General features: G+C 40.0%; 14 protein-coding genes and 1 pseudogene across 19 annotated transcripts; 7 read left to right on the top strand and 8 right to left on the bottom strand.

Annotated features, from left to right (window-relative positions):
- Positions 1-23,268: 23,268 nt before the first annotated feature.
- LOC103444849 (NADH dehydrogenase [ubiquinone] 1 alpha subcomplex subunit 8-B-like) lies at positions 23,269-25,786 on the top strand. Of its 2 annotated transcripts, none has more exons than XM_008383793.4 (3): positions 23,269-23,606; positions 23,687-23,896; positions 25,476-25,786. In XM_008383793.4, the coding sequence occupies exons 2-3, from the start codon at positions 23,709-23,711 to the stop codon at positions 25,606-25,608; spliced, it is 321 nt and encodes a 106-aa protein (XP_008382015.1). In that variant the 5' UTR covers positions 23,269-23,606; positions 23,687-23,708; the 3' UTR covers positions 25,609-25,786. The 2 variants fall into 2 exon arrangements, with proteins under 2 accessions (XP_008382015.1, XP_008382016.1); XM_008383794.4 differs by having other exon boundaries at positions 23,447-23,598.
- Positions 25,787-26,144: 358 nt separating this feature from the next.
- Positions 26,145-33,647, bottom strand: LOC103444850 (uncharacterized). The gene is made up of 10 exons (XM_029101937.2): positions 33,508-33,647; positions 32,544-32,891; positions 32,337-32,452; positions 31,917-32,124; positions 31,297-31,819; positions 30,913-31,164; positions 30,611-30,802; positions 30,453-30,527; positions 27,795-30,326; positions 26,145-26,741 (listed from the first exon to the last, which is right to left on the bottom strand). The coding sequence occupies exons 2-10, from the start codon at positions 32,723-32,725 to the stop codon at positions 26,439-26,441; spliced, it is 4,383 nt and encodes a 1,460-aa protein (XP_028957770.1). The 5' UTR covers positions 32,726-32,891; positions 33,508-33,647; the 3' UTR covers positions 26,145-26,438.
- LOC103444851 (pentatricopeptide repeat-containing protein At1g71210, mitochondrial) lies at positions 33,399-38,581 on the bottom strand. Of its 3 annotated transcripts, none has more exons than XM_008383797.4 (3): positions 35,192-38,581; positions 34,854-35,042; positions 33,399-34,138 (listed from the first exon to the last, which is right to left on the bottom strand). In XM_008383797.4, the coding sequence occupies exon 1, from the start codon at positions 37,954-37,956 to the stop codon at positions 35,284-35,286; it is 2,673 nt and encodes an 890-aa protein (XP_008382019.1). In that variant the 5' UTR covers positions 37,957-38,581; the 3' UTR covers positions 33,399-34,138; positions 34,854-35,042; positions 35,192-35,283. The 3 variants fall into 3 exon arrangements, with proteins under 3 accessions (XP_008382019.1, XP_028957771.1, XP_070678281.1); XM_029101938.2 differs by having other exon boundaries at positions 34,854-34,969; positions 35,192-38,476; XM_070822180.1 differs by having other exon boundaries at positions 33,399-33,811; positions 35,192-38,088.
- Positions 38,582-39,036: 455 nt separating this feature from the next.
- LOC103444852 (uncharacterized) lies at positions 39,037-42,540 on the bottom strand. Its single transcript, XM_029101939.2, has 4 exons — positions 42,391-42,540; positions 41,965-42,018; positions 41,202-41,277; positions 39,037-39,729 (listed from the first exon to the last, which is right to left on the bottom strand). Exons 3-4 carry the CDS (start codon positions 41,268-41,270, stop codon positions 39,166-39,168), a joined length of 633 nt encoding a protein of 210 aa, XP_028957772.1. The 5' UTR covers positions 41,271-41,277; positions 41,965-42,018; positions 42,391-42,540; the 3' UTR covers positions 39,037-39,165.
- An 8,365-nt stretch (positions 42,541-50,905) lies between these two features.
- Positions 50,906-51,909, top strand: LOC103444950 (homeobox-leucine zipper protein HAT3-like; annotated as a pseudogene).
- A 9,770-nt stretch (positions 51,910-61,679) lies between these two features.
- On the top strand, positions 61,680-66,017 carry LOC103443879 (putative cyclic nucleotide-gated ion channel 8). The gene is made up of 8 exons (XM_008382774.4): positions 61,680-61,816; positions 62,301-62,428; positions 62,919-63,507; positions 63,647-63,856; positions 63,980-64,287; positions 64,427-64,538; positions 64,708-64,944; positions 65,108-66,017. The coding sequence occupies exons 2-8, from the start codon at positions 62,370-62,372 to the stop codon at positions 65,819-65,821; spliced, it is 2,229 nt and encodes a 742-aa protein (XP_008380996.1). The 5' UTR covers positions 61,680-61,816; positions 62,301-62,369; the 3' UTR covers positions 65,822-66,017.
- Positions 66,018-66,813: 796 nt separating this feature from the next.
- On the top strand, positions 66,814-73,348 carry LOC103443880 (probable hexosyltransferase MUCI70). The gene is made up of 7 exons (XM_008382775.4): positions 66,814-67,279; positions 67,827-68,582; positions 69,622-69,977; positions 71,255-71,466; positions 71,897-72,153; positions 72,260-72,438; positions 72,785-73,348. The coding sequence occupies exons 1-7, from the start codon at positions 67,021-67,023 to the stop codon at positions 72,866-72,868; spliced, it is 2,103 nt and encodes a 700-aa protein (XP_008380997.1). The 5' UTR covers positions 66,814-67,020; the 3' UTR covers positions 72,869-73,348.
- Positions 73,349-75,449: 2,101 nt separating this feature from the next.
- On the bottom strand, positions 75,450-75,920 carry LOC114824752 (uncharacterized). Its single transcript, XM_029101936.2, has one exon. It carries the CDS (start codon positions 75,918-75,920, stop codon positions 75,450-75,452), a length of 471 nt encoding a protein of 156 aa, XP_028957769.1.
- A 7,368-nt stretch (positions 75,921-83,288) lies between these two features.
- On the top strand, positions 83,289-86,840 carry LOC103443886 (leucine-rich repeat receptor-like tyrosine-protein kinase PXC3). The gene is made up of 2 exons (XM_008382784.4): positions 83,289-86,199; positions 86,280-86,840. The coding sequence occupies exons 1-2, from the start codon at positions 83,625-83,627 to the stop codon at positions 86,585-86,587; spliced, it is 2,883 nt and encodes a 960-aa protein (XP_008381006.1). The 5' UTR covers positions 83,289-83,624; the 3' UTR covers positions 86,588-86,840.
- A 46-nt stretch (positions 86,841-86,886) lies between these two features.
- Positions 86,887-91,264, bottom strand: LOC103443887 (dihydrolipoyllysine-residue acetyltransferase component 5 of pyruvate dehydrogenase complex, chloroplastic). The gene is made up of 6 exons (XM_008382785.4): positions 90,012-91,264; positions 89,410-89,601; positions 89,225-89,312; positions 87,696-87,766; positions 87,497-87,580; positions 86,887-87,408 (listed from the first exon to the last, which is right to left on the bottom strand). Exons 1-6 carry the CDS (start codon positions 90,888-90,890, stop codon positions 87,304-87,306), a joined length of 1,419 nt encoding a protein of 472 aa, XP_008381007.2. The 5' UTR covers positions 90,891-91,264; the 3' UTR covers positions 86,887-87,303.
- A 777-nt stretch (positions 91,265-92,041) lies between these two features.
- Positions 92,042-97,606, top strand: LOC103443934 (uncharacterized). The gene is given in 7 exon segments (XM_029103394.2): positions 92,042-92,552; positions 92,554-92,644; positions 93,101-93,257; positions 94,705-94,947; positions 95,563-95,785; positions 95,923-96,072; positions 97,188-97,606. Coding segments are annotated over 6 exon segments (1,113 nt in total). The 5' UTR covers positions 92,042-92,295; the 3' UTR covers positions 96,065-96,072; positions 97,188-97,606.
- A 1,611-nt stretch (positions 97,607-99,217) lies between these two features.
- Positions 99,218-103,836, bottom strand: LOC103443885 (tRNA (mnm(5)s(2)U34)-methyltransferase, chloroplastic). 3 transcript variants are annotated; one of them, XM_008382783.4, is made up of 6 exons: positions 103,497-103,836; positions 103,111-103,174; positions 102,570-102,762; positions 101,675-101,748; positions 100,995-101,150; positions 99,218-99,526 (listed from the first exon to the last, which is right to left on the bottom strand). In XM_008382783.4, exons 1-6 carry the CDS (start codon positions 103,753-103,755, stop codon positions 99,457-99,459), a joined length of 816 nt encoding a protein of 271 aa, XP_008381005.1. In that variant the 5' UTR covers positions 103,756-103,836; the 3' UTR covers positions 99,218-99,456. The 3 variants fall into 3 exon arrangements, with proteins under 3 accessions (XP_008381005.1, XP_070678279.1, XP_008381004.1); XM_070822178.1 differs by having other exon boundaries at positions 99,218-99,467; positions 101,056-101,150; XM_008382782.4 differs by having other exon boundaries at positions 99,218-99,467; positions 103,497-103,834.
- A 2,754-nt stretch (positions 103,837-106,590) lies between these two features.
- Positions 106,591-109,105, top strand: LOC103443884 (protein SENSITIVE TO PROTON RHIZOTOXICITY 1). The gene is given in 2 exon segments (NM_001328986.1): positions 106,591-106,723; positions 107,398-109,105. A coding segment is annotated over 1 exon segment (1,584 nt). The 5' UTR covers positions 106,591-106,723; positions 107,398-107,417; the 3' UTR covers positions 109,002-109,105.
- A 701-nt stretch (positions 109,106-109,806) lies between these two features.
- LOC103443883 (FHA domain-containing protein PS1) lies at positions 109,807-114,205 on the bottom strand. The gene is made up of 6 exons (XM_008382780.4): positions 113,736-114,205; positions 113,433-113,638; positions 111,249-113,123; positions 110,980-111,115; positions 110,484-110,875; positions 109,807-110,399 (listed from the first exon to the last, which is right to left on the bottom strand). Exons 1-6 carry the CDS (start codon positions 114,049-114,051, stop codon positions 110,163-110,165), a joined length of 3,162 nt encoding a protein of 1,053 aa, XP_008381002.1. The 5' UTR covers positions 114,052-114,205; the 3' UTR covers positions 109,807-110,162.
- Positions 114,206-115,050: 845 nt separating this feature from the next.
- On the bottom strand, positions 115,051-117,786 carry LOC103443882 (uncharacterized). Its single transcript, XM_008382779.4, has 4 exons — positions 117,372-117,786; positions 117,163-117,268; positions 115,528-115,676; positions 115,051-115,431 (listed from the first exon to the last, which is right to left on the bottom strand). Exons 1-4 carry the CDS (start codon positions 117,510-117,512, stop codon positions 115,336-115,338), a joined length of 492 nt encoding a protein of 163 aa, XP_008381001.1. The 5' UTR covers positions 117,513-117,786; the 3' UTR covers positions 115,051-115,335.
- Between the last annotated feature and the right edge of the window lie 14,034 nt (positions 117,787-131,820).

Genomic DNA, 131,820 nt, shown 5'->3' with positions numbered 1-131,820 from the left:
GTATATGATTCAATGTTTTAGATTGGATTTTTGTGGTTTTGAGTTTGTGGGTTTTTTTGGGTGCATGAGAAAATGTTATCCAATGGTTTGATTCAACAATTTTCCTCAATCTGTTGCAACTTTGTTGTCGTTGTGCCCCTTTGTCAAACTTTGTTTTCTGTTTTTTTTTTCTGTGCTGCTTTTGTAAAATTGAAGTAGGAGTTTGACGGATGTTGATGAATCCCGCAATTTATCGGTGAAGAGAACAACACCTTTTCTAATGTTTGTAGTCATTTACCCACAAATTCATAAAGTGGTATTATTTTTATGGAGGATGGTTGTTAATCTTTTGTATTGTTAATTTCGCAACGTGTGGGTTGCTCGGAGACCACCGGGTTATGCTTTTGTTCACTTGGATCACAGTAGAGATGCAGAGGCAATTGGTGAATTAGATGGTATGTTTAGTATTTGACTGTTGATTTTTAATATGGGGTTTTCTTAGTTTATATCTGTGAACACGGAAAATTCCTGAAACGAAAGAGACAAGAACAAACGTGCACAAACAAATATTTGTATTTGATGATTTTGGGTTACAATCTCTCTCTATTTTGATCCTCTGATTCGATCTCCGTAAGGTGTGTATTTGAGGATGTGTGATTGATCCAAAGGGCCGTTGGGCTTGATCTAAGGATGAACGTTCTTCAAGGGCCGTGGACTTGATCTTGAAGGTGGATTTGAGCGGATCTTCAAAGGGGCTTTTGGGCTTGATCTTTGAAGAACAGTGATGAACGGATCTCCAAGGGCTTTTGGGCTTGATCTTGAAGAACAGTGATGAACGGATCTTCAAGGGGTTTTGGGCTTGATCTTGAAGAACGGTTGGATGTGTGGATTTGTCGACGTTGTTAATCCAAAGGGCCGTTGGGGCTTGATCTTGGATGAACGGATGATGAACGATGGTGCTTTCTTCAAGGGCCGTCGGGGCTTGATCTTGGAAGAACGATGAACGAAGAACGAAGAAGGCTTTCTTGATTCTTCGGGAACCTGGATGCTTGAGAGCTTCGGAGTTTCAGAGCTTCAGAGCTTCAAGGTGTCATATGAATTGGTCCCCTAAATGAATGAAATGGGCTTGTATTTATAGAATTTTCCAAGGCCTAATTTTGAATATAATATTCCAGATGAAATAAGTCGTTTCTGCCAGGTGTTGACACGTGTCCTATTTGATGACTTTTCCAACTCATTTCAATTTTCGTTGAGTCACACGCTACGTGTAAAATTTATGTAATACATGAGCGTTGACACTTTGATTTATCGGTCAACATTTATTTACCGAAATTTCGATGTCTACAAATGCCCCCACTTCAAGGCGCGTCGTATACATGTGTTTGTCACGTGTAGGAGATGCGTTTTGAAGTCCCCTACTGTAGATGTCGATCCAAGGGCCGTCGAGGCTTGATCTTGAATTGGGCTGGAGATTTCTTCAAGGGCCGTTGAGGCTGGTTCTTGAATTGGGCTTGAGATTTCTTCAAGGGCCGTTGAGGCTTGTTCTTGAACTTTGTTTGAAATTTCTTCAAGGGCCGTCGAGGCTTGATCTTGAAGGTTGAAATTGGACCACAAGGAGCTTCATGTGGTAGATGATCTTTGGCTTTGGTAGTGGGTGAATCGGCACGTATTTTGTTGCGCTTGTTGACTTTCCCCAGCTTTGATCTTGAACTGGGTTGGAGGATTTTCTGGATTCCTCCAATTGTTGATTTTCCACAGCTTATTCTTGAACTAGGTTTTGATTCAAGGGTGGTAGACACTTGATCTTGAATCGGACTTGTGATTTCCTCAAGGGCCGTCGAGGCTTGATCTTGAATTTGGTTGGAAACTTCTTCAAGGGCCGTTGAGGCTTGATTCTTGAAGGTTGACTCGAACATATGGCAAGCAGGCATGAGGTGAAAGTGACGACTTGTTGCTTTGCTCAATCTTTCCAATTCACACCTGAGCAGTTTGGTCAACGGTATGATCTTCAAGATTGATGGATTATTCTTCCAGTTGGTGACTTGATCTTTAAGGATTCGATTCAAGGTTGGTGAATCGGCACGTGCAGCCCACAACGCCTAGTAAGCCGACCCAAGAATTTGAGGGTCAAAACGAATTCACCGTCAGAGTGATTGCAACTTTGATGATATGAGATACTCTTGCTTTTGAAGAAGTAGCGGATGAATCAGCACGTGCTTGGTTGCCCTTGTCTCCACATGCTTCAAGGTATCTTTTTTACTTGCCTTATCTGTTCTCTGGGCAGATGTGGCAACTTCTTTGAAAGTACAGCAGCAATGGGAGGGGGGTACTTGAGAGCAGTGCCAGGTAGGCAACCAGGGAAGGGTTTCAAGCAGTCGGTTCCTTACCCGAGTTTGAGTGGAGGTTCCGGCATATTGTTTTCTTTATCCTTGTCTTTGTAAGTAAGAACAAGGACAAAGGAAAGGACAGGGAGAACGCATGATATGAGATACTCTTGCTTTCTACCCTAGTGATATGAGATACTTTTGCTTTGGTGTCATTTGTTTGCCGAGGTACCCCAAGGAATAAGGAACACTGAATGACTCGAAAGACTTCGTTGAGAAAGCATATTTGGAAATGAAGAAAGACTCTGTATGTTTGCCTTGCTATGGAAGGTGAAGGTGGACAGTTATAGGAGGTCCCTTAATACCTGTAGAGGTACTATTCTTTCACTTGTGTCGGCAACTAACGCGTGATTGAACAGTAAACTTTCACGTGCTTTCTCCTTCACTGAAAATCTTCGACAAATTGCCCGCGATTTGCGCAAAGTTGAGTGCGCATATGACAGGTGATGACGCGGCTGAAAATGACTGGCGCCTCTTCGATATCTGGGATTGGCGCTTCGACAAATTACCCGTGATTTCCGCAAAGCTGAGTTTGCGTGTGATGGGTGCGACGCGTCTGGAAAAGCAAGATGCTTCTCCGATTTCTGAGCTTGCCTCTTCGATTTTTGAATGGCCTCTTTGAATTCTGAGCGCGCCTCTTCGAGTTCTGAAATCCCGTCGAGCGCTGATTTTTATAGAGGCATGCGGTTCGTTTCAAAGCACACTTGAATTTTCACTTGTGAAAACTCCCTTCTTGCACTTCTAAGATCTTGATTTGTCCGATCTCTTATTTCTTCAACACTTTAAAAATGTCTGGACCCTCCGACCGTCGTTTTGACTTGAACCTTGGTGAAGAGGCAGTCCCGCCTTCTCCAGACAACATATGGCGCCCATCCTTCATATCCCCTACTGGTCCTCTTACCGTTGGGGATTCGGTGGTGAAGAATGATATGACTGCTGCGGTGGTGGCCCGGAACCTTGTCACTCCCAGAGATAACAGACTACTTTCCAAACGGTCTGATGAGTTGGCTGTTAAGGATTCTCTGGCTCTCAGTGTGCAGTGTGCGGGTTCTGTGTCCAACATGGCCCAACGCCTATTTGCTCGAACCCGTCAAGTTGAATCGTTGGCGGCTGAAGTAATGAGTCTCAAACAGGAGATCAGAGGGCTCAAGCATGAGAATAAACAGCTGCACAAGCTCGCACACAACTATGCCACCAACATGAAGAGGAAAATCGACCAGATGCAGGAATCTGATGGTCAGATTTTACTTGATCATCGGAGGTTTGTGGGTTTGTTCCAGCAACATTTGCCTTCGTCTTCTGGGGCTGCACCGCGTAATGAAGCTCTGAATGATCAACTTCCGATACCTCTTCCTTCTGTGGCTCCGCCGACCGCTGAAGCTCCGCCTGAGCAACCTTTGTGAAGGCTCTCATTCTCTCGTTTGTTTATTTTGACTTATGTATATTTGCAATTTATCAAAACGTTTAATAAATGAACTTTATTTCTCTAAATGTCTATATACTTTTTTTTTTTTTTTTTTTTTTTTTTTTTTTTTTTTTTCACAAAGTATCGACGAAAATTTTGTTGTACTTTGATTGCGACGGGGCAAACTGAGCAGCCAAGCTCAAATGCACCCTTCTTAAACGTAACAGTGTAGTGATTGTTTACATCCGTTCCTTCGGGAAATATAAGGAGAGGGTTATTGTCTACCCCCAGCACACGGTCCCTTGATTTCTTTGTTACAATTTCCCACTCCTTTGCCTCTGAACGATTGAACCAAATGCACCCTATGCTCTCCAGAATAGTGCTTTGCAACAATCCAACCCGTCCAGGATGCTTTTGCTTAATTACAGCAAATGCTGTCATTTGTTCCAAGGTGATGAAATCAATCATGGAAGTATGATTGGCCATAAAGACCTGCTTAGGCGGCCTGCTGGGCCGTGGTCCGTGGTACTTCACAACCCCAGTCCAAGATGCAACAAAGAAGCTACAAATTAACTCTACCAAGGGCCTTTCTAAATTCTTTCTTAATTTATCACGGCCCTTCAGCAGGAAGTGCCCTACGTGGTGATTTATTCGATCTGAAACATACAGCTAAAGCTGTATGTCCTTTGCTTTCTCCCCAAATATGCTGTCTCCTGGCAGGTAGGTATGGGCGTTTAAAGTCTCTCCATCTTTAACAAAAGGTTGCTGCATGTGAATATCATCATTCGGCGGCATGTGCACTGTAGTGTTGGTCTGTTTTGGGTGTGTATAAATGAGCCTTCCTGTAAGGCTTCCAGGCAGGCATTCAATCCTTTCCCCCTTTGCGGATTTGAACCGGAGCTCGGCGCGGCGAGCCTCAAATAAAAATATCGTCCTTCATTTCCATCCTCTTTTTTTTTCTGGCTCGAATTCTCGAACCCAACTTCCGAATCCACCTTGCCCGGAGCAACTCCTTTCTCTAACTCGGCCAAAACAGGCTTTACCGCTTCTACGACACGAATATCATCCGGGTCGACTTCGTACCCCGCCTTTCGTGCTTGCCTGGCCATCCATTCCACGTGCTCCTTGACCCCAACGGAGGCGCCGACTGACGCGAGAGGCAGGTCATCGAGAGCCGTGCTCGCGGCCCGACTCGAGACCCTGAACTGATTCGCCATGCAGCGGAGATATGGCTTCGCACGGATGAACTGCCGGGTATGTCAGAACCCGGCGACCTGACCCGTTTGATCTCTGAATCATTTCGAAAAGAATGGATAAAAGGTCTGATCCTTAGATTGGTGTCTTGTTTGTTTGTTCGTCAGCTGCACGTATATGTATATATATATATACCTTTGTCCGTCCCGGGAGCTGTATGCATATATATATATATATATATATATATATATATATATGTATATTTGTTTGCATGCCATCTGTCCCGAGAGCTGCATGCATATATATGTATATTTGTTTGCATGCGTATACGTATATATATATATTTGTTTGCATGCATATATGTACATATATTTGTTTGCCCCCTCATCTGTCCCGAGAGCTGCATGCATATATATGTATATTTGTTTGCATGTCATCTGTCCCGAGAGCTGCATGCATATATATGTATATTTGTTTGCATGTCATCTGTCCCGAGAGCTGCATGCATATATATATATATATATATATATATATATATATATATATATATTCGTTTGTCTTATCATCCTTACTAATGGATTTCCTTGTCATACTGCTAGGGATCTTTAATTACGAAGCTTTCAGAGACGAGGCATTTGGAGTGAGCGGGGCGTGAGCATATTTATGCTTTCTACTACCCAGGGTTTGTGCCAGAGACTGCAACGGGGTTTCGCAGTGTAGTGCCTTTTGATCATAACTTTCCTTGGTGGCGACGTCGAAGTGCCTCTTGTCGCCGCTTGGAAGGACTGTCTCGCAGCTACCCCCTTTGCCGTGCTGCTGCTGATTCATTTTTTTTTTTTTCGAGGTCATGGTATTTTTTAAGTGCTTTAAGGGTGGCACCCTTACCATTCTTGCGCAGGCAGGTGACTCGCAAGACAGAGGAACGACGTTGAAGCTTTACGAGCCCCTGACTGGTCCTAAAGCGCTTGCTCTTCCCGCGAAAGATAACTCCATGCATATTAAGTCGTGGTCTTCCGAAGTATCTTGGGATGTGGTGGATTCTGTCCAAGCAGATACGAAGAAGAAGGCGCGCCTCTTGAAGATTCTTATCTTGAATCCGTCGCACCACACCGGTGACAATCATTCGGCCTCATTTAAGCTTCTTGGTGATCACATCCGCATCGGAGCTATGGCTTGGACTGGTACCCTGTCTACCGCTGGAGAGGCCGTTTTTGATGAGTTTTATTGGGAGTGGCTCGAAGATGTCTTAAGCCGATCCAAGGATATGCTTACCAAGGTGGGCCTTTACCACGCTGTGTATGCATCCTTGTTTAGTTACGATCGTCATCCTTCTGTTATTCGTGCGTTCTTAGAGTGTTGGTGTTCGGCCACCAACACACTTCACACAGCGCAAGGGGAGATGTCAATTTCACTTTGGGATCTTCACAGGATAGGAGGTTTGCCGATCCAAGGCAAGTTTTACGACGAGGTCGTTCCCAGTGCAGAGGACCTTTCGCTCAATAACCGAGGATTGCCTGCAAGTTGCCGCTATTTGTTCTGGGCGTATCACAGGCTTTTCCAGGATGCTCGAGGTAAATCAGGCGTGAGGATTTCCTCATGGATCCGATTCTGGTACTGGGAGGCCATGAGGTATAAGAAGCCTTTGAAGAAAATTGGTCGTAACAAGACCACTAGGCCAAAGGGCGACTCAGACCCGTCCGGTGTTATTGGCGCAACCAGGCGTCGCTCTTCTGACGAGTTGAGAGCATTCGAGGATCTTGGCATAACACCAGAGCATGTGGAGGAGTCTTACCTGGCTGCTTTCTTAGCTTGTTGGCTTTGTAAATTTGTTTTCCCCGCAGGCGACGTCAACTTAGTTCGTCCTGAAGTTTTCAAAGTTGCTAGCAAGATGGCTGCAGGTGAGTCTTTTAGCCTCGCTATTCCGGTCTTAGCCAACATTTACAATGGCTTGAGCGTGGTTTCTGACTCGGCAAACACTGAAGATCGTGCTGCGGTGCTCCCTTACCACTATGTGTATGGTTGGTTGGGTGAATATTTTGGCACTCATTTTTCTCTGTCGACTCTGGATAAGTCAAGGCCTTCTTCATCGTCCGGAGCCAAGCTAGTGCCTTTGATGACGAAGTATTCTGGTGTGCTTTCCGCGAAGAGCCTTGACGATTTGCAAGCGCGAGCGCTATTTAAAAGTTGTGAAGATTTGAGGATGGACCCCTTAGCGAGAGTTGGCTCGGTGCGGCGAGGCGTTGTAGACAACTCGCATCTCCGCTTCTCGGACTTGTCTTATCTTATAAGCCTTCGCTCAGGGTTTGTTTCTTTGCGGCAAGAAGACCGATGTATCATCCAGTCATATAGCCCCCACCGTTTCAGCAGGCAATTTGGTTTTGTCCAAAGCGAGCCAGGCAAGTTGAAGGAAAGGAACCCATCGGTATCCCTGCAAGCCGTGTACATGCATTGGGAGTCTTGTACCCGTTCATGCACAAATGCTGTTATTACGCTGCCGGCCAAGGATGAGTTCATGAGTAATCCAGTGACCCGTGTTTACGCACGTTGGTGGTCAAAGACACATTATAAGAACTCGGGGACGGCAAGTGGCACCCGTTCTTCTCACTTAAGAGATGATACGTCGAAAGAGGGTTGTCCTGTGATTTCTATGCAACTGGTACCCCTTGATTGTGCAAGTGCGGCTCCCTTACAAGATAGACCTGTAGCTTTAACTCTTCAACGTCCCTGCTTGTCCCCTCGACATCCGGATGCTTCCGAAGAGGCAGGGGATGAAGGTGACTCGCCCGAAGATGGACTCATTTTGCAGCAGCGTCCACAAGTTTCAACCAAGAGATCACTTGAGGATGCTCAGGCTGACAGTGATGTCAATTTTCGTCACAAGAAGAAAGAAGCGCTTAGAACTCCTCAATTCGATGATCGCCCACCACGGAGAAAGAAGTTAGAAATAAAAGCCAAAACGATAAAAGCAGAAGAAATCGTGAGAGAAAATAAAGGACATACATCTCTATTTGTGAACACGGAAAATTCCTGAAACGAAAGAGACAAGAACAAACGTGCACAAACAAATATTTGTATTTGATGATTTTGGGTTACAATCTCTCTCTATTTTGATCCTCTGATTCGATCTCCGTCTTCTTTAGGTTGGGCCTTCCCGTCATTTTGATTTGGCAACTGCAGATGTTTATTCCTATACGAGGATGCTATTTGCAGGTAACCTACCTACAGACGGGGATATCGGGGATCCTCCTGGTGCAGAGCTTGTTCCAAATCCGTCGAACTTCCCGAGTTTGCCACGTGTGGGTGGGAGTATGCAAGAACCCGTCATGTGTCCAACGCCTTTGCCAGCTAGCTCTGAGATCTCTTTGAGAGGGCCGAATCTTAGCGGTACTGAGCGACTCATCCATCGCATAAGCCTTGGTGCGGCAATGGAGATCAAGAGCCATATTGAGGCGAGGATTTCTAAGTGTCCACTGGAAGACCTCCCGTTGCTTAATGAGGATTTGTCGAAGTTTGTTTCGGTGATTGACAACCTTAACGTTGATTCCTCCCCCTTGAAGATCAAGATTGCCGAACTCATGGCCGCCTCAACTGAATATTCTTCCTTGCGTGCTATTTCCTTAGAGAAGTTGAGTCCAGATGTCAGAGCTCACCAGCTAACCATGATAGACTCCTCACTGGCTCAAGTCTGGTCATTTCAGCAAGCTGTTTCAGGAGATTATCAAGCCACGGAGGCTTCGTTAATTTCTGTCCAAGGGCGTCTAGATGCATTGGCGCGAGAGCGAGAGCAGTTGGTAGTCGAGGCATTACAACTTGAAAGTGTCCTCGCAGAGCAGGGAACTGCACTTTCTCAGTACCAAGAAGAGATTTCACGCCTAGAACGAGAGAAAAACACGACTATAGAGTTACCCATCTTGTCTCCCACCGAGGTAGAGACTTTGAAGACCTGGGAAGGCTCGCTTGGAGATTGCCTTCGTAGCTTTAGAGACATAGTTTTCAAGTAATATTTCTTGTAATAAGGCCTTGGAGCCAACTCCTTCTTTCAAAGAAATAAAGCATTTTATGTTCTTGAATTTGCTCCTCGATCCTCAAAGTGTTTACTTATTATTACTATTATTTCTTTTAGATGGTGTGACTGTACTTGAAGTTTTGACACTTCGAGTTGCCTACGTACCCTTTGTTGAGGAGGGATCAAGTCATAACGTAGTTCAAAATACATTTTATATATATATATATATATATATTTTTTTTTTTTTATTTTTTTTTTTTTTTTTTTTTTTTTTTTTTTTTTTTTTTTTTTTTTTTGCCGTTTGCAGTTTCAGCTCGTGCAGACCAGGAGCGTTGTGCCATGCAGTTTAGGCTCGTGCAGGCGAGGAGCTTTGGTTCGTGCAGTTTAGGCTCGTGCGAACAAGGAGCATGAATTTGTTGCTTTTCAGGGGTAGTAGCGCTTCAGGAATCTGCCGTTGATAGGGCCGATCTTTAAGCCGTCTTCCGCCATGATTAAATAGGCACCATTGGTGTAGACTTCTTGTACTACGTATGGTCCATCCCATTTTGACGTGAACTTGCTCTTTGTCTTGTGAGTTGTGATGATAGGCCTACGCAATGAAAGGACGAGATCTCCCATTTGAAAAGACCGAGGGAGAACTTTCTTGTTGAAGGCTTTAGAAAGTCGAGCTTGATAACACTCCAGGTGTTGCTGGGCTTCGAGTCTTTTCTCATCCAGTGCCTCCAGTTCTTGAAGACGCAACTTTGCATTCTCTTCGTCAGTCAAGCCTTCTTGTATAGCCATCCTTAGCGAGGGGATTTGACTTTCAAGTGGTAGAACAGCTTCTACGCCATATACAAGAGAATAAGGTGTGGCTTGGGTAGGCGTTCTATATGTTGTCCTGTATGCCCATAAGGCTTCGCCTATCCTTTCATGCCAGTCTTTCTTTGTTCTACCGATTACCTTCTTCAGGAGGTTGCACAATGTCTTGTTGAATGCTTCTGCAAGACCGTTGGCCGGAGCATGATACATGGAGGATTTGCGCTGCTTGAACTTGTATTTCTCGCAGAGCTCGTCCATGAGTCGGTTTGAGAACTGCTTTCCGTTGTCGGTGACAATGTAGCGAGGCACCCCATATCGATGGATGATATGTCCCTTGATGAAACAGACGACAGTTTCTTTCTTGACTTCCTTCAGGGGTATGGCCTCAGCCCACTTAGAGAAGTAATCTGTTGCAGCCAGGATGTAAGCCTCTCCCGTAGATGACTTTGGCGCAATTGGTCCTACGACATCCAATCCCCATGCATCGAACGGCCATGAAGTAGTTGTGGGGTGTAATGGTTCAGGCGGTTGATGTATGAAGTTGGCGTGAAACTGGCAGGCTTGGCACTTTTTGGCGTATTCTAGGCAGTCCTTTACCATGCTTGGCCAGTAATAACCCATTCTTTTGAGCTGGTAATGAAGCTTTGGTCCGGACTGGTGCGCTCCACATATTCCTGAGTGTGCTTCTTCCATGGCTTGATTGGCTTCTTCCTCGCCTAGGCATCTCAGAAGTACCCCTTCAAAAGATCGCCGGTATAGTGTCCCTTTGTAATAGAGGAAGCGATGTGCTCGTCGACGTACTTCAGAGCGGTGTTTCGGATCATCTGGAAGCATTCCGTGCTCCAGGTAGTTGATCAGAGGCTGTCTCCATTCTTCAACGTTGACCAGAAGTATTGAAATAACGTTTGCATCACTTAGTACTATTTCAGTGACAAGCGGGATTACCCATCTTTGGCATACTGGCACGTTTGTAGCTTCGTCTTCTCCTAATGTCATGCTCGAGGCTAGGTTGGCGAGAGCGTCTGCCATTTGATTCTCTTTTCTTGGCACGTGTTCTAGTGTTACGACCTCAAACCTCTGTAGCAACTGCGTTGCCAGCCGGAAGTATGGGACGAGGTCATCTTTCCTCACCTCGTATTCAGTCAGGAGTTGATTGATTATGAGCTTGGAGTCGCCGTATATCTCAAGGGCTGTGATTTCCATGTTGATTGCCATTTGGAGCCCGAGGATCAGTGCTTGGTACTCAGCGACGTTGTTAGAGCATAACTCGCTTAACTGGAATGAATAAGGTAGTACTTGCCTTTGTGGCGACATGAATACTACTCCTGCCCCCGCTCCGTCTGCTCGTGCAGATCCGTCGAAGAACATCGTCCATGTCGGGAATACGTCGATGCAGAACACTTCTTCGTCGGGCAAGTCGTCTGAGATTTTCCAATCGGCTGGGATTGGATGGTCGGCAAGGAAGTCTGCTAGCGCTTGTCCCTTGACGGCTTTAGCTGGGACGTAAATGATCTCGTATTGATTGAGAAGTAATGCCCATTTAGCTAGTCGCCCTGTCAAAACTGGCTTGGACATGACGTATTTGACCGGGTCAGCTTTAGCAACCAAGTGGATGGTGTAAGCATGCATGTAATGTCTGAGCTTCTGGATGGCAAACATCAAGGCCAGGCACATTTTCTCTATTGGGGAGTAGTTCAATTCAGCGCCGGTAAGCGTTCGACTGAGGTAGTAGAGCGCTCCTTCTTTCTGGGCCTCATTTTCCTGTGCCAAGAGTGCTCCGACCGAACTTTCCTGAGCAGCAATGTACAATATGAGCGGTTTCCCTGGTACAGGTGCCCCCAGGACAGGTGGACTTGATAAATATTTCTTTATGCTTTCAAAAGCATTGTTGCATGCTTTGTCCCATACGAACGGAACATCTTTCTTCATGAGTCGACTGAACGGTTGACAACGCCCTGCGAGGTTGGAGATGAAGCGTCTGATGAAGGCTAGCCGTCCTTGTAGACTTTTCAACTCGTGCAGGTTTCTTGGCTCGGGCATGCTTTGAATGGCCTTGATCTTTGATTGGTCCACTTCAATGCCACGATGCTTGACAATGAAGCCAAGGAACTTTCCAGATGTGACGCCAAATGCACACTTTAGTGGGTTCATCTTGAGGTTGTATTTTCGTAACCTTTCGAACACTACTCGCAAATCCTTCAAGTGATTTGATCTTTTCTTTGTCTTGACCACCACATCGTCTACATAACATTCTACGCTCTTGTGTAGCATGTCATTGAAGATCTTCTGCATTGCGCGTTGATATGTAGCTCCAGCATTCTTCAGACCAAAGGGCATCACCTTATAGCAGTAGATACCTTTTGGAGTGCGGAAGGCTGTTAGTTCCTCATCTTCAAGAGCCATACGAATTTGATTGTATCCGGAAGAGCCGTCCATGAATGATAGTGCCTCATGGCCAGTGGTCGCGTCCACCATGATTTCAATGATTGGCAAGGGGAAGTCATCCTTTGGGCAAGCATTATTGAGATCTCGGAAGTCCACGCAAACACGTATTTGTCCGGATTTCTTAAGGACTATGACGATGTTGGAGATCCACTTGGGGTATTGCACCTCTCGAATGAAGCCTGCTTCGATCAACTTGTCAATCTCGGCCTCAATTTGTGGGATGAGCTCAGATCGATAGCGTCTTTGAGTTTGCTTTATTGGTCGCGTTCCAAGCTTGACTGCAAGATGATGCACCGCAATGATAGGGTCGAGGCCGGGCATTTCCTTATAGGTCCATGCAAAGACATCCTTGAACTCTAATAGCAGCTGGTAATACTTCCCTATCTCGTCTGTACTTAGTAATGCACTCACGAAGATAGGCTTCGGTTCCTCACTTGTGCCTAAGTTGAGTTCTTTGAGATCGTCAACTGTGGCTTGCCCCCCATCTTCGAGTTGTGACGGTGCTGCAATGACATCTTCCTCGAGGCTTTCATCTTCTTCATCTTCTTGGATTGTGATGTGGAAGATGTCTTGGGCTTCTTCTTCGGTGTTAACCTCTTGAGCTAGTTGGCATGAAGATTGTCCAGTGTGAATGATGGTGCGCCTTTTCACTTTCAGTGATCCAACTGTGTTAACCTCCAAAATTGCTTGGCGCTTCATTCTTGAAGGAATGGAACTTCGAACGTCATCCTTTTCTGCCAGGCAATCGATCTCTTCTACTTCTGGTGTAGTCTTTCTCCTTTTGGAATGCTCTTTGGCTTCTCCAAGTCTTTCCATAACTGACTGTCGTGGAGGAAAGCTAGTCGTATTGCTTTGCTTTTTAGGTTTTGATAACCTTTTGAAAACCGAGCCTCGAGATACTGACGTGTTAAGCCTTTTGAAGATGGAAGTTTTGTTTTGACCGCCAATGAGTTTAGGTGCCGAAACTCTGGGCTTTGAACAATTCATTCTACCGAATACTGATGTCCGGGGGGGCAGGTTGAGTCTCCTCTTTATCTTGTATAATGCTTACGCTGATGTGTTGAGCGCTAGCATTTTTTGCCTTGCTGGAGATCTTCACCGGTGCATTTGGTGTGAAGCCAAGTCCAGCTTTGTTGTTGCTAACCCTGTAACCATGCTTCTCCAACTTCTTCTGAGTTTTAGTGAGATCACGTTCGTTGTCTTTGACGGTGTTCAAATCATTCTTTCCCAAGTTTGCAGAGGAGGTGAAGTTATACCCAGCTTTCGACATAAGTTTGTAGGCGTTTGGATCAAAACCTTCTTCGGTCCTTTTGGTTGGGAGAAAGCTTGGTTCTACCCCCTTTGGCAGGCCTTTTACGAAGCCCTGTGACGGTTTTGCATCCTTAGTGTCGCCTAGCTGGGTCAGAGGCAAAACTGCATTTGTTTTGAGCAACTTTACATTATCTATGTGCCGCTGTGCATCGGCTTTGCTCGCTGCAGTTTCGAACGGGGATTGACCATTCTTTCTTCTCGACGTCGGGATGTATCGGAAGACGGGTACGCTTGGTCCATTTGAGGTCGTCCTACTTCCTCTGGTTGTTGCAGGTTTAGAAAACTCATCGTCGTTTTTGCTTGAAGATGGCATAGCTTCTTCTTCTTGCTTCTTGAGCATCGCTTGCCATTCCTGTTTTTTAGGTGCTGCTTTGCTCATGGATTTAATCTCTTTTGGAAGAGTTTCGGGCACCGTGTCTTCATTCATGTAGAACTTGGCGTCTGCGAAATGTGATTCGGCTTCGGTGAATGGCTTGGTGTCGCCATAGATCACCTTCACTCGTTCTTGGTAAAATTTTAAACATTGGTGAAGGGTGGACGGTACTACTCCGTTCGCATGGATCCAAGGCCTTCCTAAGAGCAGACCGTAGGAAGTTCTTGCATCAATCACGTGGAACATCACGCTTGACTTGAGTTCACCAATGGTCATCTCCACTCGGATCATGCCCATCGCTCTTTGTCCTCCTTGGTTGAAACCTTGGATTAGTAGACGGCTTAGGGATAGTTCATCTACCTTGATGCCGATTGCGGTCATTGTTGATTTTGGCATGATATTTATGGCTGACCCACCGTCCACAAGCATGCGGCTGACTTTGTGCTCCCTTACGTACCCAGAGACGAAGAGAGGTCGGTTGTGAGGCTTGGATCCTAGCAGCAAGTCTTCGTCGGCGAAGTGGATTGTGTCATCGGCGGCACAGCATGTGGCACACTCGTATGGCCAAAGGCTCAAGCCTTCGTTCTTGCTTTCTTGCACTTCGTGGTCGTTTGAACTCGCTAGAACCGTTGCCAACGCCCTTCGTATCTTCTTTGGCAATTGTAGCGCTTCCTCGATGCTAAAGTGTATTGGCAGACCTTCTTCAGGTGTCGGAGTATTTTCTCCCTCAGTGGCGACAATTTTTTCCTTTGAGGGTTCTTCCATTTCTACTTCGACCATGTGACATGCGGTGATAGTGCAATGTTGGAATAAGTCCTCCGGGAAGTACTCGTGCAATGAGACGGGAATGCGTGGCTTTTGCTCTGCAAGTTCCCCGACATATATTGGCTTAGTAGCTCTTATGTTTCTCTTAGGCTTCCTATTGCCGCGACGGCGGTGTTTTTTCCCTTGTTCCCCCTTTTGCTTTATAGCTTGCGGTTTTGGTTTCCTTGTCCTCTTATAGGTTACCAATGTCCATCCTTTGTCATCGTCAATAGGTGCGTCCTGGTTGCTTGCCCCCAGTGATGGTGGTGCAGAATGTGTAGAGTGATTTGAGTATTGCCGGGCATGGTCAGGCATTTCTTGAAGAAGCACGGGATCAAAGGATCCGAACACGACTGTAGTGGTGTGCGTCGCAGCTGTGTCTTCTAGGTCGAGCTCAATCTGTCCTTGTTGTGCCAGCTTCATGATGAGTTCTTTTAGGATGAAACACTTGCCCACATGATGACCCACGATACGATGGTACTTGCAGTACTTGGGATCATTGATGCGATTCATTTCTTCAGGGCGTTTGCATTCGGGTAACTCAATCACCTTCTTCTCCAGCAGGTCGTCCAGCATTGCGTCCATGTCGGAGTCCGGAAAAGGGTATACCTTTTGCTCCAATTCCCTCAAGGTGTTTTTGTACCTATCTTGGGTGTGGGAAGGCTCACCTTTTTTTGTCTCCCTTGCTTTATTGAAAGAGATTTTGACGGGCGCGGACGAGGTCTTGATAGGGGTGGTATTGGTGGTAAAAGCTTCCTTGGCGGGCTTTTTTCCATGATTGTCTGCTCTTGAAGTGAACACCTTATCCCTTTTGAAATCGGTGATTGGCTCTTTCTTTCCGTGGTGGGCGATGCTCAACTCCATGTCGTGGGCACGGGTGGCTAATTCTTCAAAAGTGCGTGGTTTGATACCTTGAAGGATGTATTGTAAACCCCATTGCATGCCCTGGATGCACATCTCGATTGAAGAAATCTCGGAGAGTCTGTCCTTACAGTCGAGGCTTAGGTTACGCCATCGGTTGATGTAATCCATGACTGGCTCGTCCTTCCACTGCTTTGTGCTTGTTAGCTCTAGCATGCTCACAGTGCGGCGGGTGCTGTAGAAGCGGTTGAGGAATTCCCGCTCCAATTGTTCCCAACTGTTGATGGACTCAGGCTCCAGATCCGTGTACCACTCAAAGGCGTTTCCTTTCAGCGAGCGCACAAACTGCTTGGCGAGGTAATCCCCTTCGGTTCCTGCGTTGTTGCAAGTTTCAACGAAGTGGGCGACGTGCTGTTTCGGGTTTCCCTTTCCATCAAATTGCATGAACTTTGGTGGTTGATAACCCCTCGGCATCCTCAAGGCGTCGATCTTCTTTGAATACGGCTTTGAGTACAACCCGGAGGTATATGAGCTCCTTTCGTACTGTGCCTTGATGGTATTGGTGATCATCTCCTGTAGCTGCTGGATAGAAAGAGACCCCATGAGCGCCGCTGCTGGGTCTGGCTTCGGCTTTCCATCGATTTTCTTCACCGGGGGTTCTTCGTCCCCGCCAACTCCCTTTAGTGGATCATCCTCTGGGTCGGGTTTCTCGCTGTCCTGCGCCTCCAGTCGGTTGACTAATGCTGCGATTTGCAAGTCTTTTTCCTCCACAGTTCGAGTTAGTCTTGCGATTGCTTCATTCATTTGAGCAATTTGTTCCTCGATTGAAGTTGCTCCAGCGGTCATGACTTGCATGGCTGAACTGCCGCTTGAATCGTCATCGGAGAGCACGGATTCGGAGTATTCCCTTGGTTTTTCCCCCCTTGGTGCCCTTAGTGAGGCTAAGGTGATCACAGGCTCGTGCCTGGGGTACTCTCGTTCCCATGGCAGAGTTGATGCAGACGTGAAAGAGGTGGCAGAAGTAGCTTTTGCTTTGCTTCGAGTCGTGATACCCAACGTGACACCACTTGCGACGAGGGCGCCTTTGTTCTTTGCGCCGGTTATGGGAACAGCTTGAGCCTTCCTTGACGTCATTGATTTTGGAAGTGTGCTTATATTCCTTGAACGGAGAAAGAGATGAGAGGTAGAGATATCCCACCGGGCGTGCCAATTTGTGAACACGGAAAATTCCTGAAACGAAAGAGACAAGAACAAACGTGCACAAACAAATATTTGTATTTGATGATTTTGGGTTACAATCTCTCTCTATTTTGATCCTCTGATTCGATCTCCGTAAGGTGTGTATTTGAGGATGTGTGATTGATCCAAAGGGCCGTTGGGCTTGATCTAAGGATGAACGTTCTTCAAGGGCCGTGGACTTGATCTTGAAGGTGGATTTGAGCGGATCTTCAAAGGGGCTTTTGGGCTTGATCTTTGAAGAACAGTGATGAACGGATCTCCAAGGGCTTTTGGGCTTGATCTTGAAGAACAGTGATGAACGGATCTTCAAGGGGTTTTGGGCTTGATCTTGAAGAACGGTTGGATGTGTGGATTTGTCGACGTTGTTAATCCAAAGGGCCGTTGGGGCTTGATCTTGGATGAACGGATGATGAACGATGGTGCTTTCTTCAAGGGCCGTCGGGGCTTGATCTTGGAAGAACGATGAACGAAGAACGAAGAAGGCTTTCTTGATTCTTCGGGAACCTGGATGCTTGAGAGCTTCGGAGTTTCAGAGCTTCAGAGCTTCAAGGTGTCATATGAATTGGTCCCCTAAATGAATGAAATGGGCTTGTATTTATAGAATTTTCCAAGGCCTAATTTTGAATATAATATTCCAGATGAAATAAGTCGTTTCTGCCAGGTGTTGACACGTGTCCTATTTGATGACTTTTCCAACTCATTTCAATTTTCGTTGAGTCACACGCTACGTGTAAAATTTATGTAATACATGAGCGTTGACACTTTGATTTATCGGTCAACATTTATTTACCGAAATTTCGATGTCTACAATATCATTCAAATCTAGCATAAGTTCATCAGCAACATTGTTTGTGAAGCAACATAATTAAATGGTATCTGTTTTGAGATGCATATTTCAAAATCTTCCTTATGCAACCTTTGGTTTTTCACGAATTATACGTGTTCAACTAGGTCTAGGTTTCTTCTTTATATAATGTGGTTGTCACCTTCGTTGGAATTTCTTCACTTTTTGACATGTGAGATATCTCAATCAAAATAATGCTCATCATATAACTTATAATTTAGTAGAACAATATTGATACCGTTGCTTGAGTTGTGAGCATTCTATTTTCCTCTTCTAGAATTGTGACTTACGGTTTTGCTTTTTATGATTCACTGTTTTATTTTTTATGTTAATCATTTACTTATGCATTGATGGGTAAGTCTTTGGTTCTGTTTTTTGTTAAGCTTTTTAATTCGCCCAAACTAGTTGTCCATTCCTAATGGATGGGTTTGGTTTCTGGATTAAAAGGGCAGTTTCTAACAATGACATCTAAGAAAAGTATACTCTTTTTTCTCCTTTTTAGCTTATTAAACATGATTTCCTAAGTGTTTATGTTTTTAATTTGTCTGTTTGCAGTGTGGGAAAATTCTTATTATCTCCTTGACTCTACAGTTTACTGCCTGCACACGTGGTTGACGTTTTGTTCCGCTTTTGGTAAGTAATGTTTGTGTCTTTGTAATATGTGGTTTCTTTTTTAGTCTTCCCTTTTGAATCATTGCTTTGCTGCTTTTATCAAACGTTCCCTATTTGATAATAATCTGGGAGAGCAATTTAGGTTTCTCTTTCAACGGCAAATATACCCTTGGGACAGATACTTGGATTCCAGTTTTGAATCCTTTTTTCCATATTAAATCCTGCTTTCCAATTTTGTATACTTAATTAAAATTACTTTTTATTTTTTTATATAGGTTGTATAGTTTGTTAATTCAAGTTTAACATCTTATATTATTTTTGAACTTAAATAAGTTCGCAGTATTAGATTGTCAGTGGGGGTTCACTTCAAGATCACAATGCGATGTGCTTTGTTCTACAATAGTGTTCAAACGTTTTGGATTTTTTTTCTTTATCTATAGATTTGCATTAATATTGTTTGTTGTCAAGTTAGTTCTTTTCCGTGCACATCGATATATAAAGCTTGAGATTTAGGTTTTCAGTCATGTGATGCTCAAATGCTTTATTAATTAGTTGGTTAAATATTTGGTGATCATTTGGGCTATAGAATATTAAATTTGTTGTCAATGCTTTGAAATTTAGCTGAGTACCATGGATACCTGATTGTTTCATATTTGTGTTTATTTTCGCTTCACATTAATGTAAAGTTATATTTATTGAAGGAAAAAAAAACAACAATTTACACCCGTGCCACCTGACAGACATAGTTGTCTTCTATTTCTTTCTTCACTTACTAAAACTAACTTAGTAAGTGTTTTTCTTTTTGGTTTATGCATTTGCAGTGTGGGAAAGTAATTGATTATATTTCCTTAACCCTGCTTTTCCCTTTTGGGACAAGTGCTTCACATTTTCTACTTTTGGTAATTGATATTTGGTTTCCTCTTTAGTTTGCTTTTTCCAACTGTTGTTTTACTGCTTTCATAATGTGTTAAGTGTTTCATAATAGTTATTCTTTGTCATCTGTTAATGTGTGATCATTTGTCTTACTATCCTAATATGAATTGTATTTTTTTTTTGTCAAATTTAGTTCTTTAATTACTTTTGGTTGGCTTATTTCTTTTCTGAGTCCTTTTTATTTTTGGAATTTCGAGTTTATGTAGTGGTTATCGGTTTTGTAATAGTTATGTTAAAATTATTTTAACCATTTATTTAATTAGGAATGAAAGAAATCAATCATTTCTTTCATATTTGTTTACAGATTTGTGTCATGCTGATTCTTATCTTTATAAAATTTATTTCTCTTTTAACATATTCAATGGAAACAGTTAAGGTCACCCCTATTGCAGAATTACGTCCTTACACTAAATCGGACAAAATAAAGATTCGTGTCTGTAGGATATGGAAATCTAGCACTACTGCAACTGTTTGCAAATACGTAACACTACGCTGTATCTTGGTTGATGAAACGGTAAGTCATCATTGTCCCATAATTTAAATTAAGTATTTTAATAGTTATAGTTATGTCATAAGTTTTTTTTTTTCATTTGTTAGTTTGTTAATTTATATTTCTCTTTTTTTCTTTCAACAGTTTGATTTTTTTAACATGTCTAAAGTGTTTTGTAAATCTTGGTTGTGGTAGTTGACATATTTTCAGTTAGTTTATTTACCCACTGTGCTCATTCAATATCTCTGTACTAAAATATAATGTTTTTTGCTATTTACTTGCTCATAAGTTTTTTAATTCTGTTATTATTCTTATTTTTTTTTCTTAATATGGCAAGTGATCAATTACGAAGAACAATGCGGTTGAAGCATCTGCATCAGACATCGATTGTGAACTGGTAGCCTCAAATATTGACGTTGATAGTTGTTACGAAATCATGAATTTTCACATGATCAAAATTAGAGGACAATATAAAGTGGTGCCGCATGAAACCCAGGTTATATTCATTGGTACAACAGTGATTAAAAAACTGTCTATCGTCTTTCCACCCATCCCTCGACATCGGTTTTTCCTACTAGATTTCAACATGCTCTATCCCCGTCTGAACAGAGATGATATTCTTATGGGTAACATCAATACGTGTATATTTGTCTATATATATGTGTGTGTGTGTGTGTGTGTGTATCTACATGTCCATCAATTAAAAACATTTTTGTTGTTTTTTCACTGAAATGAGTTTTGACATTATTTTTGTATTAACTTTTTAAATTATAGGATGTGATTGACCATATAACTACAGTCCAACAATTAGAATCAAAATAGATTAATCAAAGAATAACGCAAAAGTGTGATATACACATTGAGAATATCAAGTTGTTCTTTTCTTTAACTGTTGCAATTCCAATTTGTTAATATCATTTTCTCTATTAGGCTGGGAAGAAAATTTAGTGTTTGTTTCTCATTTGTTTTGTGCACAAAAAAGAAGAATTGTCTGTTACATTGTGGGCAGATATTGCAGAAGCTTTTCGTTCTTTATCGATCCAGAAGTTGTCTTTGCCAATTATTGTTGTGTTTACAAGTTTAAAAGTCAAGATTTACCTAGATAGCTCATTTAACTAAAACCCACTTTTTCTATTTTTATTTGGATATGTTCTTACATTTCTCGCTATAAATTGTTCCACTCTTTTATCATTATGGAATTTTACTGTATTTGATTGCTACTCTTTATGACATAATTTTGATATCTTATTTTGTTTTTCTTTTTTATTTCTTATTTATACACTGTTAGAACCTGTTTGCTAAAGTTTGTATTTCGTTTCTAGCATTGCATGTTCAAATTATTTTACCACATTTTTATATGTATCCATTACAATTTTTTCCTCACATTTAAACATCTACCATCCAATTAAAAATATTTACACATCTATGATATTTGCTAATATTTGTTTGACAATTCTGGTATTATTTTTTGCCATCAACATAGAACATCGTCTTGAATAGTACTGGCTCCTCCATTTTTTTCATCGACACAGACATCCCGTAGGTTAACTCATATAAATCAATGTCAGTGCACTTCTAAAATCGTCATTCTTGTCAAAACCTCTAAACATGTTGACTTTTCAAAATTTCTTATTTTCTTTTTAAACTTGCAGGTTCTCAACCTGTAAACTCCCTATAAAAATACTGCCTCCTTCTTTAAGGCAGGCAAATGAGGCTGAAATTCTACGTACAGCAAGAAGAGTAACAATAGATGAGTTGGCCTTTTTGAATCCTGATTTGTATAAGGTATTTAAACGATTTATGCTTTTCTATCTTTTAAAAAAAAAACATTTACCTACATTTTTACATATTGAACAAAAACTAATTTTGTTGTTGCTCTTTTATGATGCACGTGTCATAAAACATTTGACAGAATGATACATTCCTATGTAAAGCATTTATCAAACGTTTTGACACACGTTATGATTGGTGGTACAATGCTTGCCCTAGCTGTGTCAAACAAATGCATAAGGACCCATCGACTGGACAACTCATCTGTCAGAAACACCCCAACCAAATTCCAACACCATGGTAACATTCAATATGCAAGTTTGTTATTCTGTCTTTTTTTACTTTTTCTACGATTTTCAATTCCATGCCGTTTCTTTCCATCTAAAAAATGACTTCAAATCTGTAACCTCTATTCTTTAAACTTCTTTGCTCTGATTGTTAACAATGAGTTATAAGCCATAAAAAAAACTCATGGAATTTAGTTTTTAAATATAGGTACAAAGTTAATTTGATTCTTGAAGACAACACTAATGAAATTAGTGCTTTGATAATTGGCAAAGCTAGAGAAAAACTCTTTGGTATGCCCTGCAAAGATTTGGTCATGAATCAGAGATTGATTGACCAACAACAACTGCCAAATGAGTTTTTGCGACTGATTGGACAAAAGAAGATTTTCCACTTGCGATTCGGAAATAGAAAAAATAGTTTCAACTCAAGTGATGTGCTGATTTACAATGTGTCTGATGATACAGCTATAGAACCAATAACTCCACAGATCTTACCAAGAGCACTCACAATATCTTCCACTATTGTATCATCTTCGACCTCACCACTTGAAACAAGCGAAGAATCACATAAACGAAAGAGGGAGTATGTGAGGAAAGCTTTTTTTACTAGCAGTGAACAAAGGTATAGATTCAAACTCCATAGTATCATAAAATCTGATACTTTTATTTTACTTCCCTGTGTTCAAATATTCATATTTTCTGGCTATCTTGCTTTGCTTAATATATACCTGTCAAGAATCTTTTTTTTTTTAAGACAAAATTTAAGTAAAGGGATACGAATTATAGTTGGACAACATTTTTTATGTTTTATCCAATAAAATGTGCTCATCAGTCATGGTCATTTAAAACAGTGAAGCAAAAGAAATTTCAGAAGTTGATTCGAAAGAATTTGATGAAATGCCTATCAAATTGCTGAAAAAAAAAAATCACCTCCAGCTTTTGCAAAAACAGATAGTCCCTCCAAAAATTAACTAGGTCAGTATGGTTTCATTTTTGCTAAATTCTTTGCTTCAAAATTGCATAGCTGTGAACTTAATCACTATCTAAATGCCTTGCATTATTTTTCTCTGTACAGGTTGGTTTCTCAATGTCAACATTGATAATGCTCCTGCTACAAGATGTTTCCTCCTCTGCTACAGTATATTTTGCATCTTTTCCTACTCTGTATTAAACTTTGTCTAATATTTTTGGTGGTTTGTAAATACCACTTTCTGCACAAAACTAGACAATATTTTTTGCACCTTTGTATACCAGCATTTGTTAAAGTTTTGTGTACATAAGCTAGTTTAGTTTTTAGAGCACAAAGAACAGCTAAAGTAGAATATATAGCTCTAATATTTTTTGTATCCTTGTAAGAAAGTATCTGCTAATTTTTTGTTTGTAAATATGATCATCCTAATCAAAAAACAGTTATAAGTGCTGTGATCCAATCATAAACCTTCATCTTTATCCCTATCTTCTCACAATTCAAGCTTTTCTCCAACTTTTTCATTTTCTTTGTTATTAATGTTGTTATTGCTTTGCAAATTCATTTTTCAAGTCTTTAATATAGTATTTCATTCTGCTTTAAAAACCGCAGCAACGTGAGGGTATAAATAACTAGTTTACTGCTGTATCCCTAATTGACGGTCGGTTAAAATAACCTTATTCACTCATCAATTACAATTTCGGATTTATCTTTAAATGCAACAATTATTAGAAACTAATTGACACAATTGAAACTATAGAAAACTACATGGGCCAAAATTGAAATTTGCCCTTTAGAGGTCTTTGATCCTTTCCTTTTGCTCCTCCAACGCCAAGTCAGTTCAGGTGGTGTGTATGTTCGGCTGTGAGAACTCATTCAACCGAAGAAACGAGGTGTGAAGGTGCGGACTTTACCAATTCTGCGCTTTCTTTTCCAATTAATATCTGAAAATTTACAATTTAAAAATTTTTGTTTTATCAGAAACGATCGGAGGAAGTGGGAAATGGCGAGCGCAGTGGACCCAGCAGGAGATCCGATCCCAACATCGGCAGTTCTGACGGCGGCGGCGAAGCACATTCAGTTCAACTGCCAAGCGGAGAACGTGGCTTTTCTCAAGTGCAAGAAGAAGGACCCAAACCCTGAGAAGTGTCTCGACAAAGGTCGCCAAGTCACTCGATGCGTTCTTACCCTGTAAGCCCTTTCAAGTTTTTTCCCTGAGATTCGTATGCTTTGGACCCTTTTCCTTTGGAATTGGAAAAGTTTGATTAACTGGGCTCATGGTTTATGGAGAATTTAAAGCTTGGATTGCTCAAATGAGCTCTGTGTGGTTCATTGGTTATATACAATTTGTGGGTTGGATTACTGAAATGAGCTCAATGTGGCTCATGGGTTGTATGGAATTTGAGACTTTAATTACTTAAATGAGCTTAATGTAGCTCATGGATTATAGAATTTGAGACTGGGTTGCTCAAATGAGCTCAATGTGGCTCATTGATTATAGAGAATTAGAATTTGTGACCTCGATATTTCATATGAGCTCAATGCGGCTCATGGGTTTTATCGATTGCTCAAGTGAGCTCAATGTGGCTCATTGGTTATAGAGAATTAGAATTTGCAACTTGGATATTTCAAATGAGCTCAATGTGGCTCATCGATTATAGAGAATTAAAATTTGTGACCTCGATATTTCATATGAGCTCAATGCGGCTCATGGGTTTTATCGATTGCTCAAGTGAGCTCAATGTGGCTCATTGGTTATAGAGAATTAGAATTTGCAACTTGGATATTTCAAATGAGCTCAATGTGGCTCATCGATTATAGAGAATTAGAATTTGTGACCTCGATATTTCATATGAGCTCAATGCGGCTCATGGGTTTTATTGATTGCTCAAGTGAGCTCAATGTGGCTCACTGGTTATAGAGAATTAGAATTTGCGACTTGGATATTTCAAATGAGCTCAATGTGGCTCATCGATTATAGAGAATTAGACTTTGTGACCTCGATATTTCATATGAGCTCAATGCGGCTCATGGGTTTTATCGATTGCTCAAGTGAGCTCAATGTGGCTCATTGGTTATAGGGAATTAGAATTTGCGACTTGGATATTTCAAATGAGCTCAATGTGGCTCATCGGTTATAGAGAATTAGAATTTGCGACTTGGATATTTCAAATGAGCTCAATGTGGCTCATGGGTTATATTGCTTGCTCAAATGAGCTCAATGCGGCTCATGGGTTGTGGAGAATTCCCATTCTTTGGTTGAGCTAGAGACCAACCTTTTATGCCATCTTTGTTGAAATGGAAAAATCTAAATAATGTGATTCAATACATTGCGATGTATCCATCTATCCAAACAAATGTTTAGAGCAATGCCATTTGGTCTAGCTGACTAGCCTTCGTTTTTGAACACTTTTTGTGCTTATGCTTTTCATCCTCGTTACACTCGGTGAGTACCAACTATTTTTTAAGTTCAGGAGAGTGTTTCCCAAATGAAAAATGAATAATGAGTTTCTCCCAAATGAATTCTGCATCACATTCTTATGTTTGCACTATTTAAGATTTGGAGTTTTTTTTTCCAGTGATTTGATCATCCAGTTAATTTGATGATGTCTATGAAAACTTGAGGAATAATGGTATTGGAAACAATCTATCAAAGTTCCCAAAGAATTCATCAAGAAATTTGCTTAAAATGTTTCAGTTCTCACATCAAACAGACTGATATACGTGTTAGCACGTGCTTCTTTTTAACCTCGATATTTTGTCCTTGCAGGCTGAAAGATCTTCATCAGAGGTGCACGAAAGAGATGGATGCTTATGTTGGATGCATGTATTACAATACAAATGAATTGGATTTATGTCGCAAAGAGCAAGACGAATTCGAGAAAAAATGCCCGTTAGCTTAAAAAGCATGTCCCTAGTCCCGCCATTTCCACAATAATAGGGGCAGCGTGCAATGAGCAAATGGCGTTACGTACAATTTCAATGGATCTTGCTTTTAGATCTGAGCTATTTTCATCGTATTTGTATGTCGGATTTTTGCTTGGGGAATGCTCCTTTGAAACATGAAGCATGATTGACTTACTTGTGTTGCACTTTGATATTTATTTTTTGACATCTTCATTGGAGGTGCTCTTAAATGCCCCCCAATATACTATACTAGAAAGAGAAATGTTAAGCCGACTTTCTCAAAAGTGAGATTTCATGAACTCTCTGCCACTTCACAATTTAATGTCAATTCTCATACTAACATTATGAAACATTATGTCAAAAACATGAGATGACAAACCACGAAAAGTCTCACTTATAAACCATCAGACTTCCAGTTCTGTTCTTTTGAGGTGAAAAACCTAAACTCATATAGAGTACCAAACGGGCTCTAGATGAGCCAACTTTTGGCAAGTTTCTATTTTTCTTCAGGATTCTGATACAGGAGCGCAAGTTAACTCAAAACATATTACTTACATAAATCCATACATACATACATGAATACAATACATGCATACATTACATACAAACATACATACATACATACATTGCATGTAACAGAATATCAAAATATTGTACTCTCTCTCTCTCTGGCCTTCAATTCCTAAAGCAATGCTTTGGTATTATGATATGCCGTGCAGAATACAAAATATTATGAACCCAAGCTTTCGCTCTCCTCTCTCTCTAATCTGTTATCGCCATATAATTACGATAGGGTTGTTGCGCAGAAACGACTTCCAGATTAAGATTATGATGTCCACAAGAAGTGCATAGCATCCAATTGATTCAACTTTGTGGAATTGAGAGAGAATTTGTAAAGCTGCCTAAGTTTTTCAGTATCCCCACACCTGTTGGATACTGAAGCTGGCTGAGAAACCGAAGATTTGCTTGCGCGTGAGGAAAGCGCCATCCCCAGCAACTTCTTCAAAAGCATCTGCAACTGATTCCAAAACTTGGCATGTACCTCGGGGTGGTTGGTTTTCAAACAGTCCGAGTCTGTTTCTGACACATACCGCCCTTCAAGCAAGCAAGACAAAGCTGATTCCAACATCTGGAACACAAGAAATATTTCAGCTCTTTTGAGTATTTTATTAACAGAAACAGTAACCGGAAGACGAGATTATATAAACCAAGTCTAGAACTATCTCACAAAATCATATAAAGTCGTAATATGACTAAGTCTCCCAAACAAAAATAGCATTAACATTCAATATGTAGTCAGTTTACTTATCAAGACTAACTATGCAACGCAACTATGACATGTATTCAACGGTCAACCTCAAGAAAAACTGCAAACCAAAATATGTTAATTAATGGGAACTGTTATTAGCACTCCACAAATCTCATTCGACACTCCTCACAAGTGTATTTTTCTTTCTAATTATATAATGTTTGGTACGCAAAATGAGATTTTAGGAGCCCCAATAACAATTCCCTAATTAATTGCAGTATAACTAACAAAACGTCTAGTGGACGTGACAGCTTGATGTGAAGACTGAGGAAGACTGATGCAGCAGTACAGATAGACAAGAAAAAAATAAAGAGGATTTCAATCAACTTCCGATAGTAAGAGTACATCATGTCTAGGGGCCAGTCCGCAAATCAAGATTAAATCCCTTGATCAGATCCTAATCAAATTACAATCCTAACCAACTTAATGTCATGATCCATGATGATAAACGGGACAAGTCAGAAAGTCATCAAGATGAATTAAAAATGCATCAGCCAGGAATTCAAAGGGTTAAGATCAATCAAGAGTTAGAAGAGAAATAATCCGTTCATGGCTAGTTGTATAGCATTCCCTCTCTTTGCAAAGATCATAAGAATTCACTAAAAAGGAACAAATTCAAGAATAAAATTGCTCTTTAGGATTCAATTCCCTAATAAAATTCCTAAATTAGCACAAAATCTCAAATTGCAAAGAAAAATAACAAAGGAGCATTATGTCTTCATCAAATAAATAACAAAACTAATTTTCTCATCTAAAATACAGCTTATATATTGATTATGCACACAGCTAAATGTGGTGCAATTCATGCACGCGTGTGTATAAACATTACTTGAAATTCGAAGCATTATGTATAAAGCAAGTTCAAAAACTTACTGCATTTGAGTGTAAAGGGCTTGAAAGGCTCAATGAAAGAGCTGATCTCTCTATAAGAATAGTTAAGTACATGGTAGGATGTGTTTTTGGGCCATAAAAATCCATGGCCTTTTGCATGTTCCTCTCTGCCAAGGATGCATATTGCTTGACCCGTTGGATAATTGTGTTTTCACCTTTGGATAAGTTGTTTTTCTTATGATCTGGCTCTAAGAATTTCAAACAATGATCCCTGTGGTAGCAAGCCAACTGAAAATATGAATATGCAGCCTCCTGTTTCCGCAATTCACCTAATGACTCATAAACAGACAGTGCCTCCCGGATGGCATCATTGGCTGAAATCTCATGCTTTCGTGATTGTTTTCTTGATTTTCTGCCACTAGGGCTGGTGGAACGTCGCACATCTACCATCACTCCAGTTTCATAGACATCAACAGTTGTATCTTCTCTTGCCAAGAGCATTCCTAGCCTCAGATACGTATGAGCAAACTGTGTATATACCTCAGTCCTCAAACTGTTTAAATCAGAGCCAGCCTCTTCAACAAAAGCATCGAGTTCCGCTTTTGCTGCCCCATAATACTTAAGGGATTCACTATATTCTAACTTGGCAGTCTCCAATGCTTGGTTGTATGCGTTATGAAAGATCGGATGCCCCTTGAGATTATCAATCTTTGATACCATCTCTTCTGCCAATGCCCGTCTTCCATGCCCCAAGTTGCAGTTTATCAATATGATGTTGGTATGATCAGAGACTTCTCTGAATGCTTTTATAGCATCTACAAAAGCAAGTTCAGCTTTTTTTAATTCTTTCTTTTCAAGCCTGTTTCGACCCAGTTCATTGCATACCCACCCTTTCTTTTTCCTTATAGATTGTAGTTCTGCAGAACTGGATGGAAGACCACCTAATGCTTTTGTAGCTTCTCCATAACAGCATAGGGCTTCTGAAAGATTGTTTTCAGCATCTCTAACTGCAGGACCACCAAGGTACTTGAATATCCCTCCATTTTTCAATTTCATTGTTTCTCTCAGAGAAGAATTAGTTTGGGAGGCCAGTATTGGCCCCATGTCATCCACTCCTAAAGTGCCTTCTAAATTGCCAGAACTACCAGATTCCACATGTTTCCCTACAAACTTATCTGTACTCGAAGACTGTACAATGGTTTCGCCGTTTCTCTTTTGGTTTAGATATCCGCAATCAGAAACCTTTCCATTCTCCATTTTTAAACAAAGACTATCATCTTCTGGGTCTCTTAAAAGGGGGAAGGCATTGCTCTTAGCATGTGGTCTTTTACTGTATTTCCTGCCAGAATTTACTGAGCTCATATCACCACTACTACTTGCACTGCTACCACTGCTTGCCCTATCACTCTGGCAGCTGCAATTTACTAGAGAACATGAACTGCAGTTTTGCGTGTGCTGCCCCAACTTCTTCTTGAGCCTTTTAACTTCTTTGACAACCTCAGATGAAACTTTCAACTCTCTAATAGAATATTTTCTCTCTACTGGTGGACAGATCACACTATCCTTAGCCAAATGGAATTCAACATAAACATCTCCAACCAGTGTCCATGCCTTGGCCCAGAAGAGGTAAATGGACGAGAACTGCTCGAAAGAAAGACAACCATGAGTGGAGCTGGAGCTCAGATCTTCCTGATCACTAATAGATGATGTAGTCTTTTTATTAGTATAATTGAATTTTGTTGGTGATGAGAAGAAACTATTCATGGAAGAAATGAATTTTGTGTCTTCAAGATGCTGAGGCATTGATCCATATACAGAACATGCCAATTCTACAACCTTCAAAGCTTGATGCAACTGACAATCCTCCTTATAGGCTTGTCCAAGCGCCAAATATGACTCTCCAAGCAAAAGAACAAGTTTCCACAACTTGTGGTCCAATGTTGATGTTGGAAGCCATTCTCTAATGTCACACACTTCGATACAGTCAGCATCACCACATGCACAAACAGAAAGATTAACAGATGAAGGTGGCCTATCATGGGTTTCACTCTCCTGGTCCATTAACTTGGATTCAGTAGTTTGCAGTTGGCGCATCCATCTGAGAGATTTAATGGCTTGAGAAACATGATGTATTGCAGCTAGCTTAGAAGAGATTGGTTCAGCAACAATTTGAACTACATGTCCGGTTGTTGCAGGCAATTTGCAAACTGCAGAGCTTTCAATACCAGAGGAATTTGGTACAGCTTCTGTCAAATCTCCGTAGTCCATGCTACCTTCTGCTATCAATTTTCTTGGAGAATATGCATTTGCTTCTAAAGTCATCTTTACCGAAGCTTCAGTTACTAAATCTTCAACATTTTGACCATAGTCATATGCTTTCTCCTCTCCCACTAGGCTGGGTTCTTCATGGACTGTTGATTCAGAAATGCTACTTAAAAAGTCCAAAGAATCTTCTTCAGCATCAGTAACAGTAAGTTCACATCCTACAGGCAGATCATCAGACGCTAATTCCAGCTCTTCATCGTGGTTCAAAATAAGCCTCGCAAATTGTTCATGTGCAGATGCACGCACAACCTATTCAGCAGTATATCAATTACAGTTATCATTTCATTTCTGAGACTTATTTGATTTTGGCAAAAATCCTGAACTAGTAATCAAACAAATAAAAAAAAGTAAAAACATCAGTTCATAACACAGTACCAGATGATCTGGCGCATCTAGAAATTCCAAACATTTTTGGAAGAACCTGGCACACTTTGCCATATTATTTGGAGCCTGCAGGAATTCCAAATAAATTAGTAATAACTATAAAGGAACAAAGGAAGGTAGAGAATTAAGTAGTCAAATTTCTTCCATACCACTGAAAGTGAAAGCCTGTGAGCACTTCTATACAAGAGAGTCCCCAATGAATACAGAGAATCACTTCTTCCTCGATGCAATATAGAAGGAAGGGAGCTTGAGCTATCATCACATTCATTAGAAGAACAGTTCTTGGGAATAACAGAAAGATCAAAGAGTTGAATGACATCTTCCCCAGCATTTTTATACAGCTGAAATTTTGAAGATATAATGAATATTAAATGGAAACTGCAAAAAATCAAACTGCATAAAAAGAAGGCAAATGAAAAATCAATTTAACACAACTAAATAAGACCAGTACCCAATAAGCTCCAGGATCTTGCTTGCAGTTTTCTTGAAGGAACCTCAAAACGGAAAGGCCATTTTGCTGCACCACATAAGGATGAAAAGCAGGAGCGCCTTCCTCAGAGATCCCTTTTAGTAGAAATATATCATCTGTTTTCAAAAGCTCGTATCCCTGCACAACACCGTTTTCATGATAACAAATGGCCATCTCAGGCACACTTGCCATGACATTGTCAAGCCAGGCTTCAAGCCAAGTTAATGGTGTAACCTGCCAGTAAGATTAAGAAAAAGGAAAAACACACAAACAAACAAAAAGAGGAAAACAGTTAGTATGCTGCAAGCAAACATATAAAAATGGAGGGAAAAGAATAGGACTAAATTTTTAGTAAGCCACTTCAACCTGTCGTGACACATCCCAGAGATGCAAGCTAACAGCAACATATTTTTCATTACTGAACAGAAGCAAGTCACTCCCTATGAGCATGCGGAAATTGTGAAATTGCCAAAACAAAACCCTTAGAAACCCATCGTTACCAGCTCTTCTATGTTTTTCAGACTCTTGCATTGAGTTCCTGGACTTCTCGCCAACTTGTGAAGCCTTTTTGACAGGATTGCACCCCTTATTTTTCTTATCCTTCTTTTTTGCCATAAAGAAATCATCCCCTTTAACCTGTTCGTATTCTGGACAATTTGATTTTCCACCTGGAGCAACATCATTGTGCTGTCCCACAAACTGAGTATTTGCCCCAGGAAGAACAGAGGAGTTTGATTGCTCTCGTGATGGGACATGATGAGTTGGCGGGCAATCACAAGCTTCCATCCGAACAGAATGCATAGCAAAATTCAAAAACAAAGACTGATCTGCACCTTTTGATTGATTTTTACGTCTTCTTATTAACTTTTCCCCCTCTTCAATGTCAGGCCTACACTTGAGAAAAGGATCAGATAAGATTTTCTTTTCTTACTAAATTTTATAAAATACATGACAAATAGAATATCACATTAGCAGGCTATACACACCCAGTATTAAGAACAAGCGTCTGATCAACACGCTGAACTGCAATTGATAATCGAGCCTTGGAATAAGGCATTTTGAAGATCTGCTTCAGAATGTCAGCTGGAGCAATGACGTCGATCTCATCCCCATACTCAACCAATCCAGACACCGCAAGGGCCTCGCATTTTCTAGTGAGATTTGATGTAACAGTGCCACCATCCCAAGCTATATCTGTAAACTCAAATGATACCATATCCATACCATGTTTGTTACAGTTTCAAAATCAGAAGCCAAAAATAATTCTAAATGTATCAAGCAAAAAAAACAACCCCTCGAATTATTTCAAAATTACTACCATCCACGTACCCGATATAAAATTCTAACATCAAAAACTAAAAAGGGGAAATATTATTAAACTAAAACTAAAAGAGAAGTGAGCACACCTCCGGCGGCCTTGGAGTGCACGGCAGCAATGGGAAGAACTTTGTCGGGCGAAAGGAGCGGCGGGCTCTTGAGGTCGGTCTCTGTCGGAAGCATTCGATACCGTGGAGCACTCACTCTGAAAATTCACAAACAAAATCAATGAAAACTGAAACAACTGGAGAGAGAGAGAGAGAGAGAGAGAGAGAGAGAGAGAGAGGCGTACTGACGTTTGGCGGGAGGGAATGAGAGCGGAATCGAAAGAGTGGAAGGCTTTATCGGTGGGAACAGGGATGGAGCCGCAGAGGAAGCCGACGGGGTTCGGCCTTTCGATTTCTAACTTGCCGATGCACTGAAGCTCTCGAGAGCCATCGGAGCTCAACGGTACCGATGACACCCCTGATTTCTCCATTGCTGTTCGGTTTGCTAAGCTAGGGTTTCAATTTCAATCTCAATTTTGAATTTTTGCCTTCCTTCTCAAAATTTGGCAGACTCTCTGTTAATAAGGTTGCTTCTCTTTCTTCTGGAAACTTCACTCAGATCAACTGCAACTCCTGATGGACGCGAGAGCTATTCCACTACATATTTTAATTTTAGTTTGAACAACGTTTGGATACAATTATGAAGAATTCTTGCTTGAAACTCTTGCTTTGAAAATAAACACGAAGTTCTGTGAATCGGCAACGAACAATTTTAAATAGGAACTCCTACGTATCCTTTGAGTAGCCATGAATTATTCTTTTAGTTTTTCAAATCTCCCTTTTTATTTTTGACTATTAAATTAAACGAAAATAATGTACAAAAATGCATTTGTAAGAGGCTTTGTGTTTATTTATTTATTTTCTGATAGTAACATTGATTTTCTATTAAATGTTACTCACTGAGACTCCAAAAAAATTATTATTTCTCCAATTTGTTTATAATTAAAAAGAAAAATACATTTATGTGATCCAATATGCGAGTGGATATGATGTTGAGTTTTTGAACCACTTAATACTACGATCTACTGGTATTCCTCTTCAAGTGAGATGTCTTAGGTTTGATTCTCGTCAAAGACGAATTTGAACCAAATTATTACTAGCTCATTATTGTGAGGCTAAACCCAACCGTCTTCCAATTCAATGTAGATAATATTGTTTGTTCGAAAAAAAAAAAAAAACATTTACATACAAAGAGATACTAAAGATCATTTACCTATCATGGTGGGTGTTATTTGTTGGGAGATATGGAAGAAAAGGTGTAATGCTTTTTTCAAGGACCCCGCTAAGGAGAATGTCCCTCTCTATCGCAGAGATGCTTGAACATCGGTACATGGCGACGAGGGCTCCTGCCGCCACTACAAGAAATGCGATTTGTACCCCTCCCACACCTCCCTTTTGTTAAAATAAATGTAGATGACGCATGGAAATCATCGTCCAGTCGAATCTTCTCACATCATCTGTCGAGGAAACTGAGGCAGAGGCTGCACTTGCAAGGCTAGTATTAGCGAAACACGGGCCTGCAAAACGTCATGATTGAAAGTGATTCCAAAGTTTTTGTGGATAATGCTACTACGGTGTTGCAGGACTCATGAGGGAGCTTGATGTGTAACGTTGCTTTTGCTCTATTGTTCATTTCTTTTGACATATCGGCGGTTTTAATGAGAATCTCACTAGACCAAGATAAAGCTTGTGCAGCTAACTTCAACGTTTACACCTATCTACGCATCAGAAATGCATACATTAATGAATGAACCCATGTCAACAATCAGTGCATTGAGTGAGGATATTCTTCGAGATGTCCATAAACTGCAAACTTTGGCAGCATCCGACACTTGGGACGAAGCCTAGAGAAGGGGGGTGAAGGAGAGAAATGTTGAAGGTAAACATTATACAGGCAAGGCAAACAAAATGATGATTTAATCTCAGACAATAAGACACAAGACCACAACTTAATCAACGACTAAGATTACTTCAACTCATCAGACTCCAGCGTTTTGTGGATTCAATAATTTAATCTCTAGTTTATAATCTGAGAAACTCTATTATCCAGCTATAAGTATTACCTAATAACAAACACAGATATATCCTGTTTTCTTATTTTCGCTCGGCCTAGACTTCAAGTTGCATTGCTGATGAGAACTAGCTAGTTTGTGGATGACATGAAATTTTTTACAGGCATTTATGCAGCTAGCACATTATGTTTTGAGGACTTCAAGTGCAACAAACACGCATACGGACACATTCACTTTAAAATCAAAATGCTCATCTTTTTACTTTTGGTTTGAGAACCCAGATGGTTTATGGATTTTTTAGGAAACGTATTTTCATATTCTTCTCCTACATTAATATATCTCCATCTCATGTCGAACATCTCAAACCACAATGTTAATCTGCAGAGCAGGTAATGTAAAAATAAAAGAACACAAAGCAGCAAGTGAAAACAAACCAGAGAAGCAGACACAAGAGAACCCCATTGCATGTTGTTGCTTCCATTGGAAGAGGACAGATATATATCTCAGGTGTTCAAAGTAAAGGTACACTGGTATAAAAAAAACTAACCGGCAATCATCAGAAAAGCACCAATGTCGACGTCTTCATTTTCCTTCTTTTTCTTGCTCTCTAGTTATTTATATCAATATATACCACATTCTTTCCACCCATAACTTCCGAATTTCCTTGTTGATACAAAGCAAGAAATTAAAATCTTGCATGCTTGGAATCACGACTTTTCTTAACCAAATTAAATTTCTGCATCCAAACCCAATGTAAGTATTGAATATAGATTAATTTATTTCAAATTAAATTACACATAAATCATACATCATTATATCTTTCCTCAGCAGTAAATTAGAAGTTACACATAAATCTAAATACTCCATCTGAACAAAAAATCTTACCACGGTATGAAATATATTATCATGCAGCAAAACTTGTGTAATGTCCATTAGATGCCAGACATTGCAGCATTAGTGACTTCAATGAAATCCAATTAAAGGAGTAGATTTGTGCGCCTTGTTGGATAAAATCCTTTCCGGTACATCACTTCTACCCATCTCTTTGCCTCAGATGTCCTCCCATGTTTAAGAAAACCTTGTACTATGGCGTCATAAGTCCAACGATTAGGCTCATAACCTTTCTGGCACATCTTATCGAACAAAGCACAAGCATGCTCCATGTTGCTCTGGCTTAGTCTTCTAATCAACAAATTATGTGTGAACACATCTAGCGGAAAGCACTTTTCAATTACTTCTTCCAAATTCCCAATATCTTGGCTCACCTGGATACGACCAGAAAATGCACCAATGAGCAGACCAAGCATTGAACAACCAGACATCTCATTCTGCTCCTCTCTCAGCTGTACCCAAGACTTGTAGAGCTCTGCAGTTTTCAGAGAATGCAACAGAAGTATGTTACCAGTAAAGGACGTAATATGGCGGCCAACTTTCTCCAAGTCATTTATGAGATTTACTGCCATATCAAATTCTTTATTCCAGCACAGCAACTGTATCAGAAACTCGTAACAGTCATCACTTGGAACCACTCCCTTCTCTTTCATTTCCATCAAGAAGTTAACTGCAATTTCCGCCTTTTGGGCTTTGCATAGACCAACGATCAGGGTGCTGTATAGCCTTCTCCCCAACACCTTTCTTCTCTCGTGCAGATCATTGAAGAAGTTCAAAGCATCCGAAATCCGTTCACCCTTCAAATAACTCTGCAACATAATAACATCAGATCTCACATTGGGCTGAATTCCACTCCGCTGCATCATCTCATATACTTGTCTAGCCAGATCGGGCCTTTTGGCATACCCAGCTCCGTAGATGAAAAAGTTGTATACATCACAGCTGGGTTCCCTACAAGACAACTGCATCTCCAACAAATTAAAAAATTGCTCATCTGGATTTTCCATATCACATAGACAACAAATTACATCTTTGAACAGCTTGCGAGTCGGTAAGTGACCCTTTTCTTGCATTTCAATCAGAAGTCTGGCAGCAATATCCCCCTTGCTCAACCCGTTAAAACCATTTATCAAGCTAATGTATCTACTCTTTGTAGAAACCTTGTTAATTCTATTGAGTTCCCCATGTATCAAATAAGCATCTTCTACCCTCTTAGTTCTGCAAAGAGTTGTAATGAACTTATCATATGTGGAGTTACTTGGCATAAAGTTCCGCTCTAGGGCAAAAGTAACTAACTCTTTCATCTTCTCGAGCTTTCCCTCTCGGCACAATGAGTCTGCCAGAATAGAAAACGTTTTCCTTCCTGTAAAATAACCTTGTTCCACAGAATGCTTCATCACTCGATACGCGTCGTCAATGCTACCTTCCCCACAGAAAACATTGATCAAATAGTTGTAAACCATACTATTAGGCGTGAGCTGAAACTCGGATCTCGAATTATACAACTCAAGTGCGACATCCACCATCCCCGCTTTGCAAAAGAAGCATAAGGCAGCATTCATGGTGACCTTATCAGGGGAAATCTTATCCTCCTTCATCTCCATCAGCAAATCACAAACCTCCTCGAGGCGATCCTCTTTCAGAAGCCTACATATCAAAGTATTGTACCTAAAAGCATCGGGCACATATCCTTCCAACGACTTCTTGTTCTGAAAAAACTCCAATGCTCCATCCAACCTCCCAGCCTGAACAAGATCGCGTATCCACACACCATAAGCACTCTCCATGAGAGCCACCCCCAAGTCCCGAAACTCCTCGACTAATTCACCAGCCTGCTGGAACTTCTTATGCTTACAAAGGGCGTCCACAAGGACACTGACTGCATGCCCGGTGACGGGCTTGCCGTCAGACACCAGTTGGCGCAAATAGGCTTCAGCTTGATCGAGCAACTTCTGCTTACACAACCACTTGAGCATGATGGAATGGGTGATTTCGTTCTCAAAACCCCTCAAAGAAATCTGCTTGGCAATGACCTGAACGGCATCAAGGCAACTCTCCTCCACCAAAGCATTCAAAAGGACATGGTAGGCAAAGGAATCGAGGTCCAAACCCTGGAAGCGCATTTTACCAAACAGTTGGAGGGCAATGTCGGGCTTGCCGGCGACAGCGTAGCCCATGACCAGCGTGTCGTGAAATCGGACGGTGTGGGCGTACCTCTGCTTGCTGTAGGTGGAGAGGACGTCGAGCATGAGGGACATGAGCTTGGCCTTGGAGAGGATCTTGAAGATGGCGTTGAAGGTGGCGCGGGTGTGGTGGAAGCCGGGCTGGCGGCCGGCCCAGTCGAAGAACTTGAGGCAGGAGAGGACGTCATGGTCGTTGCTGCCGTAGCGTAGGACCTCGAGGACGAAGGACTCCGAGAGGCGGAGGCTGAGATGGGAGAGGGCCAAGACGTCGTCGTCGGTGGAGGATTTGAGGATGAGGAAGATGCGGTCGAATAAGGCGTCGTTGCGGGTGTTGAACCATTCTTTGAAAGAGAGGACCACGTCCCTTGCCGGAGTCAAGCGAGCTGAGGTTGAAAAAGGAGCGGGGGGAGGGGAAGCGTTGGGGCTGAAACTGAAGGAACTGCTGGTTCTGGTGGCAGCAGCGGCGGCGGTAGTGGTGAGAAGAAAATTGGCATCGAGGATGGCGGCGGAGGAGCAGCAGAGGGAGCAGTTGGTATTCGCCTTGGATTTGGCTAGATTTCTGAGTGAAATAAGCATAATTACTACCGTATTATTAATTTAATTAGAGGAGGAGGAGGAGGAGGATTCAGGGTAGTGAGTGAGGGTTCAGCCACATTTGGGAAACCTCGTCGATATTGTCGATAGCGTTGCTGCTGCTGCCGCCGCCGCCGTCGAACCCCAGCGCAGCCACAATTGGTTTCCGTTTGCCCGTTTGCCGGTCCTGGTTAAAAACAGGACGGGGTTTATAAGCATTGGAAATTACCAAGATGCCACTTGCGGATTTGATGAGCGGAGGAAGCTAGCGTAGCAAAAAGTTTACGGTTACGGTTAATGTTTCAAAAGAAAGGGAATTTCAGCAGCGACGGCGTCGTATTGAGCCTGAAGCAACCACAAAAGTAGACAGGCGCAATGCAGAATGCAGATCCAGGGAGGCCCGGCTCTGTGTACTCCTAGTTAGTTTTGCTAGACATACACCAGTTTCAATCCTAACCGTTAACCGTTGCAAGATATACATCCGATGGTTCAGATTAGATTATGCCAATTATTATTTTATGAGACGCTTTCTTGCTTTGGAGAATAGCTTTATAAGTAGGCAAGTCCCGATCGCTAAAATATAACGTTTCACTATTTCACCCAAGAGAATGCTCCAACCGAGTAATGCACGACAACTTCCGTACTCCGACGCTACCTTGTACATGGGTCAATCCCACGAGCTATCCATTCGCTTCATCTATCCTTAGGAACATGGATTTGAATTACTACTACATGTTCGCTGCTCGATTCATTTGCTTTCCACTTTCAGGGAAGAGTAGAACACTCGTGTCAAAGAATTTCTGGAAATACATATAACAATACAATCCTTTGTCAGCACAAATGCACTTGTTCTTCACCCACACACCTATAAAACTAACTTACTGAAAGGGAATAGTTACCGCCAATCCAAAATAGTAATCCGCACTCCTCCAAATACAATTTCTCCTTATTTTCGCACCATCAGTGCAAGATAACTTTTTTGAGTTCCTGCAACAACTCTCCGTTAAAATTATAAAATTCAAAAAGCATTTGCACACGTGTCAAATTGTGATTTGTGCTTTGAAAAATGAATCACCACAGGAGTCGGATAACTTTTTTCCCCCCAACTGAATTATACAGAAACATTTCCTCCATACAGATTGTGATGCTTCTTTGCAATAGATTTACAAATTCAATTGACTACGCGAAAATTAAACTCCTTGAAAAGCAATTCTAAAACCGAACCCAGCATCGCGTGCACTGTGCCATACAATCTCCCTTGCAATCAACATTGAAACCCAATACTCTTGGATTTCGAAGAAGGAGGTTTCGGAGAGATTTCCCTTTTATTCCCCACTCCTTTTCCAAGATCTGCACATTGATTTTCACCTCCTGTTCAAGATCACATCCAAGAACCTCTGGAAACTTTTTTAGCAACTTACACAGGTCATCGTCAGAAAGGCTTAAACTCCGAAGATAGTCCAGTGTTTCGATTACAATCTCAAGTTTTGGTACTTCAGTTTTCCGTTTTTCACCCCAGTACGGTGAATGAACCAGGCCAAATGCTTTTCCAAGTATCTTCTCTCCCTCTTCATTGCTGATACTAAATGCAGATAGAGCTTCCCGGCATGTTTCCCATGCCTTCCTGTCTTCATCTTTCAAAGTCGTATTTTCAATCTCTGCAGTTGAGTGTAATACCCATTTCTTGGTAGACAAACCTGGTGAGCAAGCTACTCTGTTTGGATTTTGTGAAAAATTACGCAATCTGACATTCGGTGCCGTATTTACAACATCAGGCTGCAGCAAGAATTATCATAATATTATGTCATACTGCAAACTTGAAAGCAACGCACCTTTGCAGACCATAAGTATAAAAATTGAACATCATACAGAATAAATAATAATGGAAAAGGCAAAGCATAGAAAAAGTTACAATACGAAGATATATCTATCAGCAAACAGGTAAGAACAAATCTACATTCGAGACTTGGGAGCAGCCTCTCCATAAATGGGGGTAAGGCTAGCCGACTTTCACCTCTCCCAGACCCTGCGTAAAACGGGAGCCTTGTGCACTGGGTATGACCTTTATGTCACTCGATACATATCATGCTTTTTGAGGTTGTGTCGTCGTTATAATTGATTTTGTTTGCACTTATGCTTTAGAGTTCTTTTTATTATTTCGTTTCTACACAGAATGCGTTTACTGGCCAGTTTAACATCAAGTTAACTTACATTCTACTGAAAATTTAGGAAAAGCAAACATCATGGAATTTACATTATACCACTCAGCCGAAAAAGCAGACACATACTTTTGAATGGACCAAAAGCACTAGGATGGCAATTAAGAAAGGAAGTGTTTAAATTCGCAACAAACTGAAGCCGACAACTGCCAAAAATCTAACTTCCTCCCCCAAGAAATCTACTTCCTACAAACCTTTTCCCTAAAAAATTCAGTCTTTTCCGCCCTAAGAAAACTACAAAACACACTGAAATTCCACAAAAAGAAAAAAAGGCCTTTATCATTCTAAAGAAAGTATAATGTCTCTTAGTAAATAAAAATTCATGGGAAGATGAAATCACCAAATTCAACCTTGCTTCAGAAAACAAATTCCACAATCTGAAAGCAATAAGACAGTGAAGGAAAGGATGATCAGCTGCCTCTGCAGACATGGTATACCAAGGAGATGATAAGCTAAGATTACAATTTTCCCTTGAATAGCGTCAAGGGTAGTTACTCTTCCAAGGGCAAGAGTCTAACTCAATACACCGAGTTTGACAATAAAATGAGAAAAGCTGCTAGAGGATTAAAATTTTCAGTACCTATCTTCTAACCTCAACGAATATAACATGAAATTTTTTTAACCGAAGAGCATAGAGTAGATAACTAACCAACTTCAAAAGATTAAAGTTTCTACAGAAATTGAGATTACAAGCAACTCGAAAGGGAGAAGGGACCCAAAAACTATCTATGCCATTGCCAATCTAACATTCAAACCAAAGAGGGAACGAAAACTAGCTGTGATGACAAGTGTTTGAAACTCACAACTCAAAACCTTTCAAGTTTCTAGGGAAACTGCGATTCCAACCCACTTGGAAGTGAGGAAGAAGGGACCCAAAAACTAGCTATGACAAGTGTATCAAACTCACCACTTTAAAAGCATTCAAGTTTTTATACTGAGGTCAACATATAGCGTCAATAATCAATGGAGTTATAACAAATAGAGTCATACGATCTAGCATTTTAAAAGTTTCCAGAAAATGGTACTCACAGTAGAAAAGCAAAAGCGTGTTGCACAATCATGGGTTATCAATGGGGAAGCTAATGATTTTCCTAGCATCCCGGCACTGTAAAAAAATTGGAACAATAATCAAATAAAAAGTCAATAGGGTCAGAAAAATAAAACAGCTTACTCATGGTTAATGAAAAACGTGGAACCAAAAAGGGAAGAGACATGAGAGTATTTTGTTGTTGTAATCATGAAATTTAGTTTAGTGAACCAACATCATAAACTGTACCATTCAGGCCCATTTGACAACCATTTTGTTTTTAGTTTTTGCTTTCCATTTCTAATTACTAGATATAGAGAGAAAGTAGATGGTGGATCAAGAATGTGGAGGGAGTGTGGTAGGAGGGAGAAGGGCGAAATGCACATGGAATGACATACAACAAAAAACAACAACAAAGCCTTATCCCACTAAGTGGGATCAGCTGTATGAATCCTAGAACATCACTGCGCTCAGTTTTGCTCTAAGTCTTCCGTTGGCTCCAAGTACTCTATCTTTTCTTAAAGTCTTGACATACAAAATGACCACAAGTGGAGTCGGCTGTATGGAATGACATACAAAATGAAAACAAAAAACTAGAAAGAAAGAAAAAAACGATTTGAAAATTGTTTTCAGTTTTTCGGTTTTTGGTTTATGTGTTGTGTATCATTTCTATGTGCATTATTATTCCACATTCTTTGAAAACTAAAATCAAAAAACGAAATGGTTATCAAATGAGCAGAGAGCATGCATCTAACAATTTCTCACCCGTCAAAAGACGAAATTAATCTAACCTTTCCCAATCCGTGCAATAATATTAAGCTGCCAAAGTTACAATCAAAATGATAAAAGCGGTCAACAATTTCCCCGAATAGTTACATTGACAGTAGTACTAGATTAATATTCTTTTCAATAACTCGAGTCGAGCATGCTATATTTATTCAGAAGAAGATGAACAAACCAAAAAGAACAAAGGAGGTGCTTCTTCAATCAACTAAGCATCTATTTTCTTAACTGTTTTCCCTTCCAAACTCCTCCAGCACCACATCAGTAGATATATATATATAAAACATGTATATATGTATAACAAAAAACATCTCTCCCTAGCTGCCTGAAATCGTCATCTGATTGTTCTACAATGACTGACAAGCAAGAAGAGACAGAAATTAAGGTGAAAATGGAAATGAAAAATACCGGCGATTTATTAGTCGGTGTCGACTTGGCCACCACACCAGTTCCTTCCAAGGGAGATTGCCGCGGGGGGGGGGGGGGGGGGGAGAGAGAGAGATTAGAAAGGGCGTTCTGCCGGGAGAGACGGTGGGTTCCACTCCAACTACGCGCGCCACAAATTTTGGTGGAGCGATCAGGTTCAGGTGGTCAACTCGGCTGCCAGTCCTTGGCCTTGGCTTTGGTTTCCTTTTGTTTTCCAGTACAATTACATAAATGCCACTAGCAATTTAATTTTAATTAGAGTGATTAAGGGCTAATCTGTGTCAGTCATGTTTTTTTTTTCCATAACTACTTCTGTTGTGTTGTGAGAATAAATAGTTGTGAAAAAAAAAAAAACAAATGTTTGGTAAACTATAGTGCTAAAAGTGATTTTAGCAACAAAAAAAAAGAGTAGGGATGGAGGTAGGATTGTCAATATGAAAGTTTCATTAAGAGAAATTTTATTTGAACTCATCTAACCTCTTTCTATACTCAACTTACCCTATAAACTCATATTATTTTTTATTAAAAAATTAATCTCTTTAAATCCAAATTTATTACCTAAAATATCTTTCCAAACCCAATTAAAATGTATATTTATCTTTACACCCGTTATAAAATAAAATCTCAAAGAAACTTAAAAGTCAAAATAGTCCTTTGTCTCCCCTCCCACCTTTGGCTCTTTAGAAATAGAGCTTTTTGTTTTTGCAAATTTTTCTTTGCATTTTTTGGTTCACTACATCTTATTTGATTTTTTGGTAAAGTTTCAAATTTCTACTGGAGCTGCTGTTTTTAGTTTATTTGTGTTTTGGTGTTTGTATTTGTGTTTTTGCGCAATTATTTAATTTTATTTGATGAAAGAAATTCATCTAACGTGCACTCATTAACATGTACTATCCCCAAGCAATTAATTAAAATGAGTTTTAACGAAACACTTCTGGTACTGTTCACTTTTGACGAAAAATCACATTTTTACCTTTTCCTGGTACTATTCAATACACCTTCATTTGTTATTTTTCATTAAAACTAAAAAAAAAATCGATTTTTCATTAGTTTTCCTTTAATTAAAATGAGAACAAATGTCAATCAAAACGGCAACAAATGTAAAATGAAGTTGAAGTGAAAGGGTTTTGTATAGGAGGACAAACTAGCCGGGATTGACGAAAAAGAAAAAGTTTGAAACCCAAATACTCATCTTTTATATTCTAAAAAAAAATTGAAATCAAACGAACAAAATTTTTTCATAAATCAAGTCATACATTGGTTGGAGAATTCAAAACTTCAAAATCACCATCCATCGATAAAAAAATATAAATAATAAATAATAATAAAATAAAAAATAAAAAATAAAAAAAAAAATTTCTCTGTAAAAGCTATTGGGGTTTTAGCCAAAATAAACACAGGATAACCAATAAGTGATGGTAAGATTTAATTATAGTGTGTGGGTTTATTGATAAATTTTGGTTTTATTATTAATTTCATTTTGTACTTGATGATAATTATGCAATAGGATAAAAATGACAATTTACATTTGCAATTTAAATTGGATGTAGAAAGAGGTTACATGGGTTTAAATAAAATTTTCCTTTCATTAATTGGTACTGTTCACCGGCCTCCAACAAAAAGAGTACCTTTTTTTAAAAGTATGTGTAGAGTTGCTTCTGCTTTCAGTTGTTTTAGAACTATGATTAAAAAAAAATTCATTTACCAAACATAATTAAGGACTCAACTTTTTTAAGAAGCTACTTTTAAAAAAATTTAAACAACCCAACCAATGCTAAGGCCTTGTTTGTTATTGACTTTTTTCCACCAAAAGTTGCTCATTTTAAAGTTAAGCAGTAAAAAAGTGTTCGGTAAAAATAAAATATCTGCTTATTTTAAAAGTAATAACCTCCAGACAACAGCTTTTAAAAGTAACATGTTGTTGACCTTAAAAACTACCAAGCCTACATGGCGCGCAAGCCGAATAATCTATGAGCTAACTACGTCATTCGGTTGTGTGCGGGCGTACCAACTTGTTGGCCGAGGAGTAAAATATGTTGATGTTGCGTTGGGTGCGCGGCAGACTTCTGCATCTTGCAATTGCGGCCGAAAAAGGAACACGTCTCAGCCTCCTGGATTCTCAAACCTGAAGACAAGGCTGCTATTCTTACGAAGTTCACAAATCGTCGTCGTCGGATTCGATCACTGTGATGGTATTCATCAGAGTAAACTCACACCGAATTGACACCAAAATGTAAAGGCACAAATACTCAAAACAGATATAAGTCTTAATAATAAACGTGGTTCGACCGTCGAAATGCCGAACTCTAAATCCCACTTGAGAATATCCAATCATAAAATAACTCGGCGTGCAATGTGCCGAGCCCAATAAACTGTAACACTTCACTTCGCCGAGAAGGTTGATGAGATGACCTCGACCAATAAGAATTCGGAAATCATTCTCGACCGAGACTTGGATAAATAACCAGTCGCCCTCGACGCAGTGTTGTCTATGCCGACTGAAGATGCTGTGAGATTGGCTGGTTCTACAGCGACAGTGTTGTTTATGCCAACTGAAAATATCACTGGTTGCCTTCACAATGCTGTTTATGCCAACTGAAGATGTGTCGGTGAAAAAGAAAAGAAAAAATCTCAAGGTTGTAGAGAGAATTTACGCAGGGCAGTTGTGTATTGAATTGGATGCCCTTTTCATGTTGCTAATACCCCGATACTTATAATGCCAGTAGGCTTCAGTGCTTGTTGCTTGCCGTGAGTATCCCGCGTGCAGAAGTAATATTCCTAAGAATATTAGATAATCCCTCATGTGGGCGCTCCCACTTGTTTGGGATGTGATAATGCATGAAATCCCATCGACTTGGATTTTTAAACATATGATAATGCAGCTCCAGTGGATATAATGCATGCAATTGCATCAAAACCAATCAACGCTTACCATTATTTGGAGGCAATCCAAACTAATGGTCCAATCCAAGTGCCATGCATAATAATAGTTGTTTATACCATATTTAGGGCCTCGTATTTAGATCTCGTACAAATACTCGAGTGACTTAAATGTAATTATGTGATAAAGGAAGGGGCAAATATGTAATAAGTGAGGAGTCTTTATTCTATAAAAGGACCCCTCACCCTCACAATTAGGAGAGGCCAATCCTTAGGCCATATCCTCATCCTCTCAGAGCTCTCATCCTCACAGAGAAGCTCTCCCTCTCTCCCTCTTCAACTCTTACAGAGAAATATATAACCAGTGTGGACGTAGCCCAAATCTTGGGGTGAACCACGATATATCTTATGTTTTTTACATTTCATGCAGATTCACGGTCAGATTTACGTTGTTCGAAGACCTCCGATTTTGTGCATCAACATTTGGCGCCGTCTGTGGGAAACGACACGAAAAGCTGTGTCGGTTCTCTTTCATTTTTTTCACCTCCGCCATGAATCTGCAAAAACCCACACAGAGACACAAACACAAAGTTCTTTCTCTCTATAATTTCATCATCGTCGTCTTCTCTGCTACGCTGCATCCACTCCCCCCATTAGCTTTACTTTAGTGATCTGTCAATCTCACTCTCTTCGACAGCCACTGTTTTCTTTAATCCCCCAAAACACACAAGTACGCCGTCGTTTCACTGGCAATCTGTTTCCTTATATATCATTAACATCTCACTCTTCTTGTTACTGTAAAGCATTAAACTTTAATCTCAGAGGGAGATATGTATGCGGTGAAACAATCCACCACTGCTTCTCTCAAGTCAGCTGCCGCCGTTGGCCGGTAGGTCACCAGCCCAGGAACTACATCAGGGTCTGGAAGGCCCACGTCCTTGGATCACGGGTCAATGAGCAGGGATCAGTCAGGGCCGCGATCAGCAGCGGAGATAAGGTGACTGTGACGGCTGCAACACCATTGCAGAGTAAAGGCATTGATAAGTTGTCTTCTTCCGGAGGTGGAGAGATCCAGGTGAAGGCGGTGGTGACGATCAGGAAGAAAATAAAGGAGAAGATTGAGGATCAGTGGGAGTTCTTCATTAATGGGATTGGACAGGGAATTCTCATTCAGCTGGTCAGCGAGCAAGTTGATCCTAACTGTGATTTGTAGATTCAAGCAAGACGAAGCACTGTTCCAACTTAAGACCATAATCATAGAGTTATAAATGAGGAATCTAGCCAAACCGTCCAAGTCGGTACGAACGAGATTCTAGTGCATGGTCCTCATGAAAGAGAAAGCACCCTTGCAACCCTTTTTCCAGACATATCCCAATTTGATTATCGTCGACTTCACTGTCTTCAAATGACAATTTTCCTGTTCATGTTGAGGACATTGATGCGGGTGGCAATGCATTTCCTTCAACAGCCACATGTCTGAAGTTGCTCAACGTCTTAAGATCACCATTGTTGAAGGATCTATAGTGGAGCGTTATGGGGATTGGTTGTACAATACTTCCTGTGCCCTGGGCACCAATGGAAAGTTGTTAGCTAAACACAGGAAGATGCAGCTATTTGATATCGACATCCCGGGGAAGATTACCTTTACTGAATCAAAGACTCTCACAGCAGGGCAGACTCCTACCGTTGTGGATATAGCTAAGCAGTCAACAGGACCGGTGTGGATACAACTATGCAGTGAAATCATTTTCTAAGAAAGCAAAAGGAGAAAGCCATGTGCTCACGGTTTCATGCATGTGAAATCATTTTCTAATTTCTGAGAAAGCAAAAGGAGAAAGCCATGTGAAATCATTTCTGAGAAAGTGAAAAAAGAAAGTAAAAGCAAAAGCAGAAATAAAAGAAAATACAAAGAAGCAGACATAATTACGGTGGTAATGGTATGCAAAAAAGTGAATTATGGGTGTGACCTATTGAGCAGAGGGTCAGATTTGTTTTTGAATGATGTAATTTATTTTTCTTATCTTTCGAAGACATCTGTATAAACCCCATCAGAGGGTAATAATACAAAAAAAAAAAGGCAAAGCCCAAATTAAATGGGCTAGAACGTTGTGTCGAAAGCGAAGGTTCATAAGCCCAAAATAGCACCAACCAGGTGATCAAAAGTACGCTCAATACTCCAAAATTATTCGGCAACCCGCCGCTATTACCACCAACCAGGTGATAAAATGTACAACCCGTACTCTAATATCATTTGGCAACTAGCCATTCATGCCACCAACCAGGTGATGAAATGTACAACCCGTACTCTAATATCATTTGGCAACTAGCCATTCATGCCACCAACCAGGTGATGAAATGTACAACCCGTACTCTCCTTCATGCCACCAACCAGGTGATCAAAAGTACGCCCAGTACTACAGATTATACATGAGCATTACTCATGTCATTCATACATAAACATTCATGAACATCACTCATGACAATCATACATAAACATTCATGACCATCATTCATGTCAACATTCATGAGCATCACTCATGTTAACATTCATGAGCATCACTCATGTCAACATCCATGAGCATCACTCATGTCAATCAACATAAACATTCATGAGCATTACTCATGTCAATCAGCTTTAAAAACTTCATTTACAGAGCTCTAGCTTCAAAGTTTCACTTGCAAAGCTTCACCTACCAAGCTTCAGTGCAGGGTATACAAATACCGCCTCCGAACAACCGCCACTTCGGCCCATACATGGATTCAATTTGAAGTCTCCAGCCAACAAACTCTGTTGACTAAAGACTTAAGGGACTACATTATGTACCGTATATTGGGCCTCAATTGGGCCTTATGAAAACTACTTGGGGGACTTAGCCCATTATTTATGTAATAAGTGAAGAGCCCTTATTCTATAAAAGGGACTCTCTCACCTTCATTAGAGAGCAACGCCGCCAACTGAGCAACCGCCTCGCCGCGAGCATCACTCCTAACCCATCATTTTTGTATTGAGGAATAAGCCCTTATTCTATAAAAGGGACTCCCTCACCACCATTAGAGATCATCACCGCCTACTGAGCAACCGCCTACTGAGCAACCGCCTCACCGCGAGCACCAACTCTAACCCATCATTTTTGTATTGAGGAACGAGCCCTTATTCTATAAAATGGACTCCCTCACCTTCAAACGCCACAAGCTGAGCCAACCAAGGCAACATAAGCCACGAGCCGAGCAGCCTCGCAGTGTGTGCTACTTCTAGTGAAGCATCGTTTCAGACTGAGCACTGCCTCATATCAAACGTCAGTTCAAGACAACATCTAGTTACTTCGGCCCACACATGGACTGAATTTCAAGTCTCCAGCCAAAAGACTCTCTTAACTGAAGACTTGGGGGACTACTGTTTATACCATATTTAGGGCCTCATATTTAGATCTCGTACAAATACTCGAGGGACGTAAATGTAATTATATGATAAAGGAATGGGCAAATATGTAATAAATGAGAAGTCCTTATTCTATAAAATGATCCTTCACCCTCACAATTAGTAGAGGCCAATCCTTAGGTCATATCCTCACCCTTTCAAAGCTCTCATCCTCACAGAGAAGCTCTCCCTCTCTCCCTCTTCAACTCTTACAGAGAAATACATAACCAGTGTAGACGTAGCCCAAATCTTGGGGTGAACCACGATATATCTTGTGTTCTTTACATTTCATGCAGATTCGCGGTCGGATTTACGTTGTTTGAAAACCTCCGGTTTTTTGCATCAACAATAGTGAATTATCATGTCGTGACCTAATCCAAACAGATTTGATGCTATCCTGATGCCAGTCATTACCATGCACGACTCTTCACTTGTGGCTTCTCCTGATGTGGTATATCCCAAGCAGACCCGCATAAAGAGATAGAGAAGTCCTCGTTCAACTCTTTCTCCACGCATGCATTAATCTTTCTGCCAATTAATATCCATTTGCCAACCCAAAAACCATGCATTAGGATAAAATCCAAACTGAGCCTTATCTTCGATCTTTTCATCCGATAACATTTCAATCTTTTGGACTCCTTAATTATCTTTGCACTTTAGAAATAATTTTCAATAATTCCTCAGATAACATCATGATTATTAAAATCATAATAATATCTAGACAAATTATTAATCAATCATCTCAGTCTTCTTTCTATCCAACAGCTCATAATTTTACTCATTTTACAGCCTCGATTACTCGTGCCGATAGTGTAAAATCGAAGCTCAATAACTTAAACATCATATCATAAAATCATAGAAGCGTTCTAGCTTAAATCATCATCATAAACCATAAATCTTTCAAAGAATGTAAATATGATAAAGCATGATATTTCATAAAGCGTAAATCCAATTTACTCATAAACGTTTCATAAAACGTATTCATAAAATCATGTTTTTCATGTATGCATTTCTAGTAATTAAATCATGCATTTTGTAAGGGGTCCACTCACCTTACTTCGTCGTCAAGGAGGCAAACTAGAGAAGGAAGAAATGTCACTAACAAACGCGCCTAAGCACATAAAATGATCAATTAATTCTATACTATAACGATTGAATTTGGGAAAACGGACATCGTAAACGGATTCAAGACGTCGAAAAACCTAAAGGGGAACCTTGGGTACCCCCATGCGCCGCCACGGGGCTACGGCTCGGAATGCCACACGCTACCACACACGCCGAGTTAGGTCATCGGAAAGTTGGCCGGAAAAGTAGTCGACGTCGCAATGGACGGTAGCGGAGCATAATACATTCGACGGAGGCACGTGTGCTCCACTCACTGGCCAAGACAGGTGGCCACGTGCGCCTCCGCACAGACCCACACGCTAGCTGGAAACTGGGATTCAATTCGGTCAAGTCAGATTTGGGTTTTGGGTCTAGGCTTGTTTCTGGGTTTAGGCCTGAGGTTTTTGGGCTGGGTGCCGAAGCTTTCCAAGCTCCGTTCAACCCCAAATCTCAACTAAAACTAGTCATACAACATACCAAATTAAAGCCCAAGGAACAAGGAAGAATATTATACCTCTTATTTGTGCCATACTTAGGGCCTCCGTATTTAGATCTCGTATAAATACTTTGCGGACTCAAATGTAATTATGTAATAAATAAAGAGGCAAATATGTAATAAGTGAGGAGCCCTTATTCTATAAAAAGACTCATCACCCTCCTCATTTTGGGAGGCCAATTCTTAGGCCATGAGAAGAGCTCTCACACCCTCAGAAGCTCTCACCCTCTCATCCTCAATCATTTCAGAGAAATACAATAATCAGTGTGGACGTAGCCCAAACATTGGGGTGAACCACGATACATCTTGTGTTATTTACTTTCTTGCAGATTCATGGTCGGATTTACGTTGTTCCAAGACCCTTCCGGTTTTGTGCATCAACATTTGGCGCCATTTGTGGGAATCGATATGAAAAGTTATGTTGGTTCTCTTTCATTTTTTCACCTCCGTGGTAGATCTGCAAAACCCAAAACCGAACCAACCTCCCCCAGCACTTTCTCTCTAACCATTCCTTTTAACCAGACACTCACACTCTCCCCAAATCAGTTCACCAGAAACAAACAGAAGATTATCAAAACAAATCAACCCAAATACCTGAACATGGAAATAATGTTTCTTTCTTGCTTTTCTCTGTAATCTGGGAGCTGGGTTTTTCTTCTAACTCTGTTTGGCTGCTGAGAAAATGAGTGAGAAAATGAAAGATATGAAAGGGTTGGGGTTGGGATTGAGTCTGAGCTTGGGATTGAAACCCAATGAGAGTGAGCCTTGTTTGCAGTGGAATCTCATGGAGAAGCCTTCACAACTCATGCAGAATCACCCTCACAGAACTTCATAGAATGAAGTCTTCCAATTTCTTGATCGAAACCCAGATACGAGGTTGTTTCTCGGAGGAATAGACGTGAACGAGGGGCCGTCGATGGCGAATTTCGAGGAAGAAAATGGGGTTTCATCGTCGAACAGCACGGTGTCGAGCCTAAGCAGAAAGATAAGCGAGAGGGAGCCCATCGTCGACAAGAACGAAGGTGAGAGGACCTCGTGCTCCCACGACGGCAGCAGTGACGACGAAGACGGTAACGGCGGTGACATGTCAAGGAAAAAGCTGATGCTGTCGAAAGAGCAATCTCCGCTGCTCGATGAGACGTTTAAGGAGCACAATACTCTAAATCTGAAGCAGAAACAGGAGTTGGCAAAGCAGCTGAACCTAAGACTAAGACAAGTGGAGGTTTGGTTTCAGAACAGGAGGGCAAGCTTCTTCGCTGTGTTGCCACTGTTGTATGCGCCTCCATCATCCTCTTCGTCGCCTAGAGTTTTTAGGGTTTTCAGAGGAATTTTTTGGGGCTTTCCGAGCTGGATTATTCCCTCTCATTCCTCAGACAAATCTCCATGCGCCGCTGGTTCAGCGGCTTCGTTGATTAGGCCCCCTCCCGATCACCACCGCACTTTCCTCCAATCGCTCCCCTCCTTCTCCGCCGCCGCCACTGCCATCATCTTCGAGAAGCTCCTGATCCCAACCTCGCTCGCTCCGGCTGAGTCTGCCAAGTCTGTACAAATCTTTCGAGATCAGCAAACACAACCGACGAAGGACGAGTTACTGAGTGAGTGACTCAATTAGTGGAACGATTCTTTATACACCCAGCCGGGTTGAAGCCGATCTCTACACTACCAGCTTTTACTTCATTAGAAGAAGAGTAACGTCGCTATCGTTGGCGTCTTCGTCCAGGAGCAGGAGGTCTTTCATTTGCACAGCTATCTACAGTCACGAGGTTCAAATCGAGGAGGAAGGCCAGCCCGAAACCCTAGACTACAACCTTTTTCTTCGTCGACCGTTCCGGTCAAAAGGTTTCGCCTTGGCATGATATACCATTGCAAGTGGGTGATGGTGTATTCAACTTTGTGGTTGAAATATCCAAAGAATTGAGTGCAAAGATGGAGGTTGGTAATGATGAGCCACACACCCCGATAAAGCAGGATACAAATAAAGGAGCATCTTTGTGCTTTTCAGCCGTTGGATCCATAACCAAGCCGACCAGCTTCACCATTCTTGCTTTCCTGCTTCAAGGAACATCTTCTTTACAGGGTGGTAGCCATGTGAAATCACTTTATGAAGGCCCAGGGGATATGTCTACTTGAGTTATGAAATGGGGTGGGAAACAAAAGCGGAAAGCAGAGAGAAAAACAGAAAACAAAAGCGAAAGTAAAGTGAAAAAAAAAACCGAGAAAAAGCAGAAAGCAAAAGGGAGGCTTTCATCTGCGAGAGCACATGGGGACATTGCAAAAGCAAGGAATAAACACCCACACTGCAAAAGCAAGGAATAAACACCTTACCAGAATGATGTGATTTACTTTTCTAATTTTTTGAATGATGTAATTTTTTTTTCTAATCTTTCGGAGACATCTGTATAACCCCATCAGAGGGTAATAAAAAAAATAAAAAAAGGCAAGCCCAAAATAATAGGCTGAAATGTTGTGTGGAAGGTGAAGGCCCATGTGCCCAAAAAAGCCAGGCCCTCTATAATCACCAACCAGGTGATCAAAAGTACGTCAAGTACTACCAAATTTATTCAGCACCCTGCCGCTATTATCACCAACCAGGTGATCAAAAGTATGCCTAGTACTCCAAAATTATCCGGCAAACTGCTGCCATTATCACCCACTAGGTGATCAAAAGTACGTCCAGTACTCCAAAATTATTCAACAGCCTGCCGCAATTATCACCAACTAGGTGATCAAAAGTACGTCCAGTACTCCAAAATTATACATGAGCATCACTCATGTCAATCATACATAAACATTCATGAGCATCACTCATAACAATCATACATAAACATTCATGTCAACATTCATAAGCATCACTCATGTCAACATCCATGAGCATTACTCATGTCAATCAACATAAACATTCATGAGCATCACTTATGTCAATCAGCTTCGAAAGCTTCATTTATAGAGCTCTAGCTTCGAGAGCTCCAGCTTCAAAAGCTTCATTTACAAAAGCTCCAGCTTCAAAGCTTCACCTACAAAGCTTCAGTGCAGGGTATATAAATATCGTCTCCGAACAACCGCCACTTCGGTCCATACATGGGTTCAATTTGAAGTCTACAGCCAACAGACTCTATTGATCGAAGACTTGGGAGACGACACTATGTACCATATATTGGACCTCATAAAAAATACTTGAGGGACTTAACCCATTATTTATGTATTGAGGAGTGAACCCTTATTCTATAAAATGGACTCCCTCACTTTCATTAGAGAGCACCCATTATTCATGTACTGATGAGCGATCCCTTATTTTATAAAAGGGACTCCCTCACTTTCATTAGAGAGCACCTATCACTTATGTATTGAGGAGCGAGTCCTTATTCTATAAAAGGGACTCCTCACCATCATTAGAGAGCATCGCCGCCTGCTGAGCAACTGCCTCGCTGTGAACATCACTCATAACCCATTATTCATGTACTGAGGAGCGAGCCCTTATTCTATAAAAATGACTCCCTCACCATCATTAGAAAGCATCGCCGCCAGCTGAACAACCGCTTCGCCGCGAGCATCAACTCTAGCCCATCACTTATGTATTGAGGAGTGAGCCCTTATTCTATAAAAGAGACTCCCTCACCATCATTAGAGAGCATCGCCGCCTACTGAGTAACCGCCTCGCTGCGAGCATCAACTCTAGCCTGTCATTTTATGTATTGAGGAGCGAGCCCTTATTCTATAAAAGGGACTCCATCACCTTTAACACCACAAGCCGAGCCAACCAAAGCAACATAAGTTATAAGCCGAGCAGCCTCGCAACATGTGCTACTTCTAGTTGAGCATCATTTCAGATTGAGCACCGCCTCATATCGAGTATCAGTCCTAAACGACATCTAGTTACTTCGGCCCATACATGGACTGAATTTCAAGTCTTCAACCAAAAGACTCTCTTGACTGAAGACTTGGGGGACTACTGTTTGTACCATACTTAGGGCCTCCGTATTTAGATTTCGTATAAATACTCGGATGACTCAAATGTAATTATGTAATAAATGAAGGGGTAAATATGTAATAAGTGATGAGCCCTTATTCTATAAAAAGACTCATCACCCTCCTCATTTGGGGAGGCCAATTCTTAGGCCATGGGAAAAGCTCTCTCACCCTCAGAAGCTCTCACCCTCTTATCCTCAATCCTCTCAGAGAAATACAATAATCAGTGTGGACGTAGCCCAAACATTGGGGTGAACCACGATACATCTTGTGTTATTTACTTTCTTGCAGATTCACGATCGGATTTACGTTGTTCCAAGACCCTTCCGGTTTTGTGCATCAACACCTCTCACATGGCCAGTTGTGGTCGGAAAACGGCTTGCAAGGTGCGGGTTCTTGCCAAAATTTCAGGAAGTATCCTTGAATTGTTTCTTTGTGTCAAACGTTATAATAAGGCCAGAAACAACATGAAGAGGTGATCTAAGATGACCTACATCGTTTTCGGGGCTTACCTTGCTTGAAATTTGAAGGTGCGCCATGAACTCAACTGAAAAGACAATGAACAGTGGCGTTGCCACTGTCGAGGTGTCGGGACTCCATGGTCTTAGCCTGAGTTCGTGACGCGGAGAGTTAGACGGTGGTGCAGCTCACTGGAATGGTGAATTGATGGTGGTCTCAGTGTGTGGGTGGGTGTGTGCTACTCGGAGAGAGGGAGAGAAAGACAAAGAGATAGAGCTGAGAGAGTGTGAGGGTGAAAGTCTCACGGAAGAGAGAGATAAGAGAGGGAAAGCGGACCGGGGAACCAAAATGTATGGGTGGCCCCACATGGGACACCAAATAAGACCAAAAAGCAAACATTTAAAACCAAGTACCCCAACCAAAGTGAAATTACAAAATTACGCTCAACGTTTCATAAAGTTCGGGACGGGTCGTTACAGCCACAACAACCACAATCACCACCATTGTCGTTACTATCGCCCATAGAACCATTGTTTCATCTGCACCCCAACCACCACTCCCCATTGTTGGCACCACCACCATACCCCCTCCCCTATGATTGATGCTACTATCGCCACCACCACTGTCCCCGCCATTGCTCTCATAGCCACCACCGCTACTACTATGTCCATTTTTTTATTATATACAATTATATCACTTACATTAATGTTTACGAATTCATACTCACACCACTTTCAAAAATACTGTAGAAACTGTATATTCAAAATTATATCATTTGAGGTATTACACTCTATATTTATACACAGACTATGAGATACCTTCCTAGTGTTACAATGAAACGGAAAAACAATTATAACCTGATAAATGCTAATAACAACATAACAGCTAAAACAATAATGAATTGTCCTTAAGGACCCTTAACTATGCTAACTCCCGTAACCCCCTAACACCGTAACCCCCTAACATTCCCCCGCAAACTTGACTCCGGAGAGGTGACAAGTTTGGAAATAAGACGTGTAAACCGGTCAACTGGTAATCCTTTGGTGAAGACATCGGCAAGCTGAAACGTGGACGGGATAAATTGAACCTTGTGACTGCCAGAAGCGACTCGTTCACGGACAAAATGATAATCAATCCCAATGTGTTTGGTGCGAGCATGAAACACGGGATTAGCAGCTAAGTACGTGGTAGACAAGTTGTCACAATTAAGTAACACGGGACGAGTGAGCGGACAACAAAGTTCAGTTAAAATATTTTGAATCCATATAATATCAGCGCATGCATAGGCAAGGGCTCGATATTCGGCTTCGGCACTGGAACGAGAAACCGTTGGCTGTTTCTTGGCACTCCATGAGATGAGATTGGGTCCCAAAAATATACAGTAACCGGATGTGGACCGCCGTGTATCAGGGCATCCTGCCCAATCCGCATCGGAATAGGCAATTAGGAAAGAACAGTCAGGAGAACTACGAATAGGAAGACCAAAACCAAGAGTGCCTTTAAGGTAACGTAATATCCTCTTAACAGATTCAAAATGAACATCACTGGGAGATCCCATAAACTGAGCAACATGTTGAACCGCATATGAGATGTCAGGGCGGGTCATGGTAAGGTATTGGAGGGCACCAACAATGTGGTGATAAAGTGCAGGATCGGCAAGTTTAGTACCATCAGTACGAGAAAGTGTACCTTTCGAAGCCATGGGTGTGGAAACAGGTTTACAGTCCAAGAGATTGATGCGTTTGAGAAGATCAACTGTATATTTGTTTTGAGTAAGATGAACTGAATCCGTGTGATAATGAACCTCCACCCCAAGAAAATAATGCAAACGCCTCAAATCTTTGATGTCAAATTCCGCTCCCAAGGTGCTAATAAATGTCTGAATATGAGAAGAATCACTACCGGTGAGAATAATATCATCCACATACAATAATAAAATCAAAACACGAGAATTGTCTTGATAAACAAACATGGAGGTGTCAGCCCGACTTTGACAAAAGCCAAACTGTACAAGGAAAGAACTAAAACGTTGAAACCATGCCCGTGGAGCCTGCTTGAGACCGTAGATAGCCTTATGAAGTTTGCACACATGATGAGGACGATCTGGATCAACAAATCCCGGGGGTTGTCGCATGTAAACTTCTTCAGAAAGAGAGCCGTGCAAGAAGGCATTTTTGACATCAAGCTGTCGAATGGACCATTGAAAAGAAACAGCCAGACAAAGAACGGTGCGAATCGTTGTAGGCTTGACGACAGGGCTGAAAGTATCAAAATAATCAACGCCAGACTGTTGATGGAACCCTTTGGCAACGAGACGTGCCTTGTACCGTTCAAGTGTGCCATCAGATCGCCGCTTAATTTTGAAAACCCATTTGCAACCAACCGTATTGATTGATTGATGGGGAGGGACCAAGGACCAGGTACCCTGATGAATAAGTGCATTATATTCTTCAAGCATGGCCTGTTTCCATTCCGGAGAGCGAAATACTTGTGTGTAGCAAGTAGGTTCAACATTCATGTTCACTAAGGCAGCAAAAGCATGAGGAACAGGATACCGAGTAGTGAAGTTGGCCTGATATTTAGGATTGGGCTTAAAAATGCCAGTTTTCGAACGAGTGACAACGGGACTGCGAGGTGGTGAAGCAACAGCGGAAGAACCATGGTCTGTAGAGTAGTCTGCGGTATTGGATGGCAGTACAGAAATTTGAGAGGTAGAGAGAGGCTGTGCGGGCGACAGAATGGGATCAGGGAGAGGTGGGACAGACGGGATAGCTGTAGATGCGGGCAGGTTGACTGCAGGCGGGTCTGCTGCAAATGGTTCAGTAGGAGGACAGCTGGAGGCATCGAGTGGCACGTGTGCTGTCGGGGCTTGCTGCAGTGGCATGGTGCTGTCGGTGCTTGTTTCAGGTGCTGGCGGTGCTTGCTGTTGTGGCACGGGCCGAGAGACATGTGGTGGGACAAATGGCGGAGAGGCTTGATTAGGCAACAAGCCTACGGAAACGACGGCAAGCGGTGGAGAGGAAACAGATAAAGGGGCAGCAGCATAATAAAACTGATCTTCATGAAATTTGACATGCCGTGAAATATAAAGGCGTCCAGTAGGGGGATGGAAGCACCGATACCCACGATGTTTATCACTGTAACCAACAAAAACACACTGGAGAGAACGAGGTTGTAATTTGTTAGACACATAATCTCCAAGATAGGGATAACACAAGCACCCAAAAATGCGAAACATTTTATAATCTGGGGAATGACCAAATAAGGATTGATAAGGTGAGATTCCATGAAGAACAGGTGTAGGAAGTCGATTAATTAAATAAACTGCCGTACAAAAAGATTCAGCCCATAAGGTGTGAGGCATGTGAGCAGTATGTAAAAGAGTACGACCCATATCAGCAATATGGCGATGTTTACGCTCAGCCAATCCATTTTGCTGAGGTGTATGAGGACAAGAAAAACGATGCAGAATTCCATTAGTAGCACAAAAATGTTTAAACTGCAAGTTGTCATATTCCTTACCACCATCACTCTGGAACTGTTTAATAGACAAAGAGAATTGATTTTGGACATAAATAACAAAAGCAGAAAAATGATCGAAGACTTCGGACTTCAAACGCATGGGAAAAATCCACGAATAGCGAGTGGAATCATCAGTAAACAAGACATAATATCGATAACCAGAGACGGAAAGAACAGGAGACATCCACACATCAGAATGTATTAAATCAAATGGTGCAAGGGAACGATGTTCATGAGGTGAAAAGGAAAGTTTTATTGATTTAGATAAGGCACAATGGCTACAATTTGAATGCAATAAACAAGAAGGAGAACCTAACAATGACTTAGAAACTAGTGAATCAAGCACTCTGTTGGAAGGATGACCAAGACGACGATGCCAAAGAGACGAAGACACGGCAACAGAAGAGAAAGCGGTCGTGGGCCCAGTCAAGAGTGTAGGAAAGATGGGATAAAGACCATCTTTACATAGGCCCTGAAATAGAAGAACACCAGTTTGTAAGTCACGAATGTGATAACCCCAAGGAAAGAAAGTAATACTTACATGCATATCATTTGTGAACTGAGCCACTGATAAAAGATTTTTATGAAGAGAGGGAACACGAAGAACATCAGAGAGACGAAAAACATAAGTGCCAGAAGAAAACAAAACATTACCAGACTGAGTGATGGGGAGGGTGTCACCATTACCAATAACAACATTGTCAGTTGGTGTATAGGAGGCACCGGGGGGAAACAACTTAGCATCATGTGTCATGTGATTGGTAGCACCGGAGTCCCAATACCAGTTAGGATCGGAAGAGGAAGTAACATGCATGCCAGCAAAGGGACGAGAGTGAGGGCACTTGGCTTGAACATGTCCAAATTGATGGCAATGCCAACATTGGACCGACGGACGAGGTGGTGGAGGACCCAGAAGTCCTGGAGCATTGAAGGCAGGTCGCTGTGGACGGTAGAAGTTTTGTGCAGGCCCATTAAAGGGACGGATGGGTGGCCTTTGGGCAGAGGGATCACGAGCACGGAAATGGCGCGGGCCACGTGGTGGACGTGTTGCTAGCATGACAGCATGGGAATTTGTAGGAGTGAGTTGGGCGGCAAAAGCTTGTTGCCCCTCAAAAGCAAGCAGTTTGGTGCGGAGGTCCAAAAAGGTGGAAGTGATGGAAAATTCAGAAGAGCCGTCACAAGCATCTGGTAATCAGGGCCCAGACCACGGAGTACATAAGTAACCAAGTCAGAATTGGACACAGGCTCTTGGATAGCAGTGAGTTCATCAGCCAAACTTTTGGCCTGAGCAAGGTAGTCAGAAATAGTTTTGGAGCCTTTGGTGAGAGAGAAGAGATGAAATTTTAGTTGGGCAGCATTGGCTAGTGATTGCTGCGAGAAATTTTGCTGGAGACAATCCCATATATCTTTCGAGGTGGAGAACCCAATGACTTGAGGAAGAACCGTTTCAGATAGTGTGGCACGAAGAATACTAATAAGGCTTTGATCGGTTTGGAACCAAGATGTGTATTCAGGATTGGGTGATGGAGAAGGAGTAGTTTTGTCATCACTTGAAGAAGGGGACAAAGTAGAGGGAGGACAGGGATAAGATCCATCAACAAAGCGCCAAAGATTCTGGCCTAGCAAGAAAGGTTTGACTTGGCTTTCCCACACAAGATAATTGGTATCAGAAAGTTTGACAGAGACAAGATGAGAGATATTAGGAATAGAGATAGGGGAGAAGGCTGAAGAAGACGCACTACCTGAAGCCATTTAAAAAAAAAACTTCAGGCTCTTGATACCATGTAGAAACTGTATATTCAAAATTATATCATTTGAGGTATTACACTCTATATTTATACACAGACTATGAGATACCTTCCTAGTGTTACAATGAAACGGAAAAACAATTATATCCTGATAAATGCTAATAACAACATAACAGCTAAAACAATAATGAATTGTCCTTAAGGACCCTTAACTATGCTAACTCCCGTAACCCCCTAACAAATACAATTTATTAAATGCTTATCTATTTTACTTTGCAATTGATTATTCTTAAAACACAGCAAAAGCAATTTAAAACAAAAAAAACAAAGTAGTTTCAAACTTGAGGGCATAAGTATAGCCCGCTTGAGCGCATAATGCCATCTCATCATTAAGATGGCTCGTGCTCCTTTTGATGGAGTTAACCAACGAGCTAATGAGATTTGCGAGTTAATACATAGTGACGTGTGTAGTTCGATGGCTATAGCTACTTCATCACCTGTACTGACAACATGTCAAGGTATGAATTTGTGTATCTTATGAAACACAATTCAGAAGCCCTTGAAAAGTTTAAAGAACTTAAAACCTACGTGAAACTGCATATTGAAAAAAGTAGAGAGACCCTCAAATCAGATTGTGGAGGTGAATACTTAAGTGCTCATAGCTTACTTGAAAGACTAGGATATTGTTACAATGGAAACCTCCTGCAAGCCACAATTGAATGATGTTTCTGAAAGGAGAAATCAAACATTATTGATTATAGATTGGTCCATGATGAGTTATACTGATACACCTTTGGGTTATGCGTTTGATAGTTGAGTATCTACTTGACCGAGTCTCTTCAAGTGAGTTTTGAGGCCGGTCCTAGGGTCCCCAAGCTTGGACCAGATCACCAATAGTTGGTAGTTGTGTCCAACTTTGGGAGAGACTTTTCCAAGTATTGGGTACTCAAGCAATACTCCACATGTCATAATACAAGTGCAGAAATTGACCTATTTTTTCGTGTCCCTCCACTTATGTTTCGCACATGGAGTACTCGCTTAAATATTGGCCGCTCAAAAAATTTTCTCCAACTCTCGAGGTTTTGAATTCCCCCATGTGAGAATGCAAATATCTCACCTTTTGTGAATAACATGTATTCACTGTAACTAAATTTCATAATCAGAACCGTTGAACTTGTTAATATTCATTTGACGATCATCTTTACAAAAATCATTCGAATAAGAGATCTTCTAGTCCTCCAAATGTATGAAACAAATCGACAATGTGAGCACCAAGTAACATATTCATGATGAATCGTCCATTAAGTAGATACACTTGATTACTAAACGATCTCCGATTTGATTAATTTTTCATAGAGATGGTCTTCAAATAAAGACTGAGAAATTGAACGGTTTCGAATATGAAGTTCATACGATGAAGATACATTCTTCGCAAAAGGTGGAGAAACACAAGGTCTATTCTAAATCAAAATTCAAGATTACAATTCATTTTAAGAAAAAATTGAAAACTTAAATTGGCTATTTTTAGTTTTGATAGAAAGTAAAAATTAAAAACCAAATGGTAACCATGCTCCATGTTTTAGATTGTAACTTGTTTACATAACCGTTCTAACGGTCTAGCTCTCCCCCACCCTCCTCAATACCAGCCTTCTCTATCTCTTATCATCCGTCTTTCTCTCTCTAAATCACCCACCTTCTTTCTCCTCCTCAAACCCTAATGTTTCCAACATCTTCCAAAACATTCATTATTATTATTTATTAATAATATTATTGGAGATTTAGAGATTACAGAATCAAAAGCTGGACATGATCCATGTAAGTTCATCCTTTTGTTACTCCTGCTCCGTCTTTCCTTCTTAATTCTGATTTCAAACGTTAAATTATAGGGAAGAAAGTTAAATTTTTTTCTGGTAGGGGCGAATATTTTTACATTTTTAATTAATATATGTTTAGATGATATAGATCACCATGCAATCCTTAACAATGCCAAATACTCGGATCGTAACGTTACTATCCTCCCAAAAAGAAAGTATAAGAACCGATAATTGCATTAAACATGCAAATGATCTACCATGATGTTATGTTAAGATCATAGATGAATAACAGCATTGTATTCTTTCGATTTTTTTCCTCTGTTTTGATGAACAATGATCATCTCTACGCTCGAAACTCCTAAGCTTGAGTGCAGTTTTTAAAGTTTTTTCTCCAATGTATACCATGGCAGCGTCGTACCTGATTGTTTTTATTGAGTATATTGTTGTACTGATTGAATTTTCTGCATTTCTTTGCCACTCATCAGTGACTTGATTTGGGGCTTGCTGTGAATTCTCACATTCTCGTCTTGCATCTATGTAACCGCTGATACAAAATGTTCGATTGCACTCGCAAATCACAGTATATTGGTGGCCAAAAGGAGAAATTTGTACGGTATGCATTGTACATTATTCTTTGCTCTTCTGCTTTCTGTTTTCCTTTTCCTTTTCCTTCTTCCGGAGGCTATAACTGTCGTTGACATATGGATCTTATCTGCGTCTTTCTAGTGGTTTGTAACCGAAGGCCTCAGAATGTATTTTCTTTTCCAGCGGATTCTTCCTACATTGATCGATTGTGTTTTCTTTCAATTACTCTTGTTTAGCTTCATTTGGCTGCGCTGGGTCGTTATGGTTAACGCCTGAGAACATGAAAAATATGTGTTGTTTAGATTCTTAAGGATTTCTCATTTTTTTTGTGCTGGATTTCTCTTAGCATATGTACTTTTCAATAAGCCAAATGAATTCTAATTCAAGTTCATTGAAGCCTTGAACTTGTATGTCTTCTTTGACGAGTCAAACTGAGTTGCTGGTAAAACTTTGACGATGCAAAAACATATTTATGGAGTTTTCCGCAGAATTTTATGGTTATGAATTGTTATTTGTAGGTTGGATGACTTGGGTTCTACGTATTCCATGAGTTCTGATACCGGTAAAATGAATAAATGTGGATTTAGTATCGAGTCATTCCCCTTTACTGGTGGAAAACCAAAGAGAGCACCGTCACAATCATTCAGGTATGGAATTCAACAGGGAACAGATGGACTAAAGACATTTGGTAGATCATTAAGAACTGGCGTCACCCGCGCAGTGTTCCCGGAAGATCTTAAAGTGTCTGATAAAAAGATATTTGACCCCCAAGACAAATCCCTCCTGCTATGGAACAGGCTTTTCGTCATAACTTGCATCTTTGCAATATCCATTGACCCTTTGTTCTTCTATCTTCCAATCTTCGACAATGATGAGGATTGCCTCTCTATCGATCGAAGATTAGGAACGACAACTATAACTATACGGTCATTAGTAGATGCTTTCTACCTTATTCGCATGGCTTTACAGTTTCGTACAGCTTATATTGCTCCATCATCTCGGGTTTTCGGAAGAGGCGAACTTGTGATAGATCCTCCGCAGATAGCAAAGCGATATCTACACCGTTATTTCTTAGTTGACTTGGCTTCTGTGCTCCCCTTACCCCAGGTCTGCATGCAACATACCCAATTTCTACCATTGACACCGCTGCAAGGCGATAAATTCTTTACTCTAATATTCATAGCAATCAAATTTGGAATATAGAAACGATGGTTCTTGGATTTATCTTGTTTGCTCATGACTACAGATTGTGGTTTGGAGATTCTTGCATGGAAGAGAGTCAGAGGTTTTGGCTACGAAACAGGCATTGCTGTTTATTGTCTGGCTCCAGTTACTACCGAGATTTATCCGCTTATTAGCTTTAAACTCAGACCTGAAAAGGAGTGCAGGTGCTTTTGCCGAAAGTGCTTGGGCCGGGGCTGCCTACTATTTGCTTTGGTTTATGCTTGCCGCTCAAGTAAGTGTTTTATCTTCTCCTGCCTCCTTCATAGTTTCTGAATACTACCACTAGCTGAAGTACCTTATAGGAAGTATTACCATTCTATTGAATTGATTTGGCCACTCTTGGATAAATTTACAGGTCACCGGGGCTGCATGGTACTTATTAGCTGTGGAGCGCTATGATGGATGCTGGCGGGGAGCTTGTAGAAATAGTGGAAAATGTAGGATAGAATACTTGTACTGTGGCATTGATGCGAATGCCCCCGGATTCAAAGAATGGCAAAAAATCAGAGTGGATCTTCTTAAGAAGAGCTGCACTGCAGAAGGGGAAAATCCGCCATTTAATTTTGGAATCTTCGCAGAGGCTATATCTTCAGATGTCATTGCATCAGCCGAATTTATGTCCAAATTATTGTTCTGCTTGTGGTGGGGACTGAAAAATTTAAGGTGTGTAAGTGTAACTCGCTCATCAATGATTGTCTTGTTCAAAATTCAGTGAAAATTCTGTATTAAGTACGCTAATGTTCTGATTTGGGTTCTGAAAGTCTTACTAATTTTCAGTACATTGTTCTTTCACTTTCTGCAGTACACTTGGCCAGGGGCTCGAAACTAGCACGTACCCTCTAGAGGTTCTATTTTCCATTGGGATAGGCATTTTCGGGCTCATCCTCTTTGCCCTTCTGATTGGAAATATCCAGGTGAGATGCAAATGAATCCTGTGAATGCTTTATGGATATGTATACGTGATCCAAATTTTACGCCACAAATAACTGATATGTTGAGAGTTAGCAACCTGCATTTAGTTAGTTAATGGCTTTATATTCTTTGAGCTGAGGGCTAATTTGATGTTTAATGAAATATCGACAGACGTACCTTCAGTCTCTAACAATTCGTCTTGAGGAGATGCGGATTAAAAAGCGTGACTCTGAGCAGTGGATGCACCACCGCTGGCTTCCACAAGAACTTAGGGAAAGGGTTCGGCGCTATGATCAATACAAGTGGTTGGAGACTCGCGGTGTGGATGAGGAGAACATTGTCCAGAGTCTTCCAAAAGATCTAAGAAGGGACATTAAACGCCATCTCTGCTTGAATTTGGTTAGAAGGGTAAGCATCCAGTTTCACCTTTGTTATTGATCGTTCTTAATCGTGAATGTCGCTATGTTATTGCCGATGTATGTTTACAAGGAATATATTATCGTCTTCTTATATTCGCTCTATGTATTTTGAAGACGGATTAATTTCACATGGTCATGAGTGACTTATGCAGGTGCCTCTTTTCGCCAATATGGATGAGCGGTTACTTGACGCCATTTGTGAGCGTCTGAAACCAAGTTTATGCACGGATAATACCTACATTGTCCGGGAAGGGGATCCGGTTATTGAGATGCTGTTCATCATACGTGGTCGCCTAGAAAGTGTAACTACAGATGGCGGTAGAAGTGGATTTTTCAACAGCGGTGTACTGAAAGAAGGGGACTTTTGCGGAGAAGAGCTCCTAACATGGGCACTGGATCCTAAAGCTGGTTCTAACTTGCCATCGTCAACTCGAACTGTGAAGGCTTTAACTGAGGTTGAGGCTTTTGCTTTAGAAGCAGAGGAGTTGAAATTTGTTGCCAGTCAGTTTCGGCACCTGCACAGCAGACAGGTTCAGTACACCTTCCGTTTCTACTCCCAGCAGTGGAGGACTTGGGCAGCGTGCTTTATCCAAGCCGCATGGCGCCACTACAGGAGAAAATTGGCTGAAAAACAGCGTAGAGAAGAGGAAGAAGGCTTTGACTACGGTGAAGGAGATGATGATGATGGTGGTGGTGGTGGTGATTTTAAAGGCGGTTCTGGTACAAGCATGCTTCGTTCTGCCATCTATGCATCCCGGTTTGCAGCAAATGCTCTTCGTGGTCATAGGATCCGCAGTGGAAGGGAGCAGATGTTGAAGCTGCAGAAGCCCACTGAACCCGATTTCTCTGCTTATGATGACAAGTAATCCCAGTCTCAATTGATGTTAAAAATCCGAGCTCGTTTTGGTAGCTTTGGCTGTATAAAATGTATACCACTAGTCACTCACACACAATTGCCATAGCATGATTTTGGTTGGCACTTCCTAGTCATTCAAAGGAATGTAAAACATCTTGTTAAAAAAAATTTGGAGAGAAACGAAAGGAAAATCTTCATATCGTTTATAGCCAAGTTAGCTACATCAGTGTGCTTCCCCCACTCTGCCCCATGGATACAAAGAAAAAGGACCTTTATTACCTCAAAATTCTAAATAATATTTGGGCTAAAGAACTTACTAGTTACATTTTCTACACACTAGATTACTTGTGTGGGTGAATTAATTCAACCAAAAATGAAAGATTAAACCCATGCCTTGATTACATCTAAGAATTATCCGAATCAACTGCGTGTCTGTAATCTGTAGGTACACCGGCATTCATTTCCTTGAGTTGCTCAATTACAACAAGCAGAAGATACTTCCAACTCCACATCTTCTTCCCACTAAGTAGCACTCTCCATATTACTTCGAGACTACTCAGTAATAACATGATTATACAGTTCAACTTGTCATTACTTCTAACATGATTATACAATTATACTCTCAGCTTGTGATGACTTAGAGACTACTCAGTAATGACATGGTTATACAGTTACACACTCAACTTGTCATTATTTCAAGACTACTCAGTAATGACATGATTATACAGTTATACTCTCAACTTATTATTACTTCGAGATTATTGAGTAATCACATGATTATACATTTATACATTCACAATGTCATCACTTCAAGACTATTCAGTAATGACATGATTATAATATTCAGCTTACACTAACTACGGCTAGTGTAAGTAAAAGCTCTATATATGTGTATGTCCAAGCCTTTTATTTACTATGACATGCTTAGATTTCGAGAAAATATGCGTGGTACAGTGGTACTATATGTGTTTTTAAAACGGAGGTTTAAAACAGAGAGTTAATATGTGTTTTTAATCACTCAAACGTCGATCCATCGCTCGCTCGCTCGCTTCCTTCACACTCTTCCCAGATGTGTTTTTCTTTCTTTTAATATTCACAGATTAAAACATTGAAAGATTAAAAAAAAAAACAAAAACAGAGAAGGTAAACTCATATGTACTTTGTGGGAGGAGTCGAGCGCGAGAGAGGAGTGAGATTAACGATGCAAGAATGGCTCAGCAGAGGCAGTCAGGGCTGGAGCGGTTGGGATTACGCGGCCACGATCCCCACCATTCCAACGGCGGAGGACCACCAGAACACCTCGCCATAGGGATCCGCTCCGCTCACCACAAGCCCGTTCGGACCCGCCGATCTGGTCGATCCGACAAGGGCCCACTTAGAATCTCCATTGGCGCCGTCCTCCTCCTCCTCTTCCTAGTCCTCCTTCTTACTCTCCTCGCCTACTATTACCTCTCCCGCAGCAATAGAGGTATGTATGTTTTGCTTCTCAATTTTCTTCAGTAACTTTCTGTTTGGTTTCCGGGAAAATGTAGGAAAGGAAAAGGGAGTTAGTTAGTTACTTGTCAATCTTATGCACTTTGAATGTCTGGTGGCGACTGCCTTGTTTGGCTGCTGAGAAAATATAGAAAGAAGGATCACATTTTACTTTACTTTCTTAGTTGATTTCACATTTCGGTTTTGGAGATAACTAAGTGCTTCTGCAATGATAGATCTGTGTTTTTGTTCATTTGAAGTTTCTGATTATGGAAGTATGCAGGTTTTAGCTAAGCATTTGGTCTTGTTTGTTACAAAGAGAGTGCGAAACATTCGGAGTATTAGATGTCTTTGCTTGATTGTTGATAGGTGTAGGAAAAGGATCAACCCGACTAATTGTTTGATTTCCTTCTCCATTGTTTTTTAAGAAATGTTACAAAAGGCTTTCACATTTTTGCTATAATTAATTCAACAGTATCTGGTTATGGAAGTATATGGATTCTAGCTTTGTATTAAATGATTGCTTTCTCGTGTTGGCACAGAAATAAATAGTTCTCATGCTGAGGAAGACGACTTAAAGAATGATCTTGACTTTCTCACAAATGTGACACGGACAGAGACTTCTAAAGTCCTTAGGTTTGGGAAGGGTTCGGTAGTTCATGGCCGAGATTCTAGGTATTGGGATAAAGATGATAGGAGAAGGGATGAAGATTACAACGGGGATGAGGTGGAGCATAGTAGTGCAGGTGTTAGGGATGAATCCACATATAAGGATGATGTTCCTGTGAGTATTAAAAGCAGCAAAAAGAAGTCCTCAAATGACGACTTAACTAAACGTTCCAATAGGATAGGGGGATTGTACAACGAAGCTGGGCGCAATGAGTTGAAAGTTTATGAAGCAGAGTATGAGGCCTCTCTGAAGAATAGTCAACAGTATAGGGATGAAGATTTGGATAAGCAAAAGGATGTAATTCATGTTGATGACGAGTATGATGACGGGATTGATTTTTATGATGATACAAGACATCAGAATGATGACCATTTTGGTGAAGAAAAATCACATGATGAAGATGGTAGAGAGTCCCTTGATGTTCCTGATATCGAAATTAATGATCATAACGTTGTTGAGAAGGTTGATAAAGTCTTCGCCAGTCCATTTGAAAATGACTCTGCTCAGCACTTTCGAAACCTGGATGAAGTTAACAGAAATTCCAGGCATGTCAGTGTAATTTCTGGTCAATCTTCAAGAAAGTCGCGGTCCAGTACAAAAAGGAAAGCTAAGCGCAGCAAATCTTCTGGTAAATTATCTGTTTCTTCTAGTAAATTGGTGTGTGAGAACTATGTCTAATTACATTTATCTTTTCATTTATTGATTTTGTATTCAGCTTGCATGAGTGATATATATCGTGGCTACTGCTTCTGGATCTGTAATTCATTTTCACATTTGATCCCATGATCTCAGCATGCCATTGGTTATAAATTAGAATTTTTATGAAACTCAGAGAAGGACTCCTTAGCACATACAAAAGAGATAGTTCTTATTGCAAATCATAGAAGTGCCATGGAGTGCAGACAGAACAGAACAGTTAATTCTTTTTGCAACTAGATAACTGCATAATTTCAGTATATTGGTATAATGTGGAAGTGACTTTTCATCTGCTTCCCATACTATATTTCCTTAATTTATTTCCATTACTTAGAAAGAAAAACAGAAAAGGGAAAAGGAAGCCGCGAACACATAACTTCGACATGGTGATTGCTACAGTGTTCTTAAGTTGTCAGTAGTCCTATAAAATCATGACCATAGTGCTGAGTCCTTAAACTTCATTAACCTCAAAGGAACCTATCTTGGTTTTGTTAATGAATTTTTTACTGTTCTGTATCAAACATATTTTTGGCCTCAGATTTAGCATCTCTTAAACTTATACCTATTGCCAGTCCTACATGCACTAGGAAGCACTGGGAAGAACTTGAGCTTGGTAATGATTGTTTGATGCTGCTCTTTATGTATAAGAACTAGTTCTGTGAAATCATGATATTTCCTTGAGCATCCTCTTGGAGTAACAAATTTCAGGTGTTTTATTTAAAGTGAGATATTTCTATAGATTATTAGATATAGAAATTGGGGTTGTTAGGAGTAAATGCTGTGAATAAGACCATGACCGGTTGGAAGAGCCATTGTACTTGTTTTTTTCTTGCTTGGTTTTTTGAAAGATTGTTTTATGAATATAGTTGAATGCAACTTCATGACAGGAGTTGCCTTCAATCTAGCTGTTTTAGGGGATGCTCCTTATCGCTGATGTTGTGTTTTTGACCTGTTATATTGAAATTCTTCAGGTTCCTCTTGTGAGATGAAGTTTTTAAACTCTACTGCACATCTTATAGAGCCTTTAGAAAGTCCAAAGTTTGCAAGATTCAGCTTGCAGTATACTGAAGCAGAGGACAAGCCTGAAGCAGATGAGCAATGGGAGCCGAGATTTGCGGGGCATCAGTCTTTGCAAGAACGGGAAAATTCCTTTTTGGCACATGATCAAAACATAAAGTGTGGCTTTGTTAAAGGTCCTAAAGGATCCCCAAGCACTGGATTTGACTTGGCAGAAGATGACACAAATTACATCACCAGATGCCACATCGCTGTTATCTCTTGTATCTTTGGAAATTCAGATCACTTGAGGATACCTTATGGTAAAACGGTAAGGAGCTTCTCTTTAATGGGGGAACAATATTATCCATATTATCTTCTTGTCAAGAAAAAAAATCAAAATTAAAGCTTCATATCGTCTTTGTCAACCAATCCGACCCGTTAAGTTAACGGGTCATTCGAACTCAACCTGTTAAGCTAGCGGGTCATCCGAACCCGACCCGTTAACACCTGTTAACAATTATTATTATTTTTTTTTGCATAGAGTTTATTTTTTGTTGTTAAGACTTTACTGAAATTACTAAAACATTCTCAACTAACGGATGCTAACGGGTTGACCCAAGGTGACCCGTTATTTAACGGGTTCACCCATTAGCAACCCAACCCGTTAAGCATCCATTGAAATACTAATATTAACGGGTTGGGTCGGATCAGGTTAACGGGTCGGGTCCAAAATGCCAGGTCTAATTGTGACACAGGCGTAAATTGAAGTTTTATGCCATGACATGTTAACCTGGATTGAATGACTGAAAACTAATTGGAATATGGACTATAACTCATATGTAAATCAAGTATGGAACTATAGCTTGTTGGATTAACGGTATAAGTTATAAATTTTATACCATCTCATGACTTTTACACCATGTCACAACTTTTACAATAACTTTTACACCTGCTGATACTCTAAATAACAATGTTTTGGCCCTTTTTCTTATTACATGGTTGTTGAACTCTCACATGATAGAGCAAATTCCAGTGCATTTCTCATAAGAAAAAAAAGTCAAGTCTCCAAGGCTTGTCTAGTTCCTATAATAAATGTTTGGGATATAGTGTCTGCTTTGTACCTTGATTTGAGTGGAACATGGACTCTTTTATCATCTAATTCAGCCAGTTTAACCTTGCAACACTCTTTAAGTCAAATTCAATGATGTGCAGTGTAGACCAACATATCAAATGTAACTTTGAGATTGAACTTGCTTCAAATGTAACTTTGGGATTGAGCTTGCTCGGTAGGATTTTATTTCCTAATATTTCAGAATTGTGATTTTTCTTTTGTTCCATGTTCCAGTTAATTCATACATTTGTTTAAATGAATCTTATACTTTTTCTGGTCTTCTATAATGGACTTAGACTTATCCACTGGAAATTTCCAATCACAGTGCAATTTTTAGTTTATTAATGTTCTGTTTTATCCATTTTCAGTTTCAAAAAAAAAGGAAAATTCTTTGATTTAGACATAAAGTTGCAATAATTGTCATAGCCAATAAAGGGAAAAGAAAAACAGAATAAACAAGAATGGTGACTCAAGTGAAACTCTCTTGATTTCAGGTCTCTCGTTTGTCAAGGAAGAATGTGTGCTTTGTTATGTTTATTGATGAAGTTACTTTGCAAACCCTGATTGCTGAAGGGCAAACACCAGATAGGATGGGTTTTATTGGTTTATGGAGGATTGTGGTGGTGAAGAACCTACCATACACCGATATGCGGCGAGTGGGGAAAATACCCAAACTTTTGCCTCATCGGCTTTTTCCTTCTGCGAGGTTAGAATTTGACTAGTAATATGTACTGATTGTCATCTTCTAGGTGGTTAATCATACTTAACGGTTACCTTTAAAGGTTGTAACACCGATGCTAAATTGTGTGTTTACGCACATTAGTTGTATAGATTAGATTGTGCATGTGTGTCTATGTGTCCATGAGAGTTATGAAAATCAGTTATTAAACTTGAATCACTACTCAAATTTCAGATATCAGTCATTAAATCTTACCAAAAAATGATATGCATCTTTAAGAACATTAGGAGGTGTGAGATTAAGCTAGCAATTGAGGACCACTGTACAAAGAATATAAGCAGCTGCATATTACTACAATAGAACTAGTGCTTTTGTATGCTTTGCTCGTTGGATTTGTTTATTTGGTGGGTGGTGCTTTTCCTTAGCTCTTGTCTAAAACCCTTACTTAAATTTTCAGGTATTCAATCTGGTTGGACAGTAAATTGCGCCTCCAACTTGACCCCTTACTCATATTGGAATACTTTTTGTGGCGAAAAGGTTATGAGTATGCAATTTCCAATCACTACAACCGACACTGTGTATGGGAAGAAGTTGCACAGAATAAGAGATTGAATAAGTATAACCATACCATCATAGATCAACAATTTGCCTTCTACCAAGCTGATGGCCTAACAAAATTTAATGCCTTGGATCCCAACAGGCTTCTTCCCAGCAGTATGATTTGTTCAATGAGAAAAAGAGCGTTTTCATTAAAATATTTTGACTGCAATGCATTTTCTTTTACCAATCCATGACATAATTTGTTTAATCACATCTGCAGATGTACCAGAAGGGTCTTTTATCATCCGGGCACACACTCCAATGTCAAACTTGTTTTCATGTCTATGGTTCAATGAGGTTGAGCGGTTTACCCCTCGTGATCAGCTAAGTTTTGCATATACATACCAGAAGTTACGAAGGATGAATCCGGAAAAACCTCTCCACCTTCATATGTTCAAGGTAAAATTTATGCAGATTATTGGTTATAGCCAAACTGAATGTAAACTGCGTGAATAATTTGGATTTGATTCAGTAACTGTAAGAATTACCTCTCCTCACCACAACCAACATGAGTGAATAAATGAATAGTAAGAATAACAATACTTGGATGCCTAATGGATAAGGACTAAAAAGTTGTTCTTCTTACAATCTTAGGCGGGTAAATCCCAGTTCACGAGTCAACCTTGTAAGGAGGAATTACTCCTTGTGCATAAAAAGCCAAGCATTTTTCTCAATAGGAGCAAAAAAAAAAAAAGGAGCCTGGATTGGTTATAACATTTTTAATCTGATTCTGTCAATGTTGCAGGATTGCGAGAGGAGAGCCATAGCTAAGTTGTTTCGCCACAGATCAGAAGAGAAGCAGAGTATTCGGAAAGAGGCAACGGAGTAGAACTTCTTTGGCTTTTCCGAATCCTGCTTTATACGAATGGTGTTTGGCCACTCTCTTCACTGTGTAGAAGTGCAGACTGACTACATGGTAGATGGAAATTTTGCACTTTTAATGTGAGAAGACTATAACGATGAAGAACTTTTCTTTTTTTATCCAGAGAGTTCTTGTGGGGGTGAAGTTAGCATTTCTGCGGTCGCTTTTACTGCTGAGCTGGCTCTTTAGAAAAGATACGTAACGCTTCTTGGTTGTTATTCCTCCCATTTTTTCATTCGTTGCTCCGTATCTGGATTCGGAGGCAAGTAGCAATACACTTATGGCAGCTGACACTGTATCCAAATCATAGGTCCATTCATGTATTTTACACCAAATGGATGTTTTGCTGTTATATTGTTTCTGTAATTGCTTATTCAAAGGCATGTACTATATGCATATATATTCTTTTAGGCAAATACAATTTGATCGATCATTCATTTCGCTGAATTGACCTTGTTGTGCCATTTTGCCCTCACATACCAAATACTTTAGTAGCTTCATTGAAGAGAGACTGTGGAAGAGATTACAAAGTTGGAGGGGGTAAGGCTCTTGAGCGCTGCGGGCATGGAATTGCTTGTGAAAGTGGTTGCTCAAAACCACCCAACTCTAATCTGCTGTTTGTCAAAGATCTGTTTGCAATTCTGCATCTCTGCACTTGCATTTATATTTTAAGGTCTGCTATATTGCATGCAGTATCGATTTCATTTAAGAAAAAATCATTCCAAAACACCCAGCAACTTGCTAAAACTTGCCCGACTGGCAAGAAAGTTTGTCCGAATAGGTGTAAACTTGCGATCTCTCTTGTACTTCGTATTTCTTTCAAGATTATTACTTTGTTGATGGAAATCTGATACGTATAACGTCATTTCCTTCATGCCCTTTTATTTCCATATAGTCTGTCATGCATTTATGTGATTATATGTATATGAGAATTATAAACTGTCCAATCAGTTTGTGGTTATCATTTGGCATATATAAAGAAAATATTTGAAGTCCTTTACAAAATAAGGCATGGAAAAGAACTTAACATAGATTTTACACCATCCATGACACATTCTCTTGACTCGAAAGTTCTTTGTTTTTTTTTTTTTTTTTTTTTTTGGAATCTTCGAAAGTTCTTTGTCTTTATATTTGAAATGAATGGAACATTGATTGTGATGATAAATTTTTGAAAAGGCGTAGTGATCACCTTTTGATAAGCGGGAGATGTTAGAATGTGAGCATGAGATTGGAAAGTTAGAGCCTATTGTTTCATTCCAATTTGAATAAGAACGTCTTACCAGAAAAGGGGCTAATCCTCCTGATCGAGCTCTTTCCTTTGTCCCCGTCTCTTTTGCTTATCTTTCCCAATCCTAAATCAAGGTCTCTGTCTCTCAACTCCGATCAACGACGATGACGCGAGGCTCCAATCTGACTCAGATCGAATATGGCACTAGGCTCCAATCTGACTCAGATCGATGATGGCACAAGGCTCTATCCAGATCGGTTCAGCAGAGATCTCGAAGCAATTGGCGCAATTGATTCGACGCTGGGAGGGGGAAGAGAACGAGGAATGGGTGGTGCGGTCAAGGAGGAGATAATGCCTAAAGAGATCTCGATGCCGGTGATGGGGTGGTGGTAGTCGCTGTGGCGGTGATGGGTTGACGATGGAACAATCTTCTGGGTTTTCGGTGATATCATTGAGGGAGATAGAGAGCAATGGGAAAGATGAGATGTCAGTACTGTGGGATTTGGGAGGGAGGGAGGGAGACTGGGAGGAGGACAATCGAGAAGATGGGCCATCGTGGTGGTCGCCAGACTTGCTACGACGGTGATGTTTTGGGTGGTGGAGAAGATGACTGACGAAGAGTGGGGGTGGAAGGGAGGGGACGTAAGAAAGATTGGAGTTTGTAACCAGAGAGACTCAGGTGTGATTAAGACCTAGGGTAAAAACTAACGGATAAGATTGGATGTATATTACTCTTCAAATCTCGTCCGTCCATTACAATTACAAACGGACCGGTCTGGGTCCCCTTTTTCTATATATCTGGACTCGGGCCGCCCCTAAAATGGTATCTCCCGACCCCGCCCCGTTTTTCCTCTTAAAAAATTGGAACCGACCCGCTATTCCTATATCCGTTTGTCCACCCTTAGAATATACACTCTTTTCTGAACTGAAAACCCACTGAGATTCTGATAGAGAGGAGAATGTGTCTGTGAAGATGGGGCTTCTTGGCTTCTTTATTAGCTTCAAGAAGTCAATATTATTCTTACATTTCTTTATTGTGCAACAAAGAGCTCTCTATTATATTTAAAAAAAAAACTGAAATCATAAGATGCTTTAGCAAATAGTCAAATGGATAGAGAAACTGAAATACATTCATACATAGACATGACTTGGTCATGAGACGTGCCCTCTGTACCTTCTTTTTATTAATCAAACTATATATGATCAAATTATTTACACTGACCACTAGTATATGATCACCCCATTTAAAAAAGATATTATGAAGAAGAAAAAAAACAAGAACGCAGGAAAGGGAAGAAAGGGAAGAGGTAGACAATTTGATCATGGCCATGCAGGTTTCTTGAGTTTGTGATTAGGGTTGTGGAGGAAGAACAACCTTTTTATGACCTTCATAACCCCCGCGACGCCGACGGCAGTAGTAGTAGTACTGTTGGTTTTCGAAAACTTGAAAGATTGAACGCAGCCCAATTGTTTTAATATCTCTTGTGAAAACCTACCAGAGTAGTCTGATCTTGCTGCAGTTCTTGACATCGGTAGTTCTTCGTTGAAATCTTCCCAGAGCATGTCCATAGTCTTAGTCTCCTCTTCTTCCTTCTCTCTCATTTTCCGGCCGCCACGCTCGATATGTGAAACGCTCTTTCTTCTTTGATAACTACAATTTACAGCATCCATGATGTCTTCTCCATGATTACGATCTTCTTCTGCTGCAGGAGATAAGCACCACAACGGGGGTGAGTCGATAGGAGTTAGAGGGAAATTGTGTGTGGGGAAGCTGAAATCGTCTGTGTCCATGAAGTGGTTGATCTACTGGGAATCAAATAGTTGGCCGCACAACATTAATTAAAATGATGAGATACTCGCACAGGAGTAGTTCGTTGGCCTGGAGGAGGTTTGGTAGAGGTTGACAATGTTGCAGCTGGTCGTTCTCGAAAGTTTTAGTTCAACTGCTTCCTGCGGGTCACCATTTCTTTTTTATTTGATGAAATATAAGTTAAGGGTGTCAGGGCCCCCCCACGTAGTTGCATTTTCAAGGAAGATTTATATATTTTTCTCTCTAGTGAACCCAAACCACGTGGCTTAAACGTGAGAAAGACTTTTGTCCGGTTATTTACGATAAATGGTGGAAGATTTGTGATATTAAGTCACATAATTAAGCAGTCATAATAATTTAATTCAAATTTGTGATTTACGAAAATCGAAGTTAAAATTTTTCATTTACAAGTAAAGAAGAGGATCGTGAATCGAAATATTAATCGAATTTAAACACGACATGTGCTAAGAAACAAAAATGGGTAATCCAATCTGGGGCCAGGGGCGGTACAACAAAGATAAAACCTTTTTTATTGCAGAATTATTAATTAGCAATATACGTTCCAAATTGTGTTGGAAAATATAGTTTCTTGCCAGACTCGTTGAATTGGAAAGGAGCAAAAGGGACATCTCATCTATCGGCGGATTGGAAGGAGGAAACACCTCCCCTTTCAAACCAAAACAACAAAGCTGTTGACTCTGAAGCTGTGAAAGGGATTTGCTTTGCCACTTATGTCCTGCCTAGGAACCAAGTGCACCAATTGTTTATTTTTAGCGGATAAATAACAAAGGTTTAAGAAGTTAAAGCTGTAGAGTAGATAATATCATTTGTTAAAAAAAAAATTAAAACCTTTATTATAACCAAATCCTGATAGGTTAAAAAGAGTATTCCTGGCCGACGACGGCATAGTTTTATCCATATAAATAGTGCCCGTCAATAGAATGATCCATATTAGTAATTACATATGTTGAGATATTTGCCTTCCTAAAACCATCGTCAGGACTCAAGAAGTCTATCAAACTTGAGAAAGAGCCACTTCATGTAAGTAATAGTGATTTAGAGATGCCATGCATGGATGAGGATCCTCTTCGGATCCCCTTTGTGAGGATCCTAAGGATGCTCACATTCTAACCGTTCATCGTACATCGTGCGGCTAACTTTCGTTAGGTACTATTTATATTTAATTTTAAATAAAAAAATCAAATGATTTTTTACCGCATGATATACGATGAATTGTTAAAATGTAAGAATTCCTAAGATCCTCACAATTTGGATCCGGACGAGATCCAAATCCGCCATGCAGTAGCACATCGGCGCAGCATAGTGTCAATGACAAGTAACCCAATTGTTTAGCACTTTTTTTTTATTTTTTATTTTTTGTCAAGTCCTTTTTAGGACGGTACAAAATTTTTAGGTGGTGGATTGTGTTAAGATTGTTCCATCAACTACAATATTTTTGTTGGGCCTATTTTTTATTGGGGCCTTTAAAGTTAAGTAATGGGTTTGGACATTAAGTGTTTAGCCATTATTTAATTGGTGAAGCCCAAAACTTAATTAGCTTGATTTGAAATTCTCTTCTGCACATTTTACCACGAATGAACGGTTGAGATTTAACTAAATGATGTGCCGGTGAGCCTTGCCTTGCTTTAGGCTCAATTGCCGCGAGAGTCGGTGCAGTTTATGTGCGAAGAAAGGGATTCTTGTAGCTAAAAATTGGAATTGGATATAAAACCTTAGGTTTCTTGGATTGCAAGCAGAGGAAGTAAGATCCTAGGAAGATTTTAAGATTGAGTCGATTGGTATAAATAAAAGGGTTTTGGAGAAGGAAGAATACACACAAAAAATAGGATAAATTACATAGTAGCCCCTCAGGTTTGAGGTCTATTAGGCCATCTCTAACCGAGGGCTGGCCAGAGGGCTCGTTTGAGCCCTCTGGCCCTCCAAGATTCCTCAAGATATTAATATTTTAATGAACAGTACAGGGCCATATTTGCCTCCGTCTCCAACCGAGGGCCAGAGGGCCAAAGGGCTCGTTTTAGCCCTGTCACAAAAAACCGTCTCCAACCGAGGGCCAAAGGGCCAAACATAATTTATTATTTAAAAACTACAATTTAAATTCAAATCTAACGGCTAGGTGACGTTAACATGATGTCAGCTAGCCGTTGGTAGCTGACATCATGCTGACGTCAGCTAGCCGTTGGATTTGATTTTTTTTTTTGCTATAAATAGGGTGGATATTGGGCCATAATTCACACAAACTTTAAATTCAATCTATTTCAATTCAATCTCTTGCAATTCAATCTCTTTCAATTCAAGTTTGTAATGAATTCCAACTTTGGATCTTCATCCAATTCCAATTGGGGGTCCTCATCCAATTCCAAATTGGAAGCAAAATGGGCGCAAATGAGACGAGAAGATGAGGAGTCTGATGAAGAAGTTCAAGTAAGGCGCAACAAACAAAACATGGCAGCAGCCATGGCTACGGCCATGGTGTGTCAGCCAACTGAGGAACAACCTTAATGGGGTGGCTCTGTTGCTGGTCGCTCTTACAAACCACGAAACAGAGCGATGGCGCATGCCAATCTGATGAACCACTACTTCAACCCCAACTCAGTGTACACAGAAGAGGATTTCAGACGTCGCTTCCGGATGAGGCGTCATGTCTTCGTGCGTTTACTTCGTGATGTCCAGCAGGTCAATCCATACTTTCAACAGAAGCAGGACAGAGCAGGCCGCCCTGGTTTCTCACCTCATCAGAAGGTTACTGTTGCACTCCGAATGATGGCATATGGCTCCTCAGCTGATTCGATGGATGAAACCCATGGTATGTCTGAGTCTACATGCCTTAATACTCTTGAAGAATTTTGTAACACAATTGTTCAGGTTTACAAAGACGAGTACCTCCGAGAGCCAAATGAAGAAGATCTGAATCGGCTCCTTCACAAAGCTGAAGACCGTGGGTTTCCGGGCATGATAGGGTCATTAGACTGCATGCATTGGGATTGGAAGAACTGTCCCACTGGATGGCAAGGAGGCTTTAGCAGAAGGTCGAGAAAGCCAACTGTTGTGTTAGAGGCAATTGCCTCATATGACACATGGATCTGGCATGCTTTCTTTGGAGTCCCTGGATCCCAAAATGACATTACAGTTCTTGGGCGTTCACCCCTCTTCAATAACTTGACGGAAGGTAAAGCACCTCAACTTGACTACTACATCAACGGCCGTGAATACAATATGGGGTATTACTTGGCAGATGGCATCTACCCAAAGTGGGCGACACTTGTCCAAGCAATTCCAAACCCTAGGAATGATGTAGAAAAGTTGTTTACCTTACACCAAGAGGCATACCGGAAAGATGTTGAGAGAGCTTTCGGTATTCTACAAGCACGGTGGAAGATTATCAGCGAACCGGCAAGAGGGTGGAGTCGAGAAAATTTGAACTCCATCATGATGTCTTGCATCATATTACACAATATGATAGTGGAGGATGAGCGAGATGGGTATATTGATGGAGAGTCCGATGATGACCAAGAAGATCCAAATAGGTCAAGAAGGGCTCTAGCAAAAATATATGATGGGCCTAATTTGCCTTTCAATCCAATAACTGGTAGTATCTCTATAAATGAGTATATGAGGCGCTATAGAATGATACGTTCTCGTGCCACAAATAGGTACCTACAACAGGATCTTGTTGCACATCTTTGGGCCAAAAGAAGCATGGAGTAGGCTTTTAAGTTTTATGTTGTTAAATGTTTTTAAAAATGTTGTTTAAGTTTCATGTTGTTAAATGTTTTTTTATGTTGTATAATTTGTATGTTGGTTAATGTTATTTAATGTTGTTTCATATTGTTTAATGTTGTTTCATGTTACTTAATTTAATTTAATGTTGTATAAATGGCCTAGGAAGTTATAGGAAAAAAATAGAATTGAAAAAAAATATGAAACAAATTTTGTGAAATAGAAGTTATAGGAAAAAAAATGGAATTTAAAAAAATATGAAACAAATTTTGTAAAATAGAAGTTATATGAAAAAAAATATGAATCAAATTTTGTAAAATAGAAGTTATAGGAAAAAAAATAGAATTTAAAAAAAAATTGAAACAAATTTTGTAAAATAGAATTGAAAAAAAATATGAAACAAAATTTGATTCATATGAAAAGGAAAAAAAAAGGAAAAAAAGAAGTTTAAATTCATAAAATAAAAAAAGGGGCCTAATAATACAACAGCTACTAGCCGTTATATTAAAAAACATTCAAACTATTAAAAAAAAAAAAGAATCTCTTTAATGCTGTCGGTTATAACCGACAGCAATAGGAAAACATTAAAAAAAAAATAGCCAGCCCGGGGCTGGCTGGCTGGCCGAAACCAGCCAGCCCTCCAACCCTCCAGCCCTCTCTGATCCCGTGGGGCCCTCCCAGATTCCAGAGCCCTCTGGCCTAGCCCTCGGTTGGAGACGGTTTTAGGGCTATTTTCGGCCCTCTGGCCCTCTGGACCCTTCGGTTAGAGATGGCCTTACAATCTCATATAACATCTTTAAAACATTTCATTTTCATACCTCAAGTACTATTTTATTTCAAAATAATACCTCTGTTACATTTTTCATCCATTGATCCGTTAAGTGTTGACGTGACTGCCACATTTATGCCACGTGGCTACCAAATGTGAGCCATGTGGTAAAAAAAAAAATTATAATTTTTTTTAAAACCTTAATCTTAAAAAAAAAAAAAGGGTTAGAAAATCCAAATCCCATCAGCCCACCCCCCATCCCCATACTGAACCTTAAAAGAAGAAGAAGAAGTAGCAGCAGAAAACCTAGAACCCAATGAAGACGAAGAAGAAGATTCAGGTTCAGGTTTTTAATTTAGAAGATTCAGGTTTTTAAAAAAATAATTAAATTTTTTTTTTGCCACGTGACATTTGTCAGCCACGTGGTACAAATGTGACAGCCACGTCAGCACTTAATGGATCAATGGATGAAAAATGTAACGGATGTATTATTTTGAAATAAAATAATACTTGAGGTATGAAAGTGAAATTTTTTAAAGATGTTGTATGAGGTTGTAATAGATCTCAAACCTAAGGGGCTATTATGTAATTTACCCAAAAAACTACAAACAATCAAGTTTTATCTCTACCTACTATTACTTCTCTCAATACTTTTGAATCTCGAAGCCTTTCTATGGCATAAGACCATCTCCAACCGAAATGACTAAACATAGCTCCGTCCAAAATTATAGCCCTGCAAATAATTGTGAAAAAATTGTGTTTTTCTAAAGAATTCGCCATGGTATCTCTGATCCATGCATAGTATCATGAAAAATGGATATAAATGAACGATTCAGGTCATACTTATAAACCATCTCCAATCGAAAGGGTTAAACATAGCCCTCAATGGTTTATTAATTTTAAATTTTATTGGTTAACTTAATTAAACTATGGTTGTATATTTTCAAATCTAGTCGTTGAATTTGAATTAATTATTGCAAATGAGGAGATGGGCCCAGAAAAGGGCTAAGAGGGGGGAATACATTTGGCTAGCTTGATACTCCTTTGGCCAAATAATAGTCTGGTGGACTCTAGAGAATTATAGCCCATCAATTGGTTGGAGATGAGTTTTTAAGCAAATCATGCTATTTTTTGGCTTTTGGACCTTTAGCCCTCTCCATTAGAGATGGCAAAAATTCAAGATTATTGCTCTGCTAGACTTCTTCTCTGCTTCATTATCTAAAGTTGCTTGGGATTTTTTTTCTTTTTAGTTTGTATTAATGTATTGATGCAGCACGAGCGTAGAAGGGATACCAATGTAAGTCATTGAAGAACAATGTTCTAGATCCACCAGATTTTGGAAGAAAACCAAAAGGTTCATTTGAATAATCTTGAATGATGCATTACATTGGGAGCCAAAAGCCTTAAATAGACTTAAAACCAACCATGGGGAATTTCACAGGACTTAAGGAATTTGAAATGAAATAATCACATGGAATTTGAAGAGTTCGATTTGAATTCCAAAATTTTAAAACGTGTTTTTGGAAGTTTAAATAACCTTGGATGGCTAAAATCCATCATATATTATAGCAAAACTATATGTTTGAACTGGGAAGCCGCACTATTTTTCAAGAAGGTATTATGCGCCTAAAACGAAGCTCGAACACCAAATTTGTAAATTCTCACAGGTTCCTTTTGTCCTCCTTCGCCTCCATTTCGTCTTAAAATGTAAATTTTTTTTTCCTTTCGTAAAATATGTATTATTATTATTATTATTATTTAAACCCGCTTGGTACTCCATTACATAATTGTGGTCTCATGTTGGGTGACACAAAGCCTAACAGTGTTGGTACGAAGGACTAGTGTTTCACATTTTGTCCTAATCAGATGCCAAACTTAATAGATACCTTATTTAAGAACAAAAAATAATAATAATGAAAAATATTTGAAAATTTTGAGTTTTAACGCTAAGAACAAAATAAAAGGTAAAGTGAATAGTAACATGATTGAATTTTTAGTGTAAAAATATGGTTTTTCGTTAAAGTGAACAAAAAAAATATGGAGAATTGAACTTAAACTTCAAGGGCAAACTCTTAGCCACAAATATTTCTTGTTCTTATAAGAAGTCTTTGGAATCAAAGGTTTCGAATGAAATGTCAGTGGTGTACAGTTTAATCCAAGCAAAGAAAAAAAAAAGAGCATAAAAATCAAACACAATGATTGGTCTCGGTCAACGCAGTCCCGGTTCAAAGCATAAAAGTGAGTGGCAGCCCCGGTTCAATCCCAAAAAGAGGGCCGGCGGATGATTCACGGCATGAGCGCTGATATTATAGTGGCGACGACCCTCTTAACCAATCGAATCGAAACCTCATCACATTCTCCGCAAACAAACGATTTTTTAGTGGAATCTTTTTGAGCACCTTCCCATATTCTCATCTGTATTTCTAACTTGTTCTGTTGTTTGTCTTCATTTACGCGTTTTTGAACAACCTTTGTTTTTCTAGTCCACAGTCCACATGGTATAAACTTTTACAGGGTTTTACCATCTAAGAAATTCTTAAGTTGGACTTTCTTATCACGCCAATGTAAACTTAGGAAACTTAGGAGTCTTGCATTCATGTCGACCAAAATGGGTCATGTGAGATTCAAGTCTAACGAGAGTTTCTCCTTGTATATGTCTTGAATCTCACATGGTAGAAACTTTCACATACTATAATTATTCCCTGGTTTACTAACAACAATGGTATTGGTACCCATAACAAGAAAACCCTACTCAAAAATCACTCGGTAAGAGACCACTCGTCTATTTGACAGCAACCACCTTCATTATCAATCCGAAATTTACTAAGGCTACCGATGCTAGAGAAAAGGCCACTCGTTTATTTACTCTGAGGTCTAAAATTGTCTTGGCGAGAAGAGACCCCTTAGTCAATAGTCCAGTCAACTCCACTTCCCAACCAACACGCCAAACATTTTCTCTTCTTCCCGTCCCCACAACATTTCCGTTCCTCTAAAACCCCATAACCCAAACACAAACACAACCAGACATCTCTCTGCAATTCTCTCTCTCTCTCTCTCTCTCTCTCTCCCTCCCACCTGAAAACCACATAAACTATATATACAAATCTCCCCTTGTATCTATAAATAATAAAAAACCAAACACAAGTGCAAAAAAGACAATAACCTTTGTAGCCCAAAAATGAGCAGGTATGGCCGCCAAACCACCTCCCTTGTCCTGTATTTCAACTTCCATTTCTTCTTGTCCTTGTTCTGCTACCTTCCTCTTCCTACGGTCTTCTCCCAACTCTCCTCAAACCAGAAAACCGCCATGATCAATCTCTCCAACAACCTCAACACTCCTACTAGAGTTGTTCCATGGGACGTCAACAAAGAACCAAACCCATGTTTGTGGACGGGAGTTCGGTGCAATCCCCCGACCAATTCATCCGTCATCCAGATTTCTCTGTCCGGGCATTTTCTATCTTCCTCGGACTTTCTGCCACTCGTTTGTCGGATTCAGTCTCTGCAGATTCTCGATGTGTCCGGCAACCATCTGACCACAATCCCACCTGGGTTTATCTCGGATTGTGGAAAGCTAGGCGGGTTAAAGCTGCTCAATTTTAGTATGAACAATTTGGAGGGTCGTCTTCCCGATTTTGTCGGGTTTTCTGGGTTGGAGGCTTTGGACTTTGCTCGGAATAACTTGCATGGAAGCATCGACTCCGAGTTGGACGGGTTGGTCGGGCTCAGAAGCTTGAACCTTAGCTTCAACCAATTTACTGGGTCCGTTCCGACCCGTCTCGGAAAATTCAAGGTTTTGGAGGAGCTTGAGCTTTCTATGAATACGTTTGATGGTCCTTTTCCTGCTGAACTTGTGGGATACCATAATTTGACTCTGCTTGATCTTAGCGGAAATCAGCTTTCCGGGAGTGTTCCTGATGGAATCAGAGAGCTCGCCAAGTTGGAGGTTTTGATTCTTTCGGCCAATAAGTTATCCGGCGGAATCCCACAAAGCATTTCAAATATCACCAGCCTCTGGAGATTTGCAGCAAATTCTAACAATTTCAATGGTTCAATTCCTGATGGCATTGCAGAGCATCTGAAAAACTTGGACCTCAGTTATAATAAATTGAGTGGGTCGATTCCATCGGACCTCTTGTCATCGTGGAATCTGCATACTCTGGATTTGTCGAATAATCGATTGGAGGGACAGATACCGCCAGTTCTATCTCCGAGCTTGGTCAGGTTGAGACTGGGAAGCAATTTTCTTGATGGGAAGATACCTTCTACAGCAAATGCAACAAATCAAACGTTGACCTACTTGGAGATGGAAAACAATAACTTAACTGGATCAATTCCTCCTGAATTGGGTGATTGCCAGAATTTGGCGTTGCTGAATTTGGCTCAGAATCACCTGTCTGGGGCTCTGCCGGTGGAGTTGGGTAGCCTTAGCCATCTTCAGGTCTTGAAACTTCAATTTAACAATTTGAGTGGTCGAATTCCAATTCAAATTACTCAACTGCCCAAGTTGTCCATTCTGAATATCAGCTGGAATTCTCTCAAAGGTTCAATACCTCCTTCAGTTTCAAACATGCAGAATCTTACTAACATGAACTTACAAGGCAACAAGCTGAACGGTTCCATTCCCGCCAGTATTGCCTTCATGGATTCTCTGATGGAACTCCAACTTGGAGAAAATCACTTAAGTGGTGACATTCCAAGAATGCCGATGTCTTTGCAGATTGCTTTGAATCTCAGCAGCAATCTTTTTCAAGGACCTATTCCCGAAACTCTTTCGAGGCTCAGTAATTTAGAAATTCTGGATCTCTCAAATAACAAATTCTCAGGTAAGATACCGGATTTTTTTACTGGAATGAAAACCTTGACACAGTTGTTACTTTCTAACAATGAGCTCTCTGGAGAAATTCCGGATTTCGGTTCTTGGGTCATGGTCAACACAAGTGGGAACGAGGGTGTGACTAACAGAACAAAAAGCACTCTGCCCAAATCGGAGAAGAAAAAATCATATGCAGTGACAATTGTTCTTGCAGTTGTAGCAGCTGTGGTTGCTTTTGGAGCTGTCACCACTGTTGCCTTATCACTATCGCGACAGAATGACAGGGTTAATGATGAACGAGTTCAAACAGGGGAAGAACTTGCTGTGCCCGAGGTCCTCCAGGGAAATCTCTTGACTGCAAATGGTATTCATAGATCAAACATCGTTTTCACTAGAGCGATGGAAGTAGTTTCTGACCGATCAAACATTGTGCTGAAGACTAGGTTTTCAACTTACTACAAAGCCATCATGCCGTCTGGAGCAATCTACTTTGTCAAGAAGCTCAACTTGAGTGACAAGATATTCCAACTGGGCAGCCACGAGAGGTTCGCCAAAGATTTAGAGGTCTTTGGAAAACTAAGCAATTCCAATGTCATGAATCCACTGGCCTATGTCTTGACTGTTGACAGTGCTTATCTGTTCTATGAATTTGCTCCAAAAGGAACCCTTTTTGATGCTCTTCATGGTATCTCGGGTGATGACATGGATTGGGGGAGCAGATATAGTATTGCAGTCGGAGTAGCGCAGGGTCTTTCTTTTCTTCATGGGTGCACTCCAAGTCCAATACTCCTCCTTGACCTGTCAAGCCGAAGCATTTTGCTCAAGTCCCTCAAGGAGCCTTTGATTGGAGAAGCTGAGCTCTTGAAGGTGACTGATCCGTCAAAGAGCACCGGAAGCCTTTCTACTATTGCTGGTTCTGTTGGCTACATTCCTCCAGGTAAGCAATTCTGTGATTTCTTCAGTAACTTGCTGGATTTAAAGCAATTATGTCTATATCTTGTCTCTGTTCTGTGGCAGAGTATGCATACACTATGAGGGTAACAATGGCCGGCAATATCTATAGCTTCGGGGTCATTCTGCTGGAGTTGCTGACGGGAAAGCCAGCAGTTAGCGAGGGCATTGAGTTGGCCAAGTGGGTCTTGAGTAACTCAGCGCAGCAAGATAAAAGGGATCACATTCTTGATTATAGTATCAGCAGAACATCAATTGCCGTCCGAAGCCAGATGCTTGCAGTCCTGAAAATTGCTCTCGCTTGTGTTAGTGTATCACCGGAAGCAAGGCCAAGAATGAAGAGTGTGCTTAGAATGCTCCTCAATGCAAGATAAAGTAACACGGCATGATTCAAACTCGATGTTAAATACTAGTTCCATGCATAAGTGGGATGAACCCGAAGTTTTGGTCAGTTCCTACGAGTAGAATATCAGTGGTTCGATGTTTGTGTAGTTAAAGCTTATCTTGCCATAGAAGATAGAGCAACTATAAGAAGTAATGTAAAATGTAGAAAATTTACATACTGAACTAGATTGTCTTTGAGCTTTACCACTTATACAAGATAGCCAAAGCTTGGCACAACAGCAATTTCCTGCATAAAAAACAATGCTTGCTTGTACTACTGCTTCCAACAGAGCGCCAAGTGCAATATTTATTGAAAATAGCTAAAACATTTTCGAAATGGATTTCAGTAGCAATACTTCTGTGTCATGAATACGCTTAAAGTTACAAATTTGATTTCACTCAACCCATATGCTACAACCTCAACAACGAATTTCGTGCAATAGTCAACCCTAAAAAAAAAGAAAAGGATCGAAAAAAAAAAAAAAAAACAACGGCCAGCAAGATTTTATGACAGAACCTTTGACGAACTAGAACTAAAACTCATTATGCATTTATATTCAAAATTATTTTCCTATTCTTCGTAAAATTGAGCCAGCCTCCCGTCAAACCTAAAAGATAAGCAACAGTAGAAGCATGCCTGACAAGATCAAATCGCAGACATTCTGAAAGCCAAGCTGGAATCAATTGGGGACAAGGCATGTAGAGACTAGAAGGTAAGATCTTTGGGGTCCTCAATAATCTTGGCCAAGGTTTGCAAGAATGAAGCAAGATCAGCTCCATAAATTATGCGGTGGTCAGCAGTAACATTTACCTGTAAATAATTGCATGTTCCAAGAATTAGAATTTGTAGTTTCATTCTATGTATCACACCAATAAGTATATATTTCGTTATTTCTTACCTGCATTTGGTTCTTCCTACCAATACGACCATCCTTAGTAGCCACAACAGTTGGCTGAGATGATCCGACAGCCATAATTGCACCCTATAGAAGTTGAAATCAGAAACGCACAATTATTAATAACCACCAGCATAAAACATGCACCTTCACTCTCTAACAGAAAATAAAGAATGAGAAAAACATGAAATGAATCGCTTACAGTTCCAGGTGGCAGAATAGCATCAAACCGATCAACACCAAACATCCCAAGATTAGAAACAGTGAATGTACCTACAAAACAGCAAACGGTAGTCATTTAAATCAGACAAAAATGGAGCACTTTGAATGTCAAATTTTCAGTAAAAGACTGTAAAACAAGGGCTGCAATCTTCAGAAGCTCTGTACTGCCTTCACTTAGCATAAATATTAGCGATTATGCCACTATTTCTCTCATGAAGAATCCAAATCTAGGATCATAAGAATATTCTAACCCAGAAATCATCAATTAAAGTACATATACCAAAACTCAAAAAATAAAATTAGGAGGAAAAATGGCAGAAACCCTGAATTGCATAAGAATAGAGACAGATACTACTCAGGTACTCGACCACAGTAAGGTTCTGTGAGCCTAATGATAAGGCAGGCTAAAAAATAAGGGCCAGACCCTTCGAATGCGCCACAGTCCAAAGGTGACAGAGAGAACAGGCACTGTAAACTGCATCATTAATAAAATTCTAGACACTGTTGCTCTAATATGCATTCTGACTGTATTGGTGATCTGAACAAAAAGGAAGGACAATACAACACAAAATTCTAATGGCATGGCTAAAGCTTTTGGTCAATCTTAGAGTCAAACAAGAGTTGTGACAAGGAGCCAAGATTGAGTTGAAGCACTGAAACAAATCAACTTAGCAAACCAGCATTTCCTGTTTGTAAAGCACTTTACACGCAGTACAGAAAGTTGTAATATCTTGTGATTGGTGTTCATATAAACCATGTTTTACGGAAAGCAGAAGAGGGAAAGTCGCTCAATTTACAATTACAAAAAAGAATTTAGCCACAGCCTTTTCCACAGTTACAGAAGAGAAGCCTCTGCCAAGCTTTGAAATATTGGCCCGGATTACACTTTCAAATGGTACTTATTTGAAAACAAAATGAACCCAACTGACAACTAAATTATGTACATGTTATGGGGAACATGAGAACTCTGAGCATAGGCAACCAAATTATTTAGGCATTGTTGCTTGAGGAAAACAGACGCTGGCTGCCTGATCAATGATCACCTTGTTCTCATTCTATTATTCAGCTTTGGTGTTTAATTTCATACCGCAATAAAGCATAAATTGAACTATTATTTGAACTATTAATTGTCAAGCTTCAGCTAAATAATTAAAAGTTCATAGAGAATGTCAGTGCACATAAATCCCTGTTTTTTCTCCAAATGAACATACTTTTTCGTATTGATCGAAAAATCTAGTTACTACTTTTTGATCAATATGATTATTTCTTTCAAATTTAGTAACATACTTTTTCGTATTGGATCGAAAAAGTAGTTATTAAAATTGATAAGAATAATCATGAATTTTGAAGCATTTTATACAAGTTTTAAAAACTTCACATGCAAAGGTCGTCTATTTTCACATTTCATTCTGCATGACAATGTATTAGAACATATACCAAACACTCTCATGCCCTCTCTGCTCAACATGTTGTGTGGTTACTAAGCATTTAGGCAAGTAATAATAGTACCTGTATTGTACTCATGAGGTTGTAGCTGCTTGGCCCTGGCCTTATCAACTAACTCCTTCCACTTTCTTGACAATGTATATATGTCAACCTGAACCATTAAAACTTCGAGCCTCAGAACCACCAACCACCGTCCCAAAACAAAAGAAACCACTACTATAAAGCATGGAAAACAAAAGGGCACAAACCTTGTCCGCATCCTGAAGCACTGGCGTAATCAATCCACCGTCGATTGCCACAGCAACCGCTATGTTAATGCTGCTGTTGTATGTAAAGCTCTTACCATCTCTACAGCCAGAGTTCACAACAGGATGTTTGACCAATGCAAGTGCAGTAGCCTTTGCAAGCAATGCTGTCATGGTCACTCCCTTCGACTTGATCTAGAAAAAATAAATCATAACATCTACTCGTTACAACATCTACTGTCCTGATTCAGAATTCTCGACCAGTAAGCCACATTCACGTGGGGAATAAAATGCTACCTTATTAACGAAGCAAGCGCATACTATAGACTACAATATTCTTCATTTAAATGGAAAAAGAAATCGTTTTATGATTTTAGGACAATGCCAAATTATCAAGTCAGAGACTCAATTTTGATGACACAAACTATGGATTCTCAGGTTAAGCAACCCAAATTGTTGAATTGAAATTACCTAAAAAGCAACTTTTCGGTGCTGCGGATAAATGAATAATGAATTTGAATTTGATACCCAAATAAGAATTCAGCATTGTTCTTGCAAAATGTGAAATGATACCGAAAGCATATTTCTCGAAAATTTGAAGTTACCTTTTTGTACAGGGCATCCAGCGCGTCAGTGGTGATAGTGTATCCTACTCTGAAAGTGGGCACAGAGAGACTCTCAAGCATGTTCCTACTCACTGCCCCCTGCATTGTTGTAAAAGGCACCACCGATCCCAACTCAATTCCTGCCTCCGCTGCCACAGCAGCGGCTGACTTTCCAACACTCGGTTCAGCAGCCACCGCCACCGTCGGCTGAGTAGCAAAAGCTTCAACATCCTTAGCCACAATCCTCCCCAGCGGTCCACTTCCCACCACTGACCCCAAGTCCACCTTCAAGTCCTTAGCAAGCTTCTTTGCATACGGCGATGCCACGATTCTCTTCCCTCCCTCTGACGCCGGGTGGGTTGAAGCCACGGTTGCCGCAGCCTTAGGGACCACCGCGGGACCCGCATTATCTGGAATTTTCTCCGGCTGTGGCTCCGGAGCAGTTGCGGGCGGTGCTGGTGCCGCTGGAGCTGGAGCTGCTGATGAAGAATTGGCCTTGGTCTTGGCCTCGGCAATCTCGTCCTCGGTTTCGGCCAATAGAGCAATAGCCGAACCGACGGCTGCGACGCCGCCCTCCTCGACCATAATAGAAGCCAAGTAACCGTCGTAGAAGGTCTCGACGTCCATGTCAGCCTTATCGGACTCGACGACGACGACGCTCTCGCCCTTGGAGAGCTTGTCGCCCTCGGACTTGACCCAGGAGACGATCTTGCCCTCAGTCATGGTGGAGCTGAGAGCCGGCATGAAGATCTCCCGGATCTTGGCCTGGACTTGGGCCCTGCCCCGGCGCCCGGAAATGAGTGCCGGCGCAGAGGAGGTGGGGTTACGGCGGAGGGGTTGGGAGGTGGGGATGAAGGAGGTGTTGAGAAGGTGAGCCATTGGAGTGGGCGGTCAGAGAGAGAGAGAATGAGGGGGTTTGTGTAGAAGAAGGAAGGAAGGAAGGAAGGAAGGATGAGAATCCAGAGGGTCTGTGGATTCGATGGGTAGGTTTTGTTTTGTGGGTTTATTTCGATTTCGTAGTTGATATCTTCATCGCATTTGGGGGTGTGCGTTTCTCGAGTGCATCGAAACGATGGCGGGCGTTCCAACTTCCAACTACTTTACCAGTGTCGATGGTGGCGATGTGCCTTCGGTTTGCTTCGTTTCTATAAGCTTTAATGTTTTTACATCACTAGTCCTTGAAATTGATCAAAATCCTCATTTTTGAACTTCAAATTCAAAATCGACAATGTCATCCTGAAATTTAGTTCCATTATTTCGTTTAGATTTTCTCAATTATTTATGATAACTAAGTTCATCTCTACCCAAAGACCATAGGTCACCTATATTCAACAAAATCAGTCTTCCGCTAAAGAGAATCGAGGAAAAAGAATCAGGTTAAGTTTAGCACCAAAAAATACTAAAATATGAAAGAGAATATGACAAACGATAATGTTAATGAGTTAAATTGTTAAATGTATATGAGAGTGTGATCGGTAACGATCAATTCCATGAACCCACTAACCATCATCACGCCTCTCCCTCACCACCACAAGCCGATCAACACCACGGCCAACCGCCAACCACCACAATCTCTCCTTCACTAATTTTTCTACCATCATTGGAGAAAATTGTGAAACCATCTTACTACCACCAAATCCACCATGAAGGACCTCAACCATCAATAAGAAAACCTAGCAGAAGAAGTTTCATGTAGTCCTACCATCTCAACAGAACACCATTTTTCTTAATTTCACAATTCAAGATCCAAAATTTCAATTTCTTTTCTTTAAAATGAGACAACTGGTGACAAACTACGGTTATTTACAATTTACAAGCCCGGAGAAACTATGAGGAATTTCACACTGCCCGTGACCACAATCAAACAAACACAGCAGCTTGAAGTTTAATTAAATAAACAATATGGGGAAAATGCAAAGGGGGAAACAACATAATTTGAATCCACACCTCCTTCACTTTGTCAGACTATCTTATATGTTTGATGAGTGCATTTCCGTTCGCTTTCACCTTTTTTTTTTATTTTTTTAAAGGAACAGCTTGTGGCAAACCATGTTATCTACCTTTTTCGAGCCCGAAGAGGCAATAGAGAATTTCATCCTGTTTGTGACGACAGTTAAGCAAATTCAATAACACGGAAGAATGAAACACACGATGTGCCGTACGAAATACGAACCCAACTACTTGGGCACCACGTGGTGGTTTATAACATAATTTAGTTTAATTTGTTGTATCTGGATTAATATCCGGCTTCTAAAGACGAGTTGCAACATCAAATTTATTGGAAATGGTAGAAGTTGCAGTTCCCACCCGCGTTCATATCAGACCCCTTCTTTCTGTAAGCCCACATCTTCCAATTCGTCGTAATATAGTGTCAACAAATACAAAAGCATGCAAGATTCGTGGAGTTGCAGCTTCTTCTTCTTCTTCTTCTTCTTCTTCCGCTGGCACTTGTGGGTATAAACAACCGGTTGATGATGGACAAATAGTGTTGCCAAACAAGGCAAGCAAGAAAAGGGTCTTCTTTTTAGACGTCAATCCTCTCTTATGCGGGAAGCAGACCCAGCTTACACGCTTTTGCTCATTGGGTCTCCTTATTTTTCAATCAAGTTAGCCTATCCGACCCTGTTATTGCTGTAAGTCCACTTTACCCATTTTGGCACCATGTGTTCGATGAAATGCTTCACTGGGTTTTTCCTCTTTCTCTTGACATAATGTTTAATCTTTCCTCAAAGGTTCCACAAATTAAATTGTTAGGGAAAGATTGATAGCTAGCTTGGCAAAATATATTTGACAGGAGGCACTATGTAGCTCCACACCTGACCATTTTTTGTGATGCTTATAGGGAAGTTTGATTACCCTCTTGAAGGGTTAAGATGCAGTTTATGATTTCTACGTGGTTAGTGGCCCGCCATTGTTTAACTCGATAAGTCATTGGACCTTGTAGACTCCCTACAAAGCTAATTATTCTTCCATGATTCTTGGAATTTGATCATCTTGACTTTGAAATTACAATTAACTAATGTTGTATCATGATGGTTAATCTTGGTAACGGTAAATATATCTACTTTTTCTAAATTCTGCACTTGCAGGTTGTTGATGGGGAAGGAGTAAGTGAGCACCGCGGACAGTTATTACCATCCTATAAAGCACATAGGTGGAAATTCACAAGACAGTTTCCAAGGGGGCATGCTGGAAGGTCACATGGAGTCATCACCAATGTTCTTCAAAAATGCAATGTGCCTGAGAGTTAGCCTCTATTTTGGTATCATTACATTAGGTTGTAATATTATCTTTAGAGCAAATATGAATCTGATTATAGAGCTAGAAGCATTAATCAAAACTAACTTTTTAATAAGTAATAATTTGTTAATAGAACAATGAGGGGCAACTACCGAGTACGCAAACATTAACATGATGTTTATAATGAAGCAACAAAAAATTCTAACAGAGTAAAGAAAGAAATGGACCGTACAAACTACATTATTACTAGCACTGTCACTACCAATACTACCATCATTTTCATTGTCAACACACTACAGTTATCACCTGTGTTCTTTATTGCTGCCACCAAGACATTAGCCCGACCAAGGAATTAGCACACCACCTACACTGATGCTGTTTTCCCCACTATCACCACTATGGTTATATGATCATTGTTGCTTCTGTTGCCACTTGCCACCACTTACCACAATACCTACTTATTATATTCTTCCAACATCCATTCTTACCTTTATCATAATCATATTTTCAATGAAGTCTAAATAAATAGTTTTTTTTTTTTTTTTGGTAAATAAACTCTTATTTATCTTTTGTCAAACCCATTCCTACTTGAAGCTCATATCTGATGCTACACATAATACAAGATACAGGATCTAATCGATACCAGTCTAATGTAATCCTATCCTATCATATTTGGTCAATTGGAGAAAGTTTAGTGGAAAGGGCAAGGGCACTCTCAAACTCTATAGGTTAGGGGCAAAAAAGTGTTAGGTGGCTAGTTTTCATTGGCTACCAATTTCTTCGTAAGTTGACCCTTCAAGAGCCTTGGGCAAGAGCCAGGAATAAACTAGCCCCTTCAAGAGCCCTGGACTATTTTAGCCTACGCTAGATATGTCCCATTAGAAGTGTCATTTGAGGCTAAATAACACTCTTTTCAAGGCTACTTTTCATGCATTAGATATGCTTTTATATCCTGTGCACCAAAGACTGACATCTATTTGATAGACTCTCCAGGTTGAACCCCTCTACCTTTTGTTTCTTATTTTTATTTTCTAAAAGACCTGGGAAGGAGTAGAAACAATAAAACGGCTATAATATGTCAAAATAGCAATGAGAGTTTGATAGGAATGAAGATCTGTTTCTTTCCTATTTTACTGCTGCTGCCTTGGTATTTGAAATTGATCATTCCAATATAAACATGATTACCTGTATTTATGAACAGGCAAGGATCTACTTGTTTGAAATAAAAATTCAATAACCAGTTTGCTCTCTATTTAAAAATTGTTTCCTTATAAGTTTTGAATTTATACATAATTTTTTATTAGTCTGGATACTTCCTATCATATTGGATTCTTTAAGCCATGCCTGAAGCTAGTGGAATTGAAGCTTAAAACATGAAATCTCTCATAAAGGCCTGTAGATGATAAAATTCAAATATTTTGGTTTTCTGCTTTGCGTTATTTTGAACATAAAGTGGTGCAGGTCATAAAAGTAGAACATCACGAAACTGATGATGTTATAGCTACACTTGTGGGGCAAGTTATTCAAACAGGATATTGGGTGGTGATTGCCTCTCCTGATAAAGATTTTAAGCAATTGCTTTCGGAAGATGTCCAGCTTGTTATGCCCCTGGACGAGTTAGAACGCTGGTCGTTTTACACTCTTAAGCACTACATAGCTCAGTATAACTGTGATCCATGCTGTGATTTGAGCCTTAGTAAGTATAATTGTAATGTGGTGATTTCATATTTCAATTAACTATATTAGTGCTAGCAATATGACTCTAATTTGACATATTTTTTATGATAAATGTTTTCTAGTTTTGTTTCCAGAGCCAGTTATGATGTTGATGTATCTTATCCTCGACAGTTTTCTTCATAATGCTATATCTGTGACTGTTCACTGTTATATAAGACTTATTGATTCATGTAGTCTATAGTTTTTAGGGCTTAATTAAAAATACTCATTAATTTTGCTAGGATGTCATTTAGAGTGAACACTGACATATTCAGATAATTATTCACGGATGAGAATTTGGACAGCAACTGTACTGCAATGTTTTGTGAAGCATTTGATCAAATTCCAACACACACATAATGGGTTTAAATAAGAGTTATCTGCCATACAGTTAACAGTTTTTAGGCAGCAAAAAACTAAATTGGAGTTCTTTCAGAGACTGATCATTTCTTCTTAATTTGTCAGTTTGTTTACATTTCTTCTAAGATCCCAGAGTGGTTTCACTAGGCCGCATTCCTGTGTGATAAACCCCTCTTAATATAATATTTATTCACTTCCAGAACACGTTTTGTAATTCTGTTAACTTAATGTCTAGGGTGCTTTGTGGGTAATCACGCTGATGGTGTTCCTGGAATCCAACATCTAGCTCCTGGATTTGGTCAGAAGACTGCCCTAAAGCTCTTGAAAAAGCATGGTTCATTGGAAAATCTACTAAACACAGCTGCAGTCAGAACTGTGGGCAGACAGTATGCTCAAGATGCTCTAACAAAACATGCTGATTACCTAAGGAGGAACCACGAGATTCTTTCCCTTAGGAGGTAATTAATATGCTTGCGGTGTTAATTTTCTTTTATCAGTAAATTCCAGGGATAATTTTGTTATTCAGAGTTATCTTATTACCTTGCTCTATAGTAGTCCATAGTTGTTGATATTCCTCAGTCACACTTTTCTGCAGGGATGTTGATGTTAAACTTCGAGAGGAGTGGTTGGTTACGAGAGACACAAGCAATGATTCAGCAACTCTGTCTAACTTCTATAAATTCTTGGAAGAAACCGGGTATTTCAGTTGTCAAAGAGCATCTGTTTCAAATGGCTAAGCTGATAGGTAATTGCTTGTACCTTTCCATATGACAGAAACAAGTTCATGATCCGTTCCTTGTTTCCCATTGGGGGTATGGGGAGGTTGGGCGGTACTTGTTGAGGATGAGGTCTTTAATTTTCTGATTTTTCTTGCCTGCACATTTCTCAAAGTATAAAATTTTATAAACTTCATTCTACATGTCCGATACATAACTATGACAATTCGGATAATTTTGAAATACTATAAAGTGCAGTCTGCTATAACAGTTCATTCTATCAATAAAATATCATCTAGAGAGAAAAAATGAACTAATGTGTGAGCAACACATTTCACTTTTACAGTGTCATTGTCTAACACACACATGTCCTTATTCAATATAATCCGTTCTTTACATCAAGATATTGAATTTGTCTCGTATATGCATTACCATGATACAATCTTATTCATTTTTCCAATGCACCTGGCACTCAGATTGTTTAATTCATTATTTCTATACGTAATATATATACATAAGCTTATATTTGTCACACGTCTTCTTGATAGAGCTCTACATACCACTAAACAAAGGATTCTCAAATGACTTATTTCAAGTAGTAATTTACAAAGCCCTCAAAGTGCATTACATCTAGTGATTACAAATCCCTCTATCTAATGTTTAGAGTATTGTAATTCTAGTTGTGTGAGATGTTGGGATTTTTGTGGAGAGAGATTTAGGAAATATAAGAGCTGATGTGTTTTTTTGGATTACCACTCTGAAAGGGTGGGAGGAGGGAGAAAAAATGAAGGAAAATATAAGAGATGATGTTGCTTTTTGGATTACCACTTGGAACGGGTGGGAGGAGGGTGAAAACAACTTAAATTTGTTTTTAGTTTTTGGTTTTTGGTTTCCTTTTGTGTACCATTCCATATACATTTCTTCTACTTCTCTCTCACCATCCTTCCTCCTCAATTCATCTCTCCTTCTCCTGTATCTTACCAAAAATTAAACATAAAAGACTCAAGTATTTCTGATATCATCCGAAAGCTTTTATAAAGAATTAATTCACTTTTATAGACCAGTGTTCTAGGATTAGCACATACAGAATGATCATGTAAATAATTTTTTCCCCCTGACCTATTTTCCATTAAAATTTGTACAGTGGGTGGTACGAAGAACTATATTATTTTAACCCGAGAGCTTAGCAAAATTAAATGTACTGGGATGTGCTACCATATAAAAGTCCTGAAATCGAAGAACACAGAGGGCAGACTGATATACTTTTGTGCTTCTGAATGCGGAATTTATCATAAGTTCTCACTACCTGTCTTCTCTCTTCCTCCGTCCCTCTCCCATTTTGTTGCTTCTGATATGCTTTTCTCCTCCTGTTTCTGGAATCTCAGATTTTGTCCTTCGGTGGCGAAGAGAAACTCGGCTGTGGTAGATTGCAATGTGGTCAGATGGTAATAGTGCATGAGTAAGTGCTGAAAGTTTTGGAACTGCAAATCTCAGCTAAATATACAAATGTACCAATTCCACCCAACCGGTGCATTTGAATGATTTTGATGTCGAATTTTTTCTTGCCTGTGTCTATAAGGGTCTTATTCCTTTGATACTTGGTGTTATAAGTTATTTAGGTAACTGGACAATGTCTTTTGTGTGGAGATTGGGCCCCAAGCTACTACTTGTAGTTAGGGATGGGCAACGGTAATGGCGGGCGAGTAACCGCGGTTATTTATCCATAACCGTTTATGCTCATACCCCATAACCGTTTACCTATTGGATAATTGCCTAAACGGTTATACCCATACCCATAACCATTTATAAACGGTTAACCATACCTATAACCGCATATCCATTTAACTGTAACCGTTTAATAGCTGTTCACCCATTTACCATTTTTAACCCGTTTATCTTTTCTTTTTCTTTTTTTTTTTTTTTACCATTACCCGAGGTCGCACTTGGTGCGATGACAAGTGCCTTCGCCCATGAGCGGTAGGTCTCGGGTTCGAGACTTGGGAGCAGCCTCTCCATAAATGGGGGTAAGGCTAGCCGACATTCACCTCTCCCAGACCCTGCGTAAAGCGGGAGCCTTGTGCACTGGGTACGACCTTTTTTTTACCATTACCCATTTTTCACTCGTCCACATGTTTTTTAACAACTTGAAAATTTAAAAAAAAAAATTGTTATAATTTTTTTTTGACAATTAAATACTGTTATAGGTACATTCATCATCTATTTCCGTATTTTAAGTTTTTAAGTCCTTATACCATTTCAATAATTGAAATAATTATCGGCAAAGACACAACGGCGGGGCACTGTTAGGTGGATTATTTATATGCCAACGTAACGAGAGCAATCCATTTTCCAATCTCTCCCATAGAAAAATAAAGATTTTTAGGGAATAGAACAAATAAAAAACATGGACAACAGGAAATATATAACTTGTACGGTAACTATGTGTAGAAAATAACCTAAAGATGTTGAACAATATTGAAGGAAGGGTAAAGAAAATGTAAGGGATCAATAGCCCCGTAAGAATGTTCGATTTCCAGTTTGTTCGATCCAAGATCAACAGATAGCTACAGTAAACACATAAACAAATCTAATGCATGCATATTGCAAGGGAAATGATTTCAGTGCGCTCCCGTTTATTTTTCTCACTTAAATTTCTTTTGATTTATTCAATTTAAGGATAAAAATACTGTAAGGATTATCGTTTATTACTTTTTAATTAATTACAACACCGCTATATAAATCACATTATAGTCAATAGCATTGATCTAAGTTTTGTCCAATAGAGAACATATTTTGTGTTAATTTTACATATATAAAATAAATGAGTAAACAGTTACCCGTTTATAACCACGGTTAATACCCATAACCGCTCATTTACACTTCGCGGGTAAACAGTTATATCCATAACCGTTTATTTATCTAAACGGTTATCCATAACCATAATCATTTAATTTAAATGGACGGGTAACCGTGGTTACCCATAACCAATGGGTATTTGCCCATTCCTACTTGTAGTTTGTCCAGGGAGAATTATTTTGTTTCCCAAAAATAAACAAATTGTTTTTTTCTTCTATTTTTAATCAAAGAGGAAAAAGAATTTGAACTCGCAACAGGTTTCAACGCTGCGCAGAGAAGCGTCTATGCGGACAATAACTGAGCACGAGAAGCATGACCTTGACCGTTAACAAAGGATTATGTATATGAATTTCTTGCTGTTATCTTGACAGTAACAGAGATTTTCGTGCTACAAGATTTCATCCTTTGAATAAGACATGAATATTGGAGCAACTGGCCGATTCAACATCTCTTGAATATGAAAACAAGAACTGGAGACCATGATCGGTTTACCGTCTGAAACTCGGAGCAGATCCACATCTCAACCGGTAATTTGGAGATGAAATCTTGGACGGTCTTCAGTTCTTCCCTGAATTTCCATAAGGAAAACAGAAGTCTAAAACATACGAGTCGACGAGAAGAACACAACTGCCAGTATTAAGCTAAAGAAGTTACGAACAAAATCATAGACAATCCTAAAGAAGTTACGAACAAAATCATAGACAATCCTAAAAATAACATACTCCTCAGTAGCATAAATAACAGGAAAAAAACAAACAACTCTCTGAAATCTGAAGCAGCAGATGCCCACAGAGAAGCCTAAAATCCGAATATCCCACAAACAATCCAACTCCTCATCAGCCAAATTATCAAGGGGTGTGCTATCCACACACCCTTTTTACTTCTCACACACCCTTCTAATTTTCGACCGTCCGATCGGATGAGTTGAATAAGATCAAAGGACAAAAATTAACAAGGGGTGTGAGAGAAGTAAAAAAGAGTGTGGATAGCACGCCCCATTATCAAAAACCCTCCTATTCAGTTCTGCCCATAAAACCCTTCTTTCGTACCCCTAAAGAAACTAAATTCTCACACAACAAAGCATTACATGACACTGGAATGGACCAGCATAAGCCTGTCACCTTGAGTAATCGTGACCATAAAGGATATGGCACAGGGAAATGAAGCAATAAGTGATCCATATTTGCAGAAGCCCCCGTCTTCTTTGAACCATTTCACAAATATTAATCTTCTCACGAGCAATTAGCCAAACTAGCAACTTAGAAGGTTCTTTAGCTTCCCATATTACAAAGGAAGGTGTGACAGTAGCAAGGGTTCAATTATTCAACAGATCTGAAAAAGATATGCAGGCAAATATTCGAGAAGCCACTGACATCCATACTCTCTTATGCGCTCAGCTCTACTTGGAACCAATCACCCAGTTTCAAGGTCTGTCAGTATAGACTGGACCTCTCCATTCCTACTCATTAAGGTTTCTCCGACACACAAGAATCCCATCTAAGAGGGAAGGAGGACAGATTGGCACACATTCCAGCAATGGGAAAATCATGATATCGAGACAGTCTAAAGAGATGAGGCTAATTAGTATAAAAATCTGTTTCCCAAACTCAAACCTCACTTTTTCCGCAACTCAACCTGTATTCTCTTTCAAGCTTCCAACTTTCACTCTTCATTCCACAATAAATTCCAAGTCATGCTTCCACTTAATTAAAATCATTAAGGGACAACTAATATCAATCGTTTAAAACTTTGTTTCCATATCATTACATAGTATTCTGCTGCCAAAGAACTTTTTTTTTGTTGTTTTGTTAATAAATAACCATATATTTCAGACAGAGCTTGGAGGAACTTCATAATCTTATATTATGGATTTTTTCGTTCTAATACTCCATCTAAGAGTTACCAGTATTCACCAAAGCTGTTCCTAACAATCCAATCTCATATGTTTATTCCCGTATTTAACAAGAAAATTACTCAGTCAGTTGTAATTGTAATATGGTTTTGCTTAAACTGCACAATGAGTGAAATAAAACCCAGGAAGCACAAACTAGCAAACAAAGTGAAGAAAAAGAAAATATTAGAGCAGAAGTGTTACCATCCACCAGGATGCCCCACATAAACCACTAAGCTGATAAGCCCTCCATCCATCAGGATACCTTTTGCAGCTTCCAATGCTTTTAGTGTTGTGTCTGACTGCGTGGTGAGTGATTTGTCACCCCCTGGAAGATAGCCTAGGTTGAAAGCGACAAGCCTGGCAACACCCATTTAATCAAAGTTTTCAGGAAGCAAGTTCTTCCTATTGCAGTAATGTGGTCAACAATATTGCCATCTATATGAATAAAGATTCTGTGTTTTCAGCCGTCCAAAACACTAATTTCATTTTCTCTTCTTCTGTTTTATATATATATAAGGAAAAACAATGCTTTTATTGAATTTAAAGAACGGTGCAAACACAGTGACCAAGCTTAGACACTAATAATCACAAAACTGTCAACTAGCTAACAAACAATCATTATACACCTCCACAATACACTATTTTTCGAAGCTGGACTTATGCAATTGCATAATATTAGGCATCTAAGCTTTCTGAATGTATTCTTGTTTTCTTAACTGATTTTCTTTGCATTCGTTAATGAAGAACTGATGTAAAAGGGACATAGAGGTCAAAGGTATTGGCATAAAATTAAATTCCATTTGGGTTTCACGTTATCACTCTGATTCAATACACAAAAGAATGGGATGAGATCATCAAGAATCTTGAGTTAAATTGAGTACCTAACAGATGTATTCCTTGGTAGAACTTCATGCATTTTACTGTGGCATTTGGAGAACAGCTTAACGAGTCCCTTCTACATATAATTGAAACTAAGAAGAATTTTCATACGTCCACAATATTACCCACAAAAAAAGAAAAAAAGAAAAAAAAAGAACCAAAAGTAAAACCACAAGATAGTTCAGTCCAGTCCCAACCACCAGTCCGGAATGAAAGCGGATAAACATCATTATAGTTGGTTTCAATCACACTAATAAATAACTCTATGAAGGAAAACATGTGTATGTTGATAAGGCTTTGAGTACACAAATCACGCATAACACAGAAGCACAAACATAGAAACACAATGAAAGCCAGAATTCTCCGTAATAAAGTGCCGTTAAAACCTCTTTTTAAATCTAATGAGCAATCGCATTCATTTTCTTTATTATTCAACAGTCAAATATGGTGCATTTAGAAGAACTAATCATAAAGACAGTGGTGAAAACATGAGTACATCAGATACTACTCTGACTCCACTCCAATGGACTCTACAACTAAGAATAAACGGGAGATCAAGGCAAAGCCTATATTTCCTGTAATATTAGTCCTACATAATATGCAATGGAGGTTCAACCAGTGATGATTAGACAATAAATTACTCATGGACTGAACACAATTTTTTTATCCACACTCGTTTTGGAATCAAGACCACCGATTTCCTTCCCCCAACGGGTCCAAAACGAGCTGCCCAATCCTTTTATTACTTCGCATGCAGTTTTGTTGATACAGTGACCTCTCAAGTCTCACACAACTACTCCAACTTTCTATTTCCTCAGAAGACAAAATTTGGAATCATGAATTACAAATGCACAAACTTTCTCTTTCCTCAAAAAGAAGACAATTTGTCAAAGGTACCTCATTTGGAGTGACCGATTCTTCCAGCAGAGAAGAAGTTTTCTGTAAAGCAGCTTCCTGAATGTCAAGTCCGTAAACAGAACCCTTTCCCGATTCATCAGCGACCATCTTGAGCATCGCTAAGGTATCATGACCATTGCCACAAGTGGCATCAATGACCGTATCACCTTTTTGGACAACATGTTTCCATACCCTGTTAAGAAAAGACACTAGAAGATATTCAGAGTTGAAACAATAGTTACAATACTATCACAAAATAAAGGAAAAACTAAGAATGATAGTCTATAGCGCAGGAGATACCGCATAACATTACGTATTAAACCCAAAGCTCTCGAATATACATGTTTGTTAAACCAATTAATATGCAGTCATTGTGCATAATAAAAAAACCAAAAGGCTCGAGATGCTTGCCTTGAAAACCAGAAGTGGGTTAATGGTAGGTTCAAAGCCTCAAATATAACAATGCAAATGTAGGTATAAGTAAACAAAAACATGCTCGAAATGCAGACATATTTAGGGAACCTAATGATTGATTTCTTACAAGTGGGAAACTTCTGTGGCCCTCTTCTTCCCCAAGATAAAGCTCACCAGTAGATCCTCCAATCCTGAATCATGGTCCACATTCTAATAAGTAGTTGATTCCAATTCGGTTTCACTTTAATGTATTAATTATCAATTTTACCCCAACTCCACAACCACAGTTGACACACTAGTTATCTGTTTGGTTCCTGAGAAAATACAAAATTTAACCCAGATTTTCTCTCAGCCCAAGTAATCAAATCATAGCATAGCATAATAGTCTAGTTATTCCCCTCAAATTTTCTCAGCAACCAAACAGTTGAGATAATTCAGACTTGGAAAATAAATGCAGCACATGAATTATCATGGGATGTGAGTGTAGTACAAGTTTTGAAACACTGCACTTACCAAAGAGAGGAGAGTCTTTCGGGAAAGAAACGGAAACGGAAACGGAATCACTGGCCGCAGGGGCAGGGGTTTGGGAAACGTTTCGGCGGAGGAGGTCACGAGGAGTCTGACTCAGCGAAACGTTTCGAGTAGGAGGAGAGGGAAAGAGGAAGAAGCAGCGTGTTGAGGAAGAAGAAGTTGGAATTAGCGTCAGGGGTTTGTGTATCCCAAGCAAATGCGCACCAAATCTCAATCTGACCGGCACAGTCACTGCCAGCATAGCTCCGGCGGCCTCTACCTCCTCCTCCTGCGGATAAAAGATAACGGCGTCGAAATTCACGTTCAATCAAATTAAACAATGCAGTGCAAATGCCGCCCGAATTGAAATTTCAGTAAAATGGGTCGGGTCAGGCCGAATCAAGCCCAACTCCGGCCCGTTTAAAGTGGGCACGGCACGGTCTGGACTTTGAACTAGTTTTGGTGGGCAGCTGGGGTAACCCCCCACCCACATCATGTTTGGATGAGTAAATTGTAAAAAATGCACTATAAATTATTGGATACTGAGTCATTTATAGTGCGGTTTAGTAATATTTGTCTTTATTTGTAAGTAAGAGTATTAGCACATTTGTCTTTATTTGTAAGTAAGAGTATTAGCATTGTCTCATACGAATGAAGAGTTCGATGCCTAATTATGGTTGACACATTGTGTCATTTAGTCTAAATCTCTCCTCTTAATGTCTCTATATCAATAACAATTAGAGCAACTCCAGTGTAGGAGCCCTTCCCCCAGGCTATTCACTATATAATCCACCCAGTGAACAGTAACTACCCTTAATGAACAGTAATTACCGTGGCAATTGTCTTTTGCATCTCCACCCCTGCTGTGAATAGCCCTGGCAATTGATAATAAAATATTATTATTATTTTATTTATAATTAATATTATATTATTTACTTTGTATAAATTAATATTATATTATTTACTTTGTATAAATTAATATTATATTATTAATTATATTAATATTATATATTCCTCCTTCCTTTTCTCTACAGATTTCCTTCTTCTTCTCTGCGATGACTCTCGGTTCCACAACAAAAGAAATGCACCAACACCCAAGCTTCACAGATCCAGGGCCAATAGTCCAAAACTCATCCATCTGCAGGTAAAAACTCAGTCTCCTCCAAAAGCTAGCTCTGATTATAATATCTGAACTCCATTTTTCACCAATGGTCATAAACAAAAGTTGAAGAAAAATAAAGTAAAACCCATCTATGTTCCCACTGATGCACAGGATCGGGCTCCGATGTCGTGGATGACTCCCACTACTTCTTCTAAATCTTCATCTTCTTCTTCGTCTTCTGCAACTTCCCAGAAATACAGAGGATCCATACCGTCCGCCTAAAAAAAGCGGGTGACGTCGCCCTGACGTCACACCCACTCGGGCTCTCAGGCTGGCACGAGTTGCCAGGCCTCTCCCTCGGGCTGGGCCTGTCCCTCTGGCTGCCACACGCTGGACCTCTCCCGTCGGGCTCTATGGCACTGTTCAACCCACTGTCCCCCGAGTTATAGCTCCCACTGGAGCTGCTCTTAGATAAAGAGATTTGAGGCTACTAGATGCCATGCATGAATTTGTAATGAAGTAATAAGTCATTTGAAAAAACTTTATTGAGAAATACTAAAAGGGACTCTCTCAAAAGTAGGACCTCGATAAACTATCTGCCACCTTACAGTTTAATATTAATTATCGTGTCAACATTACAAAATATTGTGCTAAAAACATGAGGCGACAAAGAGTCTATGGAGAGTCCCACTTTTTTTTTTTTGAACAAACGATATTATCTACACTAAGAGGGAGTGGAAGTGGATCAAGCCTTACAATAGGTCAGCCACAATAATGTGGATCAAATTCACATTTGCTTGAGAATCGATCTAAGAGCTTTTGCTTACAAGTAAAAAGAAATACCACTGTACTGTAATACTAAAGGTCATCATTTCTCTACTTTATTTAGTGACTTTATAATACTCATGTAGTGCACTTTACTAACTTTGGCACTACGAAATCTCTCATTCAAAAAAAAAAAAAAAAAACACTATTAAGGCAAGATAACGCATTTAGATGAGGTCCATGGAGTGACATTAAAACTGAACCAAATCAAACCGTTTAACAAATGCTAAATTGGAGTAGTCATCTGGACAGGCAACACATGTCCAAGTCAGGTCATATCTCATGGGGATTGGAGAGTTGTACATGCTGACCATGTTCCTAGAAGAAACTAAGGCACCTTCCCCTTCCGAGAAGAAACGTTGGCGCACATTCCTCCTCCATTACTTTACTTTGTAGTAAACCTCCACCACTCCACTCGTTCTAATCGCATATTTTATTCATCTTTTTCTTATTTTATAACACTGTCTACATTTGAGATGTAACAGTCCCATATTTACCTTTTTAGAAAATATAAATATGGGTTATTATGAGAAATATGTAGATTAGGAATCTAACGGATAATTTCCTAAAAACATAAAAAAATAAAATGGAAATAGACATCTTTATTTACATCTTCTAGTAAAGATGAATAATTTACATTTTGTTTTTTCGTCCACTGTGTAAACTTTTCATTTCAAAACATTTTGCATTTCCCATTTAAAATGCTTAAACACTTAATAAACCATAACTCTTAACGTCTGAACGAATGTAATTTTCTTGTTCATAATTACGATTTAATAATAATTTCAAATGTATTTATTATAAATAACAAGTTGGAAAACGATTTATTATTTTTAAATTTTTTTATGATACGAGTCAAATAACGCACACTAAACCAAACCAAGTCGAATTGAAATTGCATCGCCCACAAATTCTAAAGAAATAATTAGACACGGAAAGAGTCGTCCCGAGTTCAGGGGGACCCTCACATCTCCAATCAGACTCCAGACTTCGTCTCTTTATGTGAGAAATCCCGACCGTACAGAACTAATCAAGATCTGATCACAGCCATGAACGGTCTGATTGATGGGGTTGACTAAGAGCCCACTGTGTAGACTGTAAATTGTAAGGCAGAGATTGCTGAGATTTGGAAAAAAACAAACAAACACAGAGATTGCTGATATATATATCTACAGATAGAAATGTATATGTATATATATAGATGCAGCTGAGCTCAAACAAGTAAATAAATTTAACAGCCAACTGAGGGGAGAAGAAGGAGAGGAGACACAAGAGCATACAAGCACAAGCACTCTACAATCTGGTGATTTTCTTACCTCCCTTTCTAGGGTTCTCATATGTGTGTGTGTATATATTTATATTTTATTTTTTATTTTTGATCTTTTGATTTTATTTTTTGTATGTGGTAGGATCTTAAGTAATCTGTTTTGTTTAACTGAAATGGATTGTGCTGCTTTTGGGAATTATGAATGATATTTGATGGGATTTTGGGTTTCTTACTTAGGTTTAGTGAAAATAATTCAGCTTGAGCTATCTTGAATTGAGATTTTGGGTTTCTTAATTGTTAATTAGCAATAAGTGTGTCATTAAAGTTATTTAATATGCACATAAAGCTCCTAATCAATCAATCTAAATTGTTTTTGGAAAACTAAGTTGAATTCTGGATGGGAAATCGGTAGGGATTAATGATTTAACTCTGAGAATTGTTACCCTATGAGGATGTTTACAGTTTATGCTGAAAGTTATTTTATTTTTTGAATCATTTCATGAATAATTTGGTGAGGAAGATGATAGTTTTCTTAAAAGTAGCATCAGAGGGGAAACTGGGTATTGAATTTGTTCAGATTTTCGGTTGCTTGTCGTGCAGCTGTATCTTAATTGGATGATTCATTTCTGTTTGCGGTTGCTTTGATTTACAATGACGATTCTCTTGTCTCGTATATTAAGTTGGATTGGTGTTGGATTTTGGTACATCAGGTGAGCATATAAATTGAGAAATGGATCCTAAAGAAAGGCAATGGGACACCTGGGAGAATCCTTCCACTGGGAATGATGTGACGAATACGATTTCCTCAGATCATCCATCTTTTACCAATTTCAATTCGCAGCAGCATCAACGCGAGTGGGAAAGGCCCTCTGTTTTAGATTATGAAATGAGGATGGAACCGTCCTTCCTGAAATTCCACCAGCCTTCTGATTCGCAAATGTCATACACTTGCAACTCCAAGAATGATACAAAAATTCCAGATCAAGAAGGTGGTAAGATGCATGAGGTGCAGCAGCCTAATAAAATCCAAGACTGGGATGCAAGAATGACGTTGAACAATCTCACATTCCTGGAACAAAAGATCCATCAGCTTCAGGATTTAGTGCATGTGATTGTTGGCCGGAGAGGTCAAGTTCTAGGACGACCAGATGAACTTGTGGCTCAGCAACAGCAGCTCATAACTGCCGATCTTACTTCAATAATTGCTCAGTTGATCTCGACAGCAGGTAGTCTTCTACCATCTGTGAAGCATACGCTTTCCACCACGTTACCTTCTACAGGACAGTTTGGGCAGCTTGGTGGGTCATTTATTCCTTCTGCAGCAGGAAATGATGCGGGTGTTAAGATGCAAATTAATAGCGGAAGCAAATTAGCTGATCAGGCCAACCAGACTGATCTAATAAGTAATTATGGGACTGAGCATATTGAAGAACATGAAACCAAAGATGAGGAGGATGCTGATGAAGGTGAGAACCTTCCGCCTGGTAGCTACGAAATTTTACAGTTAGAGAAAGAAGAAATCCTTGCACCTCACACTCACTTCTGTGCAATTTGCGGAAAGGGATTCAAGCGGGATGCAAATTTAAGGATGCACATGAGAGGTCATGGAGACGAGTACAAAACTGCAGCAGCACTTGCAAAACCCAACAAAGAATCCAGCTCTGAACCAACCCTTATCAAAAGGTATTCATGCCCTTATGCCGGCTGCAAGCGGAACAAGGATCACAAAAAGTTTCAGCCTTTGAAGACTATTTTGTGTGTCAAGAATCACTACAAGAGAACCCACTGTGACAAAAGTTACACTTGCAGCAGATGCAATACCAAGAAGTTCTCTGTTATTGCGGATCTGAAAACTCATGAGAAGCATTGTGGTATAGACAAGTGGCTTTGTTCTTGTGGCACCACCTTCTCAAGGAAAGACAAGCTTTTTGGGCACATTACCCTTTTTCAAGGCCACACTCCTGCCATACCCCTCGATGAAACAAAAGGAACTCTAGGGCCAGCAGACCACGGGGAAGGCAGTGAAGCGTCAAACAGAGTTGGAAGCATAAGCTTCAGTGTTAGCTCCACTGCTCCTGGCGGAGGTGGTGCAGCTCAAAGTCTCATGGACGTGAAAGAAAGTATTGATGATCCAACCAGTTACTTCTCTCCATTGAATTTTGAAACCTGTAATTTTGATGGGTTTCAAGAGTTCCCTCGACCCCCGTTTGAGGATACAGAGAGTTCATTCTCTTTTCTTATGCCAGGGTCTTGTAATTACACTCACAAAACTGGAGGAGGTGAGTCGAATTTCAACAATCTTCATCGACAGTAATGATGACTCGCCCCTAGTGTATGATTTCCTATAAGAATTGTAAGTTTTAGATGATCCCATATGTTTATGAATTCTTGAGCTTAAATAAATGGTTTTCTTTGCCAGTTTGGAGCTTGTGTATGTTTTAGGTGATCCCATATATCCTGAATAATAATGCATACAGAATTTGAATTTGTCTCAGTCCCTTGCTCTTGAGAAACAAGAACTTTCGCCACCTTACTACGGTCTGGTGATATTCCTCCACTTAGGGCTGGTTTGGTATTGCTGTGCTTTGAAAAAAAACTGCTATGAGAATAAGCGGCTGTGCTGTGAGAATAAGCGGTTGTGAAATAAATCAGCATAATGTTTGGTAAACTTTTTTGTAAAAGTGAAACAGTCTGATAGTTGGTCTTTTCATTAAAGGAGCGCGGTAGCTCCGTGTGCTTTGAAAAAAAGCCAGTTTTCCAAAGCTGCAAATAACTGCTTCAGCTTTTTCTTTTGATTTCAGCTTATTCTCACAGCAGCTTTCAAAATAAGCCTTTTTTTTTAGTTTACCAAACACCTAAAACCCTTACAGTTTTTTTTCATGGGTGCTTTTTTTTTAAGCACCTCACTCCCAAACCACCCCTTAGAAGTGAGAGGTCTAAGGTTCAAATCTCGTGAGTAGTGAATTCGATACCAAATTAGGCTACCATTGTGTGGCTTAGCCAAACTCCCCATCCCTTTAGGGTAAAAATATCAATGTACTTAAAAACAAAAACAAAAACTTTCATTCGAGGCTTCAAACATGTAACGCGTATATTTCATAAAGAATTTGAATCAGAGCTCCTTAAAAGCATCGTTTTATTTGAATGATGTAATGATGCATAACAACAGATTTCGAATCCTCAAGTTCTTGATCTAATCCCTTACATCCCCGACAAGGTTTTGATGAGGCGATCCTTATCCCTTTGTGCATACAAGTTTGTTCTTTCTTTAATCAATAGCATATTACTTTCAGAAAAACCGACACATGAGGACAATTTGAATCCTCAAGTTCTTGATAAAATCAGTTGAAATAAAGAAGTTGAAGTGCTTGATAAAGCACAAATAAGTCAACTTCTTCGGCATCATTTTGCTCGACATAACAACACCATTACAACTTGAGTTGAGAACGGAAATGAACACTGTTTTTAAGTTCATCTAACGGATCTGCCCGTAATGAGAATTGTGGTGCAGAATGAGCTTCAAGCCCTTTGCACCTTCACCATTTGACAACTTCTTCAGAGGGCCACAGCTATTGTACTTTTCTCTCAAAGCTACATTGCCGGAGTAAGACCATGTACGCCCACAGGGAGAACTGTCCGGCCACATAAACCTCTCAGAAAGTGGGTTCACCAGACTCTCACGAAATTCTTGAGCTGTCTCACAAAGCAAACCCTGAAACAAAACCAAAATCATGTTTAAAAAAAACACCTGCATTATGCGCAAGAATGGTTAAAGTACTAGTTGTAGCATCATTACCTCTGCCATGGCTTTGATCTTCAGGGTAACATCATTACTGAGAAGGATAAGTTGTCCATCGTTCCTCTTCATCCTTCTATGTAAAAGAGCACAATCTAGGATATGGTCTTCTGGGGAGGGTGATACAAGGTCCATTGTGCTCCCACACCTCGAAAAAGTCAATGAGCCCGTTGTCCCAGAAGGAAAGCACCAACTCTTCTCGCTAAATAGAGACTGCGGAGAAACAGGAGGGGTTGGAGCAATCAGTCTTCCATCTTCCATTGAGCTCTGGACATGGATCCACCAATTTGTTTTAACCATACATTCTTCGATCCATTCCAGAACCGATTCAGCCTCTGTTTTCTTTCTGAAAAGGCTGCCACGTTGCTTCAAGCAATCCAGTTCCTGTATAACTGTTTACAATAAGCGAGCGCATTAACAATCATCAGCAACAATGTTACTTAGCAAATAAAATGACCAGGCAAGAAAACTGATGCACGTATTCAAATTTCATTACCCATTCTTGGAATGATTAACTGAGTCCCCTTAAGACCTTGTAGAAACTGCAATGACTTCCCTGATTCCTTGTCTAGAAGAGTAGTAGCGTCTGCAACCATAGTCCAGCTCCTCTTTCCTTCTCCAACAGATTTATTCTGAAAATTAACTTTGAGTTACATGTCTATGCTCGATAAAGCTAGTTACAGCCATGGAAATAAATTCATGGAAGAAAGTTAGAGCTGTGGGAATAAATTTATGAAAAATTTAACCGAGTATTGACCAACTTACAGAGTGTGCATTGGCGACCTCCTTATTTTTAGTAGAACTGAAAGATATGCTGCTTTTTGTCTCTGTGTTAGGGACCGAGTCTTCTGATATGTTCTTGCCTCCGGAGCTTTTTAGTGATTGAAAGGGAATCCTTTCTCTTCTTAATTTTGTTACTGTCAACTTTTTCTCCACCCTTGCTTGATTTCCAGAAGTATTTCCTACTAATTTTGTTTCCTGGAGTTCCTTCATTATCTGGTTCTCTTTTCCTGGGGATTCAATCAGCTCTTGTTGATGGATATTGGAGACTAGATTTAGCTTCGACGAGGATGATGTGCTTGATTTGGAATGCTTAACTTTTATCGTACCCTTCTTTTTCAAAGACCTCAGTCGAATAGTATTTGGGGTGAAATTTTCCTTGTCTGGAGTAAAGATCTCCTCGTCCTCTTCAATATCATCATCATACCCAGCCTCTGTAGATTTTCCTCTGCTCTTATCTGTTTGAAGCTTTACAGCACTAGCAGGTTTGCCTCTTCTTGCCCAAACGCTTCCCATCCTCGTACTTGATTTATTCTCTGATCTCAGTGGAGGACTTTCACAGAATTCCGATTCAGGCTGTCCTGCTGCAGTAAAGAGAGATTGTGGGGTCTGGCTCTCTTTGTCATCCATTATCTCTGACATAGATGAGTTTCCAGATTCTGTCACAAGAAGTGCAGAAGAAATGCTTGTATCCCTCTTTTCATGATCTTCTGGTGCCACGCTTTTGTTTTCCGATTCTCCACAACTCACATCCACTAGACATTCTTTTTCATCAGAATGTTCAAAATTTAGGTTAAAGGGCAAGCTGGATCTTGGTTCTGGGGTCAGGCTTTCTTCTACAACTTTCTGATCTTTGGTCTCCCCGAGGACTTCCCCGATTGGCAATGATAAGTTCTCCATCACAAGAGGTCCAGAAAAAAGACATGAAATATCAGTCTGTCCATTATCTTTTCCCAATGGGCTTTGGTTCTCAAGTTTCTCAGGTACAGAAGCAGCAGCATAAGCTTCCTTTTCCTTTTCATCAAAATGTTCAAACTTTTGGCTAATCAGCAAGTTCGGTTTTGGTCCTCGGGTCAGGTTTTCTTCTGGAATTTGTTCATCTTTGTCCTCCTCAAGGACTTCCCCAGTCCGCAAGGATGAGTTCTCCATCACCCGAGGTCCAGAGGAAAGACATATACAATCAATCTGTCCCTGATATTTTCTCGAAGGGCCTTGGCTCTCAAATTCCTCAGGTACTTGAGTAGCAGGATATGCCTCATCTTCCTTTTCACCGGTAGAATGTTCAGCATTCAGGTTGACTGGCAAGTTTGGTTTTGATTCCAGGGTCAGATTTTCTTTCTCAATTAGCTGAATTTTAGTCTCCTCGAGGATTTCCCCAGTCACAAGAGGCGAAAGATCATTCTTTCCATGGTCTTTTCCCAATTGGCTTTGGTTCTCAGTTTCCTCAGGCACATGCACAGCATGATAAGCTTCTCCTTCCTCTGCAGTAAAAACGGAATTCTCTGGGTTCTCTCTTTCAGAAACCTCTTCTGTGACACAGTAAGGCTGTAGGTGCTGGTTTTCCTTTCGACTAGGATTAGATTCTTCCATATTCATAAACAGGTTCACCGACTCCGTTCCAAATGCCCAGAAGCTTGACACTTCATTCTCTTCACCGCTACCTTTTGATAAGTTCTCACCACCTTCTTCACTTTGATCACAGACTGAGTAAATGGCATTCTCCGGCAGTGGAGGTGCTGATGGGACGTCCATCTTCCCAATTACTCCCACAATTTCATCGGAGAACGACGATTCTATACCCTCTGAATTTGAATCTGGAGATTCAGGTTTTTTGTTTTCAGCTGACAAAGAATTCTCCCACTGCACGAAACCAAATAGAAAACGCAAAAGAAAATTTGTATAAAGGTCATTGGCAACTGGAAATTCCCTATTCTATTCAATTCAACTCAATTCGGATAAAATACGAAACAGATTGAACAAACAGCAGAATGAAAAACCATTCAAGAAACAATCTTTTCTTTTGGGCATTCCACACTATCCATTCAATTCAATTCGTAATAATTCAAAGATGTATGAAATTAAGAACATAATCAAGAACAATTCAACCAACAATCTTTTAGGCATACCTCAAATTCATGTCCAAAATAAACAAGCTACATAATTTCTTACCTGGTCCACTACTTGTTCTGCACTTTCATCATCTTCGTGCTCTATGAATGGCACGAAAGGGGTTTCAGAATCATAGGCCCGACTCATAGGAATCCAGTGCAGGCTGTAGACCCTGCTGGAACCACCAAGCTGGAGCCTGTCCCCTTCGCTCAGCTCCACTCGAACTCCCGGCTCGATCTTCTTGTCCGAAACCCAAGTCCCATGTACTGCAACAAAACCCCCAATTAACCCAACAAGCCATATATTTTGGGATTTTCTCATTTAATTAAAGAAAATTGAATGAAATGCCAAATAAATAGTTACCTGAAGACAAATCGGTGAGAGAGAGCTTTTGGGAAAAGGGGTCGGAGAGGATTTGGAGGTGGAATCTGCTGATGCTGGGGTGAGTCAAGACGATGTTGCAGTCCGGGTGTCGGCCAACGATCAAGATTTCTTCATGGGTTTTCCGGTGGACTGCGGAGATGGGTTTGGAGTGCGGCGGCGGGGGGGATTTGTTGACGATAAAGATGTTCTTGAGAATGGCTCCGTTCTTGAGGACTGTGAAGACGGGGATTTTCGGCTCCTCTTCTTCTTCATTTTCTTCTCCGTTCAGTTTCCTGTTCACTTTCTCGTTCGCCATGACTGTTCTTTGCTCAAAATTTGAATTTTGCGTAGGGCAAACTGGGTTTTTAGAGCGAGAGAGAGAGATGACGAATTGTTGTGATTCCTGGAGAAAATATGTGGGAGCTTGTGCTGGGATTTTATTTCAAAAAGGCTACCGTTGTGATTTTTTCAATCATATAACGGCTATTTATTATTTAAGGCCGACTAAATTTTCGGATTTTAAAACTAAATTCTAAATTCTAAAGATTTTAAGAAAAGAAATGTTCAATAAATAAATAAAGGGTTGCTTCTGTGAGTCTTCTCGCTGTTGGTGTGGAAGCCAAACTTGTGGGCAGAGAAAAATTAAAATGCCTATGTGAGTCTTCTCAACCCCTTAAAGGTGTGGATAACCGTGACTTGCCACCAATTGTCCCACTTAAAAATAAATAAATAAATAAACAAGGGTTTGCTTAATTAAAAATTTCAAAAAAATGCAAAGGCAGACATGGCAAGGAGAAAGGTGAGTGTCGTTGGGTTCAATTCACTTTCATACATAAAATTGAAATTGAACCTAATAAAATAACTAGTTTAGTTAGGTCTTGGTTCGATCTGATTAGTTTGTATTCGGTTTAGGCTTCAACCTTGTATTGGTTTGTACATCATCATATAACTCATCTGGTTTGGAATTTGAAGTTGGAGGATGCTGAGAGTGTGTGCAGTGGTCTTTTTTGAAGGCCTTCATTAGGTTACTAGATTGTCTTTGACAGACTAATCAAGTCATTGTCTTTGTTCATTTGAGTTTGTAGAAACTAGAACATTAAATGGCTCATCGGAATGAACAAGAAAATCCAATCATTGACAACTCAGATGAACAAAAACGGGGGCTCAGCGTGACAGATTATGAGTGCGGTGCAAGAGACGCAATTTTAGCAAACGAGAGTTTGAAACCAAACGTGGGACAGAACGCCTCGTCCCACTCCGTTCCGTCCCATCCCACATATCAAACGGTACCTTATAGTACAGGACCCCATCCACAAGAAATTAACGGCCAAAACTATCATACACGGATTGAGATCAATTATCGTACAAAAAAATAGGTCAAAATTTGACGTTACAATAAAAAAGATTCTGATATGGGAACCTTGAGCACAATGCTTTAGTTGGTCCTTTATGTAATTCATGACTCGGACGGGAAAAACTTATCCCAACTCACATCTTACTTGTAACGATGGCATCACCAAGACACAAAAAGTTCTGAAATAAAAAGCCAAGAAGGGCAAACCACATATTCATTTGGCTGGCTATCCGGCACGAGAGGAGCTCAATCCTGCTTGCTTTGAGAAAGCCTTGCACGATGTCTTAGCTCAGCTCTTTTCCACTTAACAATCAGGCGACATAAGGAAAAGAGTGTGTTTACCTGTGAAAGAAATTAGATTCATGTTAAAACAAAGAATTGAAAATACGGAATCAGACAAGATACAACAATAGTTGAATATCAAACGCACGTACTAACCAAAATTATGATTGCAATGACGAGAAGAGGCCCAGACCAGAGTGTTGAGAGAAAAACTCCACCCTCATCAAAATAATCCTGACTGGCAAAGCTCTTCCAGTTCGCACGCAGGAAACTATTCAGACTCTCTGCAAGATATACTCCAGCCACTGCAAAACAATTTCCACATATAAGTATCTAGATAGGCAATAGGAACATATGTAAGTTGACATGCTCAGTTCCACCCTTGTTCTGAAAGCAAACCCCAAAGGTCATGAAAATATTCTATAACCCCTTGTGATAAGTACTGGTTGGTGACTGAGTTGGCAAAGTTTCCAACTAATCTCGAAAACTGGAAATTACTACAATTCTCCATTAACAAGCTTCTACAAAAGGTATGAGGAGCATGATATACTAGTTGTACGATTCACGCATAATGTTTTGAAAACATCAATCTTCTGATAAAGAATAAACAAATGATCCAAACCCTAAAGAGAAACAAGGCCACCAAAATAGTAGTATTTTTTGCAGTTCTTTCTTCGGGACTGATATCAGATGTTTCAATGGATTTCCTAAATAACCAGAAATCGAAACGGAAGAGATTCATACATATTCTGGAGAAATCAAACAGCACGCGAAATACAAAAAATCTATTTATATTTAAAGCTTCAAATACAAAAGCACAAAGTGATTAAATAAATGGCCAAATGATTGGGTGTTGTACCAACCTTTTGAGAAAAGTTGTGCCTAGTAAAGGCCAAGGAATTCCTGAACAATCCTTTGGCACTCCTTTCCCAGTTTGATATAAAGCTTGGTCAAGGTTCCTATGGCATCTTGCCTAACAACTAGGAAAAAAGTTATAGCTTGATCGAGTTTGTTCCTCAGTTTTATGTTCCCTCATCAAACCAGATCCTCAAACCATGTTTGAAAGTCTCCATCGAACTATCAAAGCACAAGTCTCCTTGGAGGCAATCAGAATCATTTGATGAAAATGAATTGGGCTGCATCTAGCAGCACATAAATCCAAATTCTTTTGCTGAAAATCCAATCGAATAAAAGAGGATCTCTGCTACCATATCACAAGGTTTCATTAGAACCATATAAACGAACCAATTTCCTTGCTAAAAATGCAATGAGTTTTGGCCTTGTATAACCATATAAACTGACCAATACTTAGTAGAACCAGAGTAGAACCCCAGGTTTCATTACAAGCATTTTCCCCCTTTTGAACCAAGACAACAAACAAGCTGCTCCGATCTTGTCGGGGTCAGCCCCAATTACCATTCTCAATTATGCTTTTAAATTTCGCAGTCAAATTGCTTCTGGAATCAACTCATTCTAATGTTAAAAGTATGCAAAAGGACAAGCACACATTATATGTTTCATCAACGATCTAGCCACAAGCGAAAAAAAAGCGATTTTGCCCAAGCCACAAAAGGACTAAAGACAAGGCATAAATCTAACCTAAATGAAAGCATTTCAGCCATAACCCATTATATGTTTCATCAAACAACTACTCTATATATTGTTGTAAGGGAAGAACAATCCTTCACAGATTGACTGAAGGCGCAATCACACGTTACGCGACCTCGCAAACAACACAGAACACTAACTATTAAACAAATTTCATATGAAAGCAATATGAAATGAACTTACATGCCGAAAGGAACAGAAACATTTGGAAGTTGAGATTCCTCCTGGAGGTAATGGCTACTATCAGAAACACAAGATGCATCCCCATTAAACACATCAACCAAGGTTCCTGCCAATCACCCATTAAATAAAATTAGATTTTCTTTTCAAATTTGTTTACTTTCTGGGAAACCAAACAGCAAGAGAGAGAGAGAGAGAGAGAATGGAGGTACCTTCCAGTCGATGGCGTGGAAAAAGCCCAAGAAAGTGTTCACAGCAGGTGCAAGACCAGAACGTAACTCTGCCGATAATTTCTGGACGAGATCTGCCATTTGATCCAGGTGCTCCTCCACTGCCGACCGAACCTGCTCCATTTCTCACTCTCTCACACTGCTCCTTTCTTCTTCTACCTTCTACCTCCTTCTTTTCTTTCTTCTTTTAATTTCTGGAAGAATAAATAATGATCGAGTCTCTCTCTCTCCTCTTTCTGAATTCTTCTTCTCAGATCCAAAGCTGAGAGTGTCGCTGTTATTAGTCTGATAAGTCCAACGTTGTAGAGACGAGAGACGAGGAGAGACGAGAGGAGATGAAGTAAAGTCCAAGTCGACCCAAAAACTATAAAATGGGCCGGCCAATTTCCACTTTCTTATTTATTTGGGAATTGCTTGATCGCTATTTCTAAGGTGCGGACCTTACATGCAGAGGGGATATGGGCCGTTAGATGATAATTTAATGGCTGAAAACGAATCTATCATAATGAGCTTAGGGTCAAACCGGATCATAAATGACTCGTCACTTAATGCAAAATGGTACCCGGTATGAGTTCAAAATGTCTTGGGATTTAAACTACCTCCGACATCAACACTTGCCATGTTTAATTAGTCTTGTCCTCCTCCAAAAACTCTCCCTCACCTGTGTTTGCTCAAACATCCTTGTCATTTAAAACATCATTTCTGTTAGAAAATTTGCTTCTTATTCCAAACCCAATTATAGTATGTGCTTGTGTTCTCCGACCTCATAGAAATTCCAGACAACAGTGAAGGAAATCAGGGGAGTTTGGTTGAAGGCTGTGTTGTCGGTTCCACAGAAAAGACGTGATTTTCACTTTATTCGAGTTGGGTTCAGAGTGCTTTAGCGATAACTGACATCATATTTGATTCCCAAGTGAATTTCAAATTTGGTGAGTTTTGAAAATGGAACCCTAGAATTTAATTTTGTTAATTTTGTTAATTAGTATAAATTTAAGTAGGTGTAAGGTTAATTATGCATGTTTGTTGATGTAACTAGCTGAATTTTGTGCATATATGTGAAATTTTTGAAAAAATTGGGTGCGTTTTGAAGTTATGAAGCTATGCTGACGGGTTATGTAGAGGCTGGGTCGTTATTTGTTGTTTCGGTAATGTTCTAGTTTTAAATAGGGATTGATTTTGTATCTGAATTATTGCTAATTTTATGGTGGTAAAGATTGATTTTTTTTCATCTGAGTATTGTTAATTTTATGGGTGGGACTTGAAATTGCTTAAGTAATGAGCACTATTCACAGTAAATTTATAACTATGAAACTTTGATGGCATGTTGTTGTAAGGTTATTTGTTGTTATTGTCAATTTTGTGGTGGGACTTGAAATTGCTTACGTAATGATACTCTGTTTCCAGTAGATATATAACTATGAAATTTGGTGACAGTTTGTTGCAAGGTTATGTGTTGTTGATTGTTGTCTGTGTATTGTTATGTGTACAAGATATGACAACCCAGGGTGTTCAACTAGCAACCAAAGAAGAAGAAGTGTATAAGGAAGGGTTAACAACCTATCCCAAGCCTCCCATGTGTTACGATTGATTAGGTAGAAGTTTAATGAGGCACAACTTTATGCTTTTAGGGCATCCTGCTTTGGCCACCTGTAGAGTGTGGATGAATTGGTCTTCATCAGGAAATTGGTCCATGAGTTGTTCCATAGAGTGGCAAATCAAGGGGTTAAAGACCTAGAGGGGTTGACTTATTTAATAGGTTGTGAATTGACCCAGTTTGCAAAGCAGGACTTCTACCTCATTACTAGGCTTCGATGTGACGAACCCCATGATATAGAGCTTGAGCCATAAAGGATTAGGCAGCTAAGGGAGTATTTTCCCACTAAATTAGGGTTAATAGGTGAAAATAGCAAGGGGATGAAGGAAAAGGGGAAAGGTAAAGCCAAAGCCGCCGTCAAGAAAATCACCAAAACAATATTTGTGATTTACGAGGAGCTTGAAAGGGCATTTAAGTGCAAGAACAAGGAAAATTCCTTCAAGCTAGGTTTGTTATACTTTTCTGAGGTTGTATTGATAGGGGCAAAAAACAACGTTGTTGTGAATCTAAACTACCTCCACCTCGTGAAAGAAAAGGATAGGTTCAACAACTTTTCATGGGGTTCCATCTTCTTCGAACAACTTCATGACAACCTTTCATTTGCTGCTTTAAGAAGAGGTAGAGGTAGAGTTGAGGAGGATGGTGAGGGAGATGAGGAGGAAGAAAAAGAAGATAGGGGAACGAAGGAACGAAGAGGGCTACGATCCAAATAGGGCTGCAAAGGATTTTCGTACGATTTTCAGGTAATGTGTGTTGCTTTCATTGGTAAAATTGACTTTATTAATGTGATTGAGTATTAATTATTGAGGAATACGTGCAGATGTGGGCATACGGAAAAAATTCCCCAATTTGAGAAGCCCTTACGTTACTACAAGATGGCAGATCTGACAGCTATACCGAGAATTCTGCGGTGGAAGACAATGAAGAAATAGCTGATCACATGGAAAAACATCATCACCCAGAATATAATTCCATGATTACAAATCTAGTAGAAATACAATAAAAATTTTCGACCACAACCACATCCAATCACATGGAAAAATAACGCTATTGTTTGGAAAGTTAACTGGACAGTGACCATCCAGATAGGCCGGTGTAAATAGCTAGGGGTGGTATTGATACGATTACCGTACCAAAACCCATGTACCAATTACCATACCAAACTTTTGGTATGACAAAATCTATTACGATTACCATGCCAAACTTTCGATATACCGAATTTCAGCATGCCAAATAGTTCGGTTGACATGGTATGATAATTGTAATTACCACTTTGTTTTGGGCCATTCTTTGGGGCCAAAATTTTATTTTTTTGTTTCCAACCCAATTCAGGGCCCAAACGTGTTCTGGCCGCTCCCGTTGGGTATCTAAATTTTTTGAATTTAATTATGAGAATTTTATAGAGATTCATTTAAGAAACAAGAAGTGAATAGATGGAAGAATTGTTGAAAGAACCCAATATCCCTTAAAAAATAGGACAAGGATTCCTAAATTCCATCTCTACATTCTTTAGAATTGTACAAAAATTAACTTGATGGACGAAGCCAGGGAGAAAGACAACCCAATTTGATGAAGGAGAAGATGAGATGGACTCCAGAGAGAGAGAGTCGCCGGAACTTGAGCAATAGAGATGAAGTCGGTGGCTAAATAGTGAAAAGATGAAGAGTCGCAACGCAAGAAGGCTTAGGTTTTTTTATTGGGAAAGTAGAGGTTAGAGGGTGAGATGATTGGATAAATGACTAGGAAAAAAATTAAAGTGCATATATAATGATAATAATACCTAATTATATATATAAATGAATAAATAAATGATATAGTATTAATAGTAGTGGTACGGTACGATATACCACTGGTAATGATTTTGAATACCATTACCTTACCAAAAATGTATGGTGTTTGTACTATACTTGACCAATCCCGAAACTACTAAGCACCGATCAATGTTATACCGTCAAGGACCCAGAAGAGTTTCCCTCCAACCAGGAGGCCAATCACAGCGCAACACGTGTCAACATCAGAAGCCAATCATAGTGCGACTAGTGTCAACATCAGAAGCCAATCACAACACGACATGTGTCAATGTCAGAATGAAACTAGAAACTCTCTTCTATAAATAAAGATCATTCTCTCACAATATTTCCTAATGTCATTTGTACTAAATCATTCACTAGTACTCATAAAAGGAGAATTTGAACCTATGTACTTGTGTAAACCCTTCACAATTAATGAGAACTCCTCTAATCCGTGGACGTAGCCAATCTGGGTGAACCACATACATCTTGTGTTTGCTTCCTTGTCTTTATCCATTTACATACTTATCCACACTAGTGACCGGAGCAATCTAGTGAAGGTCACAAACTTAACATTTTCTGTTGTACCAAAGTCCTCATTGATTTTGTGCATCAACATTTGATGCCGTTTATGGGAACAACATTTATTCCTAGTCTCTTCAGCTTTGCCAAGCTGGTTTCCACCATTCGTACACTCTCTTTTGACCAGGCATCCCTCTCCAACATGGGGAGCGCAAGAAGCCACAACACACAGAATGACACCCCTCTTGCACCTAGTGCGAAGTAACGAAAGAAGGAAGGAAAAAGGGTTGCTCTTCAAGCTAAAGTCGATGAGCTGTAAGCTCAGAATAACAAGATAGCAATGAAGAATGAGGTCCTCTATGAGCAGTATGAGAAGCTCTTTGAGACGCTCCACGAAACTAGGCATACTCAAACACACGAGCTCGTTGCCCCTGTGAACATCAACTATCATCTGGGTGCCCCCCAACACGGAGGGTCACCTCCCTTTGACATGGGTATCCCTGATGAGGAGTGAGCTAATCAACAAAACATTGATCAACGTGAGACTTATTTCAAGCCAGATGCTTCGACCCGAAGTAGAAGAAGTGGAGGAAGACACCTCCTTGAAGAAGGGTTGGAAGGATCGAAAGCCGTTTATCGTAACTGTCGAGACTTCCTAAAGCAACGTCGAGAGAATCCCCTTCACATATGCTCGAAGATCAATGACCCAAGGGTTTTTGAAAGATTCGGTCCCCTCCCATGACCCAGGCCAGCTGTCAATCTAGGGAAGGAACGACAGGTCCCAGAGGAACATGAAGGTACGAGGGACTCTGAGGTATTCCGACAGACTCGCCCTAGAAGTCAGTACGGCGAGTCTAAGAAAAAACCACACACCCTTGCTCAAACTTTCCTACTTCCAAGAGGCGATGGATACTTACGAAAGAAAATTCCAGTGGTACATGACTCCACTCAAGACCCCCTTATCCTACAACTCTGTGAGGAAGTAAACAAGTTGAAGGCCGAACGTCAGGCTGAGATACCTGACTGGAACCAACCCAGGCTTGGCCCTCTCACAAGAAGGATCCTCAACACCGTCATTCAAGCGAAGACAAAACAAAAGCTTGTTTTACAACTCTATACTGGAAAGGAGGACCCAATTGAACACCTTAACCTCTTTGAGTCCACCATGGCATATCAGATGCACACCGACGAAGAACGATGTCTTTTCTTCCCCTCCACCCTCTCTGGCGGAGCTCTAAACTGGTATTGCCGTCTTCCACCTGAGACAGTAGACTCATTTGAGGAATTGAGGAAACTGTTTGTCTTTCAACACATCTTCCAGACTGATCACTTGCATTCTGCAGATGACTTGTACACTATTCGCCAGAAGCCGGACGAGTCACTACGATAGTATGTCGGTCGTTTCAGTCATGAGTATTCTCGCTGCGTTGAGGCAGATGACAAGATTACCCTCAAGGCCTTCACGGTAGGCCTACATGATTGTTTCTTCAAATACATGATCAATGCCAACACTTGGAAGACTTACTCTGAGGTGATGGCACATGCTTACAACCACGTCTCCGCTAAAGCAAGGACATACCAAGGGAACCCCCATATGGTTAACCCCTATCAACAAATGGGAAATGGAAGTCAAGTTTTACCAAGTGATGAGATATTGGCCATTCAGACACCCATTGCATCATCTCCTGCCTCATTTAGCTACTCGCTAAGTCACCAAACGTATCTGTCTCTTGGTAAGAGGAATGATTTTTACTCTCAACAAGCCCATTACAACAAGAGGGATAAAAGTTCGTATCAAGACAACCAAGGGTGAACGTACCATCGACTATTTTGACTATGGGGCCAAGCCTTACTCTTTCAAAGTGGAGGATTAGGTACTGAAGGAAATGCTATTATAAAAAGGCATACACATTACAAATGTTTTTATTTTCAACCGCTTGAGATCTTTTATCACACAAGCCATTCGACAAATATTTAAAGAAGAGGGAATTCATACAACTTCTTCTAAGTCTTTTGCGTTCCTAGCACTGGAACACTTGGTCTACGTTGACCTACCCTTATACTCCAACTCAGAGCTTCAACATGCGTACTTTGACACAAAGTATGTGATACTAAGTGTTACAACCAACATGGTTCACATATCAAAAACATGGATCCCTTCATGCATAGCAAAACATTCATAAGTATCACTCATATCAATCAACATAAACATTATACATTCCAACACATTCATACATAAACATCATACATTCCAACACGTTCATACATAAACATCATACATTCCAACACATCCATACATAAGCCAATTGTGCTTCGAAAGGGTTCAACATACTTTGTGTCTTCGACACTTGCTATAATGTGCCTCGACACCTTGCCCTTATTCTCACCAACCAAGTGATGAAATGTGAAGAAGAAACTTATCTTCATGCCACCAACCAGGTAATGAAATGTACAACCCGTACTCTCCTTCATGCCACCAACCAGGTGATGAAATATACAACCCGTACTCTCCTTCATGCCACCAACTAGGTGATGAAATGTACAACCCGTATTCTAATATCATTTGGCAACTTACCACTCATGCCACCAACCAGGTGAAGAAGGAACTCATATTCATGCCACAAACCAGGTGATGAAATGTACAACCCGTACTCTAATATCATTTGGCAACTTGCCACTCATGCCACCAACCAGGTGAAGAAGGAACTCATCTTCGTGCCACCAACCATGTGATGAAATGTATAACCCGTACTCTCATTCATGCCACCAACCAGGTGATGAAATGTATAACCCGTACTCTAATATCATTTGGCAACTTGCCACTCATGCCACTAACCAGGTGAAGAAGGAACTCATCTTCATGCCACTAACCAAGTGATGAAATGTATAACCTGTACTCTCCTTCATGCCACCAATCAGGTAATGAAATATACAACCCGTACTCTAATATCATTTGGTAACTTGCCACTCATGCCACCAACTAGGTGAAGAAGGAACTCATCTTCATGCCACTAACCAGGTGATGAATGTACAACCCGTACTCTCCTTCATGCCACCAACCAGGTGATGAAATGTACAACCCGTACTCTAATATCATTTGGCAACTTGACACTCATGCCACCAACCAGGTGAAGAAGGAACTCATCTTCATGCCACCAACCATGTGATGAAATGTACAACCTGTACTCTCTTTCATGCCACTAACCAGGTGATTAAATGTACAAACAGTACTCTAATATCATTTGGCAACTCATCACTCATGCCACCAACTAAGTGAAGAAGGAACTCATCTTCATGCCACCAACTAAGTGATGAAATGTACAACCCGTACTCTCCTTCATGCCACCAACTAGGTGATGAAATGTACAACCCGTACTCTAATATCATTTGGCAACTTGCCATTCATGCCACCAACCAGGTGAAGAAGGAACTCATCTTCGTGCCATCAACCAGGTGATGAAATATGATGAAAGGTGATGAAGGAACTCACATTCGTACCACCAACCAAGTGATGAAAGTAACTCACAATTCTTTCCACCTACCAGAAGACGAGTGGTACAACTTGTACATGTGAACTCCTAGCATTCACAAGTAATTAAAAATCCTCAAGCTTGACAACTCAACTACGAGAGCACTTATGCCCAACAAGAGTTATAGTCACCCACAAAGTCTTATTGCAAGCCAACAACAACTTCAGTGCATGGCAAACAAAGATCAAGCTATTCAGCCCTCTTGCATTTGCTTCAGACATTTCCCCTCTGTAACAAGGCAAACACTACAACTCATAGAAAGCTTCACACTCTTGAGCTCTCCAATTTATAGTGCCAACAAGAGCTTCATCAATGGAGGGCAACCACAATTCTCAAAAGCTTCACACACTCTTGATCAAGATAGTGTGAAGTTAAACCAATTTATGGTGCCAACAAAAGCTTCATCAAAGAAGTTCAACCATAATTCTTAAAAGCTTCACACACTCTTGATCAAGACAGTGTGAAGCAAAACCAATTTATGGTGCCAATAAAAGCTTTATCAATGGAGGGCAACCACAATTCTCAAAAGCTTCACACACTCTTGATCAAGATAGTGTGAAGCAAAACCAATTTATGGTGCCAACAAAAACTTCATCAAAGGAGTTCAACCACAATTCTCAAAAGCTTCACACACTCTTAATCAAGATAGTGTGAAGCAAAACCAATTTATGGTGCCAACAAGAGCTTCATCAATGGAGGGCAACCACAATTCTCAAAAACTTCACACATTCTTGATCAAGACAGTGTGAAGTAAAACCAATTTATGGTGCCAACAAAAGCTTCATCAAAGGAGTTCAACCATAATTCTCAAAAGCTTCAGACACTCTTGATCAAGACAGTGTGAAGCAAAACCAATTTATGGTGCCAACAAGAGCTTCATCAATGGAGGGCAACCACAATTCTCAAAAGCTTCACCCACTCTTGATCAAGACAGTGTGAAGCAAAACCAATTTATGGTGCCAACAAAAGCTTCATCAAAGGAGTTCAAACACAATTCTCAAAAGCTTCACACACTCTTAATCAAGATAGTGTGAAGCAAAACCAATTTATGGTGCCAACAAGAGCTTCATCAATGGAGGGCAATGATATGAGCATATTTATGCGACTGAGTTAGCTTGTTCTCATGCATTTATGTTGTTATTTCTTAGTTAATTATGTATTTTAAGCTATTTTCGTGTGTTTGTAGGTCCATAGGCTTTATGAAGCAATAAGATGCATTTTGGTGCATTTTGGAGCAGTTTTGGGCTTGGAATGAATAGCACATGCATGGAGCAAGGTGGATAGACGAAATTGAAGACTAAAGAGGCTAGGAATGTGTTAAAGAGAAAGAATAATTAATGTAAAAAGGACAAAGAGCTCAGCCACAAAGGGGTGTCACTCCACCATTCACCTTTCCATCCTTGCCGTGCACCATCTTTGCACTCCTTTTGGATTCCTATGCCGTGCATCATCATCCATGTTCCCTCCATTGACTCATTTGTTGCATCATTCCACCTCCATTCCTTTCTCTACCATGTGCACAATCATTCATGTTCCCTAGCTGCAACACCACTCCATTTTACCCCCATGTTTTGCATCATCACTTCACTTTCACCTTTGAATCATTTCAAACACCACTTATTGCACTCAATTGCTACACAATTCCTTGTTCCCTCCATCATTTCAATTTCATGCATCATTACATTGAATCATTGCACTCAATTGCTACATCATTCCTTGTTCCCTCCATCATTTCAGATTTTATGCATCATTACATTGAATCATTGCACTCAATTGCTACAACACTCCATGTTCCCCTCCATTGCCATGCACTTCCTCTATAAAAGGAAGTGTGTGTAACATAAATTTAGTTCATACTTGGTTAGATCATTCACTCCCATTTTCAACACAACCTTCATCCAAACACATCCATTCATCTTCACATCCATTCCTCCATGCAAACAAACCTTCAAACACTCACCAACATCTTGTGCCGTAGCACAGGAAGGGCAGGAAAGTGCTTAGACGTGCTTGCTATCCAACTTGGATCGTTGGAGCGTTTATGTGTTTTCTTTCTTTTGTTTCTAATGTTTAAATTCATTTCCTTTCGTTTTGTTGTAAATATGAGTGGCTAAACCCTTTTTGGCTAGGGGTGATTTCAAAGCCATGATTATGTGTGCAATATAATTTGATAAATTCCAGTTATGAACTCTTGAATCGTGAATGCAATTGGCTTAACTATTTGATTGATAACTTATTTGTATTTGTTAATTAAGGGTCAACACTTAATTGGCATGCATCAAATCCGTTGCTAGAATATAAGAAAGTTTCACATAATCGTTACAAACTTATATTCATAAGTAGTGGAGGTCGCTTATAAACGATCGCGTTAAGTTTAATTCTAGCATGAGTAACATGATGTCATAGTTGCAAGTGCTTTGTCAATGCTTATGATTTTCATTAAATGTAATGATCTTTGATTGTATCTCTATTATGATGTCATGTAGGGAACTTTAGAAGAATGTTTTGGGTTGTCGAATGATGTCATCCAATCCAATAAAACAAGGAAAATCTGAGTTAACTAGTGATGTCACGATTAATTTGGAGCATTGCCGTTCATAATTCAATGAAGTAGTAACTGGAAATCGAGTTATCTGCATACATGTCATATGTGGAGAAAAAGCCTCTAGCTATCCCATCCATCAACTTATTTCTCAAATTTGTTTTACAATCTGTCTAGGTTTTCATACTTGTTTGTTTGTTTCAACTTCATCCAAAACTCAATCCCCCTTTACTTTAGTGTGTCTAGTTAGTTAGAATCTGTTTTAATTTGTGTTTTTAAATGTTTTGATTCAAGTAAAAGTCAATTTTCGTCCAAAGTCATTCATAGTGTTTAGTTTAAGTTTACTTGGTTGTTTTAAGCTGTTTTGAGTATTTTAAGTTTGCTTTGAGTCTTGTGAGTCTTGTTAAGTGTTTTTAAGTTTAGTTTTATGTTTTTGAGTCAGTTTAGAGGTTATTAGCAAGCCCTCCTAATCCCCGGTCCAGAACGATCCCTACTTATACTTATACTACAATTGTCAAAAGAGGGTTAATTTGTGTGTTAAGTTAATTTTCGCATCAGGCAACCACAATTCTCAAAAGCTTCACACACTCTTGATCAAGACAGTGTGAAGCAAAACCAATTTATGGTGCTAACAAAAGCTTCATAAATGGAGGGTAACTACAATTCTCAAACCTTCGAGGCAAATTCAAGACTGTTCGAAGCAAATTCAATTTATATGGTTCATCCAAACCTTTGACTACTACAAGGAGTGGCTTGCATCACAATATCTTACTCAACAGTGTGGAAGTAAAATTTGTATATGTTGTCTCTCCCACATTTTCAAATTTCTAGTTTCCCAAAAAAAAAAAAAAAAAAAAAAAGGGAAATTCAACAAAGCTTCCTCAATGGAGGACAACTACAAATTCTCAAAAGCTTCACACTATCTTGATCAAGATAGTGTGAAGCAAAATCAATTCGTGGTACCCAACAAAGCTTCACCACAAAAGCTTCATCAATGGAGGACAACTACAAATTCTCAAAAGCTTCACACTATCTTGATCAAGATAGTGTTGATCAAGATAGTGTGAAGCAAAATCAATTCATGGTGCCGAACAAAAGCTTCAACTCCAAAGCTTCACCTACAAAGCTTCAACTCTAAAGTTTCACCCACAATAACTTCACCTACAAAAGCTTCACCCATAAAAACTTCACCCACAACAAAAGCTTCACCCATAAAAACTTCACCCACCACAAAAGCTTCACCTACAAAAACTTCACCCATAAAAGCTTCGCCCACCATAAAAGCTTCACCTATAAAAGCTTCACCCACAATAGCTTCACCTACAAAAGCTTCACCCACAAAAGCTTCACCCACAAAAGCTTCACCCACAAAAGCTTCACCCACCACAAAAGCTTCACCTATAAAAGCTTTACCCACAAAAGCTTCACCCACAAAAGCTTCATCCCCCACAAAAGTTTCACCCACCACAAAAGCTTCACCCATAAAATCTTCACCAACAAAAGCTTCACCCACAAAAGCTTCCCCCACCACAAAAGCTTCACCCACAAAAGCTTCACCTACAAAGCTTCAACACAAAAGCTTCATCTACAAAAGCTTCACACTATCTTGATCAAGATAGTGTGAAGCAAAATCAATTCATGGTATCCAACAAAGCTTCAACCTCAAAGCTTCACCTACAAAGCTTCATCTATAAAGCTTAAATTATATATATATATTTTCGGAAATTCAAAAATTCAAAAATTCGAAAATTTGAAAATTCAAAAAAAAAAAAAAAAAAAAAAAATGCCAAGGCCTCATCTTCTTTGGGCCTAACAACTTTCATAACAAATATATATGAAGGAGTTTTGGGCTACCACTTAGAAAAGAAAATGGTGAAGTTTTGTTACTTTGGAAACTTGGCTACTAGCAAGACACCTCCTTCGTCAACTCCCTTGACCGGAGACTTGGGGAACTCCTACCATATGCTATTGTACCTTGATACTCGGAAGTCTCACGACCACTCAGTGACTTGGATTTTTTCAAGTCTCCAACCGAGAAGTTTTCCTCACTCAGGAAATTAAGGGAGCACTACCTCAACCTACATGATTCACTCACAAAGCTTCAACATACAAGATTCAACAAAAGGAAAAATTCAAAGAACTTAGTGAAGAAGGCCTTGGTGTATTTAACACAATACGTTGAAATGAAGCAAAGCTTATTTATTGATATCTCCGATAAGTTACAAATATGTACATATACATGAATCAAAATAAATAAACAAGAGGGAGCCTTCACAAAGGTTGCTCAGAAGAAGTCTCAGCAGTCGGCAGAGCTCCAGAAAGAGGAGGCACCAAAGGGTGATTCTTCGGAGCCTCAATACTAGGCAGAACCCCAGAAGGAGGAGGCACCGAAGGTTGATCATTTGGAGCTTCATTACGCGGTACAGCCCTAGAAGACGAAAGCAATAGATGCCTTTGGAACAAACCCACAAACCTCTGATGATCAAGTAAAATCTGACCATCAGATTCCTGCAGCTGGTCGAGCTTTCTCTTCATGTTTGTAGCATAGTCATGTGCGAGCCTGTGCAACTATTTATTCTCATGCTTGAGCCCTCTGATCTCCTGTTTGAGACTTATCACTTCAGTCGCCAATGATTCAACTTGGCGGGTTCGAGCAAATAGGCGTTGGGCCATATTAGACACAGAACCTGCATACTGAACACTGAGAGCTAGAGAATCCTTAATAGCCAACTCATCAGACCGTTTGGAAAGTAGTCTGTTATCTTTGGGAGTGAGAAGGTTCCTGGCCACCACCGCAGCGATCATATCATTCTTCATCACAGAGTCCCTAACAGTAAGAGGACCAGTAGGGGATAAGAAGGATAGGCGCCATATGTTGTCTTGAGAAGGCATGGCTGCCTCTTCACCAAAGTTTAAGTCAAAACGACGGTCGGATGGGCTAGACATTCTCAGAAATGATGAAGGAGAAATGAAGTGCAATAAATCTTTGAAGTAAGGGGAAAATTCCTACAAGCAATAACTCTCTGAATGTACTTCTTGCACATAATTGGTGCCCTTATAAAAGAAAGGGTAACAGGGCCGTTGGTTTAAAAATCGAAGAGGCACCACTCTCCAGATTCCGAAGATGCACCACTTTCCACACGCAACATCAGCTCATCGGATACCATAGATAACTTTGCCAAAGATCTCTGACAAAGTTTAGACGCATAAATTTTGAAGGTCCAGCTACCCTACTATTACCCACAAGGGTAAAGGAACAACACCACTGCTTGATAACTAGAAAGTCCCAATGTGTGTCAACCTCCGTGCTTCGTGGCAAGGCAGACTGTCAAAAATGCCCAACCTTTGCTCACATTCGAGAAAACACTCCCAACAAGATTGCTTGCTCAAAAATTGAAGAGGCACCGCCCTCCGAATCTCGAGAGCCAGACTCTCAACAAGATTATTTTCTCAAAAATCGAAGAGACACTGCTATCCGAATCTCAAGAGTCAGACTCCCAACATGATTGCTTTCTTAAAAATCGAAGAGGCACCGCTTTCTGAATCTCAAGAGCCAGACTCCCAACAAGATTACGTGCTTAAAAATCAAAGAGGCACTGCCATTCGAATCTCGAGAACCAGACTCCCATCAAGATTAATTTCTCAAAAATCGAAGAGACACTGCTCTTCGAATCTTAAGAGTTAGACTCCCAACAGGATTGCTTTGTCAAAAATCGAAGAGACACCGTTATCTGAATCTCGAGAGCCAGATCCTCGACAGGATTACTTGTTCAAAAACTAAAGAGGCACCGTTCTCTGAACTTCGAGAGCCAGATTTCCTTGGATAAAGCTTGTCTGCAATCTTCACATGCAACATCAGCTTTCCAGATACCACATACCACTTTTTCAAAGTGCTCTAACAAAGTTAAAACACATGAAGCTTGCAGCTCCCACTACATTGCTATGACCAAGAAGGGTAAAGGAATAACACTACTATTTGTTGTTAGGGAGACTCATATATATGTCGACCTCCATCATCTACAGTCAGGCAGACTTGCAAATAACTCAACTTTTCTTCACATCTGAGAGGGCACTTTCAGCAGAGCCTCTCGAAATACTCAGCTTCTTTTCCTCTCGATAATACCTCTGCAAACAAGCCACACCAGAGCAAGAGTATCTCATATCATCAGGGTTAAAAGTAAGGGTATCCCATATCATGCTTTTTCCCTATCTTTTCCTTTAGCCTTGTTCTTACCTGCAAGATAAGGAGAAAGAAAGCAATCAGTCAGCATTTGGAATCAAGCTTCCAGTCAGGAACTGACTGCCTGAAACCCCTTGCCTGATTATTTACCTGGCATTGCTCTCGAGTACTCATCTTTAACATCTTATGCTTCCAGAGAAGATACCACATCTGCTGAGGAACAGATAAGGCAAGTGAGAAGGATATAAGGTAGCATGTGCAGACAAGCGTAAC

The sequence above is a fragment of the Malus domestica genome, chromosome 05, assembly GCF_042453785.1.
Source record: "Malus domestica chromosome 05, GDT2T_hap1".
In the NCBI taxonomy this organism is placed as follows: domain Eukaryota; kingdom Viridiplantae; phylum Streptophyta; class Magnoliopsida; order Rosales; family Rosaceae; genus Malus; species Malus domestica.
Note: the sequence above shows the minus strand (reverse complement) of the source record. Positions and strands in the feature narration are given on the sequence as shown.

Bases quoted from the DNA above. Each gene is read 5' to 3' on its own strand.
- LOC103443883 (XM_008382780.4), bottom strand. From the start codon at position 114,051: ATGGCGAACGAGAAAGTGAACAGGAAACTGAACGGAGAAGAAAATGAA. The intron at 113,124-113,432 runs GTAAGAAATTAT...GGTTTCGTGCAG, and splicing joins CAGAACAAGTAGTGGACCAG to TGGGAGAATTCTTTGTCAGC. The intron at 110,400-110,483 runs GTAATGATGCTA...GTTTTGTTTCAG, and splicing joins AGATCAAAGCCATGGCAGAG to GGTTTGCTTTGTGAGACAGC.
- LOC114824752 (XM_029101936.2), bottom strand. From the start codon at position 75,920: ATGGACACAGACGATTTCAGCTTCCCCACACACAATTTCCCTCTAACT.
- LOC103443882 (XM_008382779.4), bottom strand. From the start codon at position 117,512: ATGGAGCAGGTTCGGTCGGCAGTGGAGGAGCACCTGGATCAAATGGCA. The intron at 115,677-117,162 runs GTAAGTTCATTT...ATTGTTTTGCAG, and splicing joins GTTTCTGTTCCTTTCGGCAT to TGGCTGGAGTATATCTTGCA. The intron at 115,432-115,527 runs GTTAGTACGTGC...TTTCTTTCACAG, and splicing joins TCATTGCAATCATAATTTTG to GTAAACACACTCTTTTCCTT.
- LOC103443886 (XM_008382784.4), top strand. From the start codon at position 83,625: ATGAGCAGGTATGGCCGCCAAACCACCTCCCTTGTCCTGTATTTCAAC. The intron at 86,200-86,279 runs GTAAGCAATTCT...GTTCTGTGGCAG, and splicing joins TGTTGGCTACATTCCTCCAG to AGTATGCATACACTATGAGG.
- LOC103443885 (XM_008382782.4), bottom strand. From the start codon at position 103,755: ATGCTGGCAGTGACTGTGCCGGTCAGATTGAGATTTGGTGCGCATTTG. The intron at 103,175-103,496 runs GTAAGTGCAGTG...ACCATGATTCAG, and splicing joins GAAAGACTCTCCTCTCTTTG to GATTGGAGGATCTACTGGTG. The intron at 101,749-102,569 runs GTACCTTTGACA...AATTATATGTAG, and splicing joins AATCGGTCACTCCAAATGAG to AAGGGACTCGTTAAGCTGTT.
- LOC103443879 (XM_008382774.4), top strand. From the start codon at position 62,370: ATGTTCGATTGCACTCGCAAATCACAGTATATTGGTGGCCAAAAGGAG. The intron at 63,508-63,646 runs GTCTGCATGCAA...TCATGACTACAG, and splicing joins CTGTGCTCCCCTTACCCCAG to ATTGTGGTTTGGAGATTCTT. The intron at 64,539-64,707 runs GTGAGATGCAAA...AAATATCGACAG, and splicing joins TTCTGATTGGAAATATCCAG to ACGTACCTTCAGTCTCTAAC.
- LOC103444851 (XM_008383797.4), bottom strand. From the start codon at position 37,956: ATGCTTATTTCACTCAGAAATCTAGCCAAATCCAAGGCGAATACCAAC.
- LOC103444850 (XM_029101937.2), bottom strand. From the start codon at position 32,725: ATGGAGAAATCAGGGGTGTCATCGGTACCGTTGAGCTCCGATGGCTCT. The intron at 32,125-32,336 runs GTGTGCTCACTT...TTGAGTTTACAG, and splicing joins GCACTCCAAGGCCGCCGGAG to ATATAGCTTGGGATGGTGGC. The intron at 30,803-30,912 runs GTACTGGTCTTA...TCAAAATTTCAG, and splicing joins AAGATCCTGGAGCTTATTGG to CTGTATAAAAATGCTGGGGA.
- LOC103443887 (XM_008382785.4), bottom strand. From the start codon at position 90,890: ATGGCTCACCTTCTCAACACCTCCTTCATCCCCACCTCCCAACCCCTC. The intron at 89,313-89,409 runs GTTTGTGCCCTT...TTAATGGTTCAG, and splicing joins TGCTTCAGGATGCGGACAAG to GTTGACATATATACATTGTC. The intron at 87,581-87,695 runs GTAAGCGATTCA...CAACTTCTATAG, and splicing joins CTATTCTGCCACCTGGAACT to GGTGCAATTATGGCTGTCGG.
- LOC103444849 (XM_008383793.4), top strand. From the start codon at position 23,709: ATGGCGAGCGCAGTGGACCCAGCAGGAGATCCGATCCCAACATCGGCA. The intron at 23,897-25,475 runs GTAAGCCCTTTC...TTGTCCTTGCAG, and splicing joins ACTCGATGCGTTCTTACCCT to GCTGAAAGATCTTCATCAGA.
- LOC103444852 (XM_029101939.2), bottom strand. From the start codon at position 41,270: ATGCTAGGAAAATCATTAGCTTCCCCATTGATAACCCATGATTGTGCA. The intron at 39,730-41,201 runs GTGAGTACCATT...TTCTTGCTGCAG, and splicing joins CACGCTTTTGCTTTTCTACT to CCTGATGTTGTAAATACGGC.
- LOC103443880 (XM_008382775.4), top strand. From the start codon at position 67,021: ATGGCTCAGCAGAGGCAGTCAGGGCTGGAGCGGTTGGGATTACGCGGC. The intron at 68,583-69,621 runs GTAAATTATCTG...GAAATTCTTCAG, and splicing joins TAAGCGCAGCAAATCTTCTG to GTTCCTCTTGTGAGATGAAG. The intron at 69,978-71,254 runs GTAAGGAGCTTC...TCTTGATTTCAG, and splicing joins GGATACCTTATGGTAAAACG to GTCTCTCGTTTGTCAAGGAA.